Source organism: Gobio gobio, assembly GCF_949357685.1.
Source record: "Gobio gobio genome assembly, chromosome: 20".
Classification (NCBI taxonomy): Eukaryota; Metazoa; Chordata; class Actinopteri; order Cypriniformes; family Gobionidae; genus Gobio; species Gobio gobio.
The window spans coordinates 37035552-37158342 of record NC_137113.1 but is presented as its reverse complement, the minus strand read 5'-3'; the positions used below and the strand labels follow the sequence as shown (position 1 = coordinate 37158342).

Here is a 122791-nt window from a genome sequence, read left to right as displayed (position 1 = left end):
TCTTTGGTGGTTACACATACACATTAGCCGAGCGCCTGGCGTTTCCAGCGGCTGAAAATCACTGTGGTGACACGTGAAACACGTAAATGTAGCGTTTGTGTAAGTTACATAGAAAAACAATGGAATGGAAAACGCGTTCTGTGTGAAAAGCCTCCAATATATCAGTCAACGACTGTGTTTGTGTGTGTGTGTGTGTGTGTGTGTGTGTGTGTGTGTGTGTGTGTGTGTGTGTTTGTGTGTGTGTGTGTGTGTGTGTGTGTGTGTGTTTGTGTGTGTGTGTGTGTGTGTGTGTGTGTGTGTGTGTGTGTGTGTGTTTGCGCTGTAATATTTTATAATATGTGGAGAATTTCCACATATTTCCTATAGTTCAAATTCACATTCAGAGTATAGCGTTGGAATTCTGAACCTTTTTAGTGTTACACGTTAACAAGGGGTTACTATGATCCTGCAAATATCTTTACCACTGAAGCCATTCATTTTGCTAACTTTAATAGACTGATACATGTATCCAGAATGAACAATAATCATCATTGTATGCTTGCTTTTCTTTGAGGTGTTCCTTGCACAGACGGAGTTTCCAGGTTCACATTTTAGTCCAGTCCCAGAGTTTTGTTCCAACAATTTGCACAGTAAGTAGTATTTCATTATGGAGCATCATTCAATACAGTAAACAATCTGTTGACTGATTTAAGAAAATAGTGGTTATGAAGCATTATATAATATGCTCAACGCTAGAACATTTATATTTGGTTATGGATGTTTTTTTTTAAATCTTTACTACAGAGACATCCCTTCTTTTTGCTAGCTTTAATAGTGTAGTAAATGTATCCAGAATGAACAATAATAATCATTGTGTGCTTGCTTTCATTTGAGGTGTTCCTTGCACATGCGAGTGACAACAGACGGAGTTTCCAGGTTCACATTTTCAGTCCAGTCCGAGAGTTTTGTTCCAACAATTTGCACAGTAAGTAGTATTTCATTATGGAACATCATTCAATACAGTAAACAATCTATCTTAAAACACATGTTTTAACCATGCATGTAATACTAGCTTTTCCGAAATGTTTGAAAGATTATTTTATAGAAGGTTCCTGTGGTGTGTGTATGAGAGGAAATGGAAACAAGCACAATATGGTGCGTGTCTACTGCTACGGAGCGTGCGTATTTAGTTCATTCCAATGCAAGTTGAGCATCTTCAGGTTCGCAAGAGTGAAGCTCCCCTAGTATCAACTGGCACGGAGCAGGGGGAGCATTTTCAGGGAATTCTTATTGAAGTTGAGCGTGAAGTTCAACTTTCATAGGAATGAACAGAAAATGCTTCGCTCGCTTCATACCAGTATTACCATTACGCTGCAGAACAAATATTGCCCAGCACTTGCCCTCCAACTTCAGGGAGAAACTGCTGTCTTTCCAGTGCTATGTGACAGGCCTAAGCGAAAAACAAAACATTCATGTTCTCAGATAGGTAATGTGGATCAAACCCCTGTTTGTCATGCCACAATCTGTCACTATACATACAAAAGAAAATAAATCAATCATTGTGAAATCTACTGGAAATGAGAACTACAGGTGATTTTTATTTTTATTGTATTAAAGTCTTTTTTTATTTTTACCAGTATTTACCAAACATACAATATAAAAATAAAAATGTGCAATGTGACAGTATTTTCAATTTGGTCCTAAAAAAGGGGTTTGTCTTATATTCAAAACAATGGGTTATAATTAAGGTAATAATTTTTCTGCCAACTGTTAATGGATTGTAAATATTACAAATTTGATAATTTTTTTCAGACAAGTGATGTCCATATAAAGAGAGAGGCTATCCTCAGAGCTCGATGTATCTACCTTGGTGAGGATGAGGCATGCCTGGTGAAGGAGTACATGGTGAGTGTTTGTATTTTTCTGAAGAACAGTGGGCAATTTAAATATGCTGGACAAACTGGTGATTCAACTATCAAAAAAAGTTGTTGCTCATCTAGGTAATCAGGGCTTTTCGTGGCTCAAAAATGGTAAAAAATTTAAGTTTTGTTTGCTCACCAAGGCTGCATTTATTTAATTATAAGTACTGGAAAAACTGTAATATTGTGAAATTATTAGAATTGAAATAACTCTTTTCCACTTGAATATGTTACAAAGTTGATTTTTTTTATTTTTATCATTACTCCAGTCTTCAGTGTCACATGATCTTAAATATTTTTTATTTATTTATTTGTTTTCAAAATTATCAATGTTGAAAACTTTTTTTTTTTTTTTCAGGATTCCTTGATGAATAGAAAGTTCAAAAGAACAGCATTTATCTAAAATGCAAAGCTTTTGTAACAATACACTACCATTTAAAAGTTTGGGGTCAGTAAGCATTTTATTTTAATTAGAAATTAATACTTTTATTCAACACAGTCTCACTCCCACTCGTCACATATTGACGCTTGGTCAGGACCCCTCGTCGTCACTTTTTTACGTACAGGGTACCCCTTGAAAGGCATTTTTCGACGTTAAGGGTACTGCAGTGATTCCAATGAGACACCTTTGGCGTCATACACAGACGTGTTGGGCATGTGAATGTTATCATGATGTAACTATTTATTGGGTTATAAATTTTCCATTATGACATGTTGGAGTATGATTCTCAATTTAATCAGCCAGCATTATTTTATTTACATTTATTGATTTGTATTTACGCTATTCAGACACGTTTGAAAGTAGCCCAACCCCGCGCCTTAACCTACCCATTTGCGTTATATGATATAAAACACAGAATATAACAGACAACATGCACACTTTATTGAAAAATGTCAAGTATTCCAACTGTTCCGAGGCCAAACGATTGATTTGTGTGAAGAAAAGACCCAAAAGCGATCTGCGTTTCCCTCCGCACCCCGGCGTCATAGTGAAGACGCTACAGGCACGGCCATACCCCTCGGCGTCAGTCTATAGACGAACTGGGAACTCCATTGCTTTCAATGGGAAACCTTTGCCGGTATTCTATCGGTATGAAATCTCGCTGAAGAAGTCTCATTCAGAATACATTGCGATGTTTGGCATCAGTGCACGTGGGCCACATGTTGGTGAGTAGCCATGAATATTTGATATAAAGTATTTTCTGTCGTTATTGATCAGATTATGTTCAGTCACTGCATTATATCTTTCATTTCCACTCAGGCTTCGCTTTTCTTTGCTTTCTAAATCAACACACCTTGCTAATAGGGCGATTAAACACTGTCACGTGACGTGCTATAGACCTTTTAAACAGTTATTCATAATTAATAATAACAACTAGTGTAGTTCCAACGTGGCATTTTGTAGTAGAAGCACAATAAAAACAACCTTAGTTGTAATGTGATGATTGTTGTAAATAGACAGTATCCACAACACTTACCATGCTTTTTAATGCCTTTTAATGTAAAATCCAAATATTGTGATGTAAATAGTACTTTGTCCTGTATATAATGTATCTGTTATATATTATGACTTTTTCTCTCTTTTTTTTTTTTACCTGAAACGACCAAAAGGGCCTTTCGGACTCAGTCAGCCCATTCTTGTTCATGGAAAAGTAATGGAGAAGACCGAAAGCAGCAACAGCAAATATTTGCAATGGTAAGTATGTGTTGGTTTGAACTCTTTATCAAGCATTTGTTATTTCTTAAACATATTCTTACAAACCCCATGGCTCAATCAGTGAGAACATGTTCTCAAAGTCTTAATAATTCACAAGATTTAACAAACTGTCAAATTCATATGATACTCGTACATATTTGTACAAATACTCATACATAATCCTGCAGCTTTTACTCCGACTCCTGCCATTGGCTACAGCCTCAATTCCTGTACATATTTATCATGATTTTTGTAAATCAGTTGCTCCCCTTCTTGGAAAGCAGTCCCAGAAAGAAAAGTTTATATTAGGTCCAATGTATTCTTTAAAATGATTACAAATTGGGCCATTGGGGAGGTCTCTTCACACCTCATGACCTACCTCTGTTTGCAAGAGCGGAAATGCTCACATAACATCAGATATTCTATTATTTTGTCATCAGTTGCACTGCTGATAACGTCCTGTTTGCATGTAAATAATTTACGTGATCAAAAGATCAAGTAAATAATCAACATTTTTAAACAAATTCATATGTGCTACTAAAAATATACTTTTAATAGAGTGTTGTGCAGTGAATTGTGCCTACAGTTTTGCAAAGTGTGTGTTACAAAATTGCAAACTGAGTGCAAAGCAGTGTTTGTGCTTTTAGTTTTGCAAACTCAGTGAGTGGTTTTGCTATACGTATTAATAGTTTTAGAAATTGTGCTACAAGAATCACGATTAGCGCTTAAGCATTCAGAAAAAACTGTAATGAAATAAAACTGAAGGGCATTCTATAAAGCTACCCTGAGATGGTTTATCCATTTTTTGTATTGAATTTCTGAAGCAAAAGAAACAAAATGCATTCATTTACTAAACCCAACAAAACACAAATGTGGAGAGTCTTCAAACGACACACAATCTATGATCAATAAAATATACTGTCTATTGTACACGGGCAGACCTGACACAAAAATAATGCAGTTTCTGTCATTCCATCTAGTGTTAGTGTTTTTATGACAATGTGCTATGATTGACTAAATGTTCCTGTTGGAAGAGAACATGCGTTAGTGTATTGTGTTAGTGTGTTATTTTATTTAGAAAATAAGTGTTAGAGTTAAGTTTACAATGTGTGATTTTGAACATGAAATTAACCGTTTTGCCAATTGTGTGTGGTAGGTGTGGTGGTGCGTTAAGAGTTTAGGAAATTTGTTAAAAGTGTTGAAAAAATTGTCATAGCGATTGTAAAAAACTGTAAGAGTTTAGGAAATTTGTTAAAAGTATTGAAAGAATTGTCATAGCGATTGTAAAAAACTGTAATCATAGAAACACAACAGTGTGATTTTCTGTCAGTTTAGTACTTTTAACAATCAGTTCATTCAACAGCAAACAATGCAAGATACATGTTTCAAAACATCTCACTCGTTGCTGAATTATCTACAGTAACACAGGCTACTCTTACATTACCTTACTTGTGTAATTGAATCCATAATGTTTGTAATAGTATTCAGTGTGATAAAGGTGTGATAAATGTATGACACAGCCATGAGGTTCTGTGCTATATCAGAGTTTGCTGCCAATAAATGTTTTCACTGTACCATATGACTGAATCTACTGTAGTTGAGTTTTATAAGGGTGAGTTACAGTAATGTGACATTCTCTACATGGTAATCTGTTTACAGTATCACATGGCATATATACTGTAATGTAAAATGCTGTATTTGATACCATCTGTCTCCCTTCTTCTGATTTCTGATCAGTCTGTTACACCGTCATTGACTATTTCCACTCCCTTATACTCTATTCACAAATTGCAAATTGAATAGAGTATAAGGGAGTGGAAATAGTCAATGACGGTGACATTTTGTCCCCATAATGTATAGTTTACCAGGCCACACACATACACATAATCTAAGATAAATCACTTATAATGTAAAAAAAAAAAAACATTTCATATGGTTATCCATTTTGAAAATTGCAAACAAAGTAGAAACTATGTCTATATAATCAATATCAATATAAGTCTATTGGTGTACCAAATGATTAATTGATTAACCATTAAGATCAGTTGGATTAAATAACAGACAAATGTATTAAACTGAACGAGAAGAGATGAAAATCAAAAGTTTTATAGTAAGAGCTTTATGAAAGGCAGTTTCTGTGAATGAAACATTTATAAAGATGAAACACTTATTTTGTGTAGTGAAAAGGATACTTTGTGGGTTTGTGTATTGTACTAACACATTGGAAAATATGCTGAAATGTTTGAAAAAAGTACACTTTTGATGATCTGTTGTGATATTAGCACTATGAGTTTTGAAAATGTACACCTTACTTGTGAAAATAGTACCAAAGCGAATAAAAAAAACTGTAAATGTGCTTATGACACTTGACTTGGCAGTGATGGTGCTTGTGTTACTGTAGGAATGACAGAAAAGTGATAAAGTTTTTAATTATTTTTATTAAGGAAAAAAAAACAGTTTAACAGTGTTGGGGCTAAGTCTATTTCTCCTCTTAGACAGTAGAAAAGCATACATACATTTGGAAGCTATAAACTCAAAATATTCCCAGATAGGGGAAGTTTTTCCTTTTTGCCTGTTGCCAGTGCTCTAAATACAAACCCTTCACCAAACACCAACACCCTATCCCCTAATCCCACCCTAACCCCAAATACCAACACCAAATTACCTAAAAAACAACAAAAGTGCAAAGATTTTACCAAAACAAAAAGACAAAACAACAACAACAACAAAAATAGTGACAAATAAATGTTGGTTATCTAAATGTAATGTATTGATTAACTTTCAAAGTACAGCACTCTCCTCACAAACCCATCAACCAGACTGACTGAGCCAACAAGGCCTCCGAGCCTCCAGACACTCAAAGGGAAACGCGCACGTTATTGGACAGAAAGTGAGGCTTCATTTGTCATCGATCACGTGATTCTGGGAAACCAATACACACCCCGATACGGAGCTTCACTAGAAATTGTCTCGCATGCGCGATACGCGCATCCAAGCTTCAGTGTCATACGTAACATCACTATTGTCTTGGTCTTGGATTACTTGCCCGTTCCGTGGATTACCCTTTTGCCTGTCTCTCCTGCCTTTTTTCCCTTTTTGGTCTGATTGCCTGTGTATGACCTTTTGCCTGTTTTTGACTACAATTGTGGATTACCCTTTAATAAAGCTGCGTTTGGATTCCTAAACCTTCTGTCTCAGAGCAATACGTTACAGGTTCTTTGGTAGCCTGGTCTTACCAGACTCTCTTACATTTCATTTGTACAGAGAGTCTGGCCACTCTCCATTGACAAGCGTTAACTTCCTTGAAGGCGGGTACTCTGTTGAAGTTTAAAACTATTGGATCTACCCAGAGCCACTCTGGATCTGCCATAACCAATCGCTAACGTTTGGTCGTGACGTATGTTATGCGCCGTTCGGCTCTGTTCCCTTTTGAGAGTACTCTCGTATTGTGTTTAGCTTAACGCTAGGGGAATTTCCTTTTCTCGAGATTTTGAAGCAAATTTTTGTCCTAAAAATACCATGTAAAACTCAGTGCAGCTGCACAGCTCTCAGCAGGAAGCAGCTGCGCGCTGATTGGCTGTGTTGCTGCAACTGCAGGAACCTATGGCGAGACTGCTGGGCGGGAAGGACCAATCAAGTCCCTCTAATATTCCCACCACAAGGGGCAGCAGAATTTGCATAGCCAAGGGTATAAGAGACCCTGTCTCGCCAGGTTCATCAGATTTTTTTTTTTTCAGCGACTCACCTCGCTGAGCTCTGGATTGAAGCCTGCCGTCGACACGCACCCAGTGGAACTCTGCAGCCTGAGGACGTCGGACTCTTCGTCTTCAGCCTGCCTTCCAGCTGCGCCATCCGGCACATATCCTTTATACCAATCAGTGTGTTTGTCGTTGCTACACACTCACGAAAAGAGCCGAGACGTTGTTGCAAATGTCTCGTTCCTCCTGCGCCTTGTGTAGAGGCTTTCTCCCGGACGAGGATCGACACATCATCTGCGTCTCATGTCTCAAACGAGACCACGCACAGGCCGCACTCAACCAGGGCGGCTGCCCGGAGTGCGACGAACTGGCGCTGCAGACCCTTCGGGCTCGGCTCGCCAGTTTCGATCCGAAATCCGTCCCTTGCTCCCAGCCTCTCAAGCGGCGTAAGAAGAAACGCCGTGACCAGAAGCCCCCGGAGCGCTCTGACGAGCACACGGCAGCTAGACACACAGGTCTTCCAGGCCAAACTCCTCAGTTCCCTGGATGAGTCTGTCCCTGATACCGAGGCCCTGAAGGACCTGCGCGGCGCCACTGACCTGGCCCTGCGCGCGACCAAGGCCAACGCTCAGGTGATCGGCAGATGCATGGCCAACTTGACGGTGTTGGAGCGCCATTTGTGGCTCAACCTAACCGAGATGAAAGACTCGGACAAGACCGCTTTCCTGGACGTGCCCATGTCGCCTTCAGGATTATTCTTCCTCTGTGGTTGGGTTCACAGAACTCTTCACCGAGGCACAAAAGGCCTCACAGGCAATGCGACATTTCCTGCCCAAGCGTTCCAGCCAGCTCCTCCGCTAGCCGTCAAGCTAAGGCTGGACCAGCCCAGCCCACTAAGGCAGCGCCCCCAGCTCACCAGCCTCGCACGGCTCTTAGCCTGGACAGCGTTCCCGCTCTTTGAAATGCTTGGGCCTCAGAATCAATGTGGCAAAGAGCTCATTGTCTCCCACACAGAAAGTTTCGTTTCTGGGAACAGTGTTAGACTCACTACTGATGAACGCGTGACTGACGTCACAGCGCGCGTTCTCTGTTCGGAACCGAGCGGTTTCCCTCAGGTCCGGTGCATACACTCCTCTCAAACACTTTCAGAGGATGTTGGGTCTCATGGCCTCGGCGGCACCAGTCCTCAGACTAGGGGCCCTATCTTGCACCCAGCGCAATTGACTTTGTACACCGACGCATGTGTCATTCCTATTTTGCACCTGCGCAAAACGCGCTTTTCCCTCCACAGAAGCACGTCGCTAAACTAGTGAATGAACTTGCGCTCCCTGGGCGGTTCAGCGCAAAAAAGGAGGCGTGTTCCGGCGCAAACAATCCCTGGTGCTATTTTGCTGTTCCATTAAACAATTGCGCCACTGACCAGAAAAAACCCAGTCTAAAGTCAGTGGCGCGTTGCGCGTTGTTCCTTATGCTATTTTAAGGGCGCATGCTTGACCATAATGTATAGCGTGCACAACGCGCATACACTTTGCTCATGTAATCTACACAGATGCAACAGTTATTTTTGCAAATCATAAATTGTTACACTAAAAAATATTAACACATGAGATGACGGAAATCATTGTGGTGTGCCACGAAGATGTGAAAAAATAGGCATAAATCTAGCTTACAAATTATTCAGGCTAATTGTTGTCTAATAATTAAGGATCAGACCTGTTTGCCCAATAGTGGCAACTTCTGGCAAGACATATATGTATATAAGGACATCTAACAAATTGGTTTGTCCGTCAAGAACCAGGAAAAAAAATCGGTGAGGGTGGACGCAGCGATGTCCTCTGCTGGCGTCAGGTCCTGAGTAGAGGCAGATCCACCTCCCGTTACACGGCGTGCCCGATTGATGCTGGCAAGCTTGGACTTTCCCCGTCTTCTGATGTCATTGTAGCGCTTGCGGCACTGGTGCGACGTCCTGGGGATGCCAGCTGATGAAACAATTGTGGCTATTTCCTCCCACGCCTGTTTAACCGACGCTATTTTGGGTGGGTTTCTCCCATCCCCATACAACACAACTTCTCTGTCTTTCACTGCTCTTACAAGAACATCAGTCTCCTCGGCTGTGAACCGCTCCTGGCGTGCGCCTGGTAAATATGCCATAATAATAGCAATCCATAATGGAACTTGCGCACCTGCTTTTACAGGGAATGTTGGATGACGCTCTGATTGGTTTATTCACGTTACGCCCAAACCACACCTATGAATAATGAAGCTACTTCAGACCAACCCATTTTAGATTTGCGCCGGGCGCAAGAGCCATTTATCCCGCCGGGAAAATAGCAACAGCGCCGAGACCCGCCCACAAAGTTACTTGCGCTTCGCGCTTTGACACTTGCGTTTCAAATCGTTAAAATAGGACCCTAGGTCTGTTACACATGCGCCCTCTCCAGCGCTGGCTGAATTGCCGCGTTCCAGCTCACGCATGGCTCTCGGGCCGATTACAAATCAAGGTAGACCACAGCTGTGTGTTGGCTCTGGCTCCTTGGAAAAATCCCGTCTGGTATCAGACGGGCGTGAGTTTGGGCACTGTTACGAAGTGGAAAGTTATCTCGACAGATGCATTCAACCTAGGTTGGGGAGCCCTTCATGAGGGCAGGCCAGTCTCCGGTCTCTGGTCAGACTCGGAAAAGAGCCTTCACATAAACTGTCTAGAGATGAAAGCGGTCACGCTATCGCTAAGAGCTTTCCTTCCGTACATAAAGCACCACCATGTCCTGATCCGAATGGACAATAGGTCAGTAGTAGCCTATATAAATCGCCAGGGTGGTCTAAGATCTATTGGTCTACACACGATGGCGAAAAGAGTCCTAATATGGGCGGAGCACAACCTGAGCTCGCTGAGAGCGACTCATGTGCCAGGCATTCTGAATCTGGGTCCGGACATGCTGTCCAGGGGCAAAGTGTCCCCAGCAGAGTGGTCTCTTCACCCACAAATGATTCAGACAATTTGGGGCATGTTTGGCGAGGCAAAAGTGGATCTTTTCGCCCCTAACAAGACAATGCTCAATGCCTAATATATTTCTCCAAGCACAAGGACTCGTTGGCCCACGAATGGTCCAGCCTTCCTCTTTATGCTTTTCCCCCAATCTCAATGTTACCTCAGGATATAGAGAGGATCAGGGAGAGCAAATGCGCTGTGCTTTTAATAGCCCCGCTCTGGAGAAATCAACCATGGTTCTCACTGCTAAGTCGCATGTCAGATACAGCCTCGTGGCCAATTCCGCTGAGGAGAGACCTCCTCATGCAGGCGAAACGGCAGATCTGGCATCCCCGTCCCGATCTATGGGTGCTTCATGTCTGGCCCATCAACGGGTACATGAGAACCTCTCTGAAAGTGTATTAAACACTAATTCTGAAGCTAGAGCCCCCGCGACCAGGCGGCTTTATTCAGGAAAATGGTCAGTCTTTTTGGACTGGTGTAAAGCACGAAGCCTGACCCCACATAATTGTTAAGTGTCAGAAGTGCTCACTTTTTTACAAGAGCTACTGGACGCGGGTCGTTCCCCCTCCACACTCAAAGTTTATGTGGCTGCTATAGCAGCGTACCACATTCACGTGAATGGACTGTAACTGGGGAAGAACAATCTTATCGTGCACTTCCTCAAAGGGGCTAGAAGGCTTCACCCACCTCGCCCCCCTTCAGTCCCTATATGGGACCTGTCCACGGTCCTGGATGCTATGAAAGGCTCAACAGTCGAGCCTTTGCATTCGGTGAGCTTAAAGCTCCTATCACTCAAGACCGCTTTTCTGCAAGCAATCACATCAGTTAAGCGAGTGGGTGATCTGCACGCGCTCTCAGTGAGCGCATCTTGTCTGGAATTTGGGCCAAACGACTCTAAAGTCGTCCTCAAGCCAAGACATGGATATGTACCTAAGGTGCTTTCAACTCCGTTCAGAGCACAAGTCATTTCACTTTCAGCACTCTCACCATCGTTAGATGAGGAAGATGCTAATTTGCTCTGTCCTGTCAGAGCGCTGAGAATATACATAGAGCGTTCCGCTGCTTTCAGGCAAACTGAACAGCTCTTTGTGTGCTTTGGCGGCCGCACTCGCGGGTGCACGGTTACAAAGCAGACCTTGTCACGATGGATAGTGGATGCTATCTCGCTGGCTTATGCGTCCAAAGATCTCAGCTGCCCTATAGGCATCAAAGCCCATTCTACTAGAGGCATGGCCTCGTCATGGGCTTGGTCTACTGGCATTTCACTGAATGATATCTGTGCAGCGGCAGGCTGGGCCTCCCCGTCCACTTTTATCAGGTTTTATAATTTGGATGTCCCTGCCTTACAGGCTGGGCTTCTCACTGTGTAATACATATTAACCCCTTACGGCCCGACAGTCTGGTCTGGGTTAAGTATTTTTATAAGTCATAAGCACATTCCTTACATGACTCGAATTGTCTGGTCATTCAATATTCTTATTGGCCCGACTATGTCTGGTCTATACATATATAAATACATTTACATTTATGCATTTAGCAGACGCTTTTATCCAAAGCGACTTACAACTTGGGGGTACAATAAGTGATTGGTCGTGAAGAGTCGAGTGAGCGCAACAAGTGCCTGAAATACTTAGTCCGTGTACATTTCTCAGTGTAGCACAGGCTAGAGTAGGGAGGGAAAGAGGAGAAAGGAAAGTTTTTTTTTTTTTTTTTTTTTAAGAGATTAAGTGCTCATGGAAGAGATGAGTTTTTAGTTGACTTTTGAATGTTGTCAACGAATCCGCATTTCGGATGGCGGATCGTTCCACCAGCTGGGAACGTTGAATGAAAAGGTTCTGGAAAGGGATTTTTTGCCTCTCTGTGATGGTACTACAAGACTTCGCTCATTGGCTGAACGAAGGCTTCTAGTGGGGGTGTGGATTTGTAGAATCGAGTCAAAGTATGCAGGAGCTGAGCGCGTGGTGGCTCTGTAGGCAAGCGTCAGCGCCTTAAACTTGATGCGAGCAGCGAGTGGTAGCGAGTGCAGAGAGATGAAGAGAGGTGCGACGTGGGTCCTTTTGGGCTCGTTGAATTCTGGATCATTCGAAGTGTTTGGATCGCAGAAGAGGGGAGTGCAGCCAGAAGCGCATTGCAGTAGTCAAGTCTAGAATATATATATATATATATATATATATATATATATATATATATATATATATATATATATATATATATATATATATATATATATATATATATATATATACTGCATATATACTGTATATATACTACACGTATCTTTGTGTGTTATTCTCATTAAATAGCCCGACTCAGGTCTGGCTCATATTGGGGACTTCTATGAATATCATATTTCAGGCCCACTTAGGTCGGCCTGGATATGGTGTCTCCAGGCTTTCAGAGCCGTTAAGCGAGCACAGCATTTTGCATTGGGTCCCCTAGCGTTTAGCTAAACGCAATACGAGAGTACTCTCGAAAGGAAACGCTTCGGTTACTTATGTAACCTCGGTTCCCTGAGAAGAGGGAATGAGTATTGCGTTTGCTTGCTGTGCTTCGATTGCTCAGGGAGTCGCTTCAGTCGATTAACCTGACGAACCTGGCAAGACAGGAGGCGTTTCTCAATGTCAAGGAAGGATCCTCGGAAGCCAGAATTCCGAGGATGCTACGTCATCGACAGCCGTCGAAGGGCTGTTCCAATGTCAAGGATCCTCGGAATTTCAACCAAGGTCTGAGTCCTTCGTTCGAAAAATATGCCATATACAGGAAAGGATGCATACGAGTAGACTTCGCGCACTTAGCGCTCTCAAATCACCCACAATCCTATGCGCGCAGCTTTGCCATCTTGTTCAAAAAATACAAAATATCGGACGTTGGCGGAGTCGGAGCGTTAACGGGGCAATATGCTTTCAAGTGTAACGTTACCAAACATTTGTTATAACCGTAGTAAATATAAGTAAAGTTTAACTTTTGGTGACAGTTGGTGGTGGTTGAGGAGATTCCCCCCTTCTATGTAAAAGCGCTTTGAGTTAGTGCCTAGAAAAGCGCTATATAAATGTAATTAATTATTATTATTATTATTATTATTAACTTTTAAATGCCAGTACAAATTACAACCGTATTGATATTATACAAATGACGTTATTGATGGCTAACGGACCTTTTCACTGACGTAATGAGGCTGACGCGCACTTGCAAGCCTGTTCCATTTACATGTTCTCCGAATGCTAAAGAGGAGCCTCGCCTAGCCTCTGAAGGAAGTGACTTGGAAGGATTAGTCCTACAGAGGAAGGATCCTTGACATTGAGAAACACCTAGGGTCTCAAATACCCTTGGCTATGCAAATTCTGCTGCCCCTTGTGGCGGGAATATTAGAGGGACCTGATTGGTCCTTCCCGCCCAGCGGTCTCGCCATAGGTTCCTGCAGTTGCAGCGACACAGTCAATCAGCGCGCAGCTGCTTCCTGCTGAAAACTGTGCAGCTGCACTGCGTTTTACATGGTATTTTTAGGATAAAAATTTGAGTGGTACAGGATTTGCGTCACGTCATAAAATATTTTTCTTCCGATTTTCTTTCTTAATTTTAATAATGATGTCTATTTTATGTAAGAAAGCTGAATCAAGCAACATTGCTTTCAGAATGCATAAACAATGGTTAAGAGGAGTTGTTCTGTGCCAGAAATAATTACCCTGAACAACATGCTATGGAAATGACCATTACTTCACAACATCTTGTTTTCGGAGTGGGTTCCCATGTTTTTCTCAGAAGATTTGTGGTGTCTTGTTATTCTCCCTCCATAAGAATGATCCTCCTTGGGATAAGAGTGTGGTAGATTTCCTTTCCCATTTCCTTTGTTGTGTTTGGATAGTTCTGCTGTTCTGTGAATTATGAAAATGTTCTGCATTATGGTGTGTAGTCTGGATGTCATTCCCTTAGTTGTTTCCGAGTGCTCGGTGAGATTTGTTGCCCCTGTTGGGTCTTGCAGTGGTTCCCAGACATAGACTGTCAGGGGTGAGCCCACGTATGTCCATTTGTGGTTGATTTGATGTCCCAAATAACATTAACCAAAACCTAAAGTCATATTTGAGAATATGTGAATGTTTGTAGATTACATAACAATATCTGAAACCAAGCATCATTTAAGCTATTTTAAAAAAAGATAGCAAAGTATGTTAGTATAGTAAATAATTTCACAGAAATGAATTGAAGTGATGAAACAATGAATATGGGCAGAGATTATAATACAGATCAGTGAAGAGTGAAGACAGATTTATATTTGTCAAGTTTACTGGAACATGTCCATAATTAATGTGATGAACTTTAGTTACTATAGGACACCTGTGTGAACAATTAAAATCATCTTGATACAAAATCATTTGAGAAAAAAGCTAGTGTCATTTGTTGGCACCTAAACTGATATTTTGTTTTTAGACATGTTTACGTCTGACTATGTAGCTACACAGCTGTGTAAACTACTGAGTATGTGAGCTGTACATTTTTTTTGTTGTTGATAAAAAACGTAATTAATAAAAGAATGCAAAAAATATTATTTCAAAACATGTAGCCTATTTAGGCTACTTTAACAAAATATACATTGAAAAACGTATAAACAACGATGAACGAAGGTTCATTTTTGGATGAACAACCCTTTAATTATAATATAGTCAAATGTAATATACAATAATATAATATAATATAATATAATATAATATAATATAATATAATATAATATAATATAATATAATATAATATAATATAATATAATATAATAAGGCTATACGCGGCACAGAGAAAGTGATTTTTGCATACGTGTGGTTTCAGTTGTTCCTAAATTTTTGTCATACATTTACAATTAATTTTAATACGAACGTTTTTTGGTGACACGTGATTTGTTCGTGAAAACGTTTGTTTGTACGCAGATTTCACGCACAAATTTGTTCGTACACGTGCTTACTGAAAGAGACTCTTCTGCAATACTGATGCAGTTTTATGTTCTAACCGCTAGAGGGCCAAATGTACCTTCAAGTGTCCGAACTACTTTATGGGGGTCAATGGAGTAAATAATAACAGGGACCTAAACTCTGGTAGGTCTAGTGTGCGCGCGAGCCCTCTAGCGGAGAATTTTAGTTCTTCAGCCCTGTGTGTGTGTGTCTGTGTGTGTCTGTGAGCTCACGCGCTTCCCGCCGCAGAGAGGAAGATGTTTCTTGTTACTTTGTTACAGTTTAATGTTTCATGAAAGCCTAATGCCTCGTAACTGTCAGTTCACATGCTTTATGAGCTTCTTTAGATGCTGCAATTATCTCTTATACTGAGTGCATTATTTACCCCACAAAAGCCACACTCTTACCAAATTATGGATAGAAAAGAATTTGAATTTAAATAATATTTTGATTCAAATATTAGGCCTATAGAAATAAATATAGAAATAAAGTTGTTGTTTTTTAATCTCACACCAACGCTAAACTAAAACTAACTCGTGACTAGACGATTGGCCTATTACGAGTTTATTTTTGTTTAATGAACTGGTAATTGTGTCGATGGGATGTGGATGCGTATGGGAGGGGAAACACTGGACTGACATGAGAGAGAGAGAGAGAGAGAGAGAGAGAGAGAGAGAGAGAGAGAGAGAGAGAGAGAGAGAGAGAGAGAGAGAGAGAGAGAGAGAGAGAGAGGTGAATCTTTCACTCTGTTCAAAAGCTGTATCAGTGGACACGCGCACTTGCACAGATTGCAGTGGCGTCTCATTCATGAAGAGACTCTTCACCACAAACGTCAAACGAATTAATCTGGAAAAGTCAATAATGCTGTTCGCTTATTTGTAAAACTTAATCGTACACGCATGAGGATCAGAGCGATTTCAGGCGTTGAGTCTATGAGGGAACTATGACGCTGAATGTATTCAGAGCCCATGTAAAGAGTGAATAGTCTATCTGCAGTTTACTTAATCCAGGACGCCCGTCATCCAGCATGTTCACTGTGACTGTAATATTCCTGCTCGTGGTGAGTACACAGTCTCCAACTCAATATGCAGCTCTAGTACTTTTTCTTGTTGTCACTTGAGAAAGTGGAACATCATTGATAGCTGACTATGAGTGAATGTAGACTGTAAAAAATAAATCTAAAGATGTAAAGATATTGCAGTAGGCTATGGTTTTTGTGCCTTCTGATTGTGGACTATGATTATTAAAATGACCTGTTTTAATAAATTTTTTGACTGATATTTATTGATTATTTTATAACATAAAAGTCATCTATGTGGCAAAAGTATCTTAAGTGGCCAGAATTCACCCTATATAATGCATAGTGCAATGTAATGCATTCATTATAACTTATATTAAACTTTATTATCAGATGCATATTCTCATGAATAATTAAAAACTGTTATAAAACATGCTTACCCATGCATGCATCTCTTTAAGAATTTAATGCATTACTACATGATCAAAACACAATTTCATGTTTTATAATGCATTCAAATGTTGAACAATGTTGACATGTGTTTTAATGCTTTATAGTTGTATAGGGCATTATGAACATATTTAGTATATAATGCATCTTACAGTGAGGATGAATAACTCAGATTACCTTGTCACACCCACGTTGACAGCACATTGTGTTCTTGCACTTGTCTCACTAACTGAAACGCAGCTATTTATCAGGCTAATTGTTATTTCCTCTGCGTGGGTGGGTTGAATGTGGGGTGTATGTGTGTTATTGAAGCAAAAGCAATAGTGTCAATAATGACAGATAATTCCTCAAGTGTGCCACATAACTGCTTAATTCTCCATGTTTGTACCAATTTCCTGTGTTGTGGTCACATGTCTTGTCTTGTCTTGTTTCAAAATTGAGGTTGGAGCTACACCCATCTAAACAGCATGATGGGCGTGTGAGCAATAACTACTGAATGTCGCAGACTCGCAGTCAAGCGGATGTCAGCGCGTGTCCTTAATATTAGTGTCATTTTTGTTGTAGCTGATTTACAGTACATTTTTCTTCCATAATATGTGACCCTGGACCATAAAACCAGTCATAATGGTAAAATTTTTGACTGAAAGCTGGATAAATAAGCTTGAAAATCTGGAATCTGAGGGTGCAAAAAAATCGCCTTTAATTTTGTCCAATTTTGAAGTCCTTAGCAATGCATACTACTACTACTACTATTTTTTTGATATATTTACAGTAGGAAATTTAGCATAATTTCTTCATGGAACACGATCTTTACTTAATATTCTAATGATTTTTGGCATAAAAGGAAAATCGATAATTTTGACCCATACAATGTGTTGTTGGCTATTACCACAAATATACCCGTGCGACTTATGACTGGTTTTGTGGTCCAGGTTCACACATATAAGTATACAAACACTTATATTATAGCATTCTTCCGGACGTTTTTGGTACTTGTCTTGCTTAGAAATTTTTTTTCAGTCATTTGGCACACTTACCAGATTTCAAGACCCACAGAGATAGTGTCAGAACCTCAACACATCATGCAAGTTGTATATGACATGAAACATCCATGTTTTTCTGTCTGTCTTAGACACATGCACAGATTTAGCATTTTATGAAGAACATGTGGGTGGTTCTTTCCCCATGTAAAGGTTAAAAAATAATTATATTAGGTATGTGATTTTTTTTGGACTACCAGGCAAATATCGTGAAAGTTTAACCTGGTGGCGCTAGAGGTTTGAGAAACTGACCATGACTTTTTAGAGCTTGCCTTGTATCATTATGCCGAATTGCCAAGTTTTTATGATACAATTCTAGAACCTTTACAGGCTGATGTGGAAAAACAAGAAAATTAAAAGAAATAGGTGCCTTCTATATTTTCCTATAGACTCGAGGCTTCTGGAAACCATAGACAATCATATAGCTTTAAAGTACAAACTAAAGCAAGCGAGAGAGATTGAAAGAGCTCCATTAGATCCAGTATGTTCATTAGTCAGAGTCAGCTTTGCCAGAACAGTAGATGACTTTGAAATGTTGACAAGTGCCAACAGGCTATAAGAGTTAAGTGCATTCAAGCTTACAAACAACAGCTTTGAAACATCATAACCTATGACTGACAGAATGGGAGGGAGAAACATTCTGCAGAACTGAATATGTCAGACATGCATGATATCCGTATCACATTTTTTGCTATCATTCTTTGGTTATTCAGTATGGATGTATGGTTAGAGGGTGTAAACAATAATGAACAAATCCTCACAATATTCATAATTCTCAATTTCACCACTGAATGAATTAATAACTCAAATTAATTCATGAAATAATAATTAATAATGATTTATAAAACTACTATAATTATACCCAACCTTACGTGGATTTATAAAACGGTTAGTTCCAGTCCTAGATTCTGATATATTCTCGATAAAACATGGCTATGACCGCTTTACCCAATGGTTCTGTATATCACTACACAACACCCTAAGCAACTACTCTTAGCAATGTAAACATGTTTGTTCTCATTGATGTTAATTTAAGCTTATTGTATTATGTACAGTATTGTGAGAGAGAGAGAGAGAGAGAGAGAGAGAGAGAGAGAGAGAGATCGAAGAAAATCCGTTTGAATGTCCGCTGCGATATCCTGTCTTTTTAACAGTTAAAGGCACAATATCTGGGGAATGCTAACTTTAGCCTGCTAGCATTGAAAGCATACAATCCAACTCCCCCTGCAAATCACTGTCCAAAGCCATGCCTCCCCCAAAACACATGAACACGCACAGACCAGAAGCGAGACGACCAGAGACAATGTTATTGGATTACATTGTGTATCATTCACGGTGAGAAAACTTTAGACTACAGTGAGTAACAGAACTACAATAATCAAAATAACTGGTTAGACGTATAGTTTAAATCAGCTTGCCCTGTCAGATGCTCTGACAGATACATGTGATAAAAAATAAATACTTATTTTTTTATACAAATAGAAAAACATAGTAAATACCGAGATATATACCGCTTCATTCGAACCGAATGCAATGATTGAACAAACATTTTATGGTCCTACACCTTCCACAGATTATATATATTTATAAAATACATTTAGACCGCTTAACAGGATATGAGGAGACTTTCAACCAGCATAACAAAAAAGTGTTTCTGTAGAGAATCACCTATTGCCCCTTTATTTGTTTTCCTTATGCCCTGACAATGACAGCGCTAGTCAAAACATTTGTCAGTTGCGTCTTGTTCCGTGTTCACGAGTTTCAGTCCTTTCAATATAAAAGTCTTCGCTACTGACTGACTCACTCATAAAGACTGTAATAATGTCTTTAATAATGCTGTAATAATGTAACTTCTGTTGCTGTTCATGGTCAGGGACAATTTTTTTTAGCATATGTCAATGGCTTGATTGCTTGTATTGTCACAAAATGTAAACTATATTATCACCCAGCTCTAATTTGATAAATGCGAATATAATGCATGAACATATTGAAGGGGCTATATGTAGGAGTTTTCCTACATTGAGCAAGTGGTGAAACTCGCCAAACTGGGTACGCCTCCAGAGGATCTGGTGGATCCAAGTACGGCGACGATGACCCCTACACGGCTGTTCTGCTCTCCAGAGGAAATACAGAGCGGTGACTCTCTCTATGAATGCTTGATCAACATCAGCCATCTTGCAAACAGACAACCGCCTAGCACTTGCCCCTCCCACAAGAAGCCTCAAACGTACGTCTATTTAGCTTCAAACGCTCGCTTTATACGCAAATTGACTCAATTTGCATCCAATTTGCCAATTCGCTCAATTTGCATCCAATTCGCTTCAGGCAAACGCGCGAGTGGTTTCAAAATGTTCAAGCGCGAGACGCGATAGAAGCGAATTTGATGCTTAATTCGTGTTCGGTGTGAACACAGCATAAGAGTTTCTGAATTGTACATATAGCCCCTTTAAGATATTATAAATATCAGGGTTTTCTGTAAACAATGTGTATTGTGAAAAATACTATACTAATAAAATTGACTTAACGGGTTAGTTCACCCAAAAATGAAAATTTTCTTTTTTTGAAAAAAAACCTCCGTTCATCTTCGGAACAGAAATTAAGATATTTTAGTTGAAATCTGATGCCTCTGAAAGTCCTCCATTGGCTCAATGGTACTCTACACTCTCAAGAAGACCCTTAAAAGGTACTAAAGACGTCGTTACAAAGTCCATCTCACTACAGTGGTTCTAAAATAACTTTATGAATCGGCGACAATAGTTTTTGTGCGCAAAAAAACCCTAAATAACGACTTACATAGTGATGACGATTTCAAAACAAAGCATCATGAAGCTTCGAAGCGTTATGAATCACTGAGTCGATTCAGCGGTTTGAATCGCCAAATTTCAGCAGTTTGGCGGTTTGACACGCGATCCGAATCATCATTCGGCTCAGTGATTCATAACGCTTCGAAGCTTCATGATGCTTCATGATGCTTTGTTTTGAAATCGTCATCACTATGTAAGTCGTTATTTAGGGTTTTTTTGCGCACAAAAACTATTGTCGCCGATTCATAAAGTTATTTTAGAACCACTGTAGTGAGATGGACATTGTAACGACGTCTTTAGTACCTTTTAAGGGTCTTGAGAGTGTAGAGTACCATTGAGCCAATGGAGAACTTTCAGAGGCATCAGATTTCAACTAAAATATCTTAATTTCTGTTCCGAAGATGAACGGAGGTCTGACGGGTGTCGAACGACATGAGGGTAAGTAATTAATGACAGAATTTTCATTTTTGGGTGAACTAACCCTTTAAAACCACTCGGAACACCTTAGATAATGACATAGCAGCATGCTTCAAATATGCTTGCATCGTGTGACTTGGCAGGGCAAGCACCATTCACATTCTCTAGAAAATGTAAAAATGTGGTTAAAGTTCACTGAAATTCAACAATTTCACAATCATGAAGATTTGACACAAATTATTTGACAATCACCAGACAAATGTAGATGGATGCATTTCATTAGGACCATTCTTTGCAAAAATAAACATGTTTTGAAATGCTACTGATTGTATCTGCTTAAAAAAACTGCACAAGTTACAGCAACTTGGCCTCCTGTCAGTTTGAACTGCAAACAGTGTGACTGCAAACAGGTTCTATGACATGCGTCGTTGTTTATGACCCTTCACACATTTCTAAAACCTTGGTAATCAATCAACCTGATAATTGTGCACTAATTCCGTGTGGCCGAATCTCTAATTACCCATTTGAATCATGGGCTGCTGAAATTTTGGGGGTTGTTGAACTTTACCTGAGTTGGAATGCTCCTGTAGGGGTGTGTTTTGTGTTTTTATGTGTGTGAGGAGGAGGTTACCCATGCCAGGGGGTAATGTGAGGGACAGGTAGAAACGAAGGGAATGTTAATTTGTGCTTACCCAACCTCCTCTTCTTTTCACTCATCTCTGTCACTTCTCTTCTCCAGCTGACTCACAAACGCCTCGAGGGAATAATCTAATCTCTTTCTTTCCTTCTTTATCTCTGTCTTTCTTCTCACTCTTTTAAACGTCATTCCACACACCTGTGATAAACGTTGTTACTCTGACAGCCAGCCAATCACTTCTTGGCATTCATGTTACACCCTCACACATGCAACAGCTGCTTCAGTATGAGGCGTACTTATGTTGCCTTCAAGTTATGTTGGAAATATCGTAAACACGTTGTGAGATATAAACATTTGCAAGATATTAAGTCGCTTTGATACAAAAATTGCAATCTCAAGATTTAAAGTAACAATAGGATTTTTTTTTACCCTCAGGCAGAAACAGGCTTCCATTGAATTGAAAGCACTAATTTTACAAACGATTACATACAGAAATTTGTTCTGTTCATGTTTCATAAATGATATGAGCATCCCTTGCTTTTCATTTTGCTGCATTAGTGCCAAAACCTATATTCATCAGTAAGGATTTGGAACATACATTTTTCATTCAATTTTATTTGCCAAAATCATAATATTGTTGGTAATTATTAATTTGGATAATTTTCGCAATTATCAGAAACAAATTGGGAGATATAAAGTTGTAATTATGAGAATTAAAGTTAAAATTGATAAAGTCGAAATTATCTTTTTTATTTATTTTTTTGTCTCTGAGGCAGAAAAAGCACACATTTTACAAACGATTACCACAGAAATGAAGGTGCATCCTTTGCTTTTCATTTTGCTGCACTACTGCCAAAAGCTATATTCATTAGTAATAAAAAAAAGGAAGGACATTTTTTATATCAGTTTTATTTCAGCTAAAATCAAGCGCACATGAGGTTCTAATTGCGATTTTTATATTTGAGAACAAAGTAGAGACTTATAGGCATCATAAATGATGTGCTATTTTATCTTGTGAACGGAAATTAAAACTTTAGACAGAAGACATGCTTTGAAAGAGAAAGAGCCCTGTTTGAAAAGGCCCAGTTCAGTTGCCATGCTTTGGCTGTACCTGCCAATACTTAGATAGATTTTTAGTTTTCAGAGAATTTAATTAAGGTTAAATCTACCATGAAGATTTACTGGTAAAATGCATGTTTTCCAAAGCAAAGCGGTTGATAGGCATCATCAGACACGTTCAAGACTAAATAATACAACAAGTCTTGGTCCATTGTAATACAAATAGTATTTTTGGCCCTGAGTCAGTGTGGGAAGTTGTCTGCTTCTGAGATTGCATCCCCTGGAGATAGACACTCTAAATACACAGAAGTGGGAAAACTCTGTACGGTTCATGTCTGTATCTACATCTGCAGGCTTTTTCAAAATGATTCTCTAATTTCGTTATTTCTCTTAAGTTGGATAGCTGTAATATTATACGTTAGTCAAAACTATATTTCACCAAGTAACATGTTCCTGGATCAAAATCTTTGTTGATCCTAGAACAACATTCAAATCAACCAATCAGATATGAAGGACAAGTTTACAGATATGCATGTCAATTTTATTCTTACAAACAGGGTTATGTGCTTCAGCTTCTACATCAGTGTTATTCATCTATCATTTTCCTCTGATTTTAGGGATAATTTATGGGCAGTGTTAGATTTAGGGGTAGGGATATGGTTAGGATTACATTTTCAGACAGGAATTTTGTTCCTGGATTTCCTACATAGGCAAAATATTCTCACTCAGCAAAATCAGGACGTGCATATGTTAGGTCACAATGCTGAAGCTACACTAATTTCTATCAGTATGTACACACAGTGGTGGAAAGAGTACTGAAAAAGCATACTATTGTAAAAGTACTGTTACTTGTCAATAGAGTAAAAGTACCTGTCCTAAATACTACTCAAAGTAGGAGTAAAAAGTAGCCCTTTTAAAAGTACTCAAGAGTAGTGAGTAGTAGTATGCTATGAATGTTATTCCACCTTATACCCATGCAAATTAAAAATGTAGCTTACTCTTTTATGGCTGATTCTCAGTAAGAACAAAAAAAACATGAGATCACCAACAGTATTTCAGTATTTCAATATCTCTCCAAGTTTTATTTTTGACTGCTAGCGATAAAAATACAGCCATGTAATATTTGAGAACGCAACCAATAATCTGGTAACATTTATGACAACCATTCTGTAGAGGTTTTCTTGCAGGTTAATTAAAAAAGGTTGCAAAGCATTGTACATTAACAATTTTACGAGAAAAACAAAAAACAAAGTTCTTTCTTTTCAAGACGCATTCATTGTACTGCTTTAATTTCGATGGATGTTTTCTCTGTTAAAAGAATAGCCTACACTTAAGAAATCTGAATCGAGTTACTCACAGTTTTCATCACTGATTATTTTTTGCTTGCAATTAAAAAATAAACCTGATTCAAATATAAATATGTTTTATCAAAGTTATTTGCTATGTACATGAACTAAAATTTTAAATTGCCGTGTGAGAACACATTACATTAAAATATGCTCTTCAATAAGCAGACAGAAAGCAGGTTAATGCATTTACATGTTGAGCGAAATCAATGTAGGCTAAGGCAGTGTTTCCCAACCTTTTTTCAGTCATGGCACCCTTTGAAAATGTTCTCCATTTTGTGGCACCCCCTCGCATACGTTACGTTAGGGGTATAACGGTACAGATTGCTCATGGTTCGGTTTGTATCACGGTTTTAGGTTCACGGTTTTGGTACGGTTCAGTATTTGCTATGTTCAGGGAAAAAAGGACTACTGTCAAATAAAAATAAAGAAAATAATAAGAACAAATAATTTAAATACAAGCAGCAGCACAAATAAATACTATTGAGCAAAGATAGGCCTACTAATAAAATAAACTATGCTTTTCAGGTTTTTCAGGTATGTCTAACATTAGTTTTCAGGTACAGAAATTGATCAAATGTAAAATAACATTGCATATTTGAGTGTATAAATTAAAGATTAATCCTATTAAACTTATAAAAGCTATTCAATCAAGAGCAGTGAGTGATGTCTTTGTCTTTTGTTGTTTGACATTAAACAGACAGCAGTAAAGGCTACTGCCCCTTTAAGACCTAATACACGGATATGCGTCGTCTGTATCGACTGTATAAAGTTTACCTAAGGCATATACAGACTATGTCTGCTAGAATACTCAAGATGGACATGTTGACATACTTTTTGTGTGAGTTTGTCCGTTCAAGAACAAGACTTGAAAGAGAACTCAATATTTGCACGCAGGGCCGGCTCTGTAAATCTGGGGGCCCTAAGCAGGATAATTTTGGGGGCCTGCCTTGCAGTGAATAATGGAGTATTGCACCGCAAACCAGCAACTGTATACAATCTAACACATTTCATCTGTATATCTTTTAACATGATTGCCTACAATTATTTTACTGCTTATTAAAGTACACTCACTGAAACAGTAAAAGTAAAGATTACAGATTTGCAAATTTCTTTCATACATAAGGTCAATTTGTTGTAAACAAATAAATATTAATAATTTAGCATTAACAATATATAGCTAACTTACAACATTAGCCATAGTGGTATGCGGCTCGCTATGCTCTACTGAAGCAGCAGTAGAGTCACCTCCTCCAGCTGTTGAGATTACAATATAATTAATAATAAATACAGTATGCAGAGTAAAGTACAATTAGACAACATAGTGAATTATGATTATAAAACTAAATTTTTTATTGGCAAGAGGAAAATTAGCTATGTTGAAGTTGCGCACAAAACTATTCAAAAGAAAGGCAGTGGGAAATATTTACTTGTGTCATCTCTGGTGTCAGGCTCCTGAGATGTTTCTCCACGACCACCAAAATATTTAAGAATGGCTCCTCCTGAGAAAGTGACATTTTGTTTTTTACAATTATGTTAAGGGTAAATTAAAAGAAATCCAATGTTAAATTATATTATTTAATTATTGGTTGATTAACTCTTACATACTGTTCATATTTGAAACCTTCACAGCATGGAGTGAGATATTTTTTACCTTTTATGATTACATACAGTAATACATTCACTGTAAAAAAAAATCAGGTGCCCAATTGAAAATTTTCTAGTGAGCGATCACATCTAAAATTTTCAGTTGGCCAAATTTAATTTCTTGAATTTTAATTGAATTAAATTGCATCAATTCACATTAATTCAATTTGGCCAACTGAAACATTTAGATGTGATCGCCCACTAGAAAATTTTCAATTGGGGACCTGCTTTTTTTTACAGTGTTCTTTACTAAAATTGACCACAAATCCATTTTGCTTTTAGGTGTCTTGTATCGATCAGCATTCAATAATTTTTCAAGGAGGACACTGTGTTTTCTTTAGGTTTAAATGGTCTGGGCGATTTAGCTTAACAATATATAAAATATTTCATAATAGTATATAGATTAATATTTATTAATAATCTTTAATTGCCTATTCAGTTAAGACCATAAGAAAAAGCTTGTATTTAACTGCTTTATTTTAAACTTCATTTTGATTTTGACTGTCAAATGATTGCTCTTTCTCTTCCTTTTTACTTTCTTTCTCTCGAATGTTCAATAATTAAACTATTTTTATTGTAATAAGCGTCTATTGAGACAAAGATTTTTCGTTTTTTTCTTTCCCAGAACTAGTGTAGGTCATGTAACGTTAACTGTTAAAAAGAAAATACATTCATAGGAGGTGGGTCTGTCTCTACGCGGTCTGTAGCCCAGAGCTGGGGCCGACGGCTGGACCATAGCGCAAGCAATGTTGATTCAGCATAATCGACGGACAGCTAACGTTATGCTGCGTTCACACCAAACGCAAATAGAGAGTCTGGCGCGAGTGATTTGATTTCAATGTTAAGTCAATGGAAAGGCGCGTTGACGTGCGTCTGGAGGTCCCGCAGCGCGGAAGGCGCTTTTTGCGCGGTGCGAATGACGCGCGTCTTGCGTGATAAACTGCGGCGACGCTGGCGAGTGCAATCTGTAGTTAGGGGGCCCCCTAGTGGCGGTGGGGCTCTAAGCAGCCGCTTAGTTCGCTTATAGGGAGAGCCGGCTCTGTTTGCACGCTGTGAGACGTGTGCGCGCTTTTGGATGAGTGCACAGAGACAAATTTTCTCACAGCGCGCGCGACTTCTCATTCGCGTCTTCTGGCACTACACCCGGGTGATGACGGCGAAAATGACTGGTCATATTCAAACATACGGCAGCACTCGCATGCATTGAACAAAGTTTACAAAGAGAGAATTATTTTAAAAATTTGAAAAATATATATATATATTTGAAGGACTTTTACACAGCACCCCTGCTCTCGTCACACGGCACCCTGGTTGGGAAACACTGGGCTAAGGGACAAAAATCTAGCAGTGGCGATCGGTTAATGCCTAATGCACTTTGAAGCCTGGCAAACAATCAAGCTAAATTAAGTGTGTCCAGCAGATGGCACTGCGAGCTCGTAGCCTGGCAAGTCAGACCCACATCAAAATGTTGGGTCTGGGAACTCACAATTGGCAGGGCTCAATCTGAGGGGCGGGATAAACGGTTGTCTTTCAAATTCCCTCTGTACGCAATAGGATAGCGCTACAACCAACCAGAGCAACGAAGAAGGTGAAGCGGAGCTAGTTGATAGATTAAACTTTCATCGTATCCGGTCGGCAAAACTCCGAACACATCTTCCTTTCTTTAGAATGACTTCAGTGCTGTTCTTCGTTCTTTTCTCAAAGAAAAGTTTAACTCCAAGTCTTCCAGAGTCACGGCCAAAGCCGATTCGAAAGACCGCTGTTCGCCAGCTTCTTTGTTACACATGATGTGATTGGCCTGACCAGAGTTTGGTTTTTCCAGCTTGCAAGCCAACGGAGAGTTGCTAGACGCCATTTGCTGCCGCTAGAGTGTGTCTAGATTTCTAGGCTAGCGGGCTTGTGCAGCGCCAACAGAGTAAGTACCAGTTGTGCGTATTTTAGAAAATGTAATATTCTGCAGTCAATTTTTAAGGCAATTTCACGATTTCAGTCATCATACAGTAACCAGCAACAACCCCCTTTCATAAAGCGTGCCCCTCACTCTAGGCTGGTCGCAACTCGCTATCATGGTTGATTTGACAGGAGTCACACGCGTGACACATGGAGTCACAGAACTGATTATTCGTCTTAGCCAATCACGTTGATAGGAAAAATGTTTACATGATGTAGCAACGGCAGGTTAAGGGAAAATAGCTCAGTAGAAATACAGATACAGCACTTAAAATGTACTCAAGTAAAAGTAAAAGTACTCTGTTTTTAAACTACTTAATAAAGTACAATTCCTGAGAAAAACTACTCAATTACAGTAACGAGAGTATTTGTAATTCGTTACTTTACACCACTGTGTAGACTGTAGTTTCAACACTTGAGGCTGGCCCTTCCTTTTATTGTTCAAACAAACAGGAAGTCCCGCCCCAAACATATGCCATTGGTTGATCCAAAAGGTGACATGTTGGGCCACTCAAAGAAACTCTAACATAGTGTTTGATTCTTTAGACTTAATGAAATGGCTTACTAAATGCTGTTTTCTTTTCCGTGTTGACGTATTTCCTATTGAGGAAGGAATTTGGTGTACCAAATTCGTTGTTTGCTACTTGCTATTTTGCATGTTAAAAGTTCAACAAACATAAATCCGTAGTGTAATCTGCGTGGGCAGTGCTGCCGCTCCCACCACATGCATCACGCGCTGCGTGTAGGGCACCAAGTGCTCAGGGGGGCACCACAAGACAATGCTCTGTCCACGCCCATCTGTTTCGCCATACAAAGTAACCGCAGAGAGAGGGATATCCTCATTCTAGAGAGCATTTGATTGGACAAAAAGTTGGAAATGCCTTAAGTGCAAGTGAAATCATCTAATTAAATTTTTATTTAAAGCCTATTTACTTTATTTTTATTTACTAAAGTAGCATTGAAATGTAAGTAGCGGCAGATCTTCTGTATTTTGACGTACATCCAAGTGTAATTTTTGGAAAATGAAACATACATAGATAAACTATTCTCTATAAGATATATAAGATGCATTTTGAAAATAGATAGTACATCATTTCATGTCGACTTAATCTTTCCCTCTTTCTCTCTATAGGGGAATGTCTTGTCTACACGGGACATGTGTCCTTCAGGGGCCTTCACAGCCAGTGGAGAGTGCTGCAAACAATGCCAACCCGGTGAGGGGATGATAAAGCCCTGTGGAGCAACACAGACAGTGTGTGAACAGTGTCTTGACAGTGAGTATCCACAGAGATGTTGGCCGCAGTGTTGCTAAAATTAAGCAGCTGTCTTATTTAAAATGCCATTTCCTGTGCTGAACTCTCACTTGAGGGGAGGCAGAGGGCTTTTGAGCTGTGAATGGTAATTAGTAGTTATAGGGGAAATGCTTTTAGGAAATGAGACTTGACAAAACATTGTCTGGAGTGCTTAGAGACCAATCTGGGTGTTTTCAGCCACTCACAGTTATAAGTGAGATTTATTAAGGCAAAATCCAGTGGTACATGGTGTTTGCTGCACTGGCAGGGTCACATAACAGAGTGTTTGTACCGAGGTTTGGGAGTTAGAGTTGGTCCTGACAGGCTGCTCCTGAGCCAAGTCCTGGTCCAGAGCCTGCCAGAATCCCACCACTTTCAAAATGATCTCCCACACGTCTGCTTGTATGACCCAGCTGAACAAGACAAGGTAGGAGGAGAACGAGTAGCTTGAAATGTTACCAAAAATAGTCATCCTTAGAACGTATTTTTGCAGAGTTTCATGCCTATTTGGGCCTATACATATACATACACCAATCAGGCATAACATTATGACTTCTATTGTGAAGTGAATAACACTGATTATCTCTTCATCACGGCACCTGTTAGTGGGTGGGATATATTAGGCAGCAAGTGAACATTTTTTCCTCAAAATTGATGTGTTAGAAGCAGGAAAAATGGGTGTAAGGATTTGAGCGAATTTGACAAGGGCCAAAATGTGATATAGATGACAACTCTTGTGGGGTGTTCCCGGTCTGCAGTGGTCATTATCTATCAAAAGTGGTCCTAGGATGGAACAGTGGTGAACCAGCGACAGGGTCATGGGCGGCCAAAGCTCATTGATGCATGTGGGGAGCGAAGGCTGGCCCCATGTGGTCCGATCAAACAGACGAGCTACTGTAGCTCAAATTGCTCAAGAAGTTAATGCTGTCTCTGATAGAATGGTGTCAGAATACACAGTGCATCACAGTTTGTTGAGTATGGGGCTGCATAGCCGCAGACCAGTCAGGGTGCCCATGCTGACCTCTGTCCACCACCAAAAGCAACAACAGTTGGCACGTGAGCATCAGAACTGGACCACGGAGCAGTGGAAGAAGGTGGCCTGGTCTGATGAATCATGTTTTCTTTTACACCACGGGGATGGCCGGGTGCGTGTGCGTCGCTTACCTGGGGAACACTTGGCACCAGGATGCACTACGGGAAGAAGGCAGGCCGGCAGAGGCAGTGTGATGCTTTGGGCAATGTTGTGCTGGGAAATCTTTGGTCCTGCCATCCGTGTGGATGTTACTTTGACACGTACCACCTACCTAAGCATTGTTGCAGACCATGTACACCTTTTCATGGAAACGGTATTCCCTGGTGGCTGTGGTCTCTTTCAGCAGAATAATATGCCCTGCCACAAAGCAAAAATGGTTCAGGAATGGTTTGAGGAGCACAACAACGAGTTTGAGATGTTGACTTGGCCTCCAAATTTCCCTGATCTCAGTCCAATCAAGCATCTGTTGGATGTGCTGAACAAACAAGTCTGATCCATGGAGGCCCCACCTCGCAACTGTAAAGCATGACAAAACATGATTAAAACATAATGTAACAAAAATAAAACTTTTAATTTGACATAATTACAATTCTGTCAGGACCATTATCGTCAAAGATGATTGATGGACTATTAGCATATAGTTTGGATTGCCGGTATGGTTCTGTTCTGGGCAAGAACTCCCTGCACATCCATGCAGCCTAGCATGGATACGAGCTTTCTTCAAAAAGAACAGAACCAACATAATGTATTGCAGAAATCATTAATGTTGATATTACATGTACAAAGGAAATTCGTCTGATTCAAGGGAAATCAAAATACCAAATCCTGACTGACAAGAGGAGGAGCTGGGGGTGGAGGAGGGTAAATGAGCTCTGGAGAAACGCGATAGCTGCTGATAGTACTGAGGAGCTATATATACTGTATGTATGCGGTGATAGACGTCATATTCCTATAGGTAGACGTGATCAGCTGACAGACAGCTGATGCGAGTTTGACTAACGTGACCTGCCAGAACTGACGCTATACACTTGATAGTTAACTTTTTATGTTTCATTTATGTATTGAAAACTACAATGAGGCCCAAAAGTCTAACATCTTTTACATATAGTGTAAAATATAGTGTTTTGAAACATTTTAAAGTTGTCACAAAAACAAAAAAAAACTCTTGGATCTCTGGACATTATGAATTGGTAAGCTAGTAATACATTTTGTAAATGTTAAAATGTATTAAATTTGAAGAAAAAAAAAACTCATATTCTGAATGTTTCTATTAAAGTTCTTTTGATTTGGAGAAATAATAGTAAATACAAATGAGACAATTTGTGACCTACATTAAGACTATAAAGCTATAACATTTATATGGATAGTGTAAGATCATTAGGTCTGAGATGAGAATGAGAACATTTTGAGAAATTGAGATCCCTTCTGAAACTTTAGAGACACATGATTGAGATTACTGGGGACTTTTTCTTGGGGAGAAAATCTGAGAAGTCGGAGACTTCTGCAAAATCTCTATTTGCTGTCTATTTAACCTCACTGATGTCTAGGAGATATTAAAGTCTCTTTCATGTGGAATTTTATTGTTTAAATGGTTCGTTTAACATATTATCACATTGACAGATAAACGAACCTGCTCTTGAGTTCTGTGCATGCTTTTTGTTAATATTGAGTAGCCTTGGGTAAAGGTCAGGGAAAGGCATGTCCACCAGGACCCCCCGACAAAAGACCCACCAACCTCCTGTCACTCACTACAACCCTAAACATTCTTCCTTCAGTAACTTCCATCTCTTTGTCAGGCCTCCCCTAAGGGCCTGTCCTGGGATCTGGGTCCTCATCCATCAACTTTAACTATTACATGCTGAAATCTCCAAACTGTTCTTTTCGCAGCCTCATAAGTCATCTAATGCTACTTGACAGTACATCAGCAATAATGTGTTGACATGTAAAAGTAGCATTTGGGATGGTACTGGAATGAAAACAGATGTTTAAGATATGATAATTCAAGTTAACTGGCTCATATTAATTCCTAACACATAAGTGCGGTGTAATGTGAAAGAACCAGGTGTGTTTATTCACCAATCACCTCCGCATTTGATGTTGTCAGAGTCCATAAAAAGAAAAAAGAAAAATACAATAAGCATCCTGACCAACCCAACACAGCAACATTGGCTCAATCAATGGCATGAGTTTGGCCCATTGCACTACAGCTCAATAATAATATATTTATAGGTGCTTTTTTTAAAGTGGATAGGCCCTACCCAGTTAACTTCCATTTAACAATACTGACTGTAGCCCTTAGGGAGATTTGGAAGTTTACCTTCATCTGTTTACTTGCAGTCATCACTACATTATCCCATTACTGGACTGTAGAAGAATTCAGAAGACTCTTTTGCTTCAGTATTTAGCAGACTTGTGCTCTTCATTCAGTGCTTAATGTTGGTACTCTGAAACAACGTCATGGCTTAGTTTAATAAGATAAAGACATGTATGATTGAAATATAGTTTGGGTTCGCTTGAGAAAAAGACGTGTGCTAATTGTAATCTTAAAGTCTCCCTGCACTCAATTATTTTATCCCTTAAAACTCATCTTTGATAAACACAATTACATATTTAAAAGGTTTTTTTTCCCTCATTTAAATTATTTCTTCATGCCTTAAAATAGCTTGAATGTAACTCTACACCCTTGCTTCATTTAATATACGTGGAGACATGAATATGCAAATTAGTCCCCGCCTCCACTTAATCACACCAGCCCAGACTACATGGTTTACTTGGTCAACTGTAGTAAATGCTACACAATGACAAGTGGAAATATTGGTTTAATTCGGCCATATACAGGGGTTGGACAATGAAACTGAAACACTGGCCAATATAGTCTTGGAGGTTTCACGCCTATATTGCGCAGTCTGGTGGCCAATCTTCACTGATTTTACATTCAGTCCACACAACATAATGGGATACATATCAGAGTTAAAAGAGGACAAATTGTTGGTGCACATGTCTCGTCTAGCCATCACAATTTGGCTCTTGTCAAACTCACTCAAATCCTTACGTTTGCCCATTTTTCCTGCTTCTAACACATCAACTTTGAGGACAAAATGTTCACTTGCTGCCTAATATATCCCACCTACTAACAGGTGCTGTAATGAAGAGATAATCAGTGTTATTCACTTCACCGGTCATAATGTTATGCCTGATCTGTGACCAGGACAGCAAGTCTTTGTGATGTATCGAGAGCTATGGTGTCCAGGGTAATGTTGGCATACCACCACACAAGGATGAACCACATCCAAAAGGTGTAACTCTTGACACAAGAGGAAGCTGTCTGAAAGGGATGTCCAGGTACTAACCTGGACACCAGTTCATTTGTGATTTGTGTTTATGTGTGTGTGTAAGTAAGTGTGTGTTTGAATGGGTGTGTCTGTTTTGTACTCTTGCGTAACCTTTTCCTTGCTGTTTGTTTTTTTACTGCATTGTGGCTGAATTATTGATTTTATTTCACACATTTGCAAAAACTTGCTCTGTTCTATAGTTGTGCTAGTTCATATTGTGGGTGTATGTCTATTTTGCATTTTTGATATTGTAGAGTGTCACCTTTTCATTTCCGTACCCTTTTTTTCTGCACAGTGGCTGATTTTTAGTTTGCCCCACCAAAAGGTTCTCTGAGTTTTCGTATTTTTTTGCATTTCCCATTAATTTCCTATGTCGGTCCTTATTGACCGTGAAGGAGCCAAGTGTGACTTTTTTTGACCCGTTAACATATCCGAATCATGTCCATGATTTGTTTGTGCGCTCACATAGCTAATGCAAAGCCACCAAGTGTCATCCCATTCTGATAAATTATTTACACACAGTTTGTCACCATATAGATAAACAACGTTAAACCTAAGTATATTCTGAAAAAAAGTGCAGAAAATATATTACTGAAATCAAAGGCCATTTAATGTACTTAAAGAGAGTACGCTTTCATGACTATGTTTCATAACACACTTAAGTGCACTTTTAAGGTGCACTATGTAATAATTTAAAATTAAGTTTTTCCTTATGTTTTAAAAATCTTTTTTTCAGTCTTTAAAGAAGTACACTTGTTTTGATGTGTGAACTAACATACTAAAGCATATGTAAAGTACTTGATTATAATTTAACTGTAGTCTGTTATTCAATATTTATTTAAAAGTTAATTTAAAATGAACTAAATTGCAACTTCATCATTATAAATGTGTTAGTATAAATATATTTAAATACATGACATGACAACTTTCAATAGAAATTACTTTAACGTGTTTACTATAAATGCTTGTCAGTGTATTTGGCATTACACTTTAACCATGTTTAAAAGACAGCATACATAATTATGAAATTAGATATAAATATGTACTTAAGTGGATAAAACACTCTGGGCCCTATTTTAACGATCTGAAACGCAAGTGTCAAAGCGCGAAGCGCAAGTAACTTTGTGGGCGGGTCTCGGCGCTGTTGCTATTTTCCCGGCGGGATAAATGGCTCTTGCGCCCGGCGCAAATCTAAAATGGGTTGGTCTGAAGTAGCTTCATTATTCATAGGTGTGGTTTGGGCGTAACGTGAATAAACCAATCAGAGCGTCATCCAACATTCCCTGTAAAAGCAGGTGCGCAAGTTCCATTATGGATTGCTATTATTATGGCGTATTTACCAGGCGCACGCCAGGAGCGGTTCACAGCCGAGGAGACTGATGTTCTTGTAAGAGCAGTGAAAGACAGAGAAGTTGTGTTGTATGGGGATGGGAGAAACCCACCCAAAATAGCGTCGGTTAAACAGGCGTGGGAGGAAATAGCCACAATTGTTTCATCAGCTGGCATCCCCAGGACGTCGCACCAGTGCCGCAAGCGCTACAATGACATCAGAAGACGGGGAAAGTCCAAGCTTGCCAGCATCAATCGGGCACGCCGTGTAACGGGAGGTGGATCTGCCTCTACTCAGGACCTGACGCCAGCAGAGGACATCGCTGCGTCCACCCTCACCGATTTTTTTTCCTGGTTCTTGACGGACAAACCAATTTGTTAGATGTCCTTATATACATATATGTCTTGCCAGAAGTTGCCACTATTGGGCAAACAGGTCTCCTTAATTATTAGACTACAATTAGCCTGAATAATTTGTAAGCTAGATTTATGCCTATTTTTTCACATCTTCGTGGCACACCACAATGATTTCCGTCATCTCATGTGTTAATATTTTTTAGTGTAACAATTTATGATTTGCAAAAATAACTGTTGCATCTGTGTAGATTACATGAGCAAAGTGTATGCGCGTTGTGCACGCTATACATTATGGTCAAGCATGCGCCCTTAAAATAGCATAAGGAACAACGTGCAACGCGCCACTGACTTTAGACTAGGTTTTTTCCGGTCAGTGGCGCAATTGTTTAATGGAACAGCAAAATAGCACCAGGGATTGTTTGCGCCGGAACACGCCTCCTTTTTTGCGCTGAACCGCCCAGGTAGCGCAAGTTCATTCACTAGTTTAGCGACGTGCTTCTGTGGAGGGAAAAGCGCGCTTTGCGCGGGTGCAAAATAGGAATGACACATGCGTCGGTGTACAAAGTCAATTGCGCTGGGTGCAAGATAGGGCCCTCTATTCACAATTGTATTTAATTATATAAACACTCAGTGTGCACTTAAGTATTTATATATATTTTTAAATATCTTATTTCGGTAATAAGTACTATAAGTTTGATAAATTGTACTTCTTTTTCACAAGGGTTATAGTTTGGTATGGGTGTGCTAAAACTGCTCAGCTGAATTATAAGTCATCTTGGTATAGGTGTAATATTAAAGTTCTAGATGGAAGCTAACTATGATATCTAGTTGGAATACACATTAAACATACACATATGAATTTGCTTGTCCCATATCTGAGTAACAGACCAGACTTACTAGATCTTGCAATGAATTAAGTTATTGTTTCTATTCACTGAAAGTCCTGAACAGTAAATGGCAAGTTGACGCATTAACACATCCATTTTGTGACACTGCCTAAAATTCCAAATGAATATGAGCTCATACAAGCTGCATGCTTAAAATATACAGGTCAGAATTATTGACACCCCTGGTAAATATGATTTAAAGATGGCTGTAAAAATAAATCTGTATTGTTTATCCTTTTAATCTATCATTCAAAACAAGGAAAAGAATGGAAAGTCGGGGGGAAATCACATTATGAAACAATCTCCACAATTATTGGCACCCCTAGAAATTTTTAGGAGTAAAATATATCTAAGTATATTCCCATTAATATATATATTTTTAGCACACCAGGGTGACTAGGAACATGAAATTGTCTAGCTATGACGTCTTGTTTCACATGAGTATAAATATGAGGAAACACAAAAAGGACAAATTCCCTTAATCATTAACCACTATGAGTAAAACCAAATAATATAGTTCTGATGTGCAGCAAAAGATTGTTGAGCTTCACAAAACAAAAAGTGGCTGTAGGAAAATAGCTAAAGCATTGAAAATTCCCATTTCCACTATCAGGGCAATAATTAAGAAGTTCCAAATCAACTAAAGATGTTACGAATCTGCTTGGAAGAGGACGTGTGTCTATATCGTCCTAATGCATGACGAGGAGGACAGTTTGAGTGGACAAAGACTCTCCAAGGATCACAGATAGAGAATTGCAGAGATTAGTTGAGTCTTGGGGTCAGAAAGCAAAAAAAAAAAAAAACAATCAAACAACCTAAGTCACCACATGTTGTTTGGGAGGGATTCATGAAAAATCCTTCTTGCTCATCCAGAAACAAACTCCAGCACATTCAGTTGTCAGACACGACTGGAACTTCAAAGGGGACCTGGTTCTATGGTCAGATGAAACTATAAAAAGAGCTTTTTGGCAGCAAACCCAAACAGGGATAAAAAGTACCCCATGTCCACGGTTAAATCTAAATATATCCTTAATGTTGTGGGCCTATTTTTTTGCTGGAGGTCCTTGACATCTTGTTCAGATACATGCTATCAGGGATTCTAGCAAATACCAACAGATAAAAAAAAAATCTAAACCTGATGGCCTCTGCTTGAAACCTTATAATGGGCCATGGTTGGATCTTCCATCAGGACAATGATACAAAACCAACATCAAAATCAACACACAAATGTATCACTGAGCACAAAATGAAGCTTCTGCCATGACCATCCCAGTTCCCTGACATGAACCCTATAGAAAATGAGTGGGGTGAACTGAAGAGAAGAAGCACCAACATGGATCTGGAAATCTGAAGGATCTGGAGAGATTCTGTAGGAGGAATGGTCTCTGATCTCTTGTCAGGTGTTTATAGGAGACTCAGAGCTGTTATCTTGGAGGTTGCAAAAGTATTTAATAAAAGGCCAATAATTATGGCCAACGTGTTTTGGAGAAAAGCATTTATTTCATGTGATTTACCCCCCACTTTCAATTGTTTTACTTCAATGAAAGGTTAGATTTGTTTGAATTTTTTAAATAAAAGATTAAAAGGATAAACAATGCAGATGTATTTTTACAGCCATATCTGATCATATTTACCAGTAGTGTCAATAATTCTGACCACCACTGTATACTATAATAGGTTATTATTATAATCAGTAGTTTTAAATGAAGAATAGCATGTCATACCTCAGATTCAGAATATGTCAACTTTCTGCCAGGCTGATTAGTCAGACGATATTTGGCCATTTTGAGATTACTGGTTGATAATAAATGCACAATTTACAAATTGAAATTTACATTGTATCTGGTATCAGTTCCAAAAACCACCAATTTAGTTCATGAAAAATGCAAATTTGTACGTTTTACAGATCAGCCAGAAATAGCAATTTCATGATTTCTGTCATTAAAAGATGTATTTGGCTTTATATTAGCCTTTTGCCACCCTGCTCTTTAAATATTAGATTAGATTAGATTCAACTTTATTGTCATTACACAAGTACAAGTACAAGGCAACGAAATGCAGTTTAGGTCTAACCAGAAGTGCAATAGCAGCAAGTGCAGGATATACAACGTTTGCATAAGTGCAGGACATGGATATGTACTGAGTATATATAAATATGTCTATAAATAGAGAGATGGTTATTACTATAAACAGAATTTACAGGTGAATATGTACAGTGAATAATATACAGATGGTTAATACTATAAACAGAATTTACAGGTGGATATGTACTATGAATATAATATAATATACAGATGGCTATTACTATAAACAGAATTTTACAGATAGAGGTATACAATGATATGTTAGGCTAAAATGAGGAATATGGCAGTGGATTAAGGTAGTGCAATAAATTATGGACAGAAGCTATCCGAAAAAAAGTGTAAAAGTGCAGTGGAAGTGATTGCATATTACAGTTAGAAGTACGGTGCAAAATACAAATGTAAACAGTAGGTACTGTAAATAACAGTCGGCAGTGCAAATGAGCATAATCCAGTTACGGTGTGGTAGTGCAAAATGAATAAGTAAACAGTTGTTACTGTAATAAAGAGTCGGTAGTGCAAATAACAAAGTGAAGGTGGATGTGAGGTAGGAGAGTTATCAGTAGGAGAGTTATCAGTAGGAGAAATATCTTCATCGTATCAGCCACTAATAACCTGTATTGGTTGACCCCCACTTCAAACATGTCTTCAGTCTTATATCTGCTGAATGACATGAGTATTATCATCCGTAATTGTTTGAGACCATAGTTCCCTAGCAGTTTATACTAAAATAGTGAACTATGATCTGTGCGGTCAGAATAGGTTTCCTTTTTTGGAAATTGATAAACAAAAGCTATTGACAGAACGTTACCTCAGCACTTTGTAGTACTAATGTTGACTGTGCACATACACTCTCATGACTGTATTGACAACAGATTGGTTGTCTGTCATAATGCATTGACATTCATTATTGATGGCTAGTATTATGCTAATGGATCTCAGAGGGCAGGGATCAGGAGAAGAGTAGAGGGAGAAAGGCTGAGTGGACGGGATTTCATCTGCAGGAAATGCACAGATTACCCATCATAGTCTCCTAAATAAAGCCCCAATAACTGGCCCCCCAGCACATTACCCCCTTATCATTAGGGCCATTAGCAGCTCCAGCACACAGGGGAACCCATAATGTGCAACTCTATTTGTCCAGCACAAAAACACAATAACGTTTCATCCACTTTGATGGGTAGATCTAAACAGTAGATAACTATGGCATTAGCGTGTTATCTTTCTCTCTGCCACTGTCTGGTCACTGCTTCTTTGAATATCCTGCCAGTGGCATATACTGAAACACATGGTATGGTATGGGATACTGGGGCAATGTTCTGTAAAGAGGGGCTATCCACAAGGGTTTTACAGTCACACACACACACACACACACACACACACACACACACACACACACGGACAAAATAGCTTCCTGAATAATTTAGTGATAGCTAGACCTCTATCCTCTAATATATCTGAATAGCATGGATGATAGGAATACAATACCATAAGCATTTAGATATTTTCTCTCCACTCTTTGCAATATTGACATCATAATTTCTTCTTTTAGCCGGTAGACTTTCTTTCACCCTTTTTTCTAAAACTCTAAAATCAGTTAAAAAGTGCAAAGCAAAGCATGGGATGCAGTGGTGTAAAACACGCCACTACTGGACGTGTGGAGACGGGTTCTTTGGAGTGACAAATCACGCTTCTCTGTCTGACAATCTGATGGATGAGTCTGGGTTTGGCGGTTGTCAGGAGAACGGTACTTTCCTTGACTACATTGTGCCAAGTTTAAAGATAGGGGGGTTATGGTGTGGGGTTGTTTTTCAGGGGTTGGGCTTGGCCGTTAGTTCCAGTGAAAGGAACTCTTAATGCTTCAGCATACCAAGACATTTTGGACAATTTCATGCTCCCAAATTTGTGGGAACCTCACCTTGTTCCAACATGACTACGCACCAGTGCATAAAGCAATGTCCATAAAGACATGGATGAGCGAGTTTGGCGTGGAGGAACTTGACTGGCCTGCACAGAGTCCTGACTTAAACCTGATAGAACACCTTTGAGATGAATTAGAGCCGATACTGCGAACTAGGCCTTCTCATCCAACATCAGTGCCTGACCTCACAAATGCGCTTCTAGAAGAATGGTCAAAAATTCCCATAAACATACTCCTAAACCTTGTGGAAAGACTTCCCAGAAGAGTTGAAGCTGTTATAGCTGCAAAGGGTGGGCCAATTCCATATTAAACCATACGGATTAAGAATGGGATGTCATTGAAGTTCATGTGCATGTAAAGGCAGCCGTTCCAAAACTGTTGGCAATATATATTGTATATAAGTTTACATGCATCCAAGGTCAAAAAACACTTTAATTTCCTTGTTATATAAATCACAGCATATATAAATCACAGCATTACCTCTTTTCTCATAGTGTCTAAAACAATTCTATAAAGGGTCCGGTCTCTCCTAGGGCCCTATTTTAACGATCTGAAACGCAAGTGTCAAAGCGCGAAGCGCAAGTAACTTTGTGGGCGGGTCTCGGCGCTGTTGCTATTTTCCCGGCGGGATAAATGGCTCTTGCGCCCGGCGCAAATCTAAAATGGGTTGGTCTGAAGTAGCTTCATTATTCATAGGTGTGGTTTGGGCGTAACGTGAATAAACCAATCAGAGCGTCATCCAACATTCCCTGTAAAAGCAGGTGCGCAAGTTCCATTATGGATTACTATTATTATGGCGTATTTACCAGGCGCACGCCAGGAGCGGTTCACAGCCGAGGAGACTGATGTTCTTGTAAGAGCAGTGAAAGACAGAGAAGTTGTGTTGTATGGGGATGGGAGAAACCCACCCAAAATAGCGTCGGTTAAACAGGCGTGGGAGGAAATAGCCACAATTGTTTCATCAGCTGGCATCCCCAGGACGTCGCACCAGTGCCGCAAGCGCTACAATGACATCAGAAGACGGGGAAAGTCCAAGCTTGCCAGCATCAATCGGGCACGCCGTGTAACGGGAGGTGGATCTGCCTCTACTCAGGACCTGACGCCAGCAGAGGACATCGCTGCGTCCACCCTCACCGATTTTTTTTCCTGGTTCTTGACGGACAAACCAATTTGTTAGATGTCCTTATATACATATATGTCTTGCCAGAAGTTGCCACTATTGGGCAAGCAGGTCTCCTTAATTATTAGACTACAATTAGCCTGAATAATTTGTAAGCTAGATTTATGCCTATTTTTTCACATCTTCGTGGCACACCACAATGATTTCCGTCCTCTCATGTGTTAATATTTTTTAGTGTAACAATTTATGATTTGCAAAAATAACTGTTGCATCTGTGTAGATTACATGAGCAAAGTGTGCGTGTTGTGCACGCTATACATTATGGTTCAAGCATGCGCCCTTAAAATAGCATAATGAACAACGCGCAACGCGACTTTAGACTAGGTTTTTTCTGGTCAGTGGCGCAATTGTTTAATGGAACAGCAAAATAGCACCAGGGATTGTTTGCGCCGGAACACGCCTCCTTTTTTGCGCTGAACCGCCCAGGTAGCGCAAGTTCATTCACTAGTTTAGCAACGTGCTTCTGTGGAGGGAAAAGCGCGCTTTGCAGGGGTGCAAAATAGGAATGACACATGCGTCGGTGTACAAAGTCAGTTGCGCTGGGTGCAAGATAGGGCCCCTAGAGTATTAATAGACTGTCTGCTTAATATCTGCGAACACTTTATTTTGATGCTCCCCATACAAATATTCTACTTACTATAAGTAACTTTGCAACTCTAACCTAATAGTCTAATAATACTCTAATGAGAGTTAGCTGACATGCAGTTGCAAATGAATGAGAGTTTGTTGACATGTAGTTGCAAAATGACTTATAGTTAGTAGAATTTCTAAAGTGGATTATCGAAATAAAGTGTAACCAACCCAAAATGACAGCATTGACGTGTGCACAGCCTGCAGCCCCGCAGTCAGTCAGTAAAAATCCTGCTGTTCTGCTGACTGTTTTGGCCGCTGCTCCATTACTTTCATTTATTTATTTATTATTACTTTATATTATTGCCTGCATTATGGATACAAGTTATTTCTGAGTTCGGCTTTCAACTGTGACAAGTGGATTGGAAAAATAAACATGAGCTCGATAAAAATTACACCGATAACATAATAAATCATGGATTCACTAGTATTTACCTCATCTCCAGCAAAGGGCTTCTGCACAAAAAAAAAAGAAAAACGTTATGCTTTATGATGTGAGTAGCTTTTCCTGAAGGATCTCATATTTATGAGACGGATTTCTCTGACGGAGGATACAAACGTTTGTTCCTTTTCTACATGCATTTCTCAAAATTGCACTTAACATGAACGCACAAGTACGCGCTGAAGTGCTGAAATGTTAATCACTGTAACCTCATCACATCCAATAACGTGAAAATGCGGAAGCACATAGAAGTTCAATGCATGTAGAGGATTCAGAGAGAACCTTTGTTGTCAGAGAATTCTTTTAAATAATACAAATTTGTTAAATGCACAACATAGTTTAAAATTATTTGAGTCTTCTCTGATCCATTCAGAAAAAGCACATTTATTATAAATTACCAGAGACCTGAGGCCACTAATACCAAACCCGACCCGTGCCCGAGGCACTCGTCAAAGTTTTGTACCCGAACCGCTCAGGTCTTGGGTTGGATCTAAGGTTTTCTGATCCAAGTGTACTCGTGAAGACCTCTAGTCTAGTGTATACAAAAAATTAAAAACACTTTGAACCACGAGGTAAAAAAGATCAAACTATTATCTATGATTTTACTTTTAGCTAACGATAATAACCCTGAAATGCACAACTACATACTTTGGGCCAGATTTACTAAACAGGGCAAATTAGCGTGATAGCGCAATTCCAAAAAAGCGCCGATGGGAGTGGAAAGTTCTGCATGTGATCTGATGACAAACAAATTAAAGAACACAGACGCAGCCAGATCAATTCCATAATGACCACTGCAATCTTCTAGTTAGAGTCTGGTTTAAGCAGTTAGAGTCTGGTTATGCTTTTTTGGGGGTGGTAAATAATGGCGCAAACACCAGTAAACTGACGAGCGCAAACCTTAGTAAACCACCTTTCATGATTTAAATACTCTCCTCCCATAAATTTTGCGTTTGAAAGGGAAAGTCCTATAAATGCATATGCAATAAGGCCAGCCGCAAAAATAACCCTGTCCACACCTTTTCAGCGCTATTTTTTCCCTTTAGTAAATCCTGACAGTAGTTTTTTAACACCAAAAGAGGGTTTGCGCTGGCGCAAGCTGTTAGTAAATCTGGCCCATAGTATGTTCAGAGCAGTGGTGTTGTCTAGTTTTTTGTAGTGAGTATACTGTGATTTTTTTTTTTCCCGTCCCAGCCTCATACGTACCCATCCCAGAGCGACACCCCATAGGCACCACCGCACTCACTAATGCATAAAGTATGCATCTACATGTAATTGAGAGCATTATTAAAGACTGCTTATATGTTATCAACATTCCAATTTATTATAAAGCAACAAAAGACAGTCAGCTGATAAAACCTGTGCTCCAGGTACCATATTCATATAGTATCATCATTCTTAAAGGTTTAGTTCACCCAAAAATGAAAATTGTGTTATAATTTCCTCACCCTCAAGTTGTTCCAAAACTGTATGAGTTTCTTTTTTCTGTTTAACACAAAAGATAATATTTTGGTATATGTTGGTAATCAGACAGTTTGGCAGCACCCACTGACTTCCATAGTAGGAAAAAATATAGACTATGAAAGTCAGTGGGTGCTGCCAACTGTCTGATTACCATATGCCAAAATATTATCTTTTGTGTTAAACAGAAAAAAGAAACTCATACAGTTTTGGAACAACTTGAGGGTGAGGAAATTATAACACAATTTTCATTTTTGGGTGAACTACACCTTTAAGAGCTGCATTTAGCCATAAATGTTATATGAATATGGTACCTGGAGCACAGGTTTTATCAGCTGTCAATTTTCAATGCACATTTAAAAGTGAACAATAAACATTTGTTCAGTTCTATCACCAACACTCTTTCATTGCAGAATATTATGAACTGGTAGTTTACAAAGCTTTCCAAATACATTTGTACTCGGGCATCTGAGGAGTGCATTGCCTCCTTGCTTGTGTGGCAGAGCGGTGTCACCCAAAGCTGCTGTAGCTTTAGGGGCGGGCTTCCGAAAACACTCAAAGAGTGTAGTTTGAGTCTGCTTTCGTTTAAAATCTTTTTACAAACTTGCGCCAAAAAAGACCGCCAAGCACCTGTGCTTTTCCTTGGTAGGTGACATCAGATCCACAAAACGATGTTGTTACGTATCCTCACTCTTTTTTAAGTGGGTATACGGAAATCCTTGGCCTTTCCTAGTGGGTATACGGCGTATACCTGCGTATCACGTAGACTACACCACTGGTTCAGAGAGACTGTCTTTTAACTTTTCTTCTTTTGTCTTCAGGTGAGTCGTTCTCTGAGAACTTTAGCCACACGGAGAAGTGCAAGCCGTGCACACTATGTTCTGAATCCACGCGCATGCTGACGCCTTGCACTGATGCCAACGATGCAGTGTGTGTCTGCGACTACGGCCTTTACTTCAACGACATTTCATCGCGCTGCGAGACCTGCACAGAGTGTCCTATGGGCCAGGGTGTGATGCTGCACTGCAAATATTACCATGACACGATGTGCGAGGAGTGCATGGATGACACGTTTTCAGATCAGAATACCTCTTTCGACCCCTGCCTGCCCTGCACACAGTGCGAACAGCCTGAGATGGAGTTGAAAAGCTGCAGTCCTATCAGCGACACTGTCTGCCAAGGTAAGAGACTCGAGAATCAAAATCAAATAAAAACTGTAAATAGATGGGTTACCCAGGGCCGTTTTTAGGCATAGGCGAACTAGGCGGTCACATGTAAAGCGTGTAAAGTTTGCATTTGGAGCGCTCAACACCATCAGATTAAAGAGCTCGGTCAAAGCTTTGGCAAGGTAACGCTTTTTTTAACCACACAATAAAGCTAAATTCAAAGGCCAATTAAAAAAACAGGTACAATAAAAAGTGCACAAATCTGTATTTTGTTAGGGCCGTATTTGTGGCAGTCGAGAAATCACGCTGTGAAATGGGCAGATAGTGTAATATTGCTTGGTGTGTATTATAGAGGCAAGATGTAGGCTAACCTCACTCACTTTAGCATTTCATGATATCATGATATTTAGACTCTATTAAGCTTTTTTCTCTTACTTGCACCTCCAAAAGGTATGTGTTTTTGCGCTAATGCATTGTTAAAGGATCAGTGTGTAATTCTCCCATATAAAACTTCAACGGCCAATTAAAAAATAGTATAATAAAATGTGCTAATTCACAATATTTATTATCCTTTATTAAACCGCTTTGTCGAATTTAATGCATCTTTACGGATGGTGTTGAAAGCTGAATCGATTCATTCAGTTCTAATAGTGTCGTACAGGGCATAGCGTTGCGTTATTTAAAGGAGAAGTTCAAGCGTCAATGAGAAACTAAGACCACACTGAATCAATATTTATTCTTGTTACTTTCATGTGACTGGAACAGCTTTTATATGTAGTTTCCAAATTGTATTTGTATATATTTGTTAATAAGGATTACAATTCCAAAATGGTATGTATGTATGTATTTGTTTATAAGGATTACAATTAATACCAGTAATACCATGTTGCTTTTTAAGATTTGGCTGGGGGGGTGCCAATAAGGATTTCACCTAGGGTGTCAAAATGGCTAGAAACGGCCCTGGGGTTACCACATGACACAATGTGACAAATAGTTTTCTGTTACTCACCCTCTTGCTTGTTTTTAAAATCACTGCTCAAAAAGTACCCTATGTGTTGGCCCACAACGGCTCTTTTCTCTGGAGTTTGAGTCAAATTATAACAACTACATTTTTACATTTGCCCATGCAAGTCACCACTATGTCACTAGTGTTTTTTTTTAGCATTTTTGGTAACACTTTATTTTTAGTAACCTTGTTACACATCTTACATGTAGTTACTATAGTAATAACTATAAAGTATGCATAATTGCATGCAACTAACCCTAAACCAAACCCTATAGTGAGTACATGTAGTTAATTATTATTACTGACTTAAATGTATAATTACACTGTAACACGGACACCTTCAAATAAAGTGTAGCCGCATTTTTTGTGTTGCTGCGTCTAAAGGCCTGTGCACACCAGGACGATTATCGTGCGGGCTTATCGCCAGCGTTTTTCGAGACATTTTTCGGCGCCTATTTGTGTTCACAACCAAGCGATTTTCACTGCCGATGTGCAGAGTGAATGTGCAAATTCAGTAGATGGCACTCCTGGCACACAAGGTGGCGCTGCGCCAATTTACGCTTCTGACACTCGCTTGTCACACAGAACAAGACTAGAGACAGTATTTACATGCTTGCCAAAACTATTCACACACGTTTTGCTAACAAGTGAGCATTAAAAGCAGCATTAGCAGCTCATCTTCTTCTTTGTCTACTTACTTCCTCTTCGTTGTATCAATGTGTGCTCGGCAAGACCGTTTTGTGCTTGCTGTAACTTCAGCACGTGAACAAAAGCGCCGATTTCATTGGTCAGACAGTTTTTAATGCGCCGCGTCAACCCCCCCCCCCCCAATTTGTTAAAAAAAATAATGAAAAGCATGTCTGTGTAGCATGAAGATTTCACCATACAGTACTTCCAAAACTCTGTAGTATACTCAATATTTGCTAATATTTCAGAAGCACTTGTCACAAGTAAAGTTTGCACGTGATGTATTTATCTTGATACATTTTTCATATGTTTATTACTTGTTCATTAACTGTTTATAGCTACATTACATGATGCTCTGCATTTATTCGATGAAAAATACAGTGAAACAGTAGCATTGTGAAATATTGTTTCAGTTTAAAATAACAGTTTTCTGTTTGAGTATCAGTTTTCAAAAGTAATGTATTCCTGTGATTAAAGCTGAGTTTCATTACTCCAGTCTTCAGTGTCACATGACCCTTCAGAAATCATTAATATGCTGATTTGCTGCTTAAGAAACTTTCTTATTTTATCAATGCTGAAAGCAATTGTGCTGCTTACTTTTTTTTTGTAGAAATGGGACACAGGAATACATTACATTTTAATATATATTTAGATAGAAAAGAAAATAGTTATTTTAATAATATTTTATAGTATTATTGTTCTTTCTGAAATTTTCATCAAATAAATGCAGCCTTGGTGAGCACAAGAGACAAATTGTAATTATTCCAAACTTTTGACCGATAACGTACATAATGTACTATGTTAAAAACGTTTTTGTCATTTTGCAGTTTGGCTATTTAAAATGAGTAAAATTAAGTAAGGTGGACTTAAATGAACATGAGTAAAACAACAAAATATTAACGTAATTAAATGAATATTTGTGAAAGGCCTGTAAAAACTAAACAAAAAAGCTGTAAAAAATGAAATGTGATGGTAGATGGGGTATGTCTACAAATATGATTTAAAACTAAGAAAGCCAAAAACACTTCAACCTTTTGTGATTGAACTCACTGGACTCTCAGCATAATGTCAGATCCTCTTGGCCTAGCCAGAAGCCTAATATTTGTCGTCTTATTGCTGAGCTGAATTTAGCTGTGAATAAAATTAAAACAGTATCTTGAGCAAAGGATCACATTCAAAGATCTGCAGTCAACATTACAGGCTTTGTTCTGGGTCTGACCACTAACACGGTTTCAGAAGCGGGTCAGAGAAAGAGGCTTTGTACACGGCCCACGTTCTGCCATTACAAGAAACCATACCAAGTTCAGTATAGTCTATAAATGGATTTTCAATGGACTTTCTTAATGTATTCTCATTATCACATTACACACACCCAATGAGGTAATTTTGAGCATTTTATACAATGTGTGTCGTTGAACACAATCTGTGATTCAGTAGAAAGGTGTTGTAAAACTCCTTTAAAGCAGCAGATTAATTAGTCTGGCTCAAATGCATGCCTTGAAATTGCTTGTACCAAATGTACCAATGTCATATATTATACTCAAAAGACTGTTAGCCAGATTAATACTAACATCAAGTGCTAATAGGACAACTAGTCACAAACTTTTTATGACTATTATTTCTTTTTAAGTGCTTCCCTAATTCCTGAGTTCTCCGTTATGTTTAATTGAATTATCAGCTGTATAATTTGTTTTAGATGTTTCTAGTAAAATTATTTATATCTTGATATAATATAATATAATTTATTTCTCAATAGAAAAATTTGGGGTGAGAAGTCTTCATCTGCTCTCCTTTTAAATTGCTTTGCTGTGTAAGAAAAAAAAATTAAGAGAGTCTATCTTGTGTAATGTTTCATTCATATAGATTATGATATGTCCTTGTGGTATTCTGTTCTGTAAATATGTCTAGATCTCATCTGCCACGCAAAAAAGTAAATCCAATCACTATAGGAAACTAATAGAACACTTCTCACAATTTTAGGTATTAGCATGTCATTATCATATCATTATCATATCAGTACAAAATCATCCTTCTCATTCTGCTCTAAATGTATTACTTAGTTTAATACATACAGTGTGAGGTCTCTTAAAATCCAGTAACCTACAGTCAAACCAACATTTATTCGCTATAGTTTAGAAAATGGTAATAAAATATGACAAGAACTCAGACTTAAACTGTGTCAGAACAAATTCATCTTGATACTGTCAGATAACTTTGATTGAAAGGTATGTAATGGATTACGATCAACCAATCAGCTGTCAGCTGTTAAATTTAAGTACACAGTTAGATAATACCAGTTTAGGTCAACTAGTTACCAAGCAATGCTTCATTTTGTTTAGCATGTGGTGTAAAAGGTCGCATTGGCAATTAAACAAAAACACTTAAGCAAAACCTTGTCAGGTCAAAGTGTCTGAATAATTTTGGTCCCAAATTTTAATACATTTTACTGGTAGTTCACTGTATGAAGAATTTTTGGGTGTCACAGTTTACTTTATTTTGCTATCCTCACTTACATAAATTAACTACAGTGTCCTGCACCCACTAGTAAAAAATTATATCTGGTGTCTGAATAATTTTTGGTATGAGTGTAACTTAAATATCCACAAACTTAAATATGAACAATAGCAATATAACAAAAGCTGCTCTTACTTTACACCACCACTTACTCTAGTATGGAAAACTTGGAAAAGTAAGAAAAGTGGTTAAAAAATTTTAACTTCTTTATCTGTCTGGATTTTCTCTGTCACGTAATTGTTTTGAACACAGATTATGAATGCCATTGCCAACAGGTAATCAGCAAACATTAAACATTGATAATGTGGTTTGGATCAGTTTATGCGTTTATCCGCTGAGATGTGTGTGTAGGTGCATGCCTGATGTTTATCTGTCATTGATCAACATGAGATTTTCTCTGACTCCGTCTGACCTCTTTCCAGGGTCTTAACATGAAGGTGAGAGGTCATAGGTCATGGGTGGCTACTGATTTCAGTTCGTCCTGGGTTCTATAAACATGGAAATCTCCAGAAGACAGCAAATGCATGGTGTTTGTGTCCACTACAATGAAGTGAGGCGTCTGTTTCAAATAAAGAATGTTCATATGTATCAGGAACATTCGAATTTACTAGACTATAGATACTGCAGAAATAGCAAAAATGGTCTGAGGGTTTTCGCACCTGAGTCCTTTTGAAAAGAACTAATCAGATCCATTGAAGTGGACCAAGAGGTGAACCAAGCGAAAAAGGACTTTCATGTCTTTATGTTCACACTGTCCCTTCCCTGAAAGAGAACTCAGATATTTTTTTGGTACACTTAAGCCATAAAGGGGTTCAGATCTCTGTGTTACTATTGCTTTTTGGACTTAGTCCACATCATTGCATTGCGGGTACAGCAATAATATACAGGATAGCTGACTTAAACCCCCCACAAACCCTCTTGACCACATTTACTTCTATTATTAGTGACTCACAGTAACCCAGATTTAAAAAAAAAAAAAAAAATTTTTTTTTTTAATTATAATAATTATTATTATACCACAAGAAAAAAATTGAAAATGTACTGGTAATTTAATTTTAAGTGTCTTACTTTCTTTCTTTTTTTTAAAAAAATATTTTGAATTGATGCATTTTTCCATTTTAAAATAGTACTGTCAGTGACTGAATTCATTGAAAATTATTTAAGAAGTGCATATCCAGTAAAATAATGTACTTATTTGAATCTACCGGTGAAATTGGGTATTATGAGCAGGGGCGCATTACGATAACCAAAGGCTCCTGGGCTACAGTATTAAGGTAGACCCCTCTACCCCAGATAGATTTTTTTTTAGCTTCTTTTAAATAATTTATGTTGAATGTTACTCTTTGCCAGTAGGTGGCGCTTGTGGAACAGCAGAGTTATAGCAGTTACATAAACAAAGCAGCGCAGCACTTATAAACACGTTATATATTTTTCGGAGGTAATATGAAAAAAAAAAAGCAATCAAAACTTTCCTGGCAAAAATGCGAGTTTACAGGTACCGTTCCATGATATAAACATCATAAATTAAACATAATATGTATTATTCATCAGCAGTAGATCAAAACAATCACTTGCAGCGCAAACTGCTCTAAAAGCGCAAGCACAAACAATGCGCAACAGAACCACGTATTTATTTTGAAACATGCGGTGATGCCGTTTAATTAATTAAATCATAGCCTTTTATAGTTTACTTATCACATTTAAGCAATATGTTTAATATTATCTCATAATTTGGCAGATAATATACCAGATATTAGGCTGCTGTCACTTTAAGACCTGACACACAGTGTATTTGACTGTTTAAGCAAAATAAGTAGCGAAAAAGAACTCAATTTACTGTACTGAGAGCAGGTTTATGTCCGTGCACACTTTGGGTATGAGCACAAAATCTACGGGAATGAGTAAACACACCGAAACTCAAGCCCTGTTATACACCAACAATATTTATCCAGAGAAATGAGTGGTAGTGTATCTTTTCTGGGGAAAATCAGTATTGGAACTTGGAGCGTTTCAGATATTTCAGTGTCGAAAAATCAATATTTAAGTTTATTATTTCAGATGCCTTTCTAAAAGACTACACTTGAAAAATGTATATAATTATAAATACATTTCAACATGCAAAAATGGCTAGAAGCAGTGACTGCGTTACACTCCACTGCTGAAATCCACCCGCATTTGATGGGTTGGCGGGTGTTAATGTCAAGCCCTGGTCATGTGTGAGAACAGGCACCATGAAAGTGGCGTGTAATTTCATTAAAAAGCATGAAGTTGTGTTGGTGTGTGGTGTTTCAGAGAGTCCCATAAATCGTGTGAGTCTTACAATAACAGGTCATATTTAACCCCCAAATCACGATTTTGTCAAAGAAAACAAGTAGGTTTTTTGCTGCGTGACAGTTTTTCTTTCCATAATGTATCAGGAAGTTTCACTTTGAAGGTTTTGTTTTCATTGATGATTCTCATTAAATTGATTCTCATGAAACCCATACAAATGCAATACATAAACAGTATAGGGCCTTTTCAAATTACAATAACGACAATTTTTGCATTATGGTAATTAGAATGGAAATGGGATTAATCGTTGTGAAAAAAATTATGTTACAACTTTAGAACTGAAAATGGAAGTTAAAAGTTAAAAGGAAACTTGATTAAACTAAAGCATGAGAATAAAAATTGATTGACATAAAAATTAATAATCTTAATAAATTTGTTATACTTTAAAAAAAAAAGAAGATAATCAAATATTATCAAACCAAAACTAAGTACAAATTGATTGAATAAGCATCATAAATAAAAATGCAGACTTTATTTTGTAATTTATTTTGCCATCATTTAACACTTAAATTTAAGCTTTAAAATCACAAACACTGTCGAAGGTGTTTCTCAGTAGATTCTCATTACTGTAATACAGTTATTTTGAATCAGTAAACCGTCAATACCACAAATACTGTCATGATGTATACATAATACAACATAAATAGTATGATTATTTTTTCACATTACAGTAAATACAATATTTGGTAATGGTAATGTCTTGAGAAATAATATCATAAATTGAGAATTGAAAGTCAAAAATTCAATGAAAAATTTATCATGATTTTTATACATTTATTTGTAGAATTTGTAGAATAGAGGTATTATAAAATTTTAAAAATGAAACTTTTCATAATGAATTTGCTAGTGAGTCATTTTTGTAAGCAGCCATGATGAGACACTGGCTCTGAACTCTCTTTGTGTGTGTGTGTGTGTGTGTGTGTGTGTGTGTGTGTGTGTGTGTGTGTGTGTGTGTGTGTGTGTGTGTGTGTGTGTGTGTGTGTGTGTGTGTGTGTGTGTGTGTGTGTGTGTGTGTGTGGACTGGTAATCATCACGTTATGGGGACAAAATGTCCCCACAAAGATAGCAATATCCGAAATCCTCATCCTTGTGGGGACATTTTTAGGTCCCCATGAGGAAAACATCTTATAAATCAGACTAAGTGATGTTTTTTGAAAATGTAAAATTGCAGAATGTCTCCTGTGAGGGTTAGGTTTAGGGGCAGGGGCAGTGTAGGGGGATAGAATATACGGTATGTACGGTATAAAAACCATTACGCCTATGGAAAGTCCCCATAAAAGATGGAAACCAAACATGTGTGTGTGTGTGTGTGTGTGTGTGTGTGTGTGTGTGTGTGTGTGTGTGTGTGTGTGTGTGTGTGTGTGTGTGTGTGTGTGTGTGTGTGTGTGTGTGTGTGTGTGTGTGTGTGTGTGTGTGTGTGTGTGTGTGTGTGTGTGTGTGTGTGTGCGTGTGTGTGCGTGTGTGCGCCTGCAAGCACACAGAGGAGCTTTATTGGTCAATATCCCTCCCATCCAAACCTAAAGATTTATCATCACCCATATTGACTCTTTAACTTTGACCTCTCTTTCTGCCTAGTACAATGTATGCCTTGAAACAGAGACGTCTGTCTGTACTGGACAGAAATAATCAATCTCTCTCTGTGTTTGCCCCTCCCTCCTCATCCTATGACAATGAAGTGTGTCCATTCATGACAACTGCTCATCCCCAGCTGTCTGCACTTGTCTGGCATGTGCCCTATGACATTAGTGGACAGAGCGATGGGCTGTTTTCTGGGGTAACGCAATGCTTTGCCCCGATGTGAGGGGTGACGATCTGGCGTGTGCCTGAGCTTTTGTCACCCCATATTAAGCAAGTTTTCAGCCGTATAAATTTCTGAAGCTTTTGGGCCTGTGATTCTTTCCTGCTCTCCCTCTGGGATATAACTGTGATTGTGGCTAAAATTACATCACTGAAATTCCAAGATGCCCAATGTGGAATTTCAACTTCTTACAAAGCTTTTTTTTTTTTGCTCCAAAGTTTCCAATAGAATCCTTTCAGTTGAGAACAATTTACATCTATTCTTTTATCTCACAATCTTCCCCTTTACAACCCCAATGTCAAGGTTCACCCACTATATTGTGTGGCAAGAGTGTGTCCGGATGACATCACTGACATTCAAGCATAGAAGTTCATTGGCTGGTGAAGTTAATGAGAAGTGGCGGACTGGCGGTTATAGACCATGTTAACCAGGAATAGCGGCGCTAGCAGGCTCAGATCATTTATGGGCACAATTATGTTATACTTTTAAACAAGAAGATATTCAAAGATTTTTTAATAAAACTGAGTACACATTCATTTAACAAGCATAAAAAATGCCTCACAAATCAATTAATAAACGTTACAGATTATTCAGGGCTTGCCAACTGTAATGTTGACATTGATTTCTTTTGTCATCGTCTAGCGCTCACTTAAAGTTAATCTTTAAAAACACTAATCATTTTATAAAAAAACATAACTTTTTGCAAGTCTCAAAATGAATATGTATTTTTCATGCTGCACATTATAATGTTTGATGGATTTTAGTTTTGGGGTTTTATTTATAAAAATTAGTATAGAATTTTTATGTCAGTCATTTATGTTTATCAGCCAAACATAATTATGAATAAATAAAAATAAAGATGAATATACATTTTTCATGCTGTATATTATAATGTTTGATTGATTTTATCTTTTGAGTTTTATTTTTTTTTTATAGAAAATTGGTTATCATAACCAATAAATGACTGACATAAAAAGTCTATACTATTTTCTATAAATAAAACTCAAAAACTAAAATCAATCAAACATTATAATACAGCATGAAAATGTATATTCATCTTCCTAACACCCCGGTATAGTGATGGGGACACTGTCCTTCGGATGAGATGTTAAACCGAGATCCTGACTCTCTGTGGTCATTAAAAATCCCATGGCACTTCTCATAAAGAGTAGGGGTGTAACCCCGGTGTCCTTGCCAAATTCCCTCCATTGCCTCTTCCATTGGCCTCCTAATAATCCCCATCCATTGAATTGGCTCTATCATCCTCTCTCCTCTCCACCTATCGCTGATGTGTGGTGAGCGCACTGGCGCTGTTGTGCTGAGGCTGCCATCGCATCAAGTGGATGCTGCACACTGGTGGTGGTTTGGGAGAGACTCCTGACATGTGTGTAAAGTGCTTTGGGTGTACAGTAGTATATATGAAAGCTCTATATAAATGCCTCATTCATACACTCTAAAAAATGCTGGGTTAAAAACAACCCAAGTTGGGCTGAAAATGGACTAACCCAGCAATTGGGTTGTTTTAACCCAGCGATTGGGTTGTTTTAAGCAAACATTTAACCCAACCGCTGGGTTAAAACGACCCATTCGCTGGGTTAAAACAACCCATTCACTGGGTTAAAACAACCCAATTGCTGGGTTAGTCCAATTTCAACCCAACTTGGGTTGTTTTTAACCCAGCATTTTTTAGTGTGTACATTAATTCATTCATTCATTCATTCATTCATTCATTCATTCATTCATTCATTCATTCATAAGCGTTAATGGTTACACTTCATTTCAAGTAGCATTGTTACAGTGTTTAACACAAATGTGCATCCCTGACAAATATTGTCTTCAACTTTAAAATGCTGTTTAGAGATAAAGTGATTTCAAAAGCATTAATGGTTATGGTTACACTTTAGATTAGGGTCCAATTCTCACTATTAAAGGGTTAGTTCACCCAAAAATGAAAATTATTTCATTAATTACTCACCCTCATGTCGTTCGACACCCGTAATACCTCCGTTCATCTTCGGAACACAAATGAAGATATTTTTGTTGAAAGCTGAGGGCTGAGAAAGGCTTCAGATAGGCCTCCATTGGCATTCAGTACATTTACACTCCCAAGACCCATAAAAGGCACTTAAAACGTCGTTACAAAGTCCATCTCACCACAGTGACTCTACAATAATTTTGCGATGCGACGACAATAGTTTTTGTGCGCAAAAAAAAATCAAAATAACACCTTTATCCAACTTGTTCTTGTCTTCCGTGTGTCCCTCCACGACGCATGCGCGAGAATATGACGTAGCGCCGGGGTTCGGGAATCCATGAAATGCACTCTTTAGTCCGATTTTGAGAACTACGCAGAGACCTAAAGCACGATCAATGTAGAATTCTACAGCTTAGACACGCGCGTCTTCCTCTGCTTGTAAACAAATCGCTTCTGGGTCATGTGTCCGAACGCCGGATCTGCGTAATATTCTCGCGCATGCGTCTTGGAGGCACACGGAAGACAAGAACAAGTTGGATAAAGGTGTTATTTTGATTTTTTTTGCGCACAAAAACTATTGTCGTTGCATCGTAAAATTATTGTTGAGTCACTGTGGTGAGATGGACTTTGTAACGACGTTTTAAGTGCCTTTTATGGGTCTTGGGAGTGTAAATGTACTAAATGCCAATGGAGGCCTTTCTCAGCCATCAGCTTTCAACAAAAATATCTTCATTTGCGTTCCGAATATGAACGGAGGTCTTACGTGTGTCGAACGACATGAGGGTGAGTAATTAATGACAGAATTTTCATTTTTGGGTGAACTAACCCTTTAACTACCTATTAACTATGACTTTTGCCTCAATAAACTCCTGATTACTGCTTATTAATAGTTAGTAAGGTAGTTATTACATTTAGGTATTGGGTAGGATTAAGGGATGTAGCATAAGGTCATGCAGAATAAGGCATTAATATGTGCTTTATAAGTACTAATAAACAGCCAATATCCTAGTAATACGCATGCTAATAAGCAACTTGTTAGTAGTGAGAATTTGAGCCTAAACTAAAGTGTTACCATGGTTACACTGTTTTAAGCAATGTTGTTACTCAAATGTGCATCCCTAACAAATATTGTCCTCTACTTTAAAATGTTATATAGTAAGTACATGTATGTGTAGCTATACGTCACCTTAAAATAAAGTGTTACCATGTTAATATTAGGGCTCGGAAGAGTTCAGGCAGAATGCAAATCTTGCAACTCATTGTTCCTAATAACAAATGTGACCCTGGACCACAAAAACATAAGTCATAAGTCGCACGGGTATATTTGTGGCAATAGCCAACAATACATTGTATTGGTCAAAATGATCCATTTTTCTTTTATGCCAAAAATCATTAAGATATTAAGTAAAGATCATGTTCCATGCAGATATTTTGTACATTTCCCACTGTAAATATATCGAATAATAATACATTTTAGTAGTATGCATTGCTAAAGACTTCATTTGGACAACTTTAAAGGCGATTTTCTCAATATTTAGATTGTTTTGCACCCTCACATTTCCAGATTTAGTTGTATCTCAGCCAAATATTGCCCTATCTTAACAAATACATGCACCAATGGAAAGCTTATTTATTCAGCTTTCATATGATGTATAAATCTCAAATGACCCTTATGACTGGTTTTGTGGTCACAAATAAAAAAAAATAAGACTATGTTAGTGGTGCCTGTGTTTACATTGCTAATGTATTTATTTCAAAAATACATTTATTTGTCTAAATACCACTAAATAGTCTCAGAAAAAGAAAAATATTCTTGACTTATAACTGACAGGAAGCCCTAAAGATCAGAGTGGCAGTGAACAGCATTTATGCATTAGCACTTAATTAAATCAGGTAGTAGGAAATACTGATTGGAGATCAGATTTCCTTGCCAGTGAGCTCTGACTCTGAGCAGTGGGTGACATTGTCAACTTACCCTAGACTAGGTTAACTTGGTGATTAAAGGGACACAATTTGACCCATGGTTCGGATTGTGTGATTGTCTGGCTTGCTATTAGAACAATAGCGAAAGAAGGATTTGAAAGAGGAAGAAAACAATTTTTTTTAGCAAAATACCTGAAAGAAATGATGAAAACAGGAAAGCAGAACAAAAGACAGATGTGTATCAGGAGACACAGATGTAGTGGCGAGGGGGAGAAAGCATATGTACAGAAGCGTTTGTGGTCGATAATAGAGATGGAGTTTCTCAGCTGCACTCTCAGGTTACTCACACTGACCTTTTGTGAGCGGTATCACATTTTGCTGCAGAGAACACGCACGCACACGAACAACACGCTACATATTCTGCTCTCCTCTCCAGCGTGACAAGGCATGTAGCTGTGTTTATTCCCGATAAACATAATGACACAGTCAGATCTCGCTTACAGGAAATACTTTCTCCACACCATCATCTTCTCATCATAGACCTTCTCAATCAAACAGTCGTGATTGTGAAAAAAAATTATCTGTCTGTGTGTGTGGGGTTTTTCTGATTTTGCTGTCACAGGCATACATGATTACAGTAATGCGCACATGCATATTATATCATAAAATATGTTAGAATGGAGACTGTGTTTGTCCAGGCCTGTCCTCTTTTGTTGCTCATACTGTATGGGATGTTCTGTAAAATTATAATGCAATTTCAGTGTAAATGAAACACACAGTTAGCGCCATTATCCCAAGCAGCTGTGTCTACACTGGAAGTGACCAACAGCTCAATGCTAGGGCGTTGCTGGGTGGTTCCTCACTGACATAAAGAAACTGTAATGAAAATGATGAACAAAGTTTTATAAATCATTGTAACTCTAATAGTGGAGTCCACACCCCAACTATAACAATAATGACACAGATCGGATTGAAAGGGGTGATGTAGACATGAAATTATCCAATCAACAGGAAAAAAAGAATTAAGCATGTACACATGAATCAAATATTTTCTCAAATATCTTGCTCACGTTTTGCACATACAGTGCTGTGATTAGTTTACATATGTTGCACGTCATGAACAAATGTATATTTATTTGCATCTCATGCCGAACCGGTCAGTGGATGAGACTGAATATTAACTAAGTATTTGCGAAAAAGCTCTTCTAACATATCGTATTGTTTCGAATATAAGACGACCCCCCCCCCCCCCCCCCGACCCTTTTTTCAAGATGTTTCTTTTGGAAAAAAGCTTTTTGAAGACCAAATCTTGTATTTTATAAAGACATTGTTTTATAAAGAAAATGCTTTTATTTGAAATAGGGCTGCACGATTAATCGAAATTGAACCATCTGAAAGACTGCGAGTTTGAGTCGCTTATAACGTGCGCTTGAAAGAGCAACATGTGTCAAACATCTTCACAAACTAGTAATGCAAAGCGTTCATAAACCTGTTGTTCAACAAAATACAACGTTTGTCATGTTGGCAACGCGTCATCGCGCGTCACTCCCGGATAACAGAAAATGGGCAAAAAGGCGGGACGTGGGCGGAGCTGAAGTGACGCAATGAGTAACAGACAGCAGACAAACACCTATCCACCTGTCACTCGAAGTGGCCACGCCCTTAATTATGCAGAACTTTAAGGCTTTATATAATGTAAACGAATGAGTTTAAAAAAATTTAGAAAAATTCACCTCCCTCACACCTCCCTCAAAGTTAGCCGTATAGACCAAAACCACAATTTGTACCAGGCTGTAAACATGTTTTATTCTGCTGTAAAGTTGGCCATTTTAACATGGGGTTCAATGAGATTCTGCTCCACTGCATGAAAAGTGGGATTTTCGTCAGTATGTGACACTGTAGATTGCCGTGGAACTTCAGGTTTACGAGCTTGTCCCGAATTGGGAACGGCCAGTCAATGAATTGCAGTTTAAGGCACTTCCGTATATGCTTCAAGAGAAACTGCAGGAGGTTGCCGCTTGGGATTTCCTGAAAATGAACGATTACTTCTCTGACGCAAATGTGGAGTTTCTGCTCGAGGGCGCCCTCTGGCCTCCTGTATGAATTAAACTTTTGGGTAGAAAATAAGAAAAATAAAACTTCTAAATAAATTTATGTGACAATAGTTTTTCTTCAATGTACAGAAGTTTTACTCCCCACAGTGGATGCATAAGAGGCTCATATTTCATATTAAAGGCATAGACTTTAAGAAATTGATATCACAGATAAAAAGCACAGATGTTTATAATAATACTTTTTTTTTAGACCTTTCTAGTGATTTTTAGTTATAGGCTGTCTGCATATTAACAGGTAACCGTGTGTAACATGTAAAATGTGTACCTTGAATGCAATGTAAGTCGCTTTGGAGAAAAGCGTCTGCCAAATGCATAAATGTAAATGTAACCGATAATTTTTTTTAGTTTTCTGTAAAATATAAATATTATTATTATTATTATACTGTTATATTTATTCTTAAATGCTCTACTTAAATGTTTTAATAATTAATGTTATTGTAATAGTAATATTTTTATTTAGCAATAATAATAATCATAATAATTATTATTAGTCATATTAATATATAAACAAAAAAATGTATATACACACTTTTAATTTGTAAAAATAAATAAATAATAATAATCGCATTTTAAATCGCAATTAGTTTTAACCAGAATAATCGCAATTGGATATTTTACCCAAATCGTGCATCCCTAATTTGAAAATAATTTTCATATTGCATATTTTTCATATTTAAAGTTTTGTATTGAAAGTATGATACATACTGGTAAAATGTACAAACGATCACATTTAAAAAGAAAAATTTTTGGCATACCATAAAAAAAAAGATATAACTACTAGGCTATCCATCTCATAGTGAAAACCATGGCTATAGCCTACCAAAATGTCATTAACAGTAGAAGTGAAATCTGGGTACCGTCTTACGTTTTAAAATCACGTATGTTGGAAGTTTGGTCCCGTCAGTAAGGCGCGCAAACATGACATTCACACGGCTCTTAGACACTAAGCTTTTCTTTGACTGTTAGGGTTTTTAATAAGACTGTCATTTTCCGCTCTCGCAATCTTCTAACATTACACTCTGACACACCATATTTCTTGGCACACTCATTTTACGCGTATTTGGGGCCACCTTTTGTTGCGAGTGTATTATTGACATGTAAAAGTCTAGACCCTGGCCTGAATATAAGATGAACAAACCAGTTTTTTTCCAGATGTATTTATATAAAAAAAACATTGTCTTATATTCAAAACAATATGGTAAATGTCAGCTTATGTCACTGAGGCAAAAACTCGGCATTCTCTAAAGTTTTGTTTGGAAACCTGTAACATGCACATGTAAACCAATAACTGAAGAGCCTCACTTACTATATCATGTAGTTTTATACCTTTTTCACTCCAAGGCTCCTCATTGACCACACAAATATTTGAAGTTGCCATATATATACATATATATATATATATATATATATATATATATATATATATATATATATATATATATATATATATATATATACCCCAAAAATAATTTTATATTCATTATAAAAAATGTTGTATTAATTTACATGACTTTTCCAGGTCTAGAAATCACACTTTCAAAATAAGGCCACCTCATACAGGTTTTTCGAGACTCTGGGAACCCATAAGGAACCAAACAGTTGTTGAGGGGGTGAAATAAAATAAGAAATATCTTTCATTTGAGTTGTTAAGCTTATTTGAAAGCTTGTTTTGCCTTATTTGAATTAATCTTGAAACCTTTTTGGAAGTTTCCTGAGAGCCACTAGTGGGCCCTAGCCCTGTGGTTGAGAACCAATGTCTTATATTAATTTCATTTTTTTTTTTTAGATCAACAGTCAATAACTTGTCATTGACAAACATATAGTGTGAGGGGCAAGCATTGTACTTTTTTCGTGACCGTTACTAATGTTAGAACTATTGTCCTCTCTCTCAAGTTATGAAAAATGTCAGATAATTGGGAATGATGTGGTTGTAGAATGAAATTAATCTCCTGTCGAGTGCGTAGGAGGGCATGCAAAGAAAGAAACAGAACATTTTTAACCACATATCTGAGAGGGTGAAAGCAGCGGGAATGTCCCGGAATACCAAACAGTTTAGGATTAGTATTAAATTCATGAAGAGTCTCAAAGATTCTTGATATTTGCAGTTCTTCTTTGTTATCAGTGGTGGGTACTGGAGATACTGAACTGTTATGTTTCATTGACTGATAATTTTGTGATAATAAAGTTAATGACACAAAGTGATGCTTCACAGATCAGATGTTTGAATAGGTATGTTGTTTACTCTGTAACTAGTCCATCTTTGTCCACCAGTTTGATCCATTCAGGTCGATTTGTGGACCGTTTACAACACATGAAAGCCAGACAGTATCACATTGTCAGGTAACCAGCGACATGGAGGCACTGCTCCTTCTCGTGTGACACTTCATATTTATGCCTCTGATCATCCGCTGATACGGTATTTGTGTGTATAAGAACAGTAACAACAAAAGTATAATGAACTACTAAGAGGGACAGAGGAGCAGGAAGCTGAGAATTAGAAAGGAAAAGACAGAACTGTGTAGATGAGTGAGTCACGTCCTTATGAAGCGGAGGATAACCGTCCGACTAAAGGTCAAGCATGCATGAGAGAGATGTGATGGAGAGATAATGGAAGAGAAGGAAAGCAATACGGAGAGGCAGAGGAGTTACAGAGACATGGGTGTGGGTGTGTGTGTGAGGGGGGGGGGGGGATTGTTTCTTGACAAAGAACATCTCTGTCCATGTTGGTGTCTGGTGTCCCTTCTCCAGTGATTCAATATGTGTGAGTGAGTGTGTGCTTATGGACTGGCATATTATTCAGAGATTGCAGGAGGGAAAGGACGTGGATACGAATTGAAAAATGTAATTTCGGGCCTCTTTACCTGCAAACACATTTCAAAGCCTCATAAGATACTCAAATGTTGTTTTCAAGACAATATACTAGTGGTGTCAGATTAGACAGCATGTCATGTCACTGCGTGTGGATTTTCTCAAGATCTACGCATGTGTTGTGTTTGGGCTTGTTTGAATCGAGACAAATTCTTCTAAATAAGGATTTGTTTGCGAAGTTACAAAGCAGAACGTGGCACAAAAGTCTCAACTGTATACTGTTTACAAGTGGCAACTTTTTACGGTTTTACCTCAACAAATTACATTTTGACTATACAGATCGAGTCATAGAATGTGATTGTCAGCCAAGACCAATCTGTGGTAACGCTGTGTTTCACCTTATAGCTGGTTGAATTGGTTCATGGCTTATAACTCTTTAACAAAGACTTTTTAAAGATTCCTATGGGGAAAAAATGAATGGGAAACCAGAGGCAAGGCCGCTCAAAAAGTGGATTGCACTCTATTAGCAACTGGCTAGAGCTACACAGAACACCCTAGCGACCGCATAGCAGTGTATTATGCTTCTAACTTGAAATAATTTGAAAAATAATTATTATGTAAACTGTTACATTCCATTCCATGCAACAATATTGTTTAAAAAATATTTCTACAGAAATTTGGTCTACTTGTGTTTCATGAATGAGGTCAATTACTATGCTTGCCACAAAACAAGCTCACATGCCCAAAATTCCCTCCAAAATGTTTTATGCCGCAGTACTTTGATCAATAAATCCATATGTAACATTCCCTAGAGCATGGCCCTTCCCCAAACCAAACCCCCAATGACCCCCCCATCCCCCTACAGCCAGAATATCTGATGATCTTCAATGTGTCTGTCCATCTGTCTATGGTATAACTTACACCACACACACACACACACACACAGTAGCCCTGGGCGAGGCCTGTCCTACTTGGACTGAGCTTATACCTCTCCAATCTAATCATAGTCTCCTGCAGTATCTGAGTGTCCATTAGGTTTGACTCAGGACAAAGCTTGTTTATTACGGACCCCAATTGAATCAAAGATAACCCAATCAAAAGAATCATTTTATAGCTTGCCGGCGAACAGAGCTGACAGGGCCAAGACAAAGCAGTCTTAGTTCTAATGTGCTTTTACTCAATTTTACAATATTCTCTGGGCTGTTTTTGTGTCCTTTATTTTGGAATAATTTTAGTAACTATAATGACAACCTTTTTCCACAAAAGTATTACACAGTAGTAATACTGTGGGCACAGATTCCATGTATAGACCAGCTAATGCTGTAACTAACTTGACCCTAAAGGAAAAGTTTTCCTTGGAACACATTAGAAGACATTTTGAAGAATCAACTGTTTTAATCCACACAATGAATGTCAATTTGGTCCAACAATTTTCAAAATATCGTCTTTTGTGCATTCATTTTAGAACAACATGAAGGTTGAGGAATAATGAAAGACGTGAACTATCCCTTTAAATTACTAACTTAAACACAACAAACTTTATTCAAGCAGAACTCATTTATATATATATATATATATATATATATATATATATATATATATATATATATATATATATATATATATATATATATATATATATATATATATATATATATATATATATATATATATATATATATATATATATATATATATATATATATATATATATATATATATATATATATATATATATAATGTATATACTGTATATACTTTATTGAATTCCACGAATGAGCCCCTAGTATGACTCAATCCTTCTCTGGCTAATTGAAACTAATTTGAAATAACAACTACATAATTCATTTTATAAGTATTTTAACTTACTTTATAAACCTCTCATGCCATTTCACATACTAAAACAGCTTTTTAGCAACTAACAGATTTTGTAAACTGTCTTTTTCTTTGTCTTTGTCCCTTTCCTCCAACAGATGTAGATCCTCCTAACAGCTCAACTTATCCTTCTCCTCCGATTCCATATGTTACACCTGCTCCTTCCCTTCCTATTTTTTCTTCTCCTGCTCCATCAGTTGTCTCGTATACAGACAAGTCTCCACCCGACAGTCCTACGGAGAGCGTGACCACGGCTGACCCTGGGCTGAAGAAACTCCATGGGCTGAGCGACAACCTCATTCCAATCTACACCTCCATACTGGCTGCAGTGCTGCTGGGCCTGGTGGCTTTCATCATCTTTAAACGGTGAGGAGGATTGGAATCATTCTCTCCCTGTGATGTTCTTTTCTCCGCTCACAAGGCACAGTGCTATGTAGGCTTTAGTTCAGCTATTTTTATGAAGGAAGAAAGGGAAAAAAAACGCTTCTAGGCTGTTTTTCCATCTGATCCATCACGAGCGCATTGTTTATTATGTGCACAGCAAAAACCCCAGTGTTAAATTAACTCTCCTCAGTTTATTTGATTCCACACTCAAGAGTGTTAAAAGTAACACTTATGCAAAGTTAATGGGATAATTAAAGGGTTAGTTCTCCCAAAAATGAAAATTCTGTCATTAATTACTTACCCTCATGACGTTCGACACCCGTAAGTTGTCACCTTTGTTCATCTTCGGAACACAAATTAAGATATTTTTGTTGAAATCCGATGGCTCAGAAAGGCCTCCATTGGCAGCAATGACATTTCCTCTCCCATGACCCATAAAAGGTACTAAAGACGTTGTTAAAAAGTCCATCTCACTACAGTGGTTCTACAATCATTTTATGAATTGACGAGAATATTTTTTATGCGCAAAAAAAAAATCTAAATAACGACTTTATTCAAGTTCTTGTCTTCCGTATGGGCCTCTAACATGAACTCACGAAGCACCACAACGCATTTGCGAGAATATGATGTAGAGCCGGCTTTGATAAGGCACTTTTACGTACACTTATTAATTTCTCATGGTTCGAGCATCCAGGAAATGCACACTTTAGTACCATTTTGAGCACTACGCCAAGACCTAAAGCCCAATCAATGTAGAAGTCAACATATACTGTACATATCTATGAGAACACTGGCTCTACGTCATATTTTCGTGCATGCGTCGGCCCAGACGGAAGACAAGAACTTGTTGAACAAAGTCGTTATTTAGATTTTTTTTTGCGCACAAAAACTATTCCCGTCGCTTGACTTTTTAATGACGTCTTTTGTATGGGTCTTGAGAGGAAAGTTATTGCTGCCAATGGAGGCCTTTCTGAGCCATCAGATTTCAACAAAAATATCTTAACCTGTGTTCCGAAGATGAACAAAGGTCTTACGGGTGTCGAACGACATGAGGGTAAGTAATTAATGACAGAATTAAAATGTTTGGGTGAACTAACCCTTTAAGTGATTGAGTGATGATTGAGCATTAGTGATGAACACCTGCTATTAACAAGAATAACGGAAGGAAAGAGTCACCATTTTGGTGATCAGTGTTTACTTTAGTTAGGCTCTTGACCCTTCATCACTGATGCTCAAACCATCACTCAATTAATCACTTAATTATCGCATTAACTTTAACACTGCTTCAGTTTTCTTTTAACATTCTTGAGTGTGCAGAGTTAATTTAACATCGGGGTTTCTGACTTTCATTTTTGATTGGACTAAACACATTCAAACCCTTAAGTGAATATGGCAATAGACTGCAAAATAATAAATATATGTTTTCGCAGACTGATAACAATGTAGAAAAAAATTTAAGATGGCAGTTTTCTGAGCTAACACAGATGGCGGTTTTGGAGCAAGGTGTCATGAAATATTAAAATCACTGCTGGAGGGTGACATTGACCCGCTTTGGTTCCTTAAGGGTGTGAATGTCCTGGTTGCTTATGGGGTGTGTTTGGGTAGGACTAGATTGTCTGAACAATGGTAGAGTGGTGCAGAAATGTCACACTTTAGGTTAGAAGTGAATAATGATTTTGATAATAAAAGCTTCTGATGTTTGCTTTGATGTCTTTCAGGTGGAACAGCTGTAAGCAGAATAAGCAAGGAGCCAATAACAGAGCATGTGCAAACAGTGCAAACCCCAGTCAGACTCCTTCTCCTGAGGGAGAGAAACTCCACAGTGACAGTGGCATCTCAGTGGACAGTCAGAGTCTGCAGGAGGGCCAGGGGCCTCCACATACAGGTACAAACCCTTAGGTCAAGGGTCGCAACCTATGGTAATTGCTGCCACGTGAGCAAAAGCGAGAGAGGTGTATGTAATCATTCCTCGTAGTAACACAACTTATGGTAAAACTTTATAATAAGTATGGTGTAATAAAGGATCCTTTGCTAACTATTAGTTTATAGCTGATTAATAGACTATATACAAATAGTGAGTTCTTCATTCATTGTTACTGTAATTAACAAATTGTTATTGTTTAATTAGCTCATGTGTAAAGAGTTAGATAATGCTCTGTTAACAGCGTATTAACAGTAAACAGTTCTCACTTTAGATTAGGTCACGGAAAATTGGAAAAAGACAAATTAGGGGGTTTAAATCAACCTTTATTAGACATTAATTACATTCATATTCAATATTCCTTAAAATGTTTGCAAATACATTAAGCGCACACACAGTTTCCATAGATATAATGAGTTTTATACTGCGCAAACATATTCTTTCCCCTAAACCTACCCCTAATCCTGTAATCCTGTAATGTATTCAATAGGGCTGTGCGATATTGAAGAAAAATGCGATATCCTTGTTAAATAATGCGATATTCGATATGCAATACGATATTGCTTTAAGTGTGTAAAATCTATTTCTTTCCCCAACTGATATCTTTCACTTAAAGAATAACCGACTGTGTAACAAGACAGACAAAAAAAAGTGTAACAAAAAAAAGAACAGCTTGTGCGCACGTTTCGGTGTGTGTGTCAGACAGCACGAGACTGCAAGGAGTTATTTTTCGCAAGTTATTGCGTTTAATAACTCTTTTTAACGGCAAGCAAGTCACGTAAGTAACAGTCGTGTGCTCAGTCTATTCTCTGCTATGTGCATCAACCTAAAACGTACACTTTTCACAATGTTGAAGTAGTCTATTAAATAATTCAGATATCGCGTGCCCTTGCGATATGCATTTTGCGATATGTACATTTCAATAATTTCGATATATTGCGCAGCCCTAGTATTCAACGTGATCTTATGAGTATCTTATTCATATTGACAGCATTATTTATTTATTTATTTTGATGTGGTTATTTTTTGTTTTGGGGATAGGCTTAATGTATTTGTAAACATTTTATGAACTCTTAATAATAATGTAATTAATGTCCAATAAAGGTTGGTTTAAAGCACTTCATTCTTAGTTTTCAGTCAAGTGACTGTCGCGGAGCCCTGGAGAGCAAAACAGCCATAGAACTGCAGCACAAGCATGTAAATTTTCCATCTTAAAAACTGAAATATGTGAACAAAATGCAAGTTTTTGGCATTTGTGATCCATATACAGCCTGCTGCAGTATTTCAATCACTAAAAAAGCGGGATGTTCTAAAATGCTTAACATGAAAAACACTTGGGGTAGGTTGCACCAATAAGGATTAAATTAAGCAAAGTTTAATGCTAATTAAGGATTTGTTGATATGGGTTTTATTTTTAAATGAGTTGTGTTGCACCACTTAATTTTGGCGTACGCCTCTTCCGGGCCTGTTTTTTGCATACGCAACGGCTATAAATAAGGCCCCTGAATCCAGGGGCGGACTGGCCATCGGGAGCACCGGTGGGCCACTGGACAAAGTTGCTAGTTGCTAGTTAGTTCACATGCATTATTTTACACAGTCGCAGTAACAGTTTGAAATAATTAAGACTTTTAATAATTAAGACTAATGTTTTTGAAAGGAGAAGGCTGAATTTATTTGATTAAAATACAGTAAAAACACAAAATTAAGAAATATGAATACAATTTCTAATAGCTGTTGTGAATATAGAAAAAGGTTGTTGTTTTTTTATCCCTTTGATCAAAGCTGAATTTATCATTATTACGCCAGTCTTCAGTGTCACATGACCCTGCAGACATCATTCTAATATGCTGTATTTTTCATTTAAAAAAAACTTCAGGACCAATATAATTTTTAAACTTGAATTTTTAAACAATTGGAGCTCTATTCCATAAAATAACAGATACTATAACCACTAGAAAGGCGCCATAAAGTAGTCCACATTCTGCACTACATAAGTCTTAGACCATAGCATTGCTTTATATGGACTGATTTAATGGTAGGTATTGAACTTTAGTGATATTAAACTTTCACTGTATGGAAAAGATTTCAAAATGTGTAAAAAAAAAAAAAAAAATCTAAATTATTTATTAATTGCCATGTGCACCAGGAAAGACAAATTATAACCTAAATAAGTATGCCTGTCATTCATTAATGTTAATGATAAGCATTTCAATAAAAAAAAAATAGCATTTATATTTCTGTATAAATAGCATCTCTATTTTTAAGTGGTGTTTAAAATTGCTCCGTGAATAATGAGCGAGTGAGTTTATGGTGAGATGAAAAACTTTTCTTCAAAAGCAAAATGAATTTCCTATTAACACTGTAAAGCTGCTTTGAAGCAATCTGTGTTGTAAAAAGCGCTATATAAATGAAGGTGACTTGACTTGACATGTGTTGCTTACCGGTTGTTACGGGCCGCTTTTTGCCAGAAAGTCCAGGGCCACTTTTTTGCCCCAGTCCGCCCCTGCCTGAATCCCTCTGTAATTTGCAGAGAAAATTACCGTCGTTTGGCAAATAAATAATTTACGGACAGTTACACGTGTAACCCCAAGATTTTATTATGTAAGCTGTATGTTACACCTCAGATGACAAGGGAATTTGATGTTAATTTGAATTAGCCAGTCCCTGAACTCGTTCTCTCAAATGGCTTGGGAATACAGAGCATTCGTAGCTTATATGGACTGTACGCCCCTGCTGGATAGTGTGGTATGATAATGACAGTGTTCATGTTTTTGGTCTTGGGCGGACTAGATCGGTTACGCATGCTGCTGCTGTTGCAGAGCAAATACAGAGATTTGCTTCTTTGTAGTCTTGTTTTAATTATATTAATCCAGATGGCTAAATGCATTTTCTTTGTTTTAGTGGTCAAGATAGATGGAAGTTCAGCCCTGTCCTTGCCCTTACACACACGGGAGGAGGTTGAGAAACTGCTGAATTGTACCTGTGAAGGGGAGGAGTCAGGGGCCAACGAGGAAACCGATTGGTGCAGTCTGGCCGGGCTACTTGGATACAAAGAAGAACACATTGCTAACTTCAAGCAGGAAGAGAGGCCCATCCAGGCCCTTCTGTCTCATTGGGCGAGCCAGGATTCGGCTAATATTGATACGCTTTGTACAGCACTGAAGAAGATCAATAGAGAGGATATTGCACAGAGCATCACAGTCAAACCAACTGCTACATCCACCGTATGAGAGAACAAACACACACGCTCGCAAAATCACACTTTCAAGTGTGTTCCCAAATACACACCTTACATTGCCTTCAGCATACTTCGATGTTGATGTATCACTGTTGAAGTTGTATCACTATATCCTTAACTTTAGGCTGTAAACTCAAGTGCCGTTTCCCTTTAAACCCTTGATTATGACCAGACTACGTGCAAAGAATGCACTGTTCTCTAAATAAAGTTTGCATGTTCCTTTAATTTGAGGAAAGCCATATGGACATGGATATTTATGCTTCCTGAAGATATTCAGGATAAATGAATCATTCATTTTACGTTTAACACATTTAAACATCACAAATATACAAACTACACACTACATCCAACTTTAGCTTACCAATAAATACTCTTAATAAGTTTCATTTTTTTTTTTTATTCTACGATTCCATTTGTCTGCCTCACTATACAGTATAGAAACATCCTTAAAACATATTATGCTAATGATATGTCAAATGTGGCCAGTTCAGTCATTCGCTAAGTGTACCATATCTACTGATTATATCGCGTCGGAGTTTGACCCCTCATGTACACAGTCAATGTTGTGCTCCTGTGCTTTAAATACGACCAGTGACAGTATGAGAAGGACGTGTCATATAAAAATGAATAAGACAAATCACAAAGCTCAACATGGAGGCTGTGGAAATTTGTATGTTATGTGAGCTAAAAATCTGGATTTATAAGGCTATTGTTGTCCGTTTATTGCTGAATTGATTGTAAACTAAACCATAAACCATGATTTACTACTTGCTATTGTTTGTCAGTGCCAGGTAGTATTAGGTGTCGCGGTTTGGTTGGACGGCAAGGAGAGTTGAGGTGAGGATATAGCGATATTTATTAAATGGGAACAAAAAACATTCTTGAACACTGGAAACCCACAGGAGCAAACCAATTGCTCATTGTTTAAAAAGATTGGACAAAAAGGGAACTAGAACACAGGCCTTTTTCCTATGCCCCATGACGTTTTGCGCAAATTATGGGAGTAACTCGTGGTGGTTGAGGAGAGAGTTGAAAACGAGCAAAAAACACTTGCGTCGCAACTGCCGTTGAATCGCGTATGATACGGCCCTCTGTCTTTTTATCAGATGCTTTCTGATGCCACATAACAGGATGTTGAACTTCAACTCACGTTATGTCTGTCAGTCAAAAAACAGTAGTAACAAATAGCCATGATTCCAAATATAAACTAGATCTTTACAGTTGTATTTGCCGTTGGGTGATTGCTAGGTCTTGATATAGCTCGGCCCCACCAGGTGAAAATTGTAAGCCTAAATTCTAAGTCTAAATGATAGCAAAGATGCCAAAGTTCAGACCTCTTACTAAAGTATGTTCATTGCATGAGCATCTGGGCAGGAGACTCAGAACATTCTAGAATTTAATAAGCAGGAGGTATTGTCATCCTGGTGGTCCGGCTGAAAGATGATAGCGGTTTCTTTTTTTGTTTTTTTACTTTTTTCTTTATTACAGCGGTAACCTGACACTGGTCACTACCTGGCTCAGGTCATCACCATGACAAAAGCGCTTGGCCGTGCAGTCTGTGACCCAGATAGAAAAATGTTAAAGACACAAATACACCCATAAAAACTCAACAAAGAAACAAGCTTCCCTGTAAAATTAACCACTGACTGATATGGACGTCAAGGGTGACTCTTTTGAAGGCATAATACAGGGTTCCCACGGTCATGGAAAAACCTGGCTACATCAGAAGTGTGGGAACACTGAAGGACTTCGAAAACCAGGGGAACAACTCAAAGAATATCTTTTGTGCTTATTGTATTGTTGGACTCCAAGATTCAGCAACATGTTAATGGATACTGTACCAAGAATTGAAGTGATCCAATGTAACGATTTTGTTTTGCAACTGATATAAGTTGGTGATAGAGTGATGACAAGTAAATCAATTCAAAAGAAATCTCCAGGGCTTTATGTTTCTCAGGGGTTTGTGTGGAGATTTGCCCATCTGTCATATGTCGTCAGTATATCAGTGGCCTTATAATGGAGTGTTAAGGTGGCACACAGGTCGCAAGAAGCACTAGCTGAAGTTCACTTCAGCACGGACATTTGGACTGTAAGAGCTTTTGTACAAGTATGGAAGAAGGTCAGTTTGAGGAGGGAGAAGTGTTTACTTGTTATGCAGAATATATGAAACATTCTCAAGCTGCATGATTGTCAGTATTCATAGATTCTTGTGATGTCCAGTCAGTTTAAAAAAAGAAACAATGCAGCTGCGTATACATTATTAATATTTTCTTTATTAAATGCACCCTATGAACTTTTTTTGCTATAGATTTTTGGAAAAATCCAAACACACTGTTATTTGTATCTTAAAATGAAGGCATTCTGCATTTCTGGATATGAGTTTGTTTTTTTTCTTTTTAATTCAATTTCAAATTATTAGAGTTTAGCACTTACAAAGTATAATATACATTTTGTATAACAAATGCCTGAGATTAATATCAGGACTGTGTTGTTTTTGTTCTGTTTAGTATGTACATAATTCCGCTGTGTGTATGATAACTGCTTTCATTCTGTGTTTATTCATAGCCTTAAATGCTTGTTTGATTGGTTGACCACAAACCCAACAAGCTCAAAGAAAGTCACATGATTTGCCTTTATACCATTTGCTTTTTCTTGTATAACATCATCTTTATTATTTGACGAAAATGCCGTTTCGGTTTAAATTCATTTGCAGAATATTTTTGTAGTGTTCACAATATCAGAGTACATATCTCTGAGATGGATGTACTAAAGTGGCACATAGCTCTCCGACAATCAACTAAAAGCATACTTGTGTAGTTGTTGGAATATGGAGTTGATCAGAAACCATTAATACCCAGAGACTGAATCTTGCACTTGGTAGAGGAGCTTTACGAGTGTGAGGAGCATGAGGGTGAGCAGAGGTTTTGTCTGGCTTATTTGGACAAGAAGAAACAATACTGAATGTTACTTGTATTTACTGTTATGTACACTGTATCATATAAATGTGAATTTACTAGAGTTCATAAAGTAGGTTTAATGCAGTTATAATACAAACAAGACATAATAAACTAAATAAGATTGCAACTGTACATTTGGCTTCTTTTTTTTTACAGAAATACACACACAAACACACACACAAAAAGTGTTAAAATCCTTTTTAAAATGAGCTGTCCATGCTGTAAGTTTTAACATATCAGGTCGCTGTATCATATGGGATTTATTTGGATGAATTTCACTGGTGTTTCAGATCTCCTAACACTATTGAGTTTATTTGACCTGTAGTTCTCACTTCTCTGAGGATTTTGGGTATTAGGAAAACTGTTGACACAACGAATGTCTTATCCCCCCTGTGATGTTCTGTTTTGGGCCAATAAACAGACCGTCATTAGAGCCAACATTCCTACATTCCAGTGAGTGAGTGAGTGTTTTCACCAAAAAATGAAAATGTTGTCATTATTTGCTCACCCACCCCTTGTGAAAAAGAAGTACAGTTTAGCATACTTTAAGAGAAGTACTTATTACAGAAATATATACTTTAAACGAATATGCGTAAGTATGAACTGAATGTAAAGTTTTAGACACTTAATTATGTCATTTGAAATTAAATGTTTTATCGTTTAAATTGACATTAAATGCAAGATTTGCAAGACATTACAATGTTAAGATTTTTTGACATAAGTAGGTCTTAAGTACAACTTATATGTATATACAGTCAAACCAAAATTTATTCAGACACGTTCAACATTTTCTCAGATTATCACAGTTTATTCGCTATAGTTTCAGAAATGGTAATAAAATATGACAAGAACTCAGAGTTAAACTGTGTCAGAACAAATTAATCTTGATAATGTCAGCTAACTTTGATAGAAAGGTATGTAATGGATTACGATCAACCAATCAGCTGTCAGCTGTTAAATTTAAGTACACAATTAGATAATACCAATTTAGGTCAACCAATTACCAAGCAATGCTTCATTTTGATCAACCTGTGGTGTAAAAGGTCGCATTAGCAATTAAATAAAAATAAAAAAAACACTTAAGCAAAACATGGTCAGGTCAAAGTGTCTGAATAATTTTGGTTCCAAATGTTTATACATTTTACTGGTAGTCCACTGTATGAAGAATTTTTGGGTATAATTCCGTCACAGTTTACTTTATTTTGCTATCCTCACTTGCACAAATTAACTACAGTGTCCTGCACCCACTAGTAAAAAATTATATCTGGTGTCTAAATATTTTTTAGTTTGACTGTTCAGCTATCAGGCATAACATTATTTCCTAATATTCCTAATATTTTGTTGGTCCTATTTTGCTGCCAAAACAGCCAATGGACTCCACTAGACCCCTGAAGGTGTGCTGTGGTATCTGGCACCAAGATGTTAGTAGCAGATCCTTTAAGTCCTGTAAGTTGCGAGGAGGGGCCTCCATGGATCGGACTTGTTTGTTCAACACATCCCACAGATGCTCGATTGGATTGAGATCTGGGGAATTTGGAGGTCAAGTAAACACCTCAAACTCGTTGTGCTCCTCAAACCATTCCTGAACCATTTTTGCTATGTGGCAGGGCGCATTATCCTGCTGAAAGAGCCACAGCCAGTGGAGTCTAGTGGTCTAGTGGAGTCCATGCCTTGACGGTTCAGGGCTGTTTTGGCAGCATAATGTTATGCCTGTATATATATATGTATATGCTGAGGGCATAATAGGCCCCTTTTAATGTAATTTTTACTGAAACTTGTATGTCGTTTAAATAAATTTGTAATTACACATTTGTAAGTTCATTGAAGTAATTATTTTGAGTTGTTGACATTGATTACGGTAAATTTAGCATTGGTGCATGTTGATTCAGAGTTTGCGTCATCTGAAGTCCTCGCAGGATTTGGCATCATCTCTTCACAGGTGTTAGTCATCTGAAGTCTTCATAAGAGGCTGGATCCAAACTGGAGCTGACATGATGGGCATTCCAAGATAAAACAGAAAAGCAAATGGTAAATAATAAGCATAGCTGCTGTCGATGATATTCAGCAAAGATAATCATGTGCACTGATAACTGGAGTACAAGGTTATAAGATGCATTATGTGAATGCTTGGCTAAAGAGATGTGTCTCTAATCTAGATTTAAACTTTATCTAGAGTGAGTCTGAGCCCTGAACATTATCAGGAAGGCTGTTCCAGAGTTTAGGAGCCAAATGTGAAAATGGTCTCCCTCCTTTAATGGACTTAGATAACGGTACAACCGAAAGTCCAGAGCTTTGTAACCTTAAAGGATTAGTTCACTTTTAAATAAACATTTGCTGATAATTTACTCACCCCCATGTCATCCAAGATGTCCATGTCTTTCTTTCTTCAGTCGAAAAGAAATTAAGGTTTTTGATGAAAACATTCCAGGATTTTTCTCCATATAATGGACGGTTCAAGATCCAAATGACAGTTTCAGTACAGCTTCAAAGGGCTTTAAGCGATACCAGACGATGAATAAAGGTCTTATCTAGCGAAATTATCAGTTTCTGAGAGAAAACGAGCAGTATTTATGCTATTATTTTACCTCTTATCAGACGAACGTGATCATCTCTGAGCTCCGCCATTACTTCCACTATGTGAGGTCAAAATACGAGCGTCGTCATAGATATATCGATCGTAGATGCCTCATTCTACTGATCCTTGCAGGCGCTAATGAGGCATCTACGTATACGTCTATGACCAGGCTCGTTTTTTGACCTCACTTAGCGTAAGTTATGGCAAATGGTGCCAAAGGTGCTTCAACAAAGTATCGAGCAAAGGTTGTGAATACTTATGTACATGTGATTTTTTGTGTTTCTTATTTTTAAAGTCGGCATGAAACGGAAGTTGAGATCGTCTTTTTCTCCTTATTGTGACGTATATCCGAGTGAAACGGCTTCTGAAATTAGAAAAAATGTAGGGCGAGGCTTGATTTCGTCCTTCGGGAATTGATTGGATCGTTGGAAGTTGGGCGTTGCTAACAAAATGGAGTCAGATTTGAAGTTTGCACTCAGTTGTGGAGAAAAACTCAATCTATCTCTTAAATAAATGTATTTTCTTTCTAAATCGTTTCTACATAATGTTACTGAGCATATTTCCTCACTTTTCGCTGGTTTATGCTACAGATTGTACTTATTTTAAGCCTTTTATGAATTTATTTCTGTAAAGCTTTTTTCTCAGCTCTCCCTTTTAAAGGGGGCGCGCCGTAAGCGTGTTCACACGCTGCATTCCTCAGTGCGAGTCGTCACGATAAGCTGTTCGTCCGACTATATTGAGTAATTTTTACATTAAAAAAAAGCTTTTATTTCTCATATATTTCTCTCTTTTTGCCTCAAGTCCTTCTTGAAGAAGGTATTGTGTATACCGAGAAAAATGCACCTAACCCCGATCATTGACAGGTTTCTGAGAGGAGGTGCAGAAACGAGACGGGGCGATAACCCCGCCCTCGCGCCATAGCACATGACCGGGGGAGAAGAGAGGTCGTTTCATGGGGGAGGGAAAGTTAACATATTTGATTAAAGATTATGAGGGTAAATGAATTTTTAAAAAATAATGAAGTGAACAGATAAATCAGTTATAGTAAACACTACAATATTAATATAAAAATACAAATTGTAAAATTTGATTTCATGCCGCCTTTAATACATTTTCAAAGATTTCAAACAAACTTCTTTTATGTAGCCATTATGGGTGATTGTTTGTAGAATTGAGGAACAAAAATGATGAATTGAATACATTTTGGAATAAGGCTGTAACCAAGCGGCAACCTCCCCCAGTTTCTCTTTAAGCCAATACGGAAGTGAATTAATCTGCAATTCATCGACTGGCCACTAGGGACATGCTCCAAAAGGGAGCAGAATCTCATTGAGCCCCATGTTGAAATGCCCAACTTTACAGCAGAAAAAAACATGTTTACAGCTTGGTACAAATTGTGGTTTTGGTCTATATAGCTAATTTTGCCCTTCATGACAACTGTGAGGGGTGTGAATTTTTTTTATAACTCATTTGTTTACATTATATAAAGCCTTAAAGTTCTGCATAATTAAGGGCGTGGCCAATTTGAGTGATACGCACAACTGGCGCAAAGTCATAGAATGTCTCTGAACAGATTCAAGCCCACTTTTAGGGGAAAGTAAACTAGACTCCCATAGTCTTCAATACAAAATAGCGGCACAAAACAACGTCTGTACACAGCCGGCAGGCGTGAATAAGTTAAGAAATCACCAATATTAAACATGTCATATATCTTTCACTGCCATAGAGCGTGAAAGATACATCCACACACTTAATTTGGTCAATTTAAAAAACACGTCCCTTCATTCAGCATTGCCTGTGCTACACGGAGCAATGTACACGGACTCAGTACTTCAGGCTTGTTGCGCTTACTCGACTCTTCAAGACCATTAGCTTCCTGTACTCCCAAGTTGTAAGTCGCTTTGGATAAAAGCATCTGCTAAATGCATAAATGTAAAGGTAATTGTAATTCTCCCACCGTCAAATTGGTGTAACAACCCCACCTAGTGGCCAGAGGATATTTACTCGTACTTCATCGAGTCACCAGGTAAACCAGTGAATGATTTAACTTTGTTTCTGAATCATGAAGTACGGATGATGCTATCGGAAGCTAAGTCAGGCTAGTTGTATGGATGGACAGAAAAGTGCACTCAGTACTCTAAACATAAAGACATAATATATACATTTAAAGATGTTTACTTGCAAAAACGAAGTAAAATCATTCACTTTTTATACCAATTTGACGGTGGGAGAATGAAGGGACATGTTTTTAAATTGACCAAATTAAGTGTGTGGATGTATCGTCTCGGTTACGTATGTAACCCTCGTTCCCTGAGGAGGGAACGGAGATGTACGTTAGTGACTAACGAATGGGGGTTTCGCTTAGAAGCCAATCATCTTCAGAGAATTCAACAGCGCCCAATGGCAGTGCCAATGCCATGGGCATGTGGAATTTGCATGCGTAACTCCGCCCCACCTCGTGGGTATATAAGGAAGTACGCTGGCAACATCGCATTATGTTACTGCTGCAGGAGCCAAGACTGAACTCCGCGTTCCAGGCAGCACAGCTGACGTGGCAAAGGAAACGTACGTCTCCGTTCCCTCCTCAGGGAACGAGGGTTACATACGTAACCGAGACGTTCCCTTTCGTTCAGTCACTACGACGTACGTTAGTGACTAACGAATGGGGGTTCCAATACAACAACGCCACTCAGCTGTCGTCCAGTGCCCTGCGTAAGTGTGAGTACCCTGTCGTAAGACTAGTACGGACGAAGGACTCCCACTTAACACAGGATTACCAAGGTACACTGGGAAGCATATCCCAGTGAGGGAATGCCAAGATGCCTACCAGTAGGGAGGGCTTAAGAACACACATATGACCCGCTAAGGGCTGCATGTGGAAGATCTCTAGGGTACCAGCCGAAGGTGGATTTTTAACCCTAGGGGTGGCAGGGACTTGCCAAGGGAAAGACGGTGGAAATACTCGTGTGGGGGTCGCCGGAGGGGAACCATGCACACGGAGCACCTGGCCGGACATGAGGGTCTGGGCTCGAAAGGGCAGACTGAACTGATGTCGGCGTAAGCAGTGCTGGAGGAGCTCAGGGCTCTCGGGGAGCTCACCTGAGGGAAAATATCGCACGTATCCAGTCCTTGGAGTGGGATGGCGAGCAAGCGAAGACACCTGAGCCTGGCCCATTACCGGCCACCCGTAGGGGCGAGTACATAGTTGGACACTGGCTCCACTCGGAGATTGTAGAATCTGGCGAATGTGTTGGGTGTCGCCCAGCCTGCAGCTCTGCAGATGTCTGTTAGCGAGGCGCCATGCGCTAGAGCGCAAGAGGAGGCCACACTCCGGGTGGAGTGTGCCCTCACACCAAGGGGACATGGTCGACCTTGCTGCTGGTAAGCCAAAACAATGGTGTCCACTATCCAGTGAGACAACCTCTGCTTTGAGAGAGCACTTCCCTTCCGCTCTCCACCATAACAGACAAAGAGCTGGTCTGAGGTCCTGAAACATCGCGTACTGTCTACATAGGCGCGGAGAGCGCATACTGGACAGAGCAATGCCAAGGCTGGGTCTGCCTCCTCCAGAGGCAGCGCTTGCAGGTTCACCACCTGATCTTGGAACGGAGTGGTGGGAACCTTGGGCACATATCCGGGCCGGGGTCTCAGGATCACGTGAGAGTTAGCCAGCCCGAACTCAAGGCACGCTTCGTCAACCGAAAATGCTTGCAGGTCCCCGACCCTCTTAAGCGAGGCCAATGCCGTCAGCAGAGCCGTCTTCATAGACAAGAACTTAATCTCAGCCGACCGCAAAGGCTCAAAGGGAGGCCTCAGCAGAGCACTTAAGACTACTGAGAGGTCCCAAGAGGGAACGAGAGGAGAGCGAGGAGGATTCAGTCTCCTCGCCCCCCTCAGGAACCTGATGATCAGGTCGTGCTGACTTACCTTTTTGTCTCCCAGGAGATCGTGGTAGGCAGATATTGCGGCCACATACACTTTAAGGGTGGAAGGAGACAGCCTTCGCTCCACCCCCTCCTGGAGAAACGATAGCACGGACCCGATCGGGCATTTCCAGGGGTCTTCTTGGCGGAAAGAACACCATGTGACGAAGAGGTTCCACTTCAACGCATAGAGACGTCGCGTAGACTCAGCTCTAGCGGAAGTGATGGTAGCGACCACCGCAGGTGGAAGACTACTCAAACCTGCCGCGTCCCGTCCAGAAGCCACACGTGGAGCTTCCAGAACGCTGGACGCGGGTGCCAAAAGGTGCCCCGTCTCTGAGTGAGGAGGTCCGGTCTCAGAGGAATAGGCCAGGGAGGGGCTGTCGCAAGGAGTAGAAGTTCTGAGAACCAGGTCTGGCCGTGCCAATATGGGGCGACCAACATGACCTGCTCCTTGTCCTCCCTGATCTTGCACAGTACCCGTGCAAGGAGGCTCACTGGGGGAAACGCATACTTGCGTAGCCCTGGCGGCCAGCTGTGCGCCAGTGCATCCGTGCCAAGGGTGCCCTTGGTCAAGGAATAATACAGGGAGCAATGGGAAGAGTCCTGGGAGGCAAACAGATCTACCTGTGCGTCGCTGAACCGTTCCCATATCAGCTGGACAGTCTGGGGGTGGAGTCTCCACTCTCCGGGGAGAGGCTGAATCCGTGAGAGCTCGTCGGCTGCACAGTTCAGGTCTCCGGGGATGTGGACAGCGCGAAGGGACCTCAGGCGCTTCTGACTCCACAAAACGAGATGGCGGGCGAGTTGAGACATACGGCGGGAGCGTAGACCGCCCTGATGGTTGATGTACGCTACTACGGCCGTGTTGTCTGTCCTGACTAGTACATGTTGACCCCTCAGCAACGCACGGAAGCGGTGCAGGGCGAACCGTACTGCCAGTAACTCGAGGCAATTGACATGCAGAAGGCGCTGGGGTCCTGTCCAGGAGCCCACGGCTGCTTGTCCATTGCACATGGCACCCCAGCCCGTGGATGATGCATCTGTTGATACAACAACATGCCTGGAAACTCGTTCTAAGGACACTCCGGTCCGTAGAAAACTGAGGTTCGACCACGGGGTGAGCGTCTGTAAGCAGGCCTGAGTCACTTGTACCCGGAGCGTGCCAGACCGCCATGCCCATCTCGGGACTCGATCGCATAGCCAGTGCTGAAACGGCCTCATATGAAGCAATCCGAGCGGCGTCACCGCGGCTGCAGATGCCATATGCCCCAGGAGCCTCTGAAATAGTTTCAGTGGAACCGCACTCTTGCCCTCGATTTGACGAAGGGAAGTCAGCAGAGACTGCGCGCGCTCGCTCGAAAGCTGCGCGCACATGGCGACCGAGTCGATATCCATACCGAGAAAAGAGATCCTCTGCGCGGGGCAAAGTTTGCTCTTCTCCCAGTTGACCCGAAGGCCCAGACGGGCTAGGTGATGGAGCACCAAATCTCTGTGTCCGCAAACCTGCTCTCGAGAGTGACCCAGTATGAGCCAGTCGTCGAGGTAGTTCAGGATGCGAACCCCGTGCTGCCGAAGGGGCGCAAGGGCTGCCTCGGCAATCTTCGTAAAGACGCGAGGGGACAGAGATAGCCCGAATGGTAGAACTGCGTACTGATATGACCGCCCCTCGAAAGCAAACCGTAGGAACGGTCTGTGTCGAGGTAGAATGGAGACATGGAAGTAGGCGTCCTTCAGGTCTATCGCTGCAAACCAATCGTCTGGACGAACGCATTCGAAAAGGCGTTTCGCTGTCAACATCTTGAACGGAAACCGGTGAAGGTAACGGTTCAAGACGCGCAGGTCCAGGATCGGTCGTAGCCCACCGGTCTTTTTGGGTACAATGAAGTACGGGCTGTAAAACCCGGAATTCATCTCGGCTGGAGGGACAGGTTCGATCGCACCCTTCGCCAGTAGGGTGGCAATCTCCGCTCGCATGACGGGGGCATTGGCCCCGATCATAGTGGAACGGACTCCCCGGAAGCAGGGAGGAACCTGCGCGAACTGAATCGCGTAGCCGCGCCTGATGGTCCGCGCGACCCAGCGGGACAGCCCTGGAAGCTGAAGCCAGACTCCCAGAATCTGTGCCAGCGGGGTCATACGGATTACAGACGTACCCGGTGTGGGCTTGCAGCGATGCAGCGTCACCGGCCCGGACAAGGGAGGCTGAGGGGCGTCCCGGTGCGGGGGCACGGTTGACTGCTGCGTCCTGACAGAGGAGACCAGGGAAGGACGCACGTTCCACTGGGGTCTGCTCTGCCAGGAGGCTGGCGACAGAGTGGGATGCGAGTGGCGGGACCCGTGGGTGGCGCGCACCGTCATCACCGGACTCTGTGGGCTCAGGGATGGGAGTGTTAATTCTTTCTTTGACCAAATTAGGGTGCTGCTGACCCGTGGGCCAGCAGCTGAACAAAGGATTCTCCCCCGGCCCTCCACCGGGGGAAGGAGTGGTCCTGCTACCATCTCCTGGAAAGAATACTCCATCCCTGAGCCATCCGTCTCAGGAACGCCGCTTGGCCGGGCGTTTAGCGGGGCGCGGGGCGGGCTGAGCGGATTGTGACGCCTTCCTTCGGCGACCTCTGTCACCCGGCCCGGGTGAAGGCTGCTGCTTGGGCCGGGCGGGAGGGGCGGGAGCCTTAGGAGGGCGTCCTCGGCGTGGAGCAGACTGAGGCGACTGTGCCGGCGGCTGGGTGGAGGCAGCAGCTGGCCGCCGGGGCAGTACGTGTTTTATAGCCTCAGTCTGCTTCTGGGCGATTGAAAACTGTTGGGCAAAGTCCTCAACCGCCCCGCCGAAGAGGCCGGCCTGGGATATGGGGGCATCGAGGAACCGGGTCTGCTCGGTGTCCCGCATATCGGCCAGGTTCAGCCATAAGTGACGCTCCTGGACCACGTTTGTGGACATCACTTGACCCAGGGAGCGTGCGGTCACCTTCGTCGCTCGGAGAGCGAGGTCGGTGGCGGCACGCAGCTCATTTAAGAGCCCCGGATCAACTCCACCCTCGTGCATGTCCTTGAGGATCCTGGCCTGGTAGACCTGGAGGATCGCCATGGCATGCAAAGAAGCGGCAGCCTGCCCCGCGGCTCTGTGCGATTTCGCCACCAAGGTTGATGTGAACCGACAGGCTTTGGAGGGGTGCTTAGGATCACCGCGCCAGGTTGAAGCGCTCTGAGGACACAGTTGCATCGCAACAGAACGTTCAACTGGGGGGACCCCAGTGTACCCATTGGCCGCCGCCCCATCGAGGACGGAGAAGGCGGAGGAAGTCGCCGAACGGTCACGGGAAGACAACGGGGACTTCCAGGACCGCGCGAGTTCCTCATGAAGCTCGGGAAAGAAAGGTATTGGGGGCGGGGACTGACGGTTGTCAGCGCGCGCTCCCAAAAACCAATCGTCGAGCCTGGAGCGTTCGGGACAGGGCGGAGGGTTCCACTCTATCCCTAAGCTCGCGGCTGCCCGAGACAACATGGCTGTCAGCTCTGGGTCCGACTCGGGCAATGCTGGCGCGCCCGAAGGCGGCAGCACAGCCGAGTCATCATCCTCAGAGGACTCGAGCCCACCTTGTGATGCGGTGACCGACATCGCATCCTCCTCCGGAGCGCCAAATGAGATGCGCGGGGGGGCAGGAGCCGGCCCCGCGATCTGCGTCTGAACACTCGCAGGTTGCAGTGTGCAAGACGGGGGTGTGGCCCGAGGCATGAGCGTCGGGGCTTTGTTCCACACCGTAACCGTCAGGTCACCCTGACCACCAGCCGAAGTACTGGGCCTCTGGGACTCAGTAGATCGGGGTGTGGTAGAGGGGACTCTCACTTCATTACGAAGGTCATGGAGTCTTGACCGCAACACCGCGATGGTCATGTTCCCGCAGTGGGAACATGACTCATCCACAAACGCTGCCTGGGCATGTTGAAAGCCCAAACATACCAGACAGTGTTTGTGCCCATCAGAAGAGGACAACGACCGGCCACACCCAGAAGTACACGGACGAGACATCCTGAAAAGGACGCGTCACGTGTAAGCTCTTTTATGAGAGGAAGCTTCGCAGAGAACGCCGAAGCGCCCAGGGACCACACACCAGCTGTCTATCGGACCACTGCGCAGATCAGCAGGCAGGCAGTATGATGATCACTGGAACGCGCCGTAACACCAACGTCTCTGGAAAGCTGCTCGTCTCGAAGGCTTGTCGAAGACTCAGATCAGGCTTGAAGGAGTGAAGAGATACTCTTGGCTCCAAAGCAGAAACATAATGCGATGTTGCCAGCGTACTTCCTTATATACCCACGAGGTGGGGCGGAGTTACGCATGCAAATTCCGCATGCCCATGGCATTGGCACTGCCATTGGGCGCTGTTGAATTCTCTGAAGATGATTGGCTTCTAAGCGAAACCCCCATTCGTTAGTCACTAACGTACGTCGTAGTGACTGAACGAAAGGGAACTTTCACGCTCTATGGCAGGCAGGCTGGACATATAACTACTTGACATGTTTAATCTGAGTGATTTCTTAACTTATTCACGCCTGCCGGCTGTGTACAGACGTTGTTTTGTGCCGCTATTTTGTATTGAAGTCTATGGGAAGTCTAGTTTATTTTCCCCTAAAAAGGGGTGTTGACGAAATTGACAGTTAAGTTCCCAGATGTGCCGGTAGTCCGTATAGTCGTTTGTCTGCTGTCTGTTAGTCATCATGTCACCTCAGCTCCACCCACGTCCCGCCTCTTTGCCCGTTTTCTGTTATCCAGGTGTGACGCGCTGCCAAGAATCTGCTCTTCAGAATCCTATGGGTTACGTCACGGACACTACGTCCATATTTTTTTACTAGTCTATGGGTGTAACATAACAAAATGTGTAAAAAGTGAAGCGCTGTGAATACTTTCCGTATGCACTGTATCTGAATTCCATTTTTCAGTGGGTAAATACAACAAATGATCTGTGCTAAGTATTAATTTATATAATTTATATAAAAAAAAATTGAGGGTGAGAGCATTTTGCCACACCATCCTGCCACACCAGAGGAAACAAAACCTTAGACCATGTTTACACAAACATGGCCGGAGCTTACGTTGCGACACCCCTCCCCCACCTGGGACAGTCAGATCACCTCTCTTTGTTTCTCAGACCCAAATATTCACCCCTCATCAACCGCGTGAAGCCATCAATGAAAACCATCAAGGTGTGGCCTGTGGGGGCAGACTCCACACTCCAGGAAAGGTTTCTACACACAGACTGGAGTATGTTTGCTTCTCAAGCCACCAGTGGCGCTCACACGGACATTGACTCCTACACCTCCTCAGTATTGGATCATATCAATACCACCATCGACAGTGTTACAACCCAGAAACAGATCACCACATACCCAAATCAGAAGCCTTGGATGAACAGGGAAGTACGACTCCTGCTGAAGTCACGCAATACTGCCTTCAGATCAGGAGATGCACAAGCCTACAGCGCATCCAGGGCAAACCTGAAGAGGGGCATCAAAAAGGCCAAGCACTGCTACAAGCTTAAGATTGAGGGTCACTTTTCCAACTCTGACCCTCGACGCATGTGGCAGGGCATCCAGGCCATCAGTGACTACAAACCCCCCCACTCCACCCCCGCAGCCACTGATGTCAACTTCCTGAATGAGCTAAATTACTTTTATGCTCGTTTTGAAAGAGACAACAGAGAAACTGCCACCAAGCTCAAACCCTCAGCTGACCACCCACCAATCACACTCTCCTCCACAGATGTCTGCAAGTCACTGAGCCGGATCAGCGCACACAAGGCTGCTGGACCAGACAACATCCCTGGTCGTGTTCTCAGGGCATGTGCGGAGCAGCTCGCTGGGGTTTTTACAGACATTTTCAACCTGTCTCTCGCCCAAGCAGCTGTACCATCATGCTTTAAACGCACTTCCATTGTGCCAGTGCCGAAACACTCCAGCCCGAGGTGCCCTAATGACTACCGCCCTGTAGCACTCACACCCATCATTATGAAGTGCTTTGAGCGGCTGGTCCTGGAACACCTAAAAGACTCTATACCATCCACATTGGACTCACACCAGTTTGCCTACCGCAGCAATAGGAGCACAGAGGATGCCGTTTCCATGGCACTGCACTCTGTGCTCACCCATCTGGACAGTAAAAACACTTATGCACGCATGCTGTTTGTTGACTTCAGCTCAGCATTCAACACTGTCATCCCATCCAAGTTAATTGCCAAACTTGGAGACCTGGGCATCAACACTTCAATGTGCAACTGGATTTTGGACTTCCTAACTGACAGACCCCAGAATGTTCGATCAGGATCCACCTGCTCCACATCCATCACTCTTAACACTGGTGTACCACAGGGCTGTGTGCTAAGTCCGTTTCTCTACTCCCTCTTCACCTCCGACTGCAAGCCTGTGTATGGAACTAATTCCATCGTCAAGTTTGCGGACGACACTACGGTGATTGGTCTCATCAGCAACAACGATGAGACTGCCTACAGGGAGGAGATCCAGCACCTGGCCACATGGTGCGCTGATAATAACCTGCTCCTCAACACCACCAAAACGAAGGAGCTCATCGTGGACTTCAGGAAGGAGTCAAGAGGCACACACGACACCATCCACATCAATGGAATGGCTGTTGAGCGTGTCTCCAGTTTCAAGTTCCTGGGGACCCACATCTCGGCGGACATGTCGTGGACGACCAACACCTCCAGCCTGGTCAAGAAGGCTCACCAGCGCCTCTTCTTCCTGAGGACACTGAGGAAGAATCAGCTCTCCTCGGCTATCCTGGTGAACTTCTATCGCTGCGCAATAGAAAGCATCCTGACCAACTGTGTGGCAGTGTGGTATGGGAGCTGCTCTGTTGCGGAGCGCAAGGCACTGCAGCGGGTGGTGAAAACTGCCCAGCGCATCACAGGGACTCCACTGCCTGCCATCGAACACATCCAGAGGAAACGCTGCCTGCACCGAGCTCGCAGCATCCTCAAGGACTCCTCTCACCCAGCCCACAGACTGTTTTCTCTCCTGCCCTCCGGCAGGCGTTTCAGGATCCACCGGACCAGGACCAGCAGACTAAAGAACAGTTTTTTCCCCAGAGCTGTCTCTTTATTGAACTCAAACCCCCGTTGATCCACTTCCCTCATAAACTGATAACTCTCCTACCTCACATCTGCCTTCACTTTGTTATTTGCACTACTGACTGTTTATTACAGTAACAACTGTTTACTTATGCATTCTGCACCACCATACCGTAACTGGATTATGCTCATCTGCACTGCCGACTGTATTTACAGTAACAATGTTTACATTTGCATTTTGCACCGTACTTCTAACTGGAATATGCAACCACTTTCCACTGCACTTTTACACTTTCTTTCGGATAGCTCTGTCCATAATTTATTGTACTAACTTAATCCACTGCTATATTCCTCATATTAGCCTAACATATTATTGTATACCTCTAACTGTAAAATTCTGTTCAAGTAATAACCGTCTGTATATTTATTCATAGTACATAGTCACCTGTAAATTCTGTTTATAGTAATAGCCATCTGTATATTTATTCATAGTACATATTCACCTGTAAATTCTGTTTATAGTAATAGCCATCTGTATATTTATTCACTGTATATATTCATCTGTAAATTCAGTTCTACTTATAGTAATAACCATCTCTCTACTTATACATATTTATATATATTCAGAACATTTTTATGTCCTGCACTTACGCAACCATTGTATATATCCTGCACTTGCTGCTATTGCACTTCTGGTTAGACCTAAACTGCATTTCGTTGCCTTGTACTTGTACTTGTGTAATGACAATAAAGTTGAATCTAATCTAATCTAATCTAATTTTGATCTGAGTAACAAATGCAGAAGGTTGAAGCGTATTATAATTAATATTTACTTTATTCCTAATTACCTCCTTTACATGTAAATAACCAACACATTATCTTTTATGAATAGCATATTTAGATGTTCAATCTTTAAAGGAAACAAATTTGTTATCAGAAAATAGAAATCCCCTATTTTTAGTGTTTTCTGTACAATTACTTTAATAATTCACTGTTATTGTGCTATATTCTAATAAAGAAACCTATCCTTTAATGGCACTTAAAAACAAAACAAACTGTGCACTGTATAAAAAAAGTCCGTAAAAATAGGGCACAATATACAGTATAAATATAAAGGAATTTTGCGTTTTGATTTTTTACAGGTGTTTTACCTGTATTTTGAATTACACATTGCATTAGTTTGTGTTTTAAGGGTTAACGGAAATTTCCGTTAAAATACTCGATAATGTCCTGGCAGAAAATTACCAGCTCATTTTCCGTTTTTATTTTTTACAGTGTGGCTGATGGCTTTTACTCATCAGTCAAGCAGTCTTTTCTCGTCTAAATTGATGTTTCTTGGCCAGAAGGACCTGCAGTGTGGACCAGACTCTATGCTGATAGTCAAAAGTCTATTTCTCATGCTTAGTCTGCTGAATCTCCCACCAAGCTCCATATAACTTTTGTCCCCCTTTGTAGACAAAAACAGACAAATAAACATGGGCTGCCCATGCCATGAAGTGCTTTGGAAGGCATTTATGGGAGAGGAATGTGTGTTTGTCTTTGTTTGTGTGTTTCTGCTCGCACTTCTCTTTGCTATTGAGCAAATTCATCAGGATCTCTCGGCTCCTGAAGCAGCATGTGCACAGTCAAATGGTTCTGAAGTGCAATTAAATGAATGTGGTTACAGACCAAACAATAAAATGGTTAATTGTGCATTAACCCTCTGAATTCCCTGCTCTTCCAACCAGAGTTAGCTCTATTTCTGGCCTCATAAAATGTTTCTTGATTCAATAATAAGAGGGAGGAATATTGTAATGATGACTGAACTTTTCTTGTCTTTCATTTAAAATAAAGCAATAGAAAAAAATATAGATGTGTGCAGAAATCTTTAGCAAATGATGTGTGTTTCACATTTTCTGGCCCTGTGTGCTGCTGACCGAAGCCTCTGTCTGCAGTGATTATAAATGGCATTTATGACCTGTTTGCAGCTGCTGGAGACTTTTCTCATCTTCAAGTTCCTCTTGACTTCCAGTTCGTAATAACATTTCAGATCCTGAAAGCTGCAATCAGGAAGTATTTAATATATTTTATAGTCTTTCGCTTCCATTTTCATTTCAGTCTTTCCATTTTAGTCTTGAAACTGCATGCAGGAAGCACTTAGATTTCTTTTTATAGCCTTCCGGATTTCAAGATTCAATTTTTCTTCATGTTCTGATCCTCTAAAGAGTTAAGGTCTAAAGAGATCTGGAATGAATTTGAGCCTAACAAGTCAGTGAGATTTGTGTGTGTGTGTGTGCGTGTGTGTGTGCGTTTGTGTGTGTGTGTGTGTGTGTGTGTGTGTGTGTGTGTGTGTGTGTGTGTGTGTGTGTGTGTGTGTGTGTGTGTGTGTGTGTGTGTGTGTGTGTGTGTGTGTGTGTGTGTGTGTGTGTGTGTGTGTGTGTGTGTGTGTGTGTGTGTGTGTGTGTGTGTGTGTGTGTGTGTGTGTGTGTGTGTGTGTGTGTGTGTTTCTATCCTGGTGGGAACTTCAGCCATACACCCATGGGGACTCGTGTCACCATAAGGAAACAAGCTTATAAATCATACAAATTAGTTTTTTTGAAAATGTAAAAATGCAGAAAGTTTTTTGTGATGGGCAGGTTTAGGGGTAGGGGTAAGGGGATAGAATATACAGTTTGTACACTTTGTGAGAGTCTCCACAAAGATAGTGAACCAGACGTGTGTGTGTGTGTGTGTGTTTTATTTTCAAAATTATTTAGTTACATTACAAGGTGTTTTTAAGGTGTCCTTGTTACAGTCTAATTATACATTTAAGTACTGAGTAATATTAATTAACTACACATACTTATTAGGTTATGATTAGGGAGTTAGTTGCATGTAATTATGCATAATTGATAGTTATTACTATAGTAACAACATGTAACATAAAAAAGACACTGTAAAATAGTGTTACCATTTATTTATTTACTGTAAGTACCATTTCTCCATATCTTTAGAAACTGTTTTGGGGTTGAAAGTCAGTTAGTCTTGTGCAGCCAGACCTTCAGACTGGAGTCAGAAGGTCTGGACTCCAGAGCAGGTTTCATTGGCCAAGGACCGCCCAGAAGCCGTCTGACTGACAAATCAAGAAACCAATCACAGTTTGTTTTGTTCCACGTCATGTTTACATACTTCACATACTTTTGAAAATCTAGAGTTTTACTTGATCCCAAGAAGTGCTCATTGTCACAGTTGTAAACGCGACGGCTTTCTGCTTCCATGAGGGGGTTTGGCGTCACAGCATCTTTAGCTGTGTCCCGATTCAGAGGCTGCATCCTTCAAAGTCCGCATCCATCAAAAGACGCACTGAGACTTGTTAAATGTGACGGTATAGCCGACTGCGTCACCACGGCACTGCGAAGGCTGTCCCAATTCAAAGCCTCCTTCAGATGCGGCCTGCAAACGCGTTCTTCATTTCCCGTGAAGTGAAGCGAAGGATACAATGGATCCTTCGCAACCTTACCTGAATTCATTGCGCGCCAGTGACGACGTACGAATATTTTGGCGACATATAAATTGACTGATACATTTTTTAAAAAAATTAAAAATTAAATAAAATGTATTTTGCATTACACAATAACTCAATCAAATTATTTAAATTCAATATCATGTTTATCACATCTATGGAAGCTAGTTTCTCAACCCATTCTCACTCCCAAGGCGTCAAAATCTGAAGCATGGTCAAGTGCCCCTAGGCACCACTACATATAGGCATCACTATATTGACGCGCAGGGTACTCCGTTGATTTCAGTTGTTTGACCAATGCGTCAGATTAAAACGCATTTATTTCTTTGCATTAAGCAGACATGATTTTATGAATATGTATAGGCTACTTTTATATTTTGGAGCAGCTAACCCAACTACTACCCTAAATCTACCCACTTCTAAACAATATAAAACACATAACAGGCAAATAAAGTAGGCTACAATCACAGGTATTTATTGTAATGACTAAAAACAGTATAAAAGTATTAACCCATGTTGCATTCCAAGTCTTCTGAAGTCATACGATATCTTCATGTAAAGAACAGAGTTGATCTTAATGTTTTAACCTCTGAAATGGAAGCTTCAGCTTAAGTTCTGCCAGGAAGACTTAATCACTTCGTCACTTATTAACTTCATCTCTATCCAATCACGTCTTCATATTTTCTGTATAAAGGTCGTACTTACACATGTTTGAGTTCGCAGATGCCGATGAGACAACAACCTCCACCCTCCCCACCACCACCAGGATGGTTCCGTCCATACCTCAAAAGGGGGATCGGCTGCGCCCCTGCCTTCATCTTCAGGCAGGGATATGCTGATCCGCTACCCTCGGATTACTAACTATGGACGGGGCCTATGCCAAAACTTTATTATGCTTGCTGGGCTGTTAATAAATGTATGCTTCATTCATCATCCTATCTCTGAGTCTTTCTGGTAGAAATGATGATCCCGCCGCTCCGTGAACACACTCATTCATATCTCATTCAAATGATCCACCTGACTCTTGAGCATGACACAATCGGTCACGAGACACACAAGAGCCAATGATATTTTACAATCAAAGCTGACGTAATGAAGCATTTGGTCACAAGACATACGAGAGCCAAAGCAATTTCACTATGAAAACGTATGTAATGTAACGTTTCTTCGGGCGGCAATATTGTAAATTTGAATGTGTGCATGATCTTCGGAAGATGGAGACGCTGATCACTTTTGGGGATTTTCTTCAGACAAATCAATCGTTTGGCCTTGGAACACTTGGAATATTTGTACTTTTTAAATAAATTGTGCATGCAGTCGTATCTGCCTGTTATATCCTGTATTTTATATCATATAATACACAAACAGGTAAGTTTAGGGATGGGGTGGGGTTACATGTTCAAATGTGTCTAAATAGCGTAAATAAAATAAATGTAAATAAAATTATGCTGGCAGATTAAATTGAAAATCACACTCCAACATGTCATAATGGTAAAATCATAACCCAATATAATTTCATCATGACGATAACGTTCCCATGCCCAACGCGTCTGTGTTTGACGCTAAAGGTTTCTCATTGAAATCAACTGAGTACCCTGTGCGTCAAAAATGACGCCTAGGGGTACCTTTAGCGTCTTCATTGTGACGCGAAGGCACTTGACCTCAGATTTTGACGCCCTGGGAGTAAGAACAGGTTGACTTTCTGCAACGAAATAAAAATATACAAAGATAATTGCGATTTTTCATCTCACAGTTCTGACTTTATTTCTTGCAGTTCCGAGTTTATAACTCACAATTGCAAGAAAAGAAGGTCAGAATTGTGAGATACACAATAAATGCTAAAAGTTTTGGGACGCCTGCCTTTACATGCACATGAACTTTAATGACATCCCATTCTTAAAACTGTAGGGTTTAATATGGAGTTGGCCCACCCTTTACAACAGCTTCAACTTTCCACAAGGTTTAGGAGTGTGTTTATGGGAATGTTGACCATTCTTCTAGAAGCGCATTTCTGAGGTCAGGCACTGATGTTAGACGAGAAGGCCTGGCTCACAGTCTCCGCTCTAATTCATCCCAAAGGTGTTCTATCAGGTTGAGGTCAGGACTCTGTGCAGACCAGTCAAGTTCCTCTACACCGAACTCGCTCATCCATGTCTTTATGGACCTTGCTTTGCGTACTAGTGTGCAGTCATGTTGGAAGGGGAAGGGGCCATCCCCAAACTGTTCCTACAAAGTTGGGAGCATGAAATTGTCCAAAATGTCTTGGTATGCTGAAGCATTAAGAGTTCCTTTCACTGGAACTAAGGGGCCAAGCCCAACCCCTGAAAAATAACCCCCACACCATAATCCCCCATCCACCAAACTTCACACTTGGCACAATGCAATCAGGCAAGTACCGTTCTCCTGGCAACCGGCAAACCCAGACTCGTCCATCGGATTGCCAGACAGAGAAGCGTGATTCGTCCAGAGAACACGTCTCCACTGCTCTTGAGCAGAGTCCTGCACGGGTCCGATTTTGTCAACACGCACCCGCCCATACCCGTAGTGCTTAAAACCGTATCCGACCCGTTTTCCGACAGCAGCACTAATTAAAATTCGCACCCGACCCGACCCGGTTAAAATTTAACCGACACCACACTTTTTTATAATAACACGAACAGTTGATCGTGGAATATTTAGTAGTGACGAATGGACTTATTGCATAGGTGGTAATCTATCACGGTACCACGCTTGAATTCACTGAGCTCCTGAAAGCGACCCATTCTTACACAAATGTTTGTAAAATCGTCTGCATGCCTAGGTGCTTGATTTTATACACCTTTGGCCATGGAAGTGAAAAGTATTGGGACACCCCTCCAAATCACTGAATTCAGGTGTCCCAATACTTTTGGCAATATAGTCTATATCATATCATATCATGTCATATCATAAAGTGTTTCAGTAATATAACAGATCAATAGTGCAAAATGACATTTGAGTCAAAGAATTCTACTCAACTGTGATAAACTTCTAAATACCCGTATTGCTATTTCTAGAGTTTATGAATATAATAAAAAGTGATCTCAAGATCACACAACTCTCAGGCTTTAGCAGGCTGAAAACATCTGTCATAACCCCTTCCTCTGGTATTTACTATACTCCACCCTCACAAGAAACTCACTCAACCAGTTGACACTCATAACCTTTCAACAACAAAAAAAGTGTGACAGGGCTTAAACGGCTTTCTTATTAAAGGCACTTTCAGAGAAATTGTCAGTTGCAGTTTGTATAGTTGACGGAAGCTAGTAACATTTGATGGAATGGCCTTCATATTTTTTCTCAGTCTGTTTTACTTGGTTTATTATTTTCACTCTATGTACTGAGGCACTAAAGCTGTCAGGAATTAGCAATAGAAACATTTGGTTTGCTTGTCCTGTCATGCCACTCCTGACAACAGCTGAAAACATACACAAACTCATTCAAAATGTAAAGTGGTATATTAGATTATTGAGTTAATGCCTGTAGAATAAGTCTCTGGCTATGTGTGTGTCTCTGTGACAGCTCTCTGCTTCTCATGAGCTCAGAACAGAGGGAGGAGAGAGAAAGAGCGTGACTGGGCCTGGATGTGCACTATTATCAGCATTTGTGAGGAGTGAATGTCCCGTTTTTGAACACCTGCCTCTCACTCATTCACATAATCTGCCTGTTTACTGCTCTCTATCAATTTTTAAAAATAAATCAAAATATTTTAATAAAAATACTTTGTTAGATATAATCAGCATCAGGGCACATTTGATATGAACCTAATGAAATATTTTCAAGTGCCGTTGCTTAAATGCATCAATATGAAGTCAGGATGGTGATTGGGAGATTGCGTACAAATCATACCCTACTCAGGAGCCCCTAAAGGGACATGTTGATGGTAAAAAAAAAAAAAAGATGAGATGGGGGTGAAAATTATATTTCAAATCATTTACGTTCCTTCGAGAAACTTTTGTTTGTTTTCAAAACTTTTTGTATTGGAAATTGTAGAAAAGTTAGTAGTTCAGGAAAGGAGGAGGGTGTTTCAATTTAAACTGTAGTATATGTAGTATATTAATATTACATTTAAAGTAAATATATTTTAAATGTCCCTGCCTGCAGCCTAAGTTGCTGGCATAAGCTCCAGCATCCTCCCAACCATAGAGGACAAATGCTTTGGAGAATGGATAGATGCATATTTAATATGTACTAAATTGTAATTGCTACTTCATCTTTACACAAATACTACAAATACAGTATATTTAAATACATCTTTTAAATCCATCAGCACTCTTTGCATGTGGTCCTAATTTACAAAATTTAAGGATTAAAAAAAAACAAAAAAACTCCCCTGCTTTTTACTATTAGGGGACCTGAGTCTTGGAATAATATCCATAAAGTAATTTCTTATATCTCCTGAAAATAAAAATATGATGTCATGTTGTTCTTCTCAATATCAGCCTGATGCACAATAGGATCTACAGACTGGCCATGTAAATGAACCATTCAGAAAGAGGTTGTGTTACTTTACAGTGGTTTGTTCATTCCTGACAGGCTGAATGATCAAAGAACTCCAGGATATTATGTGTGTGTGTAAAGAGAGTCTGATATGAAATAGTGTAATGTGAGTCTTTGTATTGAATTGAACAGTTTGGTCAAATGGATTACAGTTACAAGTGATTAAATTTGCATTTGGAACACTCAAACCACTTTCTATGAATAGGATGACTATTAGTGTCATTTACTAAATTGGCAAAAGTTTTGGGACGCCTGCCTTTACATGCACATGAACTTTAATGACATCTCATTCTTAATCGTTTAATATGGAGTTGGCCCACCCTTTGCAGCTATAACAGCTTCAACTCTTCTGGGAACGGTTTCCACAAGGTTTAGGAGTGTGTTTATGGGAATGTTGACCATTCTTCTAGAAGCGCATTTGTGGTCAGGCACTGATTTTGGACGAGAAGGCCTGGCTCGCAGTCTCTGCTCTAATTCATCCAAAACTTGTTCTATCGGGTTGAGGCCAGGACTCTGTGCAGGCCAGTCAAGTTCCTCCACACCAAATCGATCATCCATGTCTTTATGGACCTTGCTTTGTGCACTGGTGTGCAGTCATGTTGGAACAGGAAGGGGCCATCCCCAAACTGTTTCCACAAAGTTAGGAGCATGAAATTGTCCAAAATGTCTTGGTATGCTGAAGCATTAAGAGTTCCTTTCACTGGAACTAAGGGCCAAACCCAACCCCTGGAAAACAGCCCCACACCAATCCCCTGTCACGGTTCATGAATCAGCTGTCTCATTTCTGTTATGTGTGTGTGTGTGTCTGTGTGTGGGTGTGGTTACTCATTGTGTTCGTGATTGTCGCCAGCTGTGTTCAATCCCCGTTTCCTTTATATGTCCAGTAATTCCCATCTCATGTTGTCAGATCGTTGTGGCTTTCCCGGTGTCGTGTCGTGTCCTGGTTCCCGTGTCTGCTCTCATCTCCTCGTGTGTCGGATCTCGTTCTCCGTGGACCCGCTTCTTGTGTCTTTCACCGCCGTCTGGATTGTTTATTGTTTCCTGGTTCCTGAGCACGCCGAGCACCACGCACCATTCACCGGGTTGCCCACTGAAGTCCCTGCGTCATCACCTATCTGAGTGTTTGTGTCTCCGACCTGTGTTCAACTGTCATCATCATCATCATCATTAAATCATCTTTTACTTGCAATTGTATCCGTCTCTGAATCATCACAGAACGATCTGACCACATCATGGATGCAGCAAGTGAGATCACTTTGAGTGACTTCCTCACGCATAGCGTCACTAGAATGGATCAACAAGGAGTGGACATCGCTAACACAGGTCTGGCGGTTAAAGCACTCGTGACGCAGGTGTCCGAGCTCACCCAACAGCTCCAACTTCTTCATGTTCCCACTGCGCCGCCCACACCGCCCGTTCAGCCCTCCCCGCCTCTGCAAGAGTATCAGCCGGAACCTCGTCTGCCCACGCCTGAGAAATATTCAGGTGAGCCCGAGTATTGTAGGGCTTTTCTCACAGCATGTTCCATGCACTTTGCGTTGCAGCCACGAACCTTTTTCACGGAGCAGTCTAAAGTGGCGTTCGTGTTGACACTTCTGTCGGGGAAGGCGGCTCTCTGGGGAACGGCGGTGTGGGAGAACCAAAACGTCTGCTGCGCCTCGTTCCTGGCACTCTCCACGGAGATGAGAAGAGTGTTTGATCGAGCGGTAGCGGGTAAGGAGGCGGCCAGATTACTCGCTGATCTACGTCAAGGTAATGGCTCGGTGTCGGATTACTCCATCCAGTTCCGCACCCTGGCCGCAGAGTGCCAGTGGAACGAGGAGGCGCAGTGGGACATGTTCCTGCATGGGTTGGCTGACCGCGTTCAAAGGGAGATTTACATCCTGGACCTTCCTAAGACCCTGGATGGCCTGGTGGAGCTGGCGCTGAGGGTTGATGCTCGTCTAAATCGTGTGACCGCTCATGAACAGCAGACTTGACTCCAGTACCACACTGAGAATCCATGGGCCAGCGGAGGAGCCAGCGGTGGGAGCGCGGTCAGCCCAGCCTCAGATCATGAACCCATGCAGGTGGGGAGAGCTCGGCTTTCCCGGGAGGAGAGGGAGAGGCGGAGATCCCAAGGACTTTGTCTTTACTGTGGCAAGCCTGGCCACTTTCTCTTTTCCTGTCCGGTAAAAGATCAAGCCCGGTAGTAAGTATGAGGCTACTATCGGGTGGGATCTCCGCCGAGAAGACCTCATCACCATCATCAACCCTCCTCCCGGTAAGACTGAAGTGGGCAGCCTCCATGCACCGCACTCAAGCACTGCTGGATTCGGGAGCAGAGGGTAATTTTATGGATTTTGGACTTGCACTCAGACTTCAGATCCCCATCACTCCTCTCACTCACAAGATTTCCGTCAACGCACTCAATGGACAAGAACTGCCTAGAATCTCCCACTCTACTGAACCTCTCACACTCATTACTTCTGGCAACCACACAGAGATCATTTCCTTTTTTCTCATGGACTCACCACTAGCACCAGTGGTTTTAGGGCACCCGTGGCTTACTCAACACAACCCCCGCATCGACTGGCACAATCACTCCATTTATGCTTGGAGTAACCGTTGTCATGAGTCATGTTTGTTGTCTGCTTGTTCGTCTGTGTCTGGTTCTGTGTTTCAGAGTGAGGCAGCAGATTTATCTAACGTGCCTGCGGAGTACCTCGACCTGAAGGAAGTGTTCAGTAAGTCTCGCGCTGCTTCTCTTCCTCCGCATCGTTCCTATGACTGTGCGATAGATCTACTGCCAGGTAAATCTCCGCCTAAGGGCAAACTTTACTCTCTTTCTGTTCCCGAGAGGGAGGCCATGGAGAAATATATTTCTGATTCTCTAGCCTCTGGGTTCATCCAGCCTTCCTCTTCTCCTGCGGGGGCGGGGTTCTTTTTCGTTGGGAAGAAGGATGGCTCTCTGCGACCTTGTATTGATTACCGAGAGCTGAACAACATCACGGTAAAGAATTCTTATCCTTTGCCGTTGATATCTTCAGCTTTCGAGAGGTTGCAGGGAGCATCCATTTTCACGAAATTGGACTTACGTAATGCATACCATTTGGTTCGCATCAGGAAGGGGGATGAATGGAAAACCGCTTTTAATACCCCTAGGGGGCACTTTGAATATTTGGTCATGCCTTTCGGGCTCTCCAACTCCCCAGCGGTTTTCCAAGCACTCGTTAATGACGTGTTGAGAGACATGGTCGATCAGTTCATATATGTTTACCTGGATGACATATTGATTTTTTCTTCGTCTCTCCAGGAACACGTTCAACACGTCAGACGAGTGCTCCAGAGACTGTTAGAGAATGGGCTTTTTGTCAAGGCGGAGAAATGCACGTTTCATGCACAGTCTGTTCCTTTCCTAGGGTACATCATCTCTTCTGAGGGAGTGCGCATGGATCCTGACAAGGTTAAGGGTGTGGTAGATTGGCCAAGTCCTGATTCCCGTAAGGCCCTACAGCGGTTTCTGGGGTTCGCCAATTTTTACCGGCGTTTCATTCGCAATTTCAGCCAACTAGTCGCGCCTCTGACTGCCTTGACCTCCCCCCGAACGACGTTCAGGTGGTCGAGCACTGCCGAGGCAGTGTTCGCCAACCTCAAAGGTCGCTTCGTTTCGGCTCCTATCCTTGTCACCCCTGATTCCACACGTCAGTTCGTGGTGGAGGTCGACGCGTCAGAGGTGGGAGTAGGAGCAGTGCTTTCACAACGCGCTTCCTCAGACGACAAGATGCATCCCTGCGCGTTTTTTTCTCATCGACTATCGCCTGCTGAACGTAATTATGACATTGGTAACAGAGAGTTGTTGGCAGTCAAGTTAGCGTTGGAGGAGTGGCGTCATTGGTTAGAGGGCTCAGGGGTACCCTTTATCGTTTGGACCGATCACAAGAACCTTGAATATATTAGAACTGCTAAAAGACTCAACTCCAGGCAGGCTCGGTGGGCACTTTTTTTCGGACGTTTTGACTTTGTTCTCTCGTACCGCCCGGGTTCCAAAAACATCAAACCCGACTCTTTATCTCGTATTTTTGATCCATCCGAACGCCCCGTTACTCCCGAGTGCATTTTACCTGAGAAAGTAGTTATCTCCACACTCGTATGGGAGGTCGAGTCGAAGGTCAAGACGGCCTTAGAAGGGGTAACGCCTCCGCCCGGTTGTCCACCGAATCGGTTGTTTGTTCCGGAGTGGTTACGGTCCGACGTTATTCGGTGGGGTCATTGCTCCAACGTGGCTTGTCATCCGGGAGTGACTCGCACCAGTTATTTGGTTAAGCAACGATTCTGGTGGCCGTTAATGGCTCGCGACATTCATGATTTTGTTTTGGCTTGTTCTGTATGCGCCACTGGTAAGACATCTAATCGACCTCCGGATGGGTTACTTCGACCGCTGTCTGTCCCTTCGAGACCCTGGTCCCACATCGCGCTAGATTTTGTCACCGCCCTCCCGCCCTCCAAATCAAAATCAAATCAAATCACTTTATTGTCACACAGCCATGTACACAAGTGCAACAGCAGGTGAAATTCTTGGTGCAGTTCCGAGCAACATAGTAGTCACGACATGACATGTACAACATTTAGAGCAGCATCAGATTACACTGATGCGCCCACAATTACTCACAGCACAGTAAACTCTACAATAAACAATAAATAATTTACACAATGTGAGTGTGGTTCTCACAGCTTTAACCAATATACACATACTTACAATATACATATACTTTAAACAATATACTTTAAACAATATACACACTAAACCATACATTAAACAATATACATTACGCTATAATAATAATAATAATAATAATAATATACAATGTACAGTATACATTATTATTCACAGTAGAGATCCAATGTGCAATAGGTGCTATATGATAAATAATAAATTATAATAAATGTGTATATAATGTGTGTGTATCTACAGTGGGTTGTGCTGAGTGATATTCTGTCCAGTGTGTGTTATGATCCTGATGGATCAAGAGTTCAGGAGTCTAATTGCTTGTGGGAAGAAGCTGTTCTGGAGTCGGCTGGTGCGTGTTCTGATGCTGCGGTACCGCCTGCCTGATGGCAGCAGTGAGAGCAGCCCATGGCTCGGGTGGCTAGAGTCTCTGATGATCCTCTGAGCTCTCTTCACACACCGCCTGGCGTAAATGTCCTGGAGGGAGGGAAGCTCACCTCCGATGATGCAGCTGGCCGTGCGCACTACCCTTTGCAGGGCTTTGCGGCTGCGGGCGGTACTGTTGCCGTACCAGGTGGTGATGCAGCCAGTCAGCAGGCTCTCTGTAGTGCTGGTGTAGAACCGTGTGAGGATGTGGCGGCTCATTCCAAACCTCCTCAGCCGTCGCAGGAAGAAAAGGCGCTGATGAGCCTTCTTCACAACGGCCTCGGTGTGGACGGACCATGAGAGTTCCTCTGTGATGTGGACACCGAGGAACTTGAAGCTGCTGACTCTCTCCACCGGTGCTCCATCGATGGTGATGGGGCGGTGTTCTCTCTCATTCCTCCTGAAGTCGACCACCAGCTCCTTGGTCTTGCTGACGTTGAGGGAGAGGTTGTGCTCCTGACACCACCGTGTCAGAGTGTGCACCTCCTCTCTGTAGGCCGTTTCATCATTGTCAGTGATGAGACCTACCACCGTCGTATCGTCAGCAAACTTGATGATGGTGTTGGAGCTGTGGGTTGCCACACAGTCATGTGTGTACAAGGAGTACAGGAGTGGGCTGAGAACACAGCCCTGAGGGGCTCCAGTGTTGAGAGTCAGTGATGAGGAGATGTTACTGCCCATTCTGACCACCTGGCGTCTGTTTGACAGGAAGTCCAGGATCCAGCTGCATAACAGGCTGTTTAAGCCGAGAGCCCGGAGTTTAATGTCAAGTATGGAGGGCACAATGGTGTTGAATGCTGAGCTGTAGTCTACAAACAGCATTCTCACATACGTGTTCCTCTTTTCCAGGTGGGAGAGAGCAGTGTGAATAGTGGATGAAATGGCATCATCAGTGGAGCGGTTTTTGCGGTATGCAAACTGCAGTGGGTCCAGTGAGGGGGGGAGAACAGAGCAGATGTGGTTTCTGACTAGTCTCTCAAAGCATTTGCTGATGATGGGGGTCAGAGCAACAGGACGCCAGTCGTTTAAGCAGGTGGTTTTTGCTTGCTTCGGTACAGGAACAATGGTGGACGTTTTGAAGCATGTGGGGACCACAGACAGGGAGAGGGACAGGTTAAAGATGTCCGTGAAAACTCCAGCCAGTTGGCGCGCGCACGCTCTGATGACGCGGCCCGGAATGCCGTCTGGACCCGCGGCTTTACGGACGTTCACCCGCCGGAAGGATCGGGTTACATCCGCTACAGATACGGAGAGTGCACTAACCTCTGTATCTTCAGCCACGAGCTCTCTCTCCGCGAGGGCGGTGTTAGTTCCCTCAAAGCGAGCATAGAAGGTGTTTAGCTCGGTGGAGTTTGTGTTCCCTTTGTAGTCCGTGATGGTGTTAATTCCCCTCCACATGCTTCTGGAGTCGGTGGTGTTGAACTGTCCTTCAATCTTGTCCCTGTACTGACGTTTTGCTGCTCTGATGGTTTTCCGGAGGGCATAACTTGCTTGTTTATGCTCCTCCGCATTACCGGAGTTAAAGGCGAAGGTCCGCGCATTGAGTGCCGCGCGAACATCCACATTTAGCCACGGCTTCTGATTTGGGTACAGCCGTATTGTTTTGGTCGGAACAACGTCTTCTACGCACTTCCTGATGAAACACGTTACGCTATCGGCGTAGACCTCGATGTCGTCATCAGAGGCCGACCGGAACATCTCCCAGTCCGCGTGATCAAAACAGTCTTGTAGCATAGAGTCCGATTGGTCCGACCAGCACTGGATGGTTCTGAGGGCGGGTGCTTCCTGTTTCAGTCTCTGCCTGTAAGCGGGCAGAAGGATGATGGAAGCGTGATCCGATTTGCCAAATGGTGGGCGCGGGAGTGATTTGTAACCATCCTTGAAGGGAGAGTAACAATGATCCAGAACTCGGTTCCCTCGTGTGTTGAAGCTAACATGTTGGTGGTATTTGGGTGCGATGCGCTTGAAGATGGCTTTGTTAAAGTCCCCGGTCACAATAAACGCAGCCTCAGGATGCGCGGTTTCCTGCTCACTCACTGTCCTATACAGTTCTTTCAGTGCCCGGTCTGTGTCGGCTTGTGGGGGAATATACACCGCTGTGATGATGACCGCTGTGAATTCCCTCGGTAGCCAGAATGGTCGACACATAACCGTGAGAAATTCCAGATCAGGAGAACAGAAAGACTTGATAGAATGTACGTTCCTCTGATCACACCAGGATCGGTTGATCATAAAACATACACCCCCGCCTTTGCTTTTCCCGGAGAGATCTTTTTCTCTGTCCATCCGATGCACGGAGAACCCCGTGGTTTCGATGGCCGAATCTGGAATCTCAGCGGACATCCAAGTTTCTGTGAGGCAGATAATGCAGCAGTCCCTCGTCTCTCGTTGGAAAGAGATCCGTGCTCTTAGCTCGCAGAGTTTATTGTCCAGAGACTGAACATTTGCCAGTAAAATACTGGGAAGCGGGGGTCGGTTTGCGCGGCGTCTTACTCTGATGAGCACGCCGGCTCTGCTTCCCCTTCTCCGGCGGCGTTTCCGTGGTCGGGCCGCCCAAACAAAAGGATCCGCTGCTGTGTTTGTAAGCAGCGGTTCGTCACTGGAGAATTTAAAGTCCGGTTTTCGGTGTGCGATTGCCGAACCAATGTCCAAAAGTGTCTGTCTGTCGTACGTAGTGAGGCAGACAACATCCAAGACAAAAAACACAAAAACTATAAACAGAACAAACAAAAAACTACAATGTTTCAGCAGAGCTTGCGACGTTGCGGCCATCCTCGGCGCCATCTCGACTCGACTCGAGATGCATGACTCCAAAGGCATGACGGTTGTTTTAACCGTAGTGGACCGGTTTTCGAAGGCGGCACATTTCATCCCCTTGCCCAAATTACCTTCAGCCAAGGAGACAGCGGTCGCGGTCATTGATCATGTCTTTCGGTTACATGGCATCCCGACAGATGTGGTTTCTGACAGAGGTTCCCAATTTGTGTCCAAATTTTGGCAGGAGTTCTGTAAATTATTGGGGGCCACGGTTAGTCTGTCTTCGGGTTATCATCCCCAGACCAATGGTCAGTCTGAGCGAGCCAACCAGGATCTTGAGAGAACGTTGCGATGTTTGGTAGCCAAGAATCCTTCGTCCTGGAGCCAACAACTTTCTATGGTGGAGTACGCCCATAACTCGTTACCAGTGTCATCTACGGGCCTCTCTCCGTTTAAGTGTAGTTTAGGGTACCAGCCACCAATTTTTCCGAGTCTGGAATCCGAAGTCGCGGTCCCCTCCGCTCACGCTTTCGTCCAGAGGTGTCGCCGCACTTGGACTAGAGCCCGTGAGACTCTACTCCAAGCGGGGGGGCGCATGAAGGCCAAGGCCGATCGCCACCGGTCAAAGCCTCCCGTATACGTCGTGGGTCAAAAGGTGTGGCTTTCTACCAGAAATATTCCTCTCCGTTCCGTTTCTAACAAGTTAGCTCCCAAATTTATCGGCCCGTTTCCTGTCACCAAGATTATTAGTCCGGTGACAGTCCGACTCAAACTTCCTCCAGCGTACAGGAGAATTCATCCCGCCTTTCATGTGTCTAAAGTCAAGCCCGTGTTTTATTCTCACATTAATCCGCCAGCCCCGGTCCCCCCCCCCCGCCGCGACTCGTAGATGGGGAACTCACTTATTCGGTACGTCGTATTCTGGACTCGAGACGGAGGGGACGCGGATTTCAGTACTTGGTGGACTGGGAGGGTTACGGTCCGGAGGAGAGAAGTTGGGTTCCTGCTAGAGACATCTTGGATCACTCCCTTATCGATGATTACAATCGACAGGTAGGGTTGTCTGGGAACGCCAGGAGGCGTTCCTAGGGGAGGGGGTACTGTCACGGTTCATGAATCAGCTGTCTCATTTCTGTTATGTGTGTGTGTGTGTCTGTGTGTGGGTGTGGTTACTCATTGTGTTCGTGATTGTCGCCAGCTGTGTTCAATCCCCGTTTCCTTTATATGTCCAGTAATTCCCATCTCATGTTGTCAGATCGTTGTGGCTTTCCCGGTGTCGTGTAGTGTCCTGGTTCCCGTGTCTGCTCTCATCTCCTCGTGTGTCGGATCTCGTTCTCCGTGGACCCGCTTCTTGTGTCTTTCACCGCCGTCTGGATTGTTTATTGTTTCCTGGTTCCTGAGCACGCCGAGCACCACGCACCATTCACCGGGTTGCCCACTGAAGTCCCTGCGTCATCACCTATCTGAGTGTTTGTGTCTCCGACCTGTGTTCAACTGTCATCATCATCATCATCATTAAATCATCTTTTACTTGCAATTGTATCCGTCTCTGAATCATCACATCCCCCCAGTAAAGACGGCTGTGAAAATAAATCTCCATTGTTTATCCTTTTAATCTTTCAAAAAAAAAATTACCTTTCATTGAAGTAAAACAATTGGAAGTGGGGGGAACTCACATTATGAAAGAAATGTTTTTCTCCAATGCATGTTGGCTTATTGCCACCCTAGAAATTCTTATGAGTAAAATAGCTCTGAAGTATATTCCCATTCATATTTAAATTTTTTAGCACACCAGGGTGATTAGGCGTATGGAATTGTCCAGCCATGACTTCCTGTTCCGCAGGAGTATAAATATGAAGAAACACAAAGGCCAAATTCCCTTAATCATTAACCACAATGAGTAAAACCAAAGAATATAGTTCTGATGTGCAGCAAAAGATTGTTGAGCTTCACAAAATATAAAGTGGCTGTAAGAAAATAGCTAAAGCATTGAAAATTCCCATTTCCACCATCAGGGCAATAATTAAGAAGCTCCAAAGATGTTACAAATCTGCCTGGAAGAGGACGTGTGTCTATATCGTCCTAATGCACTGCGAGGAGGACAGTTTGAGTGGATAAAGACTCTCCAAGGATCACAGATAGAGAATTGCAGAGATTAGTTGAGTCTTGGGGTCAGAAAGCCTAAAAATATGTATCAAACACCACCTACTGTACATCACCACAAGTTGTTTGGGAAGGTTTCAAGAAAAATCCTCCTCACTCATCCAAAAACAAACTCCAGCATATTCAGTTGTCAGACATGACTGGAACTTCAAAAGGGTCCCACCATATGGGTTTGGTGCAAACAGGGATAAAAATACCTCATGCGCACGGTTAAATATACTGCTGGATCTTTAAAGGAGATATAACACACACAGTTTCCTCCAATCTCATGTTAATCCTAACTACCTATAGAGAAGCAGTGCATCCTTCATTATCTCATAAAATTCTTTAGTTTTATTATATTTATAAAAGACAGATACGCTGTACCGACTCTTTCCGGAAAAAGCAGATCTCCTGGAGGCGTGCCGTGGGCGGAGCATGCCAACTAAACACAGACATTTGATGCAGTTTTACTCACCGCCTGCGGTTCTGACTGATGGCTGGGATATTTTATCGCTTGACTGCTCCATCTTTCAGTCTCAACCCATCTGCAAATGGATTGAGCGTCGAACTGGGACTTGTTTACAAAGCATTCATCACCAAAATGCCAGGAACAAACAAACACACGTGGACTACTCTGTTGCTGCCCCGAAAAAAACAAACTGCATCCACTTCTCCCTCAACGCTGGGTTCGTTGGGAAGCTGAACAAGGTTATCTTTCCCTCACAACCAAAAACACACTTCTTTAGTGACATTGTTGAAAAATCTCTCGGCTTCCGTAACCCGAACAAAGTTCGTTGATGGATGTGCTCTTGCTTGGTGCTGTGTGCACGTGCTCTTCAGGGAGAAGTGCCCATCCAAGGAATTCTGCCCTTTATGACGTCATACAGGGCCATCCTCGAAAAAAACTTGTAAGGAGTGTATTTGGCACAGAAATTCGTCCAACTACACAGGCATACGTCCAACTCGTTTTTTTAAACATTGGCCATGTTTAGAATGAGAATCCAACTCTTAAACAGTGTACATAAGTTAGAATGCATGAAATGCCATTCCTATTTTATTTGCTGGAGGTCCAGTGCTGTGTTCAAAATCGCCCCCTATTCCCTACATTACTCCATTAATAGTGGTCCGCTTGAAGGAGTGAATGAAAACGAGTGAGTGAATTGAGTGTGCCAGAAGGGTTGTCGCTTTAGTTAGTTCTTGCTGTTTAATTTAAAAAGTAGCAAACTGGCAGCTCCAGTAGTAAAGAAAAGATTTATCTTGAACTCTGCCATGGAAACTAGCATGTATAAACCGTAAATTAAACAATTTAATATCCACTTATTAAAAATCAATAATAATGGATGATTGATTCAGCTGCGGGCACCATCTCCTTGCAAGAAGCAGGAATTCATTCTGTGTGCGACTCTCACAGTGCATTGTGGGTATTCTCTAGCCGTTGAGCACTCGTTATTGCGGTGCGGTGGTCTCTGACCTGTTAGCAGGTGTTCTTCAAACTCATCAGACATTATGATAGACTCAGAGCTCTTATTTAGGGAAAATGGACGTTGCAATAATTGGAGGCCAATAATTGTGGTCAATGTGAATTAGCGAAAAACATTTATTTCATTGTTGTACTTCAATGAAAGGTTAAAATTTTGTGATTTTGTATGAATGAAAGATCAAAAGGATAAACAATGCAGATTTATTTTCACAGCTGTCTTTGCTTATATTTACCGCCAATATTAGTGGAGGGCACTGTATGTTTAAGTGAGAAGTCATGTGTAACGCAGGTCTTAAAGTGACAGCAGCCTAATATTCCTGCTGCCAAATTAAGATATTATATATATATAGGCTATATATATTTTTCTTTCAACCATTTGACTGTTACTAAAGTTACTAAAGCAATGCTTATGAACATGATGTAAATCATCACATTTAAAATAGCTGTATATGAAAAATTATCAAACAAATATTTATCCTTAATTTATAGGAAATATATTAATAACAGTGCAGTATTTTATCAGTTAATATTAAAAAGAGTACAGTATTACTGGTTCCAAATTATCTGGGCCCTTTAGTAATTCATTTAGGCTAAATATGCAACCTAGCTGTTGTCCAGCTGTTTTTTTTTTTAATTTAAAGTATGATTAAATTTTGATATTTACTAGAAAATAAAAAATAACAAAAATTGCAAACCTTGTATAAAGTAAATCATAAATACAAGTATGACTGTATTGTTTGACCTCATGCATTGAAACCCAACATTTTCTGAAGGTTAAACTTCTTTGAACAAGCTGAAAAGGAAAAAAAATGACTTCCATATTCATGGCAAGTGCCCAATAAAACAAAGTAAACAAACACTTGTTCATAGAGTGTGCCTCAGTTCACACTAGAGCATAAGCAAAGCCCATACAGTTATCATTCATAAGACACTCAGTCCAAGCTGCACACCTGTCACATGTAAGGCCTGGCCTCCCCTTAGGCTTCTAGTGAATCCATTATAAAGCTCATAATCTACCACAGAACACAAGGCTGCTAACCACCTACAGATAGATGTCAGACCAATCACACTCAACATAATGGCTAATAGTTTCCCTCCAGCTAAAAGATCTATAAGCTCATATTTCATAAATTTTTCTTTTAAAACATATCTTTCATTTCCGACAGACCACCAAAAAAGAATATATGAGGCCATGTACTACATGTACGCACACAAATGCAATTTTCTAATGACTTTCTTGATGCTGAGAATGACGCTAATTATAAAAATAAATAAAAAATCGACTGTGTTATTTTTTGAAATTATATTTATAAGCCAAAATGATATGTTAAATGTACTAAAATTGCAACTTCATTACAAATGAGAAATTACAAATTTATTTAAATACATGACAATAGAAATGACAAAGTATATTATAGTTTACCATAAATGCCAGTCAATGCATTCGGCAGTACACTTTAACCATATTTCAAAGCTGTAGAAGTAATTATGAAATTTCATATAAAGATGTACTGAAGTACTACTTAAGAGGGTCAAAAAGGCACTTATATTATATACAGTGTTACTTGTTTAGTATATTATATCCGTACTATACTTTAAAAGTATTCTAAAGTGTACTTTTTTCAGTCAATGTCATGTCAGACATGAACTTTTGAGCTAAAAACTGACTGAACAAGAAAAATGAGGAAGAAGATTGTTTATAAATCTGGCATGAAGCAAAGACAGTAGCATCCAGTTTGCATACTACCATAACTACCATCTGGACGAATAAAAATGCTCATGGACAGATACATTAAACTAAAATCACAAGACTTGGCAGTTTTACAGCTTGTTAAGCTGCCTTCAAGTCATGAAGGAATTATCATATTTACGAAACGAGTGCATGTGAATGGCACCATAATATCATAATTGCCAGCAGGAAACTCTTTACTTGAGGTCAAATAAAGAACCATTGCGTAAGCAAATTGATATTTCTCGTTATTATTCAGAGTTTAGTACATCAACAGCATTTGTGGTACAATACTGATTACCACAAAAAGTCATTATATATATATATATATATATATATATATATATATATATATATATATATATATATATATATATATATATATATATATATATATATATATATATATATATATATATATATATATATATATATATATATATATATATATATATATATATATGTATATATATATATATATATATATATATATATATGTATATATATATATATATATATATATATATATATATATATATATATATGTATATATATATATATATATATATATATATATATATATATATATCTATATATATATATATATGTATATATATATATATATATATATATATATGTATATATATATATATATATATATATATATATATATATATATATATATATATATATATATATATATATATATATATATATATATAAAGCAAATATCTGCTTCATGAGACACTTAAAATAAAAGTGAAAGGGGCCAATCCGTAGTTAAAATATATCCATAAGACATAAGCAATATTCATTTTAGCATGATATACTCAGTGACTACTTTTTTTTTGCCATGACAAAGTAATGCCTAAAACCCTATGCCTTATTTTCATTCATTTAAAATTTTTACTGCTCAAATCATGTAAGTGCTTTTATCAATTCTGACCCTGGATCACAAAACCAGTCCTAAGGGTATTTTTCTTTTAATTGAGATGAATAAATAAGCCTTCCATTGTTTGTTAGGATATGACAAAATTTGGCCGAGATACGACTATTTGAACATCTGCAATCTGAAGGTGCAAAAAAATCGAAATATTGAGAAAATAACCTTTAAAGTTGTCCAAATGAAGTCCTTGGCAACGCATATTGCTACAAATAATAAATGTTTTATATATTTACAGTAGGAAATGTACAAAAAATCTTCATGGAACATGATCTTTACTTAATATCCTAATGATTTTTGGCATAAAAGAAAAATTTATAATTTTGACCCAAACAATGTATTGTTGGCTGTTGCCACAGTGCGACTTTTATGACTGGTTTGAAATCCTGTAAATATTTGCTGCATGTCGAATTTAAATTGTTGAATTAAATGTAATTTTGTAACTTCTGTGCTGTTGATTGAGCTTAACTTGTATTGAACCCAGAATATTCTTTTAATTAAATAAAATGCTGACAGAGTATTTCAATATGCATCTAGGTTGTGAATAGAAGCAATAGATTGTATCTTGTTTAAATCCTGAACATCTCCTCTTCATTCCTTAGCATTCATGTAGAAAATAATAATAAAGTAAACTAAAGTAAAGCAAAAGCTTACTCTCATCCACTCTGACATCTTTCCTATTGAAATTGCTTAAACAAGATCCCCAGACTCACCAGACACCAGACATGATATACATCTCACAAGATACTACAAAAGTTGCACACATTGAAGGGTATCATGTATCTGACATCCGCTCATGGAGCACAAAAACAATGAATGAGCACAATGATCTCGCGCTCCCTCCTCTAACATTATTAGCATGGTACAAAAATCTTCACGCCAAAACAAGACCAACAGGCTACAGTCTTCCCTTACTATACTCCACTATCCTTTATATTTCTCTCCTCCGCTGTTCTGTGGCTGAATCCGGCTGGAGTGCTGCAATGGTGTCGGGTTTAGCGGTGGTATCGGTTATCAGGGATGGAGCGACATCAAAGCCGTGCCGTTAAAAGACACAGAGCTGAACTCAAAAGTGGAAAAGAAGAACTTGCCTCCATTCACTTCCATTCTCAATCAGAGAGTACAGTAAAGGACATTGCATTCATGAGGCTGGAGATGATGGGCTTTCTTATTTACTTTAACATGCTATTTTGAAAAGTTTACATTAGCTTTTAATAGGTCCATGAATTTTTAGTGAGTGGAATTTTTACTCGTGAGAAACTTCATGTCCAACGTTTGCGTTTTTATAGACCAATGTCAAAGGTCAAAACATTCCACCTCAGTGTCTCCATAATATTCTAGTCTCTATTGTAAGTCTAGGCCTTTATGTGATTTTTTTTGTTGTTGCACATTTTATCATTCTTCAACAGTAAAATCAAACTTCTTTTCTACAAGCTGCATGATTTGAGGTGTCATTCATTTAGCACAAACATTTTTTGATGAGTTATGTGTGAAAGTTTATTATTTAAAGTCACCATGAAATGAATACTTATATTGTATATGGAATAAAGCAGTATTCACTATAAATGATTTATCTGTGTACAACATTGTTTTTTTATTTTTAAAGGGGTGGTAAAACACATTCTTTCGAAGGCTTGATTGTGTTTGTGGGGTGCACTGTGACATGTGTTCATGCTTCGTTTTTAAAAAATGTCATTATTTTTCATATATTTTACCTTTATTCTACACTGCTCTGTCCCTCCTTGTAAAAACGGTCAGATGGTTTCCGGGTTCTATGAAGCCGGTCCCTCAAAAATACGCAATGGGCTCAGATTGGTTAGCTGGCCCAGTGTGTTGTGATTCACTAACCGCCTAGTGCACGTTTTTCGGAAATGTCACGCCCCTTACCTTTACCGGTAGCCTGTGCTTAGGTAGTATTAGAAACAATGGCGTCAATAAAACCATACCAATTTGAGCCCGAATCGGAACCAGAACATTCTAGTGAAGATGATCGAGCAGAACCTGTTCAACCTGTTCAGTCCTCAAAAGTATAAAGACTGCGGATCTATAGTGATCGCTACTGAATGGCACTGTTACTTTTGTATTTTTAGAACGATTATAGCCAAATATCTGTCGCAAGAACTATTAACCCAAAACGAACACTAAACATTGGCTTTACTATAGTAGACAAATCAAACACAGAACCATGTTTAGCATGCCAGTAGATAAACAAGCATGAAGATAAACAATACATAAAAGCTCTAATCAAAGAATAATTTACACTAATTCCAAGTTCGCTGTTGAGATTAAAAAAAAGTTTGTAACGTTAGGTGGTTGTCGGATAACGTTAAGTATGAATGAGCATTGTCATTTGTTTACTTCCTTGCTACAACGTCCAATTAACAATATGAACTATTACAGGAAAACACATCGAAACACACGGCCCGTAAACAGCATCTGTTTTTAAATCCATCTTTCAGGACAAGCCGTTGTGCGAATCTTGCATTCAACTTGCGAAGATTGTGGAAGCTTTCCTCCGTGAAATGTGCAGTGGGAGCTGCGCGCCCCGTTGTGCATTCACACTGGCAGCGTTTGTCTCGCGCAGCTGAACCGCGGCTTGTGTATTGCAAATACAGACGAATATTGTCCATTATGTCACATTTTCCGGTCTTCTCCTCCGACCCGTGTCTGTCTCGTGCTTTGATTTATGATGGGCAGCATATATCTGCTGCAAATGCGACCATGTTCCCCTCTGTCTCATACACACATGCATATAACATGTTGTATGTTAAACGCACTGCAACGCACCCCCGTCCCTAGGAAGGCTGAACAAGGTGGACCTGCAATCCGGATGAAAATAACAGCGTGTCGTCAGCATTGCCGCAACAACACTCCAGCCTACTAACTGTCAACCACTCTTCCCCACAGCAATACAAAATGGCCTCGCCTCGCCCCCCCATTATTTAATATTCTCGGAGGAGGGGTTTATGTAAATATTGGGGTTGGTGATATCAGCAACCCTGGAGGAATGTCTGTAGTCCCTACCGGCTGTTTGCTGTAGTCCTTAGAAATTGATTTCTTTAAAAGCAGATATCTCCCTTTGCTTTAAACTTTGAACGTTGTAACTTTGCAGATGTTGTTTATGCTCAAACAGCAACATTACACACTAGCTAAAGTTAGAAAAGTGAAATTGTGTTTTACCACCCCTTTAATTTTTATTCATGTGCCCTCATAATCTCTAATCAAAATAACTTCCCCTCGCTCTTATGGTGCGTTCACACCGGACGTGAATGAAGCATTTCGCGCAAGTGATTTACATGTAAAGTCAATGCAAAGACACGAATAGACATTCTGTGGCGTGAATGAAGCGAGTAAACTCAAAATGTTAGCGTCCAACTTCACGCGAATAGCGCGATTTATTTGCGTACGGTGTGAACGCACCATTACAGTGACATCTCTTCTCTGACGCGAGGGCAGGACAACCTGTCACTCACATGTGATTGACCAATAGTAAATCAAGCCCTGCCCTATATTTTTTGTCCGAGAAGCTGTTTCACTCCGAAAAAGCTGACTTTGCTTCTCTGATTGACGTTTCAATGTGCTTACTTTGTGCTTGCGAAGTTCACTGCCTTTGGGAAATTACCAGGCCATGGATAGCTGTGATGGATTGTGCTAAGCTGTACGCTTCCCTGACTCTGACATGATGTTTCATACTAACGAACGCCAATCAGGTAGCGTTATCTCATGTTTGTCGATGGCTAGTTTATTTTTTCATCACGCAAGAAGTTCTGTTTAAAAAAGTGAATAAAATATTTATAAAACATTTTAAAAATCCAAGTTAGATAAGGAAAATGCATTTATTTGATTTACAGTTGCAAGAAAAAGTATGTGAACCACTTGCAGAATCTGTGAAAATGTGAATAATATTTACTAAATAAGAGAAATCATACAAAATGCATGTTATTTTTTATTTAGTACTGTCCTGAATAAGATATTTTACATAAAATATATTTACATATAGTCCACAAGGCAAAAAAAATGCTGAATTTATTAAAATAACCACGTTCAAAAGTTTATGAATCATTAATTCTCAATACTGTGTGTCGTTCTCTGGACCTTTTTGCTTCAAATTAAAGGGGGGGTGAAATGCTGTTTCATGCATACTGAGCTTTTTACACTGTTAAAGGTCCCATGATATGGCATATTTATATTATTTTATAATGTTTCCTGAGGTGTACTTATATTGTTAGTAGGATTTTTAAATCATAAAATGTCATAATTTAGAAATAAAAGGCATTTTTTCTATACTGCTGTTTGCCCTGTGCCTGAATGCCCTGTTTCAAGAGGCGTGTCTGCTGTGAGACTTCAGTAAAAACGCCCACTGTTGTGATTGGCTGACATCTTTGCATTTGAAATGAGCGGAGGGGGCGTGGTTTAACGAGGTCTACGAGGCACAAGCTGCTGCCAGAGAGACGGATGGACCTGAGTTCACTTCACATCAGTTCTCAGCATGCCTCAGTTCAGTGAACTGTTGTAGTTACTAGTATATACTTCATGTTATTAGTTTATTTCTAGTCTGAGGGGCTGTCACTCATGTCAGAAAGTTAGTAACTTTAGTAAATTATGGATCAGCGCTGACTCGAGACGCGAACCCTTTAGAACGATTCAGTCCGATTTGGTGAACTGATTAGGTTCACTAAAAAGAACCGGTTCAAAAGAATGATTAGTTCACAAACCGGACATCACTAATGTACCAGAGATGGAGCGATTGCTAACAAAGCTATTTATAGTAACTACTGAGTTGTGAGAGAGCTGTCAGCGCAAGTTTATTGTGTTTGTATCTGAGAGTTCTGAGTCCCAGTCACGCCGAGTCCGTCTTCATCATTATTCTACCAACTTTGTAACACATGCAATGTACCATTACAGTGAGATGAACGAGTTAGTAATGGTTGATTACAGCATTATTTTTAGATATGTTCCAATCATATGAAAAGCGTCAGTTGGCATTGAGTACACCACGCAAACAAAGACACAACAGCAGTAATCGAATGTAATCAAGTTTATTGTGGGGATAGCTGGCTAGCCTAGCCCAGATACGCTCACGCTTACCCCCCTTCTGCTTAATCTCGCGCCGCGTTTGGTGCCTCCGCTGTGGGCCAGATGCAGTACTGGGGGTCGGGGATGTTGAAGGCCGACCGGTCAGTGCAGCCCGAGCCTCGGCGTGTGTGAGGTTTATCTCTAAAGATGTGACTCTGCTGATGTTGAGCAGAAACTCACGACTGTATGTAGAACAGATAGACGGAACGAGGACGTACAAAAACACTGACTCACAAGATAGAAAACACGAAAACACCATTCTGTCGGGGGAGAGAGAGAAGCCGCAGTGTGTGCACGAATAATAAATAATTAGCTACACATAAGAAATCACTGATCACAGATCAGAAGGAACTGAAAAAAGACTTCTGTTTTCATTTGTACATCCAAACACTGAGAAACTGGCAGCATTCACTCGTTCACAAGCCATGATCTCTCGAGCGCTTGCATGGGCGTCCCAGATTCTCTGGGTGGAGGAAAGGGAGGTTACCGTTCCTGTTTGGACGTCAAAACAGGAGACTTCAGGATTGGCTAGTCTGGCCTGTCATTTTCTCAAAGGCAGAGAAAGACAGCCAGAACTCGGTTTTACACCGATCAACATTTCTATCCACTTGGGGACAATATTCAGGCTAGGGGAACTCATATTAATGTTGAAATACCTCATAAAATGAAAATTTCATGCCATGGGACCTTTAAAAACTTGGATTCCCATCCTAAACATGGACAAAGTAAAAAAAAAAAAAAGTTGGACGTTTGATGGAGTATTTCTGTGCAAAATATACTCCTTCCGGTTTCTCATAGGTTTCGGAAAGTTTTTTTCGAGTATGGGTCTATCTGACGTCAGATAGGGCGGAATGTCCTTGTATGGGCCGTTCGGGCTCTTCTCCCGGAAGGGCGCGTGCGCATGACTAGATCGAGAGAGAAAACGCTTTAGGGGTCACAGGACTTCACGAAATCAACAATTTCACCAAAGATGTATGTTTTTGGTTGTCACGGCAAGACAACCCTGCACAGCTTCCCAAATAATCCAGCGTTAATGGGGCAGTGGACGGAGTTTGTTTTTCCAGAGCAGCAACGGAAAAAGTGTGCAAGTGTTTTTTGACCACGATGGTTTATAAACAAGGTAACGTTACAGTTACGCCCACACGATACACCCCCGGCCGCTCGATTTTTTCGGAAAGACTCTGTACAGCGTATCTTTCTTTTATAAATATAATAAAACTAAAGACTTTTCGGAGATATGAAGGATGCAATACTACTCTATAGGTACTCAAGATTGACATGAGATTGACTGAAACTGAGTGTTTCACCCCCTCCTTTAAAGTTTTGAATGTTGTGTTTTACCCATAGCTGGTTGATTTGTTTCATGGTCTATAGCTCTTAAACAAAGACTTTAAAAAAAAAACGATGGGAAAAATGAATGGGAAAAATTATTCCGGAACCAAAGCCGCTGAAAAAGTAGGCGGGCACAGTTGCACTCTATTAGCAATGTAAGTGAATATTAAAAGAGCATTATGACTGTCTCAGAAATGAGAGTGTTGCTTTCAAGAGTAATTCTGACTGAGAAACAAAATCAGATTAGTAACGACTAGCTGATCCTTTCCTCCATAAATCTCTGCGAATCAGATCTAATTTCAATCCTTATTCAGAAAGAGGGAAGGAGGATGGAGGGTGGAGGGTGGAGGCCAGAGCGCTGCTAGGGAACTTTATTTGACCCTATTACAATAGGAAGAAATGTACCACCTACGTAATATTCATTGTCTTTATTTTCAAAAAAGGCTTGACACTTTGTATTATATAATATATACATATACTGTTGTACAATATATATATTTTGGCGGTAAAAGTCATAGTCAGACTCATAAAATTCAATGTTACAGTGTGCAGAGTCTGGAAATGGATACATGCGGAAGTCATTTGTCTCTAAGATCTGAACTGATATGCTCTTATCAAATGAAGCAAACACTCACTGCAGTGCATTAGTATCTAATAACAGAATACATTTCTAATAAAAGAGGAGGTTTCTGCTATTTTCCTCAGCAATTCATTTGAAGTTGTCTTTGTTCTACGGCATGGCAATTTCCTTTGCTCCTATTTAGAGTTACAAAATTAGGCGTCTGTTCTCAGGAGTATAAGGTTCAGCAATTAATCAGAAAAAGAAAAGGTACAAGACAACCTCCATGGAAAATCTTGCCAAAGCTTGCGGTGTCACTTATGGAGATTCTGTTCCTGTAGGACAGACAGCCACTTGAGGATTTTAACTAAAATGGTGTAAAAGTCAAAAGGAAATAAATAAATAGACACTGGTCTCTCCTACATTCGATTCTATTATTTATGGGTTATAAAGATTAAAGGAAAAGAAAGGGGTCCTATTATGCTTTTTTACATTTTCAACTTTCTTTAGAGTGTCATTTTGTTATTTGAGCATTAATTAATTGACAATTTCCATCGCACACCTGTCAGTAATAGGTACGTAGGAAAAAGGATAAACAAATCCAAAAATCTCAAAAGTTAAAGGAAATCCAGCACACTATCGATACTTGCAGAAGATATCAAAAACTTTTTATTAGCAACGTTTCAGTCTCATGACCTTTATCAGGCATATACCTAAAAAATAAAGGTATATGCCTGATGAAGGTAATGAGACTGAAATGTTGCTAATAACATTTTTTTTTTGATATCTTGGATTTCCTTTAACTTTTACGTTTTTTGAGCATTAAAATGGCGGATGCTGGTGTTTCATATGGCATGCTTTCGGCCAATCAACATACACAACATACACAACGTCACTGGTAGTTCCTATTGTGCTGGGTTAGACCCTACTCTGAAGTAGGCGCTATTTAGTGCCCTCAAACCTCTGCAAGTAGTAACCTAGAATACTGTCTAGCACTTGATGGCTGCTTTGTCAAGTTTTCGTCGTTTGTTAGGAACCTGGGTGTGCTCTTTGATTCCAATCTTTCATTTGAAAGCCATGTTTCTAGCATCTGTAAAACCGCATTCTTCCATCTTAAAAATATATCTAAACTATGACATATGCTCTCAATGCAAAATGCTGAATAGTTAGTTAATGCTTTCATGACCTCAGTGTTAGATTATTGTAATGCTCTACTGGGTGGTTGCCCTGCACGCTTAATAAATAAACTGCAGCTGGTCCAAAACGCAGTAGCTAGAGTTCTTAGAACCAGGAAGTATGACCATATCAGCCCGGTTCTGTTAACACTGCATTGGCTCCCCGTTAAACATTGTATACATTTTAAAATCTTGCTTATTACTTACAAAGTGTCTGTTTCTCCCAAGGTTTTTTTATCCATTATATCACCTGATGGAGTTTTGGTTGCTTTCCACCGTCGCCTCTTTTGCCTTTGGATTTTGGCTTGCTTAGTTGGGGACACTAAATATTCAACTATATTAATGATCTGCCCGCATTGACACTATATGATAATTGAACTGAGCTGGATGACAACACTGTTTTCTCTGTCTTCAAATCAAATTCTGTTCCATTATTTTCCTGTTAAGGGGCACCTATTATGTAAAAATAACTTTTAAATGGTATTTGATATATTCTATCTCCATGCAGCATATATTCGCAAGTTTCTGACATTATAGTGCGTCAGCTCTTGAAGCTCAGCCCTTTTAGGATGAACACAGCAGCTCATTTGCATTTAAAGGGAAACACACTAAAACGACACATTTCTGCTCACCCCCCAAATGGCAATTTTAACATGCTATAAAAAAGTATCTAAGGGGTATTTTGAGCTAAAGCTTCACATACACACTCTGGGGACATCAGAGACTTATTTTATATCTTGTAAAAAGGGGCATGATAGGTGCCCTTTAACACTGTGAAGCTGCTTTGAAACAATCTGCATTGTAAAAAGCGCCATATAAATAAATTTGACTTGACTTGACTTGACTTGACTCAAAAGGTGTTCCTATAACTAAAATCATTCCCAGTTCCTGAGGTGCAAACACGACAAAAATCTGGTACTCCTGCCAATAGTTATATGAACTATGAAAATATATGTGAAAAGTCTACTCCAAAGGGAGTTGTTCTCTTTATCACTAAGCACTGTTTCTGACCTCCCTTAAACACCTCGATTGTAGTTTTGAGTTTTCTTCCAGGAACGAACACGAAATGTCACAATATTCTTCATTTAAATAATTCTTGCTCAAGGCATGTTCAAAAAAAGGGGTGAGGCCTGGTTGAGTTGCGTTAGTAGTGTGTTGAAACTCGCGGTTAAGGTTAGGGGCATGACATTTTCCCAAACACACTCAAAGCAGTGGACCAATTACAAAACACTGGTCCAGCATTGTGGTTTTTGGAAGGAGGGGCTTCAAAGAGACTGGAACTAAACAGGGGTGTGTTTCAAGTACAATGATGTAACTCACTGCTTAACCACCATAGTACGATGCACTGTTGTAGAAACCAGCTAGTCACAACAGTTTGATGAGGATCTAAGGGCAGGAGTTTAATGGAAATAATTAAATAAACTAAACCATTACAATGAACAACTGACAAAGCAAAAAGAGAAACACAAGGGCTATAAATACACAGTTGCTAACAAGCTTAACAAGCTAACAAGGTACACCATTGGGCAAACAATCAAAGAACTAATCAACAGGAAAAACTGACTACAAACATGGCACTCGGGTCAGGAAGTATAAAAGAAGTGCTGACAAAACATGGGGAACATACATTGCCAAAAGTATTGGGACATCCCTCCAAATAATTGAATTCAGCTGTTCCAAACACTTCCATGGCCAAAGGTGTATGAAATCAAGCACCTAGGCATACAGACGCTTCTACAAACATTTGTGAAAGAATGGGTCACTCTCAGGAACTCAGTGAATTCAAGCGTGGTACCGTGATAGGTTGCCATCTGTGCAATAAGTCCATTCGTGAAATTTCCTCACTACTAAATATTCCACAGTCAACTGTTAGTGGTATTTTACCAAAGTGGAAGCAATTGGGAAGAACAGAAACTCAGCCATGAAGTGGAAGGCCACTTAAATTCACAGAGCAAAGTCAGCGCATGCTGAGGAGCACAGTGTGCAGAAGTCGCCAACTTTCTGCAGAGTCAATGGCTACAGACCTCCAAACTTCATGTGGCCTTAAGATTAGCTCAAAAACAGTGCGTAGAGAGCTTAATGGAATGTGTTTCCATGGCTGAGCAGCTGCATCCAAGCCTTACATCACCAAGTGCAATGCAAAGTGTTGAATGCAGTGGTGTAAAGCACGCCACCACTGGACTCTAGAGCAGTGGAGACGTGTTCTCTGGAGGGATGAATCACGCTTTCTGTTTGGATGGATACTTACCTGACTGCATTGTGCCAAGTGTAAAGTTTGGTGGAGAGGGGATTATGGTGTGGGGTTGTTTTTCAGGGTTTGGGCTTGGCCCCTTTGTTCCAGTAAAAGGAACTCTTAATGCTTCCGCATCCCAAGACATTTTGGACAATTTCATGCTCCCAACTTTGTGGGAAAAGTTTGCGAACCATTTATTAATGAGTTACAAACATGTATAACCTGTGAAAGGGAACCTTAATGTAAAGTGGAAACATGTGAACCTGTTCACTTCAGGAATCTGGTATTGAGTTAAATAAGTGTGAATAAATACATTTATTAAACATGTGAGTTAAAAATGGCTCACTATTTGGCAGGCATTGTATTAAAGTCACCCTTTTTATTCATGCAGTTATAACTGCTTATTAACGATTTACAATGCTTTGGTAAATGAGTTATTAGTCATTAACAAACACCTTTATAAACCCTTTACAAAGGGAACCTTAATGTAAAGTGTTACAGATATTCTTTAGAGAAAGGGCATGTGTCAGGACAAAAAGTCCTTCTCTGAGAGGTATGAGGTTTCTTTGGAATCTGAGGTGCATTTGAACCTCTTAAGTGATAATTGTGTAATTATTTGCCTGTTTTCATGGTGTGAGTGTGTGCATGTGCATGTGTAAGTGCTTAAGAGAAAGTTTAGAAGTGTGCACACAGTGTGATTTATTATAGTATTTTTTCAGGAAGGCAGAACAAATCAGGGGTCAGACAGTAAGTGTATGTAAAGCGTGTGTGTACTGTGCATTATTCTTTTCATGTCTCCTAGTTCATTAGGTGACCCCTTCATGTCCTACTTTTTCCTTTGAATATTTTACTTCCTGTGTGACTGTGTAGATAGGGAAACAGCAAGGGGCAGAGTGAATCCATATGATGATGAGCTCATACAGTATTTTCCAAAGTGATACACATACAGTGGCCCCAAAAACTATTTGTACACTTAAAGGGATAGTACACCCAAAAATGAAAATTCTGTCATCAATTACTCACACTTGTCATGGGTTGTTCCAAACCCAAAACATCACAAATTAAGATCTTTTTTAATATTCTTTCATCATTTTTGTCCACCTATTGGAAATCCATGCAACTAAAACTTTAATGCGCCAAAAAAGTGCAAAAGCAGATAAAATTATTGAGTGGTTCATATTCTTCTGAAGAGACACGATCGCTCTATGTTTGTATACTTTTTTATGCATGAAATTTTTGGTTGCAAGGACTTTCAATGGAGGGACAGAAAACTATCAGGTTTCCTTGAAAATGTCTTCATTTGTGTTTTTTTGGAGATATACAAAAGTCTTATAGGTTTTAAACGATATGTGGGTCAGAAACTGATGACCAAATTGTATTTTTGGATGAACTATCCCCTTAACTTAAAAATGTGTGGATGTCATAATATCAAGACAAGTAATGCTAGAGTTTTTTTTCTTCTTAGAACGAACTTCACTTTTCTTTATCATTTTTCCAATAAATCAGTTGATCTGTTCCCCTTAATTGTCCTAGCAAGTCTAGTCAAGTCAAGTTTTATTAGCTTAGTACCAGTATTTACTGTTTTCGTGTGAATGTGTGTTTTGTCATGGTAGAATGAGCTGTTGTATAAAGTATGATGTATGAACTGTGTTAATTATATTTAGGTATCATTATGTACATTTTTACAATTCGGTCAATTTTTTTAAACAAAATACTCAATGAACCAAGGAGTTAGCTCACACTTTCATGGAGGGAAAAAAAAAACATTTTAGTCATTATACTTCATACAGAAAGTCTGTAGAACATTATGTGCCCAAAGATCAGCAATAACAATTTATCACAAATGTAGCTACACCTTTGAAAAAGCAACAGTCTTCAAACATTGGACAATGACAGGCATTCATCTTAGAAACCTACAGGCATGAAACACAAAAATGACAGACAATGAGATTTATGCACCTTTCAGGCTGATCAGTTCCAAAGCCAGCTGGATTATTTTAAATAGAACATTGAGACATCCAACTGCCTGAAGACTTGAGATGAACCGTATTATTTAAAGTTGCAGTGTGTAATTTCCATGCCACTAACAGCATTTATATCCCTTCCTGAACTCTCTTTATTGGCACTAATTTTAAAACAAAATAGAAAGAACATAATAGAGTCTTATGCACTGCCACTGGCATCCACATGGTCAAAATTTTTGTTTAACAGTAACCTAATATTCTTTATAATGCAGTCTATTAAAATAGACATGAGTCTAGTTCAATTTTGCTTTGGTCTGTCACACAGACAAGTGTGACTTCTCAAGACAATTATTTACAGTTTTTTGTTTTTTTAAAGTGGAACTTGAGGCCCACTTGTGAAAATATTCACTTATGTATCTAATCTTCAGACAAAGTCTGCAAAACTATAAGCACATTACGTGCTTTAAACTCAGTTTTTTATATGATTTTGAGATCCATCTTTTCACACTGAGGACAATTGAGGGACTCAAACACAACTACTATATACTATATATAGTATAGTATATATATACACATATATATATATATACATATATATACATATATATATATATATATATATATACATATATATATATATATATATATATATATATATATATATATATATATATATATATATATATATATATATATATATATATATATATATATATATATATATATATATATATATATATATATATATATATATATATATATATATATATATACATACATATATATATACATACATATATATATACATACAAATTCATAAGTTTTCATTCCCCATCTCCTACTGCATCGTGTTTCCTTCTAGAGCATCAGTGAATGTTTCAACCTTTTTTAGTAGTTGTGTCAATTGTCCTCAGTGGGAAAAAATGGATGTCAAAATCATACAGTCCCTGCTGGAGAGGGTTCAAAAATACAAAAGATGCTGGAAAACTGAAGAATTTGCAGGACTTGGAGGATTTTTCAGAAGAGCATTGGGCAGTTTAACTGCTCAAGACAAAAAAGGGACTCATGAACAACCATCACAAAACAAAAAAACAGCTGTGGATCATCCAGGGAACAACACACAGTATTGAGAATTAATGGTTCATCAACTTTTGAACAGGGTTATTTTAATAAATTCAGCTTTTTTTGTCTACATGTAAACATTTTTATGTAAAATATCTTATTCAGGACAGTATTAAATAAAAATGATCTCTCTTACTCAGTTAAAATTATTCTAATTTTCACAGATTCTGCAAGTGGTTCACATACTTTTTCTTGCCACTGTATACTGTATATATACGTGTGTGTACATATGTGTGGAGGGCCGGGGGAGAATCTTTTGTTCACCCTAATGTGGTTAAAGAAAGAACTGACAACCCCATCCCTGAGCCCCCAGAGATCGGTGACGGCAGTGCGTGCCACCCTCGGGTCTCGCCACTCTCGTCCCTCTCTGTCGCCAGCCCCCTAGCAGAGCAGACCCCAGTGGAACGCGAGTCCTTCCCTGGTCTCCTCTGTCAGGGCGCAGCCGTTAACTGTGCCCCGACCCCGGGACGCCCAACAGCCTCCCCTGTCCGGGCCGGTAACGCTGCCTCGCTGCCCCACCCGGGGTACGTCTGCCGTCCGCATGACCCCGTTGGTGCAGTCTCTGGAAGCGTGGCTTCAGCTTCCGGGGCTGTCCCGCTGGGTTGCGCGGACCGTCAGGCTCGGCTACGCGATTCAGTTCGCGCAGGCTCCTCCCCGTTACAGGGGAGTCCGCTATACCGTGACCGGGGCCCATGCCCCCATCATGCGTGCGGAGATTGCCACTCTACTGGCGAAGGGTGCGATCGAGCCGGTCCCTCCGGCCGAGATGAAGTCGGGGTTCTACAGCCCCTACTTCATTGTACCCAAGAAAACCGGTGGGTTACGACCAATCCTGGACCTTCGCATCTTGAACCGATCCCTTCACCGGCTTCCGTTCAAGATGTTGACTGCGAAACGCCTTTTCGAATGCGTTCGTCCTCATGATTGGTTTGCAGCGATCGACCTGAAGGACGCCTACTTCCATGTCTCCATCCTTCCTCGACACAGACCGTTCCTACGGTTTGCTTTCGAGGGGCAGGCATATCAGTACGCAGTTCTCCCATTCGGGCTATCTCTGTCCCCTCGCGTCTTCACGAAGATTGCCGAGGCAGCCCTTGCGCCCCTTCGGCAGCACGGGGTTCGCATCCTGAACTACCTCGACGACTGGCTCATACTAGGCCACTCTCGAGAGCAGGTGTGCGGACACAGAGATCTGGTTCTCCACCACTTAGCCCGTCTGGGCCTTCGGGTCAACTGGGAAAAGAGCAAACTTTGCCCCGTGCAGAGGATCTCTTTTCTCGGTATGGAGATCGACTCGGTCGCCATGTGCGCGCAGCTTACGAGCGCGCGCGC

The 122791-nt window shown here is 40.3% G+C and overlaps 1 protein-coding gene across 2 annotated transcripts; it reads left to right on the top strand.

Moving 5' to 3' along the window:
• Positions 1-15903: 15903 nt before the first annotated feature.
• Positions 15904-72359, top strand: ngfrb (nerve growth factor receptor b). Of its 2 annotated transcripts, none has more exons than XM_079801300.1 (6): positions 15904-16278; positions 28719-28860; positions 44353-44712; positions 63827-64094; positions 65831-65997; positions 68935-72359. In XM_079801300.1, the coding sequence occupies exons 1-6, from the start codon at positions 16246-16248 to the stop codon at positions 69261-69263; spliced, it is 1299 nt and encodes a 432-aa protein (XP_079657426.1). In that variant the 5' UTR covers positions 15904-16245; the 3' UTR covers positions 69264-72359. The 2 variants fall into 2 exon arrangements, with proteins under 2 accessions (XP_079657426.1, XP_079657427.1); XM_079801301.1 differs by having other exon boundaries at positions 15943-16278; positions 63926-64094.
• The last annotated feature ends 50432 nt before the right edge of the window (positions 72360-122791 follow it).

What these genes read in the sequence shown, in the direction of transcription:
- ngfrb (XM_079801300.1), top strand. Translation starts at nt 16,246, where the DNA reads ATGTTCACTGTGACTGTAATATTCCTGCTCGTG. An exon ending in CTGTAATATTCCTGCTCGTG is followed by an intron (nt 16,279 to 28,718) that starts GTGAGTACACAG and finishes TTCTCTCTATAG; the next exon opens with GGGAATGTCTTGTCTACACG. An exon ending in CCAGGGGCCTCCACATACAG is followed by an intron (nt 65,998 to 68,934) that starts GTACAAACCCTT and finishes TCTTTGTTTTAG; the next exon opens with TGGTCAAGATAGATGGAAGT.